This window comes from Bos taurus, chromosome 4, assembly GCF_002263795.3.
Source record: "Bos taurus isolate L1 Dominette 01449 registration number 42190680 breed Hereford chromosome 4, ARS-UCD2.0, whole genome shotgun sequence".
Lineage (NCBI taxonomy): Eukaryota > Metazoa > Chordata > Mammalia > Artiodactyla > Bovidae > Bos > Bos taurus.
In genome coordinates, this window is record NC_037331.1 from 40,512,875 (window position 1) to 40,657,053 (window position 144,179).

Below are 144,179 nucleotides of genomic sequence, written 5' to 3' on the forward strand. Positions count from 1 at the left end.
CATCTTGCAGTAATACTAAAGTATGCCTGTATGGTTAATTACTCATCTACTTTTTTATGGAAAGCCAGTATTCTTGATATGACATAAAACATATGGTAGGACTAGAACAACAGCTTTTTGGAGAGCGTGTACATCATTCTTTTTGGCTTATAGACAAAGAAGATGGAATACCCTGGGATTCAGTGACTTGCATAAATACATACTTATTTAATAGAGTTGGAGATGTCCTCATTTCTAATAGAGTATGTGCAATTGCTATCACATAGAGGGACACTGATAGATTCAAGGAACCTATGTGGGACAGATTTAAAAACCACAAATACTTGCAAAGTGACCATCATAAATAAAATCTGAATACATTTACATTTATTATCATTTTAAAATTATTCAAAGAACCCATCTGCCTAGAAATGCCATAAAGCCAATATTTTATCATAATTTTTAGAATGGTTCATATAAATGTCTTAGGGAGCAGTTTCCAAATAAGATTCACCACTGAATTCAGAAAATATTATTTTTTCTCTTTTTAACACCACTATGTTTTGCCAAGTACAGAAGCAGAAGATATTAAGAAGAGATGGCAAGAATACACAGAAGAACTGTACAAAAAAGATCTTCACGACCCAGATAATCACTATGGTGTGATCACTCACCTAGAGCCAGACATCCTGGAATGTGAAGTCAAGTGGACCTTAGAAAGCATCACTACGAACAAAGCTAGTGGAGGTGATGGAATTCCAGTTGAGCTATTCCAAATCCTGAAAGATGACGCTGTGAAAGTGCTGCACTCAATATGCCAGCAAATTTGGAAAACTCAGCAGTGGCCACAGGACTGGAAAAGGTCAGTTTTCATTCCAATCCCAAAGAAAGGCAATGCCAAAGAATGCTCAAACTACTGCACAATTGCACTCATCTCACATGCCAGTAAAGTAATGCTCAAAATTCTCCAAGCCAGGCTTCAGCAATATGTGAACTGTGAACTTCCTGATGTTCAAGCTGGTTTTAGAAAAGGCAGAGGAACCAGAGATCAAATTGCCAACATACACTGGATCATCAAAAAAAGCAAGAGAGTTCCAGAAAAACATCTATTTCTGCTTTATTGACTATGCCAAAGCCTTTGACTGTGTGGATCACAATAAACTGGGAAATTCTTCGAGAGATGGGAATACCAGACCACCTGATCTGCCTCTTGAGAAATTTGTATGCAGGTCAGGAAGCAACAGTTAGAACTGGACATGGAACAACAGACTGGTTCCAAATAGGAAAAGGAGTTGGTCAAGGCTGTATATTGTCACCCTGTTTATTTAACTTCTATGCAGAGTACATCATGAGAAACGCTGGACTGGAAGAAACACAAGCGGGAATCAAGATTGCCGGGAGAAATATCAATAACCTCAGATATGCAGATGACACCACCCTTATGGCAGAAAGTGAAGAGGAACTCAAAAGCCTCTTGATGAAAGTGAAAGTGGAGAGTGAAAAAGTTGGCTTAAAGCTCAACATTCAGAAAACGAAGATCATGGCATCCGGTCCCACCACTTCATGGGAAATAGATGGGGAAACAGTGGGAACAGTGTCAGACTTTATTTTTCTGGGCTCTAAAATCACTACAGATGGTGGCCGCAGCCATGAAATTAAAAGACTCTTACTCCTTGGAAGGAAAGTTATGACCAACCTAGATAGCATGTTCAAAAGCAGAGACATTACTTTGCCAACAAAGGTTCGTCTAGTCAAGGCTATGGTTTTTCCTGTGGTCATGTATGGATGTGAGAGTTGGACTGTGAAGAAGGCTGAGTGCCGAAGAATTGATGCTTTTGAACTGTGGTGTTGGAGAAGACTCTTGAGAGTCCCTTGGACTGCAAGGAGATCCAACCAGTCCATTCTGAAGGAGATCAGCCCTGGGGTTTCTTTGGAAGGACTGATGCTAAAGCTGAAACTCCAGTACTTTGGCCACCTCATGCGAAGAGTTGACTTACTGGAAAAGACTCTGATGCTGGGAGGGATTGGGGGCAGGAGGAGAAGGGCACGACAGAGGATGAGATGGCTGGATGGCATCACTGACTCAATGGACGTGAGTCTGGGTGAACTCCGGGAGTTGGTGATGGACAGGGAGGCCTGGCGTGCTGCGATTCATGGGGTCGCAAAGAGTCGGACACGACTGAGTGACTGATCTGATCTGATCTGATCTCGTCAGTGCATGTGTGCTATGTGCTAAGTCACTTCAACTGTGTCCAGTTCTTTGCAACCCTTATGGAACCACAACCCACCAGGCTCCTCTGTCCAAGGGATTGTCCAGGCATTAATAGGTTGCCCCACCCTCCTGCATGGGGTCTTCTGGATTCAGAGATGGAACCCACATATCTCACATCTCCTGCATTGTCCAGCGGGTTCTTTACCACTAGTGCCACCTAGAAAGCCCACTCAAGTCAGTACTGGGGATAAAATGGTCATGTTTCCTCTCTGCAATTACTTAAAGACTAGTGAGGATTTGAAGCAATTAAACAAGCAGTTAGAATTCAATGTAAAATCTTTTTGTTTTAAATTGAAATACAGTTAACACTATTAGTTTCAGGTGTATAACATAGTGATTCAATATTTCTGTAAACAGTACTCCATATAGTATAAAGTGTTGACTATACTCCCTGTGCTGTACATTACATGCTTATATTTTATTTATTTTATACTCATAGTTTGTAATTCTTCATCCTTTTCACCTATCTTGTCCCTCTCCTGTCTCCCTTCCCACTGATAACTAGTTTATTCTCTGTATCTGTAAGTTGTTTTATTTGATTTTTGTTTGCTTTATATCTTAGATTGCACAAATTAGTTAAAAAATTCAGTATTTGTCTTTCTCTGACTTACTTCACTGAACATAATATCCTCCAGGTCCATCCACATTGTTGCAAATGGTAATATTCCTTTTATGGCTGCTTCTGCTGCTGCTAAGTCGCTTCAGTAGTGTCTGACTCTGTGCGACCCCAGAGACGGCAGCCCACCAGGCTCCCCTGTCTCTGAGATTCTCCAGGCAAGAACACTGGAGTGGGTTGCCATTTCCTTCTCCAATGCATGAAAGTGAAAAGTGAAAGGGAAGTCGCTCAGTCGTGTCTGACTCTTAGCGGCCCCATGGACTGCAGCCTACCAGGCTCCTCCATAATATTAATTAAAAATAGAACAACCATATGATTCACAGAGTATCTTTTTCTATTGCCTCTCTTTCAATCTATGTTTTTAGCTGAGTCTCTTGTGCGCAACATTTAGATCTGTCTTGTTTTCTTATCGAACCACCTACCCTATGTCTTTTGTTTGGGAAGTTTAGTTCTTTGACGTTTAAAGTGATTATTGATCATTACATACTCACTGACATTTTGTTACTTGTTTTGTGCGTATTTTTGTAGTCTTTTTTTTGTTTGTTTGTTTGTCTCTTGTTATGGTTAGATGATTTTCTTTAGTTTTATGTTTGGATTCCTTTCTTTCCAATTTTTGTGTATCTCTTGTAGATTTTGGATTTGTGGTACCATGAAGTTCATATTTGTTTATCTATATCTATGTGTTTTAAACTGATAGTCATTTAAGTTCAAACACATTCTAAAAGGTTTACATTTTTAACTCATCTCTCCCCCATGTTTTTTTGGGTTTGATGCCGTACTTTACATCTTCATGTCTGTCCCTTAACTGTTAATTGTAGTTACAGCTGACTTTACAATTTTTAACATTTATCCTCCATGCTAGCTTATTTAAGTGATTGATCCACTGCCTTTACTATATATTTTCTCTATACATAATCATATGTCTTCTCACCTCCTACTAGACTTCATTTGATTCTTTCTTTACAGTCTTATTTATAGAAGAGTGCTTCTGCTAGTTCAGGTGATTCTCAGTGAGAGTTTCTCAGTATTTAGTTGTAGTTTTGATGTGTTCAAAGGAGAATATGAGCTCAGAGTCTTCCTAGTCTACCATCTTGACTCTGCCTCCTCTCAAAAGAATCACATTTTTAAGCTCGTTATTTTTTCAGCACTATTGCATGTACTAGAAAAAGCTATACGTCAGAGAAGGAAGCAGCCAAAACCTTTGCCTTACCCTTCTATGAAAGAGAAGAGGAGGAAGAGAGAGAGATTGATGGAGATAAAGAGAAGTAAAATATAAATGAATACATATTCATAAATAATTCATGTGCTACCACAAAATGATAAATGCATGAAAAGAATAAATTTGGACAAAGAGAACAGAGTACCTAGACCTGAACAACAAACTTGGCTCTTTTGGAAGTCCTTTCTGAGGTGATGAATTGGAACAAAGAAGCAAATGGAAAAGAGATAAGCCATAGAAGGATCTGAGAGACCATTCTAGTCAGAGGATACCGCAAATGCCATGACCACAAGATGCAAAGGGTTTGACAGTAAGATAAACACCAGAACCAGTATCATGGGAATGGAGCAAAAGACGGGGAGAGAGATGAATAGAAGATGAGGTGTGAAGAAACCAGGTCAGATTAAGAAAGTATTATAGGTCATGGAAGGAGTTTTGATTTCTTTCTGTGTGTGTTGGGAAACCATTTCAAAATAGTGTGCTGCTGCTGCTGCTGCTGTCACTTCAGTCGTGTCCGACTCTATGCAACCCCATAGATGGCAGCCCACCAGGCTCCCCCATCCCTGGGATTCTCCAGGCAAGAACACTGGAGTGGGTTGCCATTTCCTTCTCCAATGCATGAAAGTGAAAAGTCAAAGTGAAGTCACCCAGTCGTGTCCGACTCTTTGCAACCCCATGGACTGCAGCCTACCAGGCTCCTCCATCCATGGGATATTCCAGGCAAGAGTACTGGAGTGGGGTGCCATCGCCTCCTCCACAAAATAGTGTAATGTAGATCAAAAGAGTGAAAACAATGGAACCAGTTAGAAGACTACGGCAGGAGGCTAGAGGTAGAGAAGTTACAGAGGGTAGTATAGGTATTGATGTCAAGAAAAGACTGGATAAATATACATTAGTAGTAAAGCATATTTGCCAATGAATTGACTGGATGTTGAATATGGAGAAACAGGAAAAATCATGGTGAATCCTGGATGTTTGCTTTTGAAGGAATATCAAACTCAGCTGTGGATAATAAGTAAACATTTCTGAAGAAAGTAATATTCTGCCAGTTTTATTAGGTCAAATTATGCATATATTCCCCAAATACACAACTAAGTATTCCCCAAATACATTAACTAAAAAGATCATTGCTGAACCTAATCTTCAATAAGAATTAAGATAAAAGGCTTATAAGTTCTTTCCTTTTTATTAATAATTGGAGAACCTTGGGCGAATAATTGCTAACCTTGGGAGAAATGTGATCATTTTTGAAGACTGATAAATGTTTCTATGAGATCTTTTAAATTTCATGTGCCATCATGAACATAGTGGGCATACAAAGAGAAAGCAGTATGTGTAGATTATGTTTTACTGAAACAGATTAAGCCAGCATAATTCAGTAGAAAGGAAGGTACAGATTTGTAGGGAAAATAAAATCAATATAAGGATAAAATATTCAAGTTGAAAAGAACTTATAAGTCATCTTATTCATCCACATTATTTTCCAGATGGGAAATTAAGTATCAGAAATATTAGGTAACTCAAAATAATTTCGCAAAAATCCCTGTCTTTCTTGTTTCCATGAGAGTATGTATCATTTAGCGTTCTTCTAGCTCCCTCTTGATTTCTTCATCTATGTGATTTTAAATTGAACAAGCTGTCTATTCTTACAATATGATAAACTAAGCTCATATTGTTTACTTCCTTCCCTCCAAAACTCCACTCAAATAATAGTAAACACATAATAAATGCATAAACCTGATGAAACTACCTGGAGGAGAAACTTCAGAGTACAGGAGATTCCAACACATTTCTGGAAAAGGCTAAAGGGATTTAAAAAAAAAATTACTGAAAGGTGAAGTAAAAACGAGGAAGTCATTGCCTAAAATACACACAGAAATGGCTGTAGAGGAGTGTCCAGATGATCTTCATCTCATCAATAGAAAATATTTCAAAGTAATGATTCAAAAAAGAGTGATCTAACTATAGTGTTTAGAAACTGGGAGGTATTAAGAAGATCTGCTGCTGCTGCTAAGTCGCTTCAGTCGTGTCCGACTCTGTGCGACCCCGTAGACGGAAGCCCACCAGGCTCCCCGGTCCCTGGGATTCTCCAGGCAAGAACACTGGAGTGGGTTGCCATTTCCTTCTCCAATGCATGAAGGTGAAAAGTGAAAGTGAAGTTGCTCAGTTGTGTCCGACTCCTAGCAACCCCATGGACTGCAGCCCACCAGGCCCCTCCGTCCATGGGACTTTCCAGGCAAGAGTACTGGAGTGGGGTGCCATTATATTACATGGCAAATACTATTCTAAAATATTTTAATGTATTACAATCTATAAAGTTGATACTTCCATCTCTATTTTACAGAGTTACAAAAGGTTAATAAGCCAAAGGTCATTAAGCTAATAAGAAGTGAAGCCGGGATTTGAACGCAGACTCCACACTTTAGCCACCTCATTATGCTAAGTGCACATACATTTGTGGAAGAACTATAAGAACTAAAAATAGAAAAGGCAAAAGAAATGGGACAGAGATTGTACTTTTTCTTTTTGGAGGTTCTGTATTTTTAAAATTTTGCAAATATTACTAATAAGTAAACAAACAAAATTGTTTAAAAAAAAATAAGCAAAACCAGTTGTGCTAAAAGCATGAAATGATACTGAGTAATGTGAATATCTTCAGATTGGCCTAACACAGAGTGCATACAGAGCTTTCTTTGTTTTTCAGTTTCCATGCTAGGATCCTAAGATTAACAACAACTTTGTATGTTAAGAGACTCACATTTTCAAACTTCAAACAGTTCTATGACCATCCTGTAATATTTAAAAGTGTACAAGGAAGGAAAATCCTAAGCCTAAAGAACGATACCTTTAAAATCACAGACTTGATATAATCCAAATCCTCTGTAAGATTTATTTCTTTTCCCATATGAACTTAGATTCTAAGAATGAAATTGAGAAAGAAGTCCATTTCATAAATAACCAGCACCAGAAACTGATGATCTTACTGTTTGAAGGCCACCGAGTTCTAGAAAAAGAGACTATAGTTATATAATAATAAGAATTAGTTAATTGAGATTTATATTATTTTCTTAGGCCCTAGGCTATCATCTTAACATGTATCTCATGAGTATGAGTGAAGCAAGAAAATATTATCAAAATAGAACTTTGAAAGTGATGGTTTAAGACAAAGAGAAACAATTAACTCTAATAGTTTTCAACCTAATAGAATAAGAATCAGCTAAGGAGTTTGCTGGAAGTTCAGATGACTAGACTAATGCTTGGAAATTCTGTTTACTTGGGTAAATGGACAGCAGAGATACTAAAAAAAAAAAAGTGTCCACAGTCAGATTTTAAAAGCCCTGAGCTACATAATAGAATACGTATGTTTAGGACAGATTATTTCCATTTTAAATAATCTTGTGATTCAGCCGGAAACAATGTATCCTAAATATAGAAAAAATGGATTACCCAGACAAAAAAGCTAAGGATAATCAGGGCCATGAATTCCCTTATTTTTGTTGTTCCCGTCACTTCTAAGAGAAATAAAGCACCAAGAGGACAAATGTATAAGCATTAAAGAGTGTCTTTGGAATATTTCCTCAAACAGAACAAAAATATGTAGTTAACGTGGTCTTTTTCTATCATACATGATAGGCCTATTTTGTAAAAACTATATGGAGGACAATGGAATACCATAGACTCAACAAAGTGACTCCATTTACAGCTGTAACGTTGATGTGTTATTTTCACTCAAACACGTCAACACAACATAAAACACAGAGATCTACTGATCTCTCAAACATATGTTTGCCATCCCTACAAATAAATATAATTTAAAAAATAAGTCTGCCTTTACATGGCAATCAAAAAGCATTCACATTCATGGTCCAAGGCTTTGTTAACTGCTTGCTCTCTGTCATAATATAGTATACAGGATGCTTCATATTCTGCACACTGTCACTCTGGTTCTATGTAGAGAGAATTTGAAATACAAATTGGAACCAATAAGTATAAAGCACAAGTACTCTGGATGGCCTCACCAGACACTTTTAAACTAGAGGGTGGAAGATAAACCTCCCAACATTTATAGGCCAGATCATCAGAGAGGGTCTTAAGAGCCAGTGATTTTTAGGATATCCCAGTTAAGGTAAAGAGCAGGTTATTATATCTGGTATATGCTGCCGCTAAGAAAGGAGTGCAGCAGTTTGGTTAGTCTGTTTCAATTTTGGAAGCAGCATATGTGACACTTGAGAATACTGCTGCAACAAATTTATCAGGTGACTCAGAAGACAGGCAGCATTGAGTCTAGGACTTGAGAGAACTCTGGAGAATGTCCAGGCTAACAGCTGAGAAATCTGCTAAGAGGATGCAGACTAAAGACTTACACAGAGGCAAAACTATGGTTTCAAACCAATAAAAAGAGTAGAGGCAAAAAATAATTCCAATTTCATAATTTATATAATAATACATTGTGTTCTCTATATTAGATTGGTGCAAAAGCAGTTGTAGTTTTGCATTGTTGAACTTCACCATTTGATACTGACATACATTCTTAAATAAATGCGGTATGTTATTCATCAATTTAAGGCACATTTCTTGCCTTTTTTTTTGCTAATGACTTATTACATGCTGTTTATTTTATATTTCTCATTCAAGTTAAAAATGGATCATAAGCCAGTGGAGACAACTCAGAACATCAACAACACATTTGGCCCAGGAACTGCTAATGAATGTACAGTGCAGTGATGATTCAAGAAGTTTTGCAAAGGAGACGAAAGCCTTGAAGATGAGGAGTGCAATGGTTGGTCATTGAAAGTTGACAACCAATTGAGAGCAATCATCAAAACTGACCCTCTTAAAACTACATGAGAAGTTGCCAAACAACTCAACATCAACCATTCTACAGTCATTCAGCATTTAGAGCAAACTGGAAAGATGAAAACCTCAATGAGAGGGTGCTTCATGAGCTCATCGAAATAAAAAAAAAAAATCATTGCTTTAAAGTGACGTATTCTCTTATTCTACTCAAAAACAGCAAATCACTTCTTGATTGGATTGTGACATGCAACAAAAAGTGGATTTTATAAAACCACCAGCAATGGCCAGCTCAATGGTTGGACTGAGAAGAAGCTCCAAAGAACTTGTCCAAACTAAACTTGCACCAAAAAGAAGTCATGGTCCCTGTCTAGGTGGTCTGCTACCCATTTGATCCACTACAGTTTTCTGAATCCTGGCAAAACCATTACATTTGAGAAGTATGCTCAGCAAATTGATAGATGCACCAAAAACTGCAATGCCTACAGCCAGCATTGGTCAACAGAAAGGCCCCAATTCTTCTGCAGGACAATGCCTGACTGCACATCGCACAACCAGTGCTTCAAAAGTGGAATGATTGAGTTTTGCCTCATCCGTCATATTCACCTTACCTCTTGTCAACTGACTATCACCAGTTCAAGCATCTCAACAACTTTTTGCAGTGAAAATGCTTGCACAACAGCAGGAGGTAGAAAATGCTTTCCAAGAGTGTGTTGAATCCTGATGCTCAGATTTTTACACTACAGAAATAAACAACAAACATTTCTTATTGGCAAAAATGTGTTGATTTTAATGGTTCCTATTTTGATTAATAAAAGATGTGTTTGAGCCTAGTTATAATGATTCAAAATTCAACGTCCAAAACTGCAATTATGTTTGCACCAACCTAATAATTTTCTGTTTTGTGCTTGTATAGATGTAGGTAATGAATACCACTAGGAATCAGATTTCTGTTTTACTGAGCAAGAGAGCAAGTAATAATATAGTTTACTGTGAACACACAGGTTGTTTCATTGGTGCACTTGATCATTTTTGTATATTAGATTAAAAACAAGATAATGATCCCACTGAGATAGCATTTTCTTTATTCTGTGCATGTGTATGTGACTGCATACAAAAGTGAAGAGATTGTTAAGCATTTTATTAGCAAATTATACTTTGGTTCATGAAAAAGAGTCTGTAGAAACACACAATCCACAGATTGGGAGATAATATTTGCAAATGATATGACCGACAAGGAATCAGTCTCCAAAATTTACAAACAGTTCTTGAAGCTTAATATCATCACAACAAACAACACAGTTAAAAAATGGGCAGAAAACCCAAATAGACATTTATCCAAAGACATACAGATGGCCAAGAGGCACACGAAAAGATGTAGAACATCGCTAATTATGAGAGAAATGTAAATCAAAACTACAATGAAATATCATTTCATACCAGTCAAAAAATCTATCATTGAAAAATCCATCCACAAATGATAAATCCTGGAGAGGGTGTGGAGAGTAGGAAACCCTCCTACACCCATGTTGGGAATGTAAATTGGTACAACCACCATGGAGAGCAGCATGGAAGTTCCTTAAAAATCTAAAAATAGAGCTGCTGTATGACTCTGTAATCCACTCCTGGGCATACATCTGGAGAAAAACATGCTCTGAAAGTATACATGCACCCCAAAGGATACATGACATCCCTTATATGTGGAATCTAAGAAGAAATAATACAAACAAACTTATTTGCAAATCATAAAAAGACTCACAGACTTAGAGAATGAACTTGTTGTTGCCAAGGGGAAGGATAGGGAAAGGGATAGTCAGAGAGGTTGGAGTGGATAAACACACTGCTATTTTTTAAATGAATAACCAGTAAGGACCTACTGTATAGCACATGGAACTCTGCTCAGTGTTATGTGGCAGCCTGGATGAGAGGGGAATCTGGGGGAAACGGGTACATGTATATGTATAGCTGGGTCCCTTTGCTGTTCACCTACAACTATCACAGCATTGTTAATTGGCTATACCTCAATACAAAATTAAAAGTTTTAAAAAATTTTAACATATGTTAACTATGACTATCATTACTGTTTTTATCTTATATATACATATAAATACATGTTTTATATACCATCATATTTGCATACATATGACATATAAATGTATATATACCTCCATTATCTCTTTACATATAGTTGTAATAAACACCGAAACCTTTTTATATTACAACCATTATGTAACACAGATAACAGTCTGAATGCTACCTCCAAGTCCACCAAGTGCCACATTCAAAGGAATATACTCCAGTAATTCAAATAAATAAAGCTATATCTTCAACTGCATCTCCCAAAACATCAAGGTAGATCCAATCCATAATTCCCAGGACTGAGGTGCCATTCCTTAATAACTCATTGCCCTTCCTGTTTTTGTGCTTTAACTCTTCTTCCTTACACCAAAATTCTCCCTGAATTCCAGATTACATAGACCATTCTTCAATTATTTATCTTATATTATACACATCCAGAGAAGGCAATGGCACCCCACTCCAGTACTGTTGCCTGGAAAATCCCATGGATGGAGGAGCCTGGTAGGCTGCAGTCCATGGGGTCGCTAAGAGACAGGCACGACTGAGCGACTTCACTTTCACTTTTCACTTTCATGCATTGGAGAAGGAAATGGCAACCCACTCCAGTGTTCTTGCCTGGAGAATCCCAGGGACGGCGGAGCCTGGTGGGCTGCCGTCTATGGGGTCGCACAGAGTCGGACACGACTGAAGCGACTTAGCAGCAGCAGCATACACATCAGTTATTAGGGAAGTAATTTGAAACAAGCCAAAGCCCCATAAGGACTATATAGATACTTAACAATGCATTCTGAAGAGACACATATGCTCTTAAGGTTCCCAAGTTGTCTTGAAACCAAACATGGTCATGAGATAACCAAAGAAGATGCTCCATATAAAACTCATGACTGATTCTAGAAACATTTTTTTCATTGAAGTTTTTCCAAATATTATCATATTTATCCATTTATTGGTAACAGTATATACTTGATAATAATTATATCAACAATTCTAATATTAGCATCTTTAGCTCAAAATGCTGCCACTAAAATGTGATATACCATCATAAATTTATATGAAGAGTTTACCAGAATTCAACTAAGAATCTGAATTAACTGACAATATATGTTATGAACAGAGGAGGACACAGCAACCTACTCCAGGATTCTTGCCTGGAAAATCCCGTGGACAGAGGAGCTTGGCGAGCTACAGTCTATGGGGTCACACTGAGTTGGATATGACTGAAGCAACTTAGCATGCATGCATGCATCCATGTATTACGAAAATCAAATGTTCACATTACTTCTGTATTACCAAGATACTCTCTGGGCTTCCCTGGTGGCTCAGTAGTAAAGAATCCACCCACCAATGTGTGAGAAGTGAGTTAGTCCCTGCTTTGCGAAGGTCCCCTGGAGAAGGAAATGGCAACCCACTCCAGTATTCTTTCCTGGAAAATACCATAGACTGAGGAGCCTGGCAGGCTACAGTCCATGGGACTGAAAAAAACTTGGAGTCAATGTAACAACTAAATAACAATAGCTAATATACAGCAAAGGTGAGATTTACCCCTAAATCATATCTGACTTCTAAGTTCATTCCTGCTACACAAAATGTTTTCACAGAAGAAGGGAATATTAATATTATGAAATAATATTATGAATATAAGAAGTCACAATAATATTATGAAAATAAGAAGTCAACTTATATAACATGGTGAATGAGAATAACATATAAAGAAATCTATCTAACAGCACACATATGCTAGTAAGGTTATGCTCAAAAAGCTAGGCTTCAGCAGTATATGAACTGAGAACTTCCAGATGTACAAGCTGGATTTAGAAAAGACAGAGGAGCCAGAGATTAAATTGCTAACATTCATTGGATCATAGAAAATATAGAAAAAATCTGCTTCACTGACTACACTAAAGCCTATGATTGTGTGGATCACAACAAACAATGGAAAATTCTTAAAGAGATGGGAATACCAGACCACCTTACCTGTGGTGGGTCTGATAAACCTGTAAGTGAGTCAAGAAGCAACAGTTAGAACCAGACATGGAAAACATGACTGTTTCAAAACTTGGAAAGGAGTATGACAAGGCTGTACATTGTCACCCTGCTTATTTTACTTATATGCAGAGTTCACAATGCAAAATATCAGGATGGATGAATCACAAGCTGGAATCAAGAATGCTGGGAGAAATATCAACAACTTCAGATATGCAGATGATACCACTCTAATGGCAGAAAGTGAAGAGGAACATGAAGAGGAAATAAAGAGCCTCTTGATGAGGGTCAAAGAGGAGAGTGAAAAAGTTGGGTTAAAATTAAGCATTAAAAAAAGAAAGAAAGAAAACTAAGATCATGGCATCCAGTCTCATAACTTTATGGCAAATAGAACAGGAAAAAGTGGAAGCACTGATAGATTTTCTTTTCTTGGGCTCCAAGATCACTGCAGACAGTGACTGAGACCATGAAGTTAAAAGAAGTCTTCCTTCCTTGGAAGGAGAGCCATGACAAGCCTAGACAGTGTATTAAAAAGCAGAGACTTCACTTTGCTGACAAAGGTCTATATAGTCAAAGCTATGGTTTTTCCAGTAGTCATGTATAAATGTGAGAGTTGGACCATAAAGAGGGCTGAGTGCCAAAGAATTAATGCTTCTGAACTGTGGTGCTGGAGAAAACTTTTGAGAGTTTTGAGAGTCTCCCTTGGAGAGCAAGGAGATCAAACAAGTCAGTCCTAAAGGAAATCAACCCTGAATATTCATTGGAAGGACTGATGCTGAAGCTGAAGCTTCAGTACTTTGGCTACTTGATGCAAAGAACTGACTCATTGGAAAAGAAACTGATGCTGGGAAAGACTAAATTCAGAAGAAGAAGGGAAGCAGAGGATAAGATACTTAGATAGTATCACTGACTCAATGGACATGAATTTGAGCAAACTGGAAGATAATGAAGTACAGGGGAACCTGGCATGCTGCAAGCCATGGGGTCCCAAAGAGTTGGACAGGACTTAGCCACTGAGCAAAAACCACAACAGCATATACAAAAATAAAATCAAAGTGGATTAAAGACCTAAAGGTAAGACTGGACACTATACAACTCAGAGGAAAACATAGGGAAAACACTCTTTGACATAAACCAAAGCAAGATTTTTTCTCATCTACCTCCTAGAATAATGAAAATAAAAACAAAATAAACAGAATTTAATATTACAAGCTTTTGCACTGCAAAGGGAAACAGAAGGAAGACAAAATGACAACCCTCTGAATGGCAAAAAATATTTGCAAATGAAGCAATGGGAAAAGGATGAATCTCCCAAATATATGAACAGCTTATGGAGCTCACAAAGCTTAATAACCTGGATAACCATGATGGTATGGGCACTTACCTAAAGATAGACATCCTGGAGTGTGAATTCAACTGGGCTTTTGGAAGCATTACTACAAACAAAGCTAGGGGAAGTGACGGAATTCCATCTGAGCTATTTAAAATCCTAAAAGATGATGCTGTTAAAGTGCTGGACTCAGTATGTCAGCAAGTTTGGAAAACTCAGCAGTGGCCACAGTACTGGAAAAGATTAGTTTTCATTTCAATCCGAAAAAAGGAAATGCCAAAGAATGTTCAAACTACCACCCAATCATGCTCTTATCACATGCTAGTAGAATGTCAGTCACTCAGTGTGAGTCAGCTCTTTGTGACCCCACGGACTACAGCCCATGCAGCTCCTCTATCTGTGTAACTCTCCAGGGAAGAATACTGGAGCGGGTATCCATTCCCTTCTCCAGGGGATCTTCCCAACCCAGGGATCAAACCCAGGTCTCTGGCACTGAATGAAGGTTCTTTACCATCTGATCCACCAGGGAAGCCACATGCTTGTAAGGTTATGCTCAAAATCCTTCAAGTTAGACTACAGCAGTATGTGAACCCACAGATTCCAGATGCACAAGCTGGGTTTAGATAAGGCAAAGGAACCAGAGATCAAATTCCCAACATCTGTGGGATCATGGAGAAAGCAAGGGAATTTCAGAAAAATATCTATTTGTGCTTCACTGACTATGCTAAAGCCTTTGACTGTGTGGATCACAATTGGAAAAATACTTAAAGAGATGGGAGTACCAGACCACCATACCTGTCTCCTGAGAAACCTGTATGTGGGTCAAGAAACAACATTTAGAACCAGACATGGAACTATAAACTGGTTCAAAATTGAAAAAGGGGTATGAGAAAGCTATATATTGCCACTTTGCTTATTTAACTTATATGCAGAGTACATCTTTGAAATGTTGGGCTTGATGAATTCAAGTTGGAATCAAGACTTCCAGGAGAAATAACAACCTCAGATATGCAAATGATACCACTGTAATGGCAGAAAGTGAAGAGGAACTAAAGAACCTCTGGATGATGGATCATGATGGACCAAACTCTGGATGGTCAAAGAGAGTGAAAAAGCTGTCTTGAAACTCAACATGCTAAAACTAAGATCATGGCATCTGGTCCCATCACTTCATGGGAAATAGAAAGGAAAAAAGTGGAAGCACTGACAGATTTTATTTTCTTGGGCTCCAAAATCACTGCAGAGGGTGACCACAGCCATGAAATTAAATGACACTTGCTCCTTGGAAGGAAAGCTATTATTAAAAAAAAAAAAAAACAAATGAACAAACAAACAAAAAAACCCTAAACAGCATATTGAAAAAGCAGAGACACTTTGCTGACAAAAGTCTATTTGGTCAAAGCTATGGTTTAACCAGTAGTCATGTACAGATGTGAGAGTTGGACCATAAAAAGGCTGCACACCAAGGAATTGATGCTTTTGAATTGTGGTGCTGGAGAAGACTCTTTAGAGTCCCTTTGACTGCAAAGAAATCAAATCAGTCAATCCTAAAGGGAAATCAACCCTGAATATTCATTGGAAGGACTGATGTTGAAGCTGAAACTCCAATACTTTGGCCACTTGATGTAAAGCACTGACTTATTGAGACCCTGATGCTGGGAAAGGATGAAGGCAGAAGGAGAAGGAGGTAGCAGAGGATTTGATAGATAGCATCACCGATTCAATGGACATGAATTTTAGCAAACTCCAAGAGACAGTAAGGACAGGGAAACCTGGTGTGTTACAGTCCATGAGATCCGAAAGAGTTGAACAGGACTTAGCAACTGAACAACAACACGGAGCTCAATATCAAAAAACAAATAACCCACACCAAAAATTGGTGGAAGACTTCAACAGACATCTCTCCAAAGTAGACATGCAGGTGCCCAACAGGCACATGAAAAAAATGCTCAACATCACTAATTATTAGAGAAATGCAAGTCAAAACTACAATGAGGTATCACCTCACATTGGTCAGAATGGCCATTGTCAAAAAATCTACAGACAACAAATGCTGGAGATAGTGTAGAGATAGGGAACCCCTCTTGCACTGTTGGTAGGAATACAAATTGATACAGCCACTGTGGAGAACAATATGGAGTTTCCTTACAAAATGAAAAACAGAACTACCATGACCCGACAATCCCTCTCCTGTGTGTGTGTGTGTGTGTGTTTGTGTGTGTGTGTATTGGTCTCTCAGTTGTGTCCAACTCTTTGTGATCCCATATACAGTAGCCTGCCAAGCTCCTCTGTCCCTGGAATCCTCCAGGCAAGAACACTGGAGTGGGTTGCTATGCCCATCTCCAGGAGATCTTCCTGACCCAGGGACTGAATCCGGGTCTCCTTATTGCAGGTGAATTATTTACCACCTAAGCTACTGGTGAAACAATTATACTTAAAAAAAAAAAAGTATAGACATTTATACACTGAAGGTACTTATTACTTTAGCAAAGTAGGAAAAAAAAGAAGGAGGCAATGTAAGAGAAATAAAAATCAGTATGTTTGTATTTGGTAGGACAATTATGGTTTTTACATGGGAAAAAATTCTAGAGTAATCATAATTCAGACAAGTTTATTCTCTCATTTTTGCAGTGGCAGGGATCCAGGCTACTTCTATCTCATTATTGTTTGGTTTGTTCCGGTCTCATGATGCAAACCATAAATCTTTCAGCATTCCAGCTGAAGCTTCAGCCATGGCCCCTCCTTCCATCTATCAGGGTGAAGGGGTGGAAGAGGAGCACGAGTTTATTCCTTAATGACATTTCTTGGAAATGGAACTTAGCATTTCACCTACTTCTTACTGGTCAGAATTTTGTCACATTTCAGTACCCATTTGCAAAAGAAGCTGGAAACTATTGTTTATTCTGGTTACAACCAGAATTGTTTACAACAAGGTAACCAGATAAAACTGGAAGAAAACTGTAGAAGAGAACAGGCATGGCAGCCAGAGTTTCTGCTTCAGCATCCAAACCAAACTCATTATCATTCGCCATGGTTAGTTTTTCCTCTTGTCATTTTTAATAGCATAATCCCTTTCTCCTTCACTAAAACTCAAATTCTCCTTGTAAATGCATTTTAGGGAGGCAGTGTAGAAAAATGAGAGCCTGTAGAATCAAACTACAGGTCTGGACTTCCAAGATAGTCTTCTACTTACAAATTCTTTTTATCCATAAAAGTGTTCTAATTTCTTTCTGCCTCAACTTCTTCTTTTTAAGAATAGGAAAACCAATGGCATTTGACTTTGAAAGTCACATGAAAAATAACTTAACTATTTAGCATTGTGTTTGACACAGAGTAAGTTTTCACTGAATACTAGCTTATTATTATTATCCCTTTTCATTTTCCCTCCTCCTTCCCTTCATGATCCACACAGTCAGTTGCCATATCTTTGAAAGTTAACTAAAATTGTATTGGCAGATGTGCTCCTTGTCGTTTGCTCAGCTTTATTCCATTAGCACTCATGTAGCTGTCATACCTAGTCCACTAAACTGACCTCCATGATTTCATTCTATCTTCCCTGAAATCCATTCAACCCAGCATGCTAGGAATTCTTTCTAAACAGCACCTCTGAAGAGGGGAAAAAAAAACAAACAAACAAAAAAAACACACCTATTATCTATAGAAAAACTTCAGAACATCTTATATGAGATAATACAGATGCAAACACACAACATAATGCATTATACACAAAAAAGTGTCCTTCTAGCCCCATCATCTCTTTACATAGATGTGTTCTTGAGCTTGATGTTCATATGATCCAGACATGTTATATGACAATCTTGGTTTCTCTTTTGTCTCCTATCCTCTTATGCCTTGTCCTAAGCCATCTCTGAATGCCTTCACTCCAGTGCCTTCCTTTACTGTTACTTTTAAATGAAATATCTATCTTGACTTTCCAACATCAAACTAATTTTTAAAAGCAAATATGGCAAAATGTTAATAATAGTTGAATCTACAGGATTGGGTATTTAGGTTTTATTATGCTATTCTTTCTTAATTCCATATTTTTGAAATTTTGATAATAAATACTGAAAATTTGTTAAAGAAATCTAGCTTGTTCCTTAATGGTAAAACAATTCCTCAAGATGGAAATATTATTTCTTTTTATTTTCTTCTTTATATGGCAGATGGGATGTGACTCTCATGCTGTCTCTTAATTTTCAGCTTCTATCACAGCAGCTGGTGTATGTATTGCAATTTCTGCTCCAGATTGTAAGCTCCATGTGGGCTAGTGCACACCTTACTCATCTGTACATACAACATAAACAACTCAAAAAAGAACATTCAGATGATAAACTCTAATATCTTAGTTGATAATTCTATAAAAAATACCATAAACTGAGTGGATAAAACAACAGTTATTTCTCATGGTTCTGGGAGGCTGGAAGTCAAGATCAGCATGGTTGGGCTCTTGGTGAAGACTCCCTTCCTGTTTATAGAAGCTCCCTTCTTACAGAGAAACAAGCTCTGGTTCCTCTACCTTCTTATAAGTGTATTAATCCCATCTTGGGGCTCTGCCCAGATGACCTCTTCTAAACCTAATTACCCCATTGCTAAATACCATCACAGTGGGAATTAATGCTTCAACATATTGAATTTGGGGAGGACACATTCCATCCATAGCACCTAATATCTGGCATACTTTAATTGACTTAAGAGAGATACCCATCTAGTACATGTATGTGGTGAGTAGAATTGGCTTCCTAAAATTTAGTGAAGAAAAATAAAATAAATAGACAACAACAAAAGCAAACAGAAAGCATTGTATTTTCAACATGATAAACTAGTGAAAAATTTGGAAAAGAAAATTAAAATTCCCCATAAATTATTGACAATGTTGTAGATGTTTGAAAGAATTCTGACTATTAGGATCATTCCCTACCAGATCATTTTTTATGTCCAAGAGGTATCTATTAAGACTTGAACCTGAGTTTCACCTGAGTAAAACCAATATTTATCTATCCTCACACTCCATATCCACACATATGACACATTTAAACTTGTGTATGTCATAAGATGCTGAGTCATAAGAAAAGAATTAAAGGTCATAACATATGATAAACTGAGCAAAATAGGAAATGTTTATTATAGATGTGGAAATTGGCTAAATAGAAGAGACACTGATTCATCAGAAAATGAGTGAATTACTAAGTGTATAAGAATATATTTAGTCTCATAGACAAATGTTATCATTGAGAGATAAGCATTTGAAAGTTGTTAGAAAGTTTCAGTTTCTCAGTATGCATGTAAAGCATTCCTAAGTTAGTTCTCAAATATCTTAATTCACACTAAATGTTTGGTCATTGTCAATAGATAATGTGACTGTCAGTTATTCTCAAGTTAGATATGCTGCGTAAGCTACTTTCATTTACGATTTATGGCGCAGAGATAGTAAAAGCAAGAAAAACAGAATCCTTACTTTATTATGGAGCAGTGTGAATTTCTGAAAGTGTTATAAATTATAAATATAAGCTCTATGTCCTGATAAATTACTTAGCATCATTAAAGCATAAACCCATAAGTAACCATTTTAGAGTACTATCTCGAGAAACGTCTTTATAAGTAGCCTCAATTTCCACAGAAACTCTGCAGGAGACATTAAAATTGATTTATTCTTGCTGGAAAAACTTGTTATTAGGAAGAGTTACTTCTGGGTCATTAGGATGAAGGCTATCACAGAGACAGGAACAGTAGCGGAAGCTCTGCCTATATTCCTGACTGAAAGGCAGGAAGTCAAAGGGTGACTTTTCCTCTTGATTTTTATCCCAGTAATAACATGTTTATAAGACACTAATTAAAGAAGCACAACAGGCGTCTGACCTACATAAGCAGGTGTATGTATAATAGCAAAGGTGAAAATGAAATCTCGAGGTAGTTTTTCTCCCAATTTCTTCCTGATTTATGCATTTTGCCTAAAACATCTATTTCTTTCCATCTGGTTTTACTTTTACAGAGCTCATGTAATACATTAAGAAGTGAAATGAAATTCTTTTATGTCAGCCACAGTGGGGGAAGGAGAGAGTGGTATGAACAGATAAAAAAGCATCAACATATATACACTATCATGTGTAAAACAGATGGCTGGTGAGAAGTCACTATATAATACAGGGAGCCAAGCCTGTCTCTCTGTGATGACCTAGAGGGGAGGGATGGAGGGGAGAGGAAGGCTCAGGACAGAAGGGATATATGTATAATTATGGCTGATTTGCATTGTTGTACAGCAGAAACCAACAACATTATAAAGCAGTTTTCCTCCAATTAAAAAATAAATTGAAAAAAAAAAAAGTGAAATGAAATTCTTTTCTGCCACCCCCGCCCCCCACCTTTTTTTTTACAGACAGAAAAGATTTCCTCCCTCAACAGCAAACACATTGTTTGATTCTAGTGCCATGTTCACCAAAAAAATGCACTGGTGTTTCACTTTTTCAACACAAATTCACACAGTTGCTTAAGAGAGCCTCTCTTAACCATTTAAGAGCCATTTGAAGTACTTCTACTGCTGATGCTGCTGCAGCTAAGTCACTTCAGTGTGTCCGACTCTGTGCGACCCCATAGACGGCAGCCCACCAGGCTCCCCCGTCCCTGGAATTCTCCAGGCAAGAACACTGGAGTGGGTTGCCATTTCCTTCTCCGATTGAAGTACTTCTAGCCAGCCTTAAAAACTGCAAACTGAAATTAAGAAAGTCTCTTGGGACTTAATTAAATTGACAGGTGGTGTGCCACGCCTACTGACTACTGAGATGCTGCAGGGGAAAAACTTTCTAATTTGCACTAGGAAAGATTGGATGGCTTTACTTTAAACCAGAGTAAACTTCCCCCTCTTAGCATGGAGATGAAAGATGGAACCATAGAGAGAATGGGTAGGAGAGCCAGAAAGCAACAAACCTAAGACAATAATAGGACTTGCAACAAGGAGTAGCAGCCAGGAAAGGCAAAATGGAATGAAAGATCCCATGCATAGAGCATAATTCAGGCAAGTGCTTCTTCTGTCAGCACGATAGTCATCCTATAACTGCACATGTGTGCTAAGGCCCAGCCTTCCCTCATTCATATCCTATACAGTGGAAGACTCCGTGTCGGGTGCGGAACACTGGATCGCTTCAGGAGAGGCAGCTTACAAACTTGGACTTTGGAGTTCCAGACTGACTTCTCTACTTCCTTCATAAAATTGGGCCAGTTAGTTACATAAACTCCAAAATTTCAATTTTCTCAACATTTAAGTATTGACTTTATGCGACAATTCCTTTGTTGTTTAGTCACTAAGTCGTGTCTGACTCTTTGCAAGCCCATGGACTGTAGCCCACCAGGCTCCTCTGTCTATGAAATTTCCCAGGCAAGAATACTGGAGTGAGTTGCCTTTTCCTTCTCCAGGACATCTTCCCAAGCCAGGGATTGAATCCATGTCTCCTGCACTGACAGGCAGATTTTTTTTTATAACTGAGCCACCTGGGAAGCCCTTAACACGAGCTATTTTACTCCAACTTTGAGTTATAAGTCCTCTGAACAGTTTTGGATTACTATTTGGCCCTTTGGCTCCAAGTTAAAAACAGTTGACCTCCACTTGGTAAAAATACATGCCAAATTGCTCTTTGGAGTAAACTTGATTAAAATTTACAAGTTAAGGCAGCCATCTGGAAGCTGATTATCATTGGGGAAATGGAGGAGGATATCATTCCCATCATACAATGGAGACGAAAAGTGTTTATTTCCTCTCCTGCTGGCTTAATTTTAAAGGGAAAGGTTAAAATGGAGAATATGAAAAACAGAACTTTGTTCCCATATATTCTCATTGCCTTCTCATGTAAATCTGAAGGCATTGTATGAAAACTGGAAGCTCCTAAGACCACCAATAGCAGGAACTGAAACAATCTAAAATTAGATATTAATGGGGAAAGTCTCTGGGGATGTTCAAAAATGTTCTTTTGTTTGTTTTCTTTTGTGTCATTAAGTAAATGTTGTAAATCATAGGTCAAAGTTTCTGGAATGCTTCCAAAAAGCCAACTCCCTTTTGCACTGAGTACAAATACCAAAAGAATTACATTAAACTAATAGGAATTCACTATGAAAAACATTCATAATATAAAAATAAAGTTAAGCAAAAGGCGTGACTATTAATTAAAGAAAAACATGAGTTCTCAAACTATGGTAAGGAGTAGATAGTAATAAACAACAGGTGCAAAAGTAATGAAAAAATACTTATGTGCCATTTTGAGGAAGCACGATCTAGAGAGAGAGAACCAAGATTCCCAGTCAGTCCTTGCCTATGGAGAAAATCCCTTCAATCAAACTCAACCCTGACTCGTCATCAGTTTAATGAACCCATTCCTGAAACTACTCCCCAGACCCAGGAGAAATAATAAACCCACCCACAGCAGTCCCATTGCATAGAAGATACAGCTGTATTTCATATTTATATCATTATGCTTATACTATAGGAAAGTGTACACATGCCATTCACTATTAATATTACAAATATGTATTGACCATATTCAATTTACCAGAAAAATTTACCAGAGTCTTAGTAAATTCTGGTGAGTGATCCTGCCACTGGGGATTTTACTGGCTACTGAGGGAGACAGATAACAAACAACGAAGTAAATCTATAGAGAAATGGCTGAGAAACATAATTTGACAGATTCAGCATTTTAGGTAGCTGCTGTTGCTAAGTCGCGTCAGTCGTGTCCGACTCTGTGCGACCCCATAGATGGCAGCCCACCAGGCTCCCCCATCCCTGGGATTCTCCAGGCAACAACACTGGAGTGGGTTGCCATTTCCTGCTCCAATGCATGAAAGTGAAAAGTAAAAGTGAAGTCACTCAGTCGTGTCCGACTCTTAGTGACCCCATGGACTGCAGCCTACCAGGCTCCTCCGCCCATGGGATTTTCCAGGCAAGAGTACTGGAGTAGGGTGCCATTGTAGAGCAGACACAAATACACACGTGACTGAGAGTGAAGCGGGTAGAATGAACACCACACCAAAGCCACGACCTGATACAAAAAGCCTCAAATGCCAGGCTGAGAAGTTTAGACTTGATTTTTATGTCTAGTATTTCAACTGGTAGGGGATTCAAAAATACACATTTTAACAAGCTTCCAGGATGATTCTGACTAAATCATCCAGTTTAATCAGATTAAAGTAACCTTTTTGCCATTATCAGAGATCATCAACATAGTTGATACATTATTTTTCCAGCATTACATACAATTACTATTTTTTCATAGTCTTAGAATGATACATTTTTAAATTTATATCAGTGATTTTTCAGTGGAAACATGGAGTTGCTGTTTTTATAGGTGAAAGATGTTCCAATGTCAGTAGTTACATATAATCCAATTCATTTACCTAAAGTTCATGAGTACTTAAGAAAATAATATCAAATATTTTAGGGCTTCTATATTTGGACCTTATTATTAACACAGAAGCTTAGAAACAAAGAAGCTTCAAAAACTGTCTTAATAAATCAGTGTATCCAGTACACACTCATGTATCCCACAAATATTAGTTGAAAGCCTAATATGGACCAGCATTGTTTTTGACCCTAGGGACACCACAATGAAGAAGGCAAAATTCTTTGTTCTCAGAGTTTATATTATGAATAATATTTGTTTATATTTACATGTATTTATATTACTTATTTAAATAAATATAAACTTAATATATATAAATAATATAAATATATAATATACATTCTTTATTTAAATAATATAAATATAAACATTATTTAATAAAGAATGTGTATTATATATTTATATTATTTATATATATATATATTTTTAAGTTTATATTATTGTTGCAGGAAGGGGGACCCCTTCCAGGGCCCGTAACTGGGCTCTTGTCTAACACTTGGAAATGCACTGTCCGAGGAGACACATGTGCTGACAAAGCAAGAGATTTTATTGGGAAAGGGCACCTGGGTGGAGAGCAGTAGGGTAAGGGAACCCAGGAGAACTGCTCTGCCACGTGGCTCGCAGTCTCGGGTTTTATGGTGATGGGATTAGTTTCTGGGTGGTCTTTGGCCAATCATTCTAATTCAGAGTCTTTCCTTGTGGCGCACACATCGCTCAGCCAAGATGGATGCTAGCGAGAGGGATTCTGGGAAGTGGATGGACACGCGGTGTCTCCTTTCGAACTTTCCCGAACTCTTCCAGTTGATGGTAGCTTATTAGTTCCATATTCCTTATCAGGATCTCCTGTCCTAAAACAACTCATGAAAATGGTTACTATGGTGCCTGGCCAAGGTGGGAGGTTTCAATCAGTGTTATCGATGTTGGTAACAGTGTAACTCTAGATATGGGAAGAAGCAACAAGAGGGAATATTTTCCTGGACCAAGAGGCTAGTAAGACAGGTGGTCCAGAGAATTTTGGATACTGTTTTATGGCCTAGTCCAGTAACAATGCACATTAAGTGGCCTGTCAACAAAATCTTTGCCAAACCTGAGAATGGACTTTCTCAGCACCGTGGGATAAAATGGTCATGAAATGCCCCCCTCAAAATCATGGTCAAGTTTATAAGCAAAAAGGTGCTCTGCCAACTGAAGACTGACACTTGCCATCTATATCTACAAAGATTAAATCATGGCTGCTGCAACTGCTGACTTTCAATGCCCCTGAAAGTTGTTCAGGGTGAAAATCAAGAATGAGGCACTCTGTGCTCTAGGAAAAACTGGCAGAACAGCCCTTCAGATAGTTAGATCTTTTCAGGAGAAGATTTTATGAGCCCCAATTCTTGCATCTTCTCATGCCTAGAGAAACACTGACGTCGTTAATGGTGAAATCTGCTTTGGCTATTAAGGAAAAGTTTACAATTAAAAGTCAAAATAGAGTAGCTATGGTTCAGATATCCTGGGAAATAACTAGGTGATCTATGGGAGTACTTTCAGATTAGACCTTGTATTGCTAAACACTTGAGTTTTCTGAGTCGTGTCAGGCTTGGATGCCACCATTCTCAAAACAATGTGTGCTGGAAGCTAGTAATTGCAACCTTACTTTTTATAAAACTAGATAACAGGCTACCTGGCTACAAGTCTCCCTGAAGTGCCAGGTCCAGACTGGGTTTCAGGCCTATTCTTCTAGAAAGAAATGAGATTTATTTTGTCTACTAAATTCCAGTTATCATTCCCCCGACTACTTCTAAGTGGGTCTGTTACACCAAAATGGCAGACCAAGGGATTGAGATTTTAATCATGCAAGACTCAGATCTAGAACTTGGAACTCAGAAACACTTCCAATTCAGTGTCTATACTCCAAGCTGAGGCAGTCCTATGCTCCATTTTGACAGGGAGTTATCACAGTCATAGCTGCCTGCTGCTACTGCTGCTAAGTCACTTCAGTCATGTCCGACTCTGTGCAACCCCAGAGATGGCAGCCCACCAGGCTCCCCCGTCCCTGGATTCTCCAGGCAAGAACACTGGAGTGGGTTGCCATTTCCTTCTCCAATGCAGGAAAGTGAAAAGTGAAAGGGAAGTCGCTCAGTCGTGTCCGATTCTTAGCGACCCCATGGACTGCAGCCTACCAGGCTCCTCTGTCCATGGGATTTTACAGGCAAGAGTACTGGAGTGGAGTGCCATGGCCCTCTCCACATAGCTGTCTAGTTCCCTAAATTAAAACTGAGTAGAACTCTGTGGGGCTCTGGAGTATATCTGGAGTATAGATCAGTTCTGTGTTCTCCATTGTCTGTAGGATATAGGCTTCATTCAGCCTCCTTGACCTTCCCTGAGTTCCAAAGGGTGGATTCAAACAATTGCTAATCGGGGAAGGGAGGGGATATAGAAACAGGAGAAACAATCAAAGGTTGGTACAGCCTCCAGACAGAGTCCTGGTTCCTACTCAAAGAAATATGGATAACGATGTCTTTGAGCCCCCACCCAGGTGGAGGATGGTAACTTCAGACCGAACACAAGATTCCTGGAGCACAGCTCTGTTGCCTCACCACCAACCGATCAAAAAGGGTCACAAACCCTGCAACCCTCACCCCAAATGTTGCCTTCTGTTTCCGGGGACCAGAGATGACCATCCTGTTAGGTCCCCTGTTTGGCCCTTGTCTATTTCATCTCTGAGAGGGGCCAACAGTTTCAAACTAAATTGCTGTTACTACAAGGGTGGAAGCTGGTTTCAGATGTGGAACACCCCAACTTAGATCAGGTAGAGAGAGACTTCTGCTCTGCTAGGCAGGCCTATGCCCATGCACAGCAGGAAGAAGTTACAGAAGAAAGAGACCACTGCCCCAATTCCCAAGAAGTATCTTGAGTATGAAGTCTCTCAGGGGGGAGTCGTTAGGGGAAGCACACTGATTGAAACCACCCACCCTGGCCAGGGACCATAGTAACCATTTGCATGAGTTGTTTCATGACAGGAGATCCTGATGAGGAATATGGAACTAATAAGTCACCACCAACCGGAAGACTTCAGGATAGGTCGAAAGGAGACACCGCGTGTCCGTCCACTTCCCAGAATCCCTTTCGCTAGCATCCATCTTGGCTGAGTGATGTGTGTGCCACAAGGAAAGACTCTGAATTAGAATGATTGGCCAAAGACCACCCAGAAACTAATCCCATCACCATAAAACCCGAGACTGCGCCACGTGGCAGAGCAGTTTTCCTGGTTCCCTTACCCTACTGCTCTCCACCCGGGTGTCCTTTCCCAGTAAAATCTCTTGCTTTGTCAGCACATGTGTCTCCTCGGACAATGCATTTCTAAGTGTTAGACAAGAGCCCAGTTTCGGGCCCTGAAAGGGGCCCCCCTTCCTGCAACATTATGAATAAATTTTTAAGACTTCATCTAGAAAAACCGGAGTTTAATTTTGTCCTGGCCCTGAACTGGCTGAATTTCTTTGAGAAAAATATCCAGGTCTCTAATTCATGACAGAAAACAAATTTAATATATAATCTGTACACATCACTTGCCATTAAATTTCAAGTTTCTGTTTTCACCCAGATTTCATAAACTCCCAAGCTTTTCTCAGATTTTTATGTCAACAATTTATTAATATCCTACTTCATAATACTCTTTAGTTTGATTTTGCTGTCTTTATAGTAAGAGTTCCATTTTTAATTACTTTTTTCACTTTTTTATTATTGTACTTCTGACAGGTATATTTTCACTTCTTTAATTTCTTATCAGAGTCATAGAACTGATATGAGACATCAGGCAAAATAAAGTGCTTGCCCAATTGTCATTAAGGCCAACATATTCTTGACGTTACTTCTTGAAAGCCTTATAGGAAAGGATAAAGAACCATAGGAAAGCAGACTATATTCCCTCTGAGATATACCTCCTTTACTTGAACAAACTGTGCTTTCTTCGGGCTTGATGATTCCAAAATACAAAGAAAAGGAGAGAAAACAAGAAAAAGATAACAACGTTGTTTCAAATATTTATAAAGGCATACTAGTTTTATGTTTTGTTTTCTTTTTAAATTTGCAGCCTTTAAAATAACAAGTAGGCTATAAATCAAAACACTGTTAAGAATTATTTTAAAATGTAAACTATAATGAAGAATAAGCTAATTACAGTGACCTCTTAAAATAACTTGGAAGAATAGGGGTGGGGAGGCAAGGTACAAAAGTATTTATATTAATAACTATGATTATTTGCTGCTACTTCTTTCAAGTATGTAGACATTTAATCAGAAAAGAAGTCAGAAAATCAATAAATAAGTTTTAAGGGTCTTTTAAGACTCAGGGACAATAGGAGAGACAAAAATAAAAAAGATAAATAAAATATGTTCCTCGCTCAGAAAGATCTTCCGGCTTGTTCTTCAGGAAATTGAAAAGGAAGCAGTGAATTTCTGGTGTCTGGGGAGACAGGAGGAGCAGTAGCAGGGGAGTTATTGATGAGGATTAGAGCCTCAGGACAACATAAAGTTTCCAAATATTTAAAATCCCCTAATTTTTTTTTAAATCCACTAAATCCTCCATATTTTTATAGATGAGACTATTAACTAAAAAGAAACAAGAATACATTTGTTCATGGAAATACTTTCTCAGGAGTGCAGAAAAAGCTGACTGAGCCTTTTCACTCTGTAGGTTGTGCCTAGAAATTCCTTTTGGCTGGTTGTCAAGATGAGTCAATAGGTAGAAAGCCTTAAAACCAGGCTATAGGCAAATTGCAGATGTAATCAAGGAGATAAATTCTTTTAGAGATTCTTATTAGTCTTGTGACACCTAGACTTCTCCTCTGCACTTAAATTACCTCCAAGAGAGTAAAACGCAAGAAAATTTCTTTCTAGGAGTATTTTAAAGAATATAAATAAACATGTAGAATTTCTTTGCCAAACTTTCTAAACTCCTTATATTACTAGCAAAGGGGCTTCCCAGGTGGTGCTAGTGGTAAAGAACTTGCCTACTAATGAGGAGACTCAGGTTTGATCCCTGGGTTGGGAAGATCCCCTGGAAGAGGGCATGGCAACTAACTCCAATATTCTTGCCTGGAGAATCCCAAGAATTGTGAAGCCTGGTGAGCTACAGTCCATGGGGTCACAAAGAGTCGGATGCAACTGAAATGCTTTGACATGCACACTCAGCATAACATACAAATGACAGCAAAAATGGAAATGTCATCACTTTTATTTATCCATGACAAGTCATGTAATAACGAGAGAATAACTGACTGAAGGTAAATTTGTGTTAGGCTTTGGATTCTTTTGATGTCCTAGATCTGAATTCCAAACATTTAATATTCTTTCCTGGGATTCCTTTGTGTTTCTCTCAGATAGGCCTGATACTAGTCTGCATAGGAAGGAATTTTTAGTTTTAATACCAGTTTTCATAAAAATGCTTTTTTTTTAAATCCTTTTGAAGAAAGACTAAAAAGTATGTTTATGAGTATTCTGTGTTTACAAAGACAATCTCATCCTTGTTTAAGACCCCCAAGGTTGATTAGCCCAGTATAATTAATACTACATAAAGTCATACTTGGACTTCCCTAGTGGCTCAGACAGTAAAGCGTCTGTCTACAATGCAGGAGACCTGGGTTTGGTTCCTGGGTCAAGAAGATTCCCTGGAGAAGGAAATGGCAACCCACTCTAGTACTCTTGCCTAGAAAATCCCATGGACTGAGGAGCCTGGTGTCCAAGGGGTAGCAAAGAGTCGGACACTACTGAGCGACTTCACTCACTTCTAAAGTCATATTTAAGAAACAAAATAGAGGCAGACACAAATTAAATAACATAAAAAATTCCAGGTGCATTCAGTGGAAATGTCATGAGATTCTCAGGCTACTATGATTCTCTTCAAAATGAAGCACAAAATTAACCTTATAATAATAAACAGTATTCCATACATAGTGCAGTTAATCTCAATGAGATACTGTCTATTCCAATCATTACCTATGCAGATGATACCACATTTATGGCAGAAAGCAAAGAAGAACTAAAAAGCCTCTTGATGAAAGTGAAAGACAAGAGTGAAAAAGTTGGCTTAAAGCTCAACATTCAGAAAATGAAGATCATGGCATCTGGACCCATCACTTCATGGCAAATAGATAGGGAAACAGTGGAAACAGTGACAGACTTTATTTTGGGGGGCTCCAAAATCACTGCAGATGGTGACTGCAGCCATGAAATTAAAAGATGCTTGCTCCTTGGAAGAAAAGTTATGATCTACCTAGACAGCATATTAAAAAGCACAGATATTACTTTGCCAACAACAGTCCATCTAGTCAAAGCTATAGTTTTTCCAGTAGTCATGTATGGATGTGAGATTTGAACCATAAAGAAAGCTGATAACCAAAGAATTGATGCTTTTGAACTGTGGTGTTGGAGAAAACTCTTGAGAATCCCTTGGACTACAAGGAGATCCAGCCAGTCTATCCCAAAGGAAATCAGTCCTGAATATTCATTAGAAGGACTGATGTTGAAGCTGAAACTCCAATATTTGGCCACCTTATGTGAAGAACTGACTTATTTGAAAGACCCTGATGCTGGGAAAGATTGAAGGCAGGAGGAGAAGGGGACGATAGAGGATGAGATGGTTGGCTGTCATTACCAACTCAATAGACACGAGTTTGAATATACTCCGAGAGTTGGTGATAGACAGGGAGGCCTGGCGTGCTGCAGTCCATGGGGTCACAAAAAGTTGGACATGACTGAGTGACTGAACTGAACTAAATAGAGGGAATGATATATGGTTTGCTTGATGAAAGTGGACAGCAGATTGCTGCTGCTAAGTCACTTCAGTCGTGTCCGACTCTGTGTGACCCCATAGACGGCAGCCTATCAGGCTCCCCCGTCCCTGGGATTCTCCAGGTAAAAACACTGGAGTGGGTTGCCATTTCCTTCGCCAATGCATCAAAGTGAAGTCATTCAGTCATGTCCGACTCTTAGCGACCCCATGGACTGCAGCCTACCAGGCTCCTCCATCCATGGGATTTTCCAGGCAAGAGATTGGAGTGGGGTGCCATTGCCTTCTCTGGGACAGCAGATTACATGTCTTTAATGGTTGGTACATTGTGGCTTAATAAAAGCTCCTTCGGAAACATGTTTTTTAAAAGATGAAGTCATTTAGAATACATTTCCTTCCAAACACATTTGTATCATGCCTGCCTGTAGTATTTATCTACCTACAAACAGTATCAAGTAAAGTTTGATGCACAAAAACAAATAAACAAATAAAAGAATAAAAAAAAAAGTGAACTCATTTGTTAAGCACATTGTGTCTTTCACGGCAGGATACATGACCCACACTTGAGTATTTTAAGTGATCTGCTTACTGGAAAATCAATTTTAAATCTACTTTAAAACTACTCTAAAGAATAGACTTTCTAGTCTTTTATTCCAGAAATCTCTTCAATAATTGAATAATGTTTTGACGTACATCCATCAATTCATTTATTCACTCATTATTCTAATGAGATTAATTGAAGGTCTAGGTACCTCAGGTACCATTGAAATTAAAAGGAAAAATGGAATCACTCTCCCCAGGAGGTCCTCAAGCCAAGGACATATAATTAAATAAGCAAGACTGGAATAAAACAGAATTTGGTGGCTTCTAAATAAGTTGAAATACTTTCAACTTAGAGAAAGTATTGGAAGATTTTGAAATAAGTGAAATAAAAATTAAGAAATATATATATTTATACATTTTTATATATTTTATATGTTATATATAAATTTATATATAAATTATATATATAAATTCATTTATATATATTATATATAATATATATAAATTCATTTATATATATTTATATATAATATATTTACATATTTTCCTTCACAGAAGAAAAAGTGTATTCCTAACTCATGGAGACAAATACTTTTCCTTAACCCTTTATGATCTCCTCTTAATAATTCTTATGGAACAAGAAAGGAAATCATTGCTTTGAGCTGTGCTGATCACATCTGGCCTGTGAATGAAGTCTCTTTCTTACCTTCCTTATTATTTACATTTCTAAAATAACTCACCATTTAAGATTGCCTTTAAAACACCAAGAAATAAAATGTGAAAACAAGAAACGACAGAGAGAAGAGTTAACACACCAGTTTAAGTTGACATTATTTATGAACCAGAATAGCTACTCTTCAAAAGCCTGGCCAGTGTGGGAATGTGTGACACTGGACATGATTGGTGGGGGAATTTGAAAGCACTCAAGTTAGATCATACATATATCAATATATCTAGTCAACATTTGGGCAGAGTCAGTCCTTTCTTGAAAATATTGCCTACAGAAGGAAGTGATAAGCTAGAAGAAATTGGGCGACAGTAGGAAGTGATATATATTATCATTTAACAAAGTGCCATAGTCTGTTCTCTCAGTAGCAAAAGACATAAAATATAAAATTCTTAAAGTAAGACATTCTCTCTATCTGTGGGAAATAAGCTAGAGAATGCTAGCACCTCATTAGGGAAAAAAAAAAAATTCCCCAAACAACTGGAAAAATTACTAAAAACCAAGTATTTCAAAGAAATCATAAACATAATAAGGTTTTGGAAGTTGATTAGAACTAATCTAAATCATAAAATCTGGAAAAATATAGCAACATGCAAACAAGTTACAAATTGTCGTTAAGGTCTTTTGTGAGAAGTTTTTCATCCTTGCTAATCCATGTATCTAATGGAAATACCCTTCCATGTGTATTTATTCTGGAATATTATTGGAAAACTTTAAAGAAACTAATTACTTTTTTAGAGAAAAATAGTGATATTCAAATTAAAAATGCCTCACTTTTATAAGAAAATTTAGTGAATTGGCTAGCTTGGATATTTAAATATTATGACTCAAATATAAACTTTATTTTTCCTCACATAGGTATGCATAAATGCAGTAGAAACTGGTACAATAGAAATAATTATTTTCATGTATAAAGCTTAAATGCAAAAAATTTTCTTCTTTATTTTACTGTAGAATAATTCCACTGGTCTATGCCCTGACCAGTAATGCTGAAGAAGCTGAACAGTTCTATGAAGACCTATAAGACTTTCTATGATGTCCAAAAAAGATGTCCTTTCCATTATAGCGGACTGGAATGCAAAAGTAGAAAGTCCAGACACACCTGGAATAACAGGCAAATTTGGCCTTAGAGTACAGAATGAAGCAGGGCAAAGGGTAATAGAGTTCTGCCAAGAGAACACACTGGTCATAGCAAACACTCTCTTCTAACAACACAAGAGAAGACTCTACACATGGACATCACCAGATGGTCAACACCGAAATCAGACTGATGATATTCTTTGCAGCCAAAGATGGAGAAGCTCTATACAGTCAGCAAAAACAAGACCGGGAGCAGACTGTGGCTCAGATCATGAACTCCTTACTGCCGAATTCAGACTGAAATTGAAGAAAGTAGGGGAAACCACTAGACCATTCAGGTATGACCTAAACCAAATCCCTTATGATTATACAATGGAAGTGAGAAATAGATTTAAGGGAGTAGATCTGATAGACAGAGTGCCTGATGAACTATGGACCAAGGTTCATGACATTGTACAGGAGACAGGGATCAAGACCATCCCCATGGAAAAGAAATGCAAAAAAAGCAAAATGGCAGTCTGGGAGGCCTTACAAATAGCTGTGAAAAGAAAAGTGAAAAGCAAAGGAGAAAAGGAAAGATATACCCATTTGAATGCAGAGTTCCAAAGAATAGCAAAGAGAGATAAGAAAGCCTTCCTCAACGATCAATGCAAAGATAGAAGAAAACAACAGAATGGGAAAGACTAGAGGTCTCAAGAAAATAGAGATACCAAGGGAACATTTCATGCAAAGATGGGCTCAATAAAGGACAGAAATGGTATGGACCCAACAGAAGGAGAGATATTAAGAAGCGGTGGCAAGAATACAGAGAAGGACTATACAAAAAAGATCTTCACGACCCAGATAATCACTATGGTGTGATCACTGACCTAGAGCCAGACATCCTGGAATGTGAAGTCAAGTGGACCTTAGAAAGCATCACTACACACAAAGCTAGTGGAGGTGATGGAATTCCAGTTGAACTATTCCAAATCCTGAAAGATGATGCTGTGAGAGTGCTGCAGTCAATATGCCAGCAAATTTGGAAATCTCAGCAGTGGCCCCAGGACTGAAAAAGGTCAGTTTTCATTCCAATCCCAAAGAAAGGCAATGCCAAAGAATACTCAAACTACCACACAATTGCACTCATCTCACACGTTAGTAAAATAATGCTCAAAATTCTCCAAGCCAGACTTCAGCAATACATGAACTGTGAACTTCCAGATGTTCAAGCTGGTTTTAGAAAAGGCAGAGGAACCAGAGATCAAATTGCCAACATACACTGGATCATCAAAAAAGCGAGAGAGTTCCAGAAAAACATCTATTTCTGCTTTATTGACTATACCAAAGCCTTTGACTGTGTGGATTACAATAAACTGCAAAATTCTTCAAGAGATGGGCATAGCAGACCACTTGACCTGCCTCTTGAGAAACCTATATGCAGGTCAGGAAGCAGCAGTTAGAACTGGACATGAAACAACAGACTGATTCCAAATAGGAAAAGGAGTACATCAAGGCTGTATATTGTCACCCTGCTTATTTAACTTATATGCAGAGTACATCAGGGGAAACGCTGGGCTGGAGGAAGCACAAGCTGGAATCAAGATTGCCAGGAGAAATATCAATAACCTCAGATATGCAGATGACACCACCCTTATGGTAGAAAGCAAAGAAGAATTAAAGAGCCTCCTGATGAAAGTGAAAGAGGAGAGTGAAAAAGTTGGCTTAAAGCTCAACATTCAGAAAACTAAGATCATGGCATCTGGTCCCATCACTTCATGGCAAATAGATGGGGAAACAGTGGAAACAGCGATTGACTTTATTTTTCTGGGTTCCCAAATCACGGCAGATGGTGAATGCAGCTTTGAAATTAAAAGATGCTTACTCCTTGGAAGGAAACTTATGACCAACCTAGGCAGCATATTAAAAAGCAGAGACATTACTTTGTCAACAAAGGTCTATCTAGTCAAGGCTATGATTTTTCCAGTAGTCATGTATAGATGTGAAAGTTGGACTATAAAGAAAGCTGAGCAGTGAAGAATTGATGCTTTTGAACTGTGGTGTTGGAAAAACTCTTGAGAGTCCCTTGGATTGCCAGGAGATCCAACCAGTCCATCTTAAAGGAGATCATTCCTGGATGTTCATTGGTAGGACTGATGTTGAAGCTGAAATTCCAGTACTTTGGCCACCTGATGCGAAGAGCTGACTCATTTGAAAAGACCCTGATGCTGGGAAAGATTGAGGGCAGGAGGAGAAAGGGACGACAGAGGATGAGATGGTTGGATGGCATCACCAACTCAATGGACATGGATTTGGGTGGACTCCGGGAGTTGGTGATGGACAGGGAGGCCTGGACAGGGAGAACTGGCCTGCAGTTCATGGGGTCGCAAAGAGTCGGACAGAACTGAGTGACTGAACTGAACTGAATTCCACTGTACTCTATGCTCAGAATTCTGGTTTACTCATTCCATGAATACCATCCCCATGTTTTTTCTCTCATGTAGTATAAACACTATATGAAATTATTGTTATTCCAAGTTTCTGAGATCTTGGCATTGTTTGTTCATGCAACATATCTTGTTCTAGTTTGATTAATGCTGAGACTTAATATTATATCAATACCTGTAAGAGAAAAAAATTTCCCACCAAATATCCATAGCTTAGAACTATGCCTAACCACATTCAGAACAATTTGATTCTATCAAGTTAGCCAAAAGAATGGTCATTCTAACACAGAAATCACTCATTCTGTCAACAAATTTTGAATGCCTACCACCAATCAGGTAGTATGTCAAGATCTGAGACTAGAACAGTTAAATAATACTTATCATCTCCCCTAGTTATTTTGGAACTGCATTTGAGGAATTAAAAATGGAATGATTAAGTTTCATGTGTTGCAGAATACTATGAGCTAGAGAAGCCAAGAGTGGCAGGAAGAATACCTAGCCTCATATACTGGAATAGAAGGTATTTGGTTTTCACTTTTAAGAGGATAAGATATTAAATTTAACACTTGAAGGATTAAAGGAGCTATCCAAATTGGAGAAGTTTAAAGTAGTAAGAAAATTCAAGACAGAGGAATACATTTGTGCAAAATCTCTGAAATCCAGAGAAAGAAGGTCACATCAGTGGAGGTTAAGATGCTTAGTATGACGAGGGGTGTGGTGTGGTAACAAGAAAAGTGCCTGGAGTTCAAGGAGACGCTGCATCTTGAAGTGTCCTGTACACTGCAGAAGACTGACTGCTGCATGTTGAACTGAGTAGCCAAGTCAAGCAGGCTGTTTATCTGGCAGCCTAAGTGAATGAGTGAGTGAGTGAGTGTGTGTGTTCATGTTCCCTACGGTAACATATGTTGTACCTGTTACAGTTAATTTATTTCCCACCTATGATTTTCTTAGAATAATTATTATGCCAGGAAAAATCATGTATTTATTGTTCTCAAAGAATACTCAGAATGTTACAGGTGAAGGCAGATGATAAAAAGAGTGATAATAAGGTCAAGTATGCTCAGGAACAGACGAACTTAGGAAGTCCACTCCTCACTAAACTGGAAATTTACTGTTGTCGTTTGGGCTTCGAGTTTATTTATTCTGTCCAATTTCTCCCATTTGCTGTCATCCTTTCCAGACCCATCCTACACATCCAAGTCCTCATGACCTTCTACCCTAATTCGTAGCAAGATCTGGTTTAAGGAACAATCTTCAGCTCATTCCCTGCAAAGTGAAAAGAGTAATACCAACCTAAATAACTTTGGTTTATGGTAATATAATCATCCTTCAAAAAAGCTAAAGTCATTTAAAAGTTTTATATTTCTGGATAATTTTATTTTGTGAAAGACCCTTTGAACAAACAATCTAAGAATCTTCTGTCTTCATATAAGTCACAAGTGTGTCCTTGTGGGACGTAGGGAAATTTATGGAATATTAAATTCATGGAATATTAAAACTCTGCACATGGATCTATACTAATACATTTAAAATGCACTGAAGAAGAATATGAGAAAAATATGGCACCAATTACTGTGCTATTACAATAAGTCAGAGAAGAGATAAGAAACAAAAGCAGAGGAAATATGAATGAAAAGGAGTCACAAGTCTGTGAGAGATTTCAGTTAAAAATGCAGACTCAACTTTCAATTTCTGGTTCTAATGTAGGGAGCTTGGAAGTCACCACTGAATCCTAACAAGTAAGAAGCTAAACAAATTATAAAATCAACACTCTTTTTAGAACCCTAATAGAAGGAAGGTCACAGAGAAAATTGCTATCTCATCCCCAAATTGTAGAGACATAAAGACAAATACAGAGAATCACAACTTACCAGAGCAAAAACCTCTGTGGGAACCAGAGCCAGGGTAGAAATCCTGAACTGTAATTGACAAATTACCAGAGGCTCAATGTGGACAAGTCTGAGTGTTTAAAATTCCAAGGGGACTTGATCAGAGGTGGGCTCCCATACTTTAACAACTTTTGTCTCCTGGAGTTCAAGCAGGTTCTCACAGTAAAGATAAGCAAAAAATTTGCTCATGCTTCTGGCAGAGGGAAGGGAAAAGGAACTATTTTGAAACATGCCAGAGTACTCTATTGTTCTTAACAGGGTCTGCCCTCAGCAGAAACCCTTTTTTTTTTTTCTTGCTGTGCACAACTTATGGGGGTCCCCTGACCAGTAATGGAGCCCTTGCCCATGCAGTGGAAGCCCAGAATCTTAACCAGAGGACAGCCAGGAAAGTCCTTACCAGAAACCATTTAACCACAGCCTAATCTGCTGGGAATATATCAGAGCCTAACTAAAGTGGGAGAAGAGAAAATACCCAACTCCAGCCCACTAGAGACATCCTGTTCCAACCTGGTGGAGGAGAGAGGACTGAGAAGCACTTGTGAAGTTCAGTCCAGAAGCACAGACTCACTAAACTGGGACCTACCTGCAGGAATGTAGAATGCTTCTCTTCCCCCAGCACACCTTATCATCACATTAGTAAAAGCCCATTACAGCAGTTCCTTTTACTTGGTAAAATTACAAGGCATACTTAGAGGTAAAAAGCCCAGTTTGAAGAGATAGAGCAAGCACCAGAAACCAGACTCAAGTATAGCAAGAATGTTATCCTACTGGGAACTGAAAGCAGCCATGATTAAGATCCTGAGGTAATGAAGTAGAAAGCATGCAAAAACAGATGGGTAACACATACAGAGATATATAAATTCTAAGAAAGAACCAAAAAGAAGTGCCAGAGGACAAAAATACTGTAACAGAAATGAACAGTGTCTTTGATGACTTAGTAGACTATACAGAGCTGAGGAAAACATTTCTGAGCTTGAAGATATCGAAACAGAAATCTTAAAAAACTGAAAAAGGAGAAAAACAATGAATAAAAGCAGAAAAGAACATTCCAGAACTGTGGGACAAGTACAAAAGGCATAATATGTGTGTGGTGGAGTGCCAGAAAGAGAAGAAAGGAACAGAAGCAATATTTGAGAAAATAATGACTGAGAATTTCCCCCAGTCAATGTCTGAAGCCAAGCCACAGATCCAGAAAGCTTGGAGACTACCAGGCAGGATAAATACAAATAGAACAAAACAAATCAAAGCAAAACAAACCTAAAAATACTGTATTCAAAGTCCAGAAAATCAGAGATAAAGGATAGATCCTGAAAAAAAGCCAGAAGTGAATAACTCTTTACATACTAAGAGAAAAAAAAAAAAAAACCAACCTAGAATTCTGTTCTCAGAGAAATTATTAAAAATTGAAGGAAATTATTAAAAATTGAAGGAAAAATAATAATAAAGAGACATTACATGATGATAAAGACATCAGCTCTCCCCAAAGACAATAATCCTTAAGTGGCATTTACTCAACAGTGAAATGGCGGGGCTGGGGGACTGATAAAGCTCTAAGAACAAATAGATGAATCCACTATCATAGTTGGAGACTTCAATACCTCTCTATAAAAAATAGATGGAGCAGGCAGCAAATCAATAAGGATGTAGCTGAACCAATACCACCCATCAACTGGCTGTAATAGATATCTATAGGCTACTTCATCCAACAATAGCAGAATGCACAATCTTCTCATGTCGACATGGAATATTTGCCAAAATAGGCCACATTCTGTGCCATAAAACATCCCTTCATGAATATAAAAGAGTAGAAATCACACAGTATCTTCTCTCAGACCCCAATGGAATTAAAATAGAAATCAATAACAAAATGATAGTGGAAATTAGGCCAAATACTTGTATATTAAATGGCATACTTGTAAGTAACACATGGGTAATAGAGGAAAACTCAAGAGAAATTTTAAAAAATATTTTAACTAAATAAACATGAAGACACAGCTTATCAAAATGTGTGGAATGCAGTGGAAGAAGTGCTCAGAGGACAATTTGTAGCATTGAATGCATGTGTTAGAAAAAAGATATAAAATCAGTCATCTAAACTTCCACCCTGGGAAACCAGAAAAAGAAGAGAAAAATAAGTACAAATAAGCAGTAGGAAATAAATTATAAAAATCATAGCATAAATCAATGCTATTGAAAATAAGAAATCAAATAGAGAAAAATCAAAAGAACTGTAAGCTGGTTCTTTCTTTAAAAACATCAGTAAAATCAATAGGCCTCTAGATAGGCTAACTAAGAAAAAAGTATACACAAATTACTAACGTTAGAAATAAAAAAAGAACATCATTACAGTTGCCCCATTGATATTAGAAGGAATAGCTCTGTGACCACGAATGTGATAACTTAGATAAAACTGAGAATCTAGACCTAATTCAAAATGATACATGCATCCTAATGTTCCTTGGAGCACTGTTTATAATTCCAAGACATGGAAGCAACCTAAACGCCTATCAACAGAGGAATGGATAAAGAAATGCATACATATACAATGGAATATTACTAATACACAAAAAAGAACAAAATAGTGCCATTTACAGCAAAATGGATGGACCTAGAGATTGTAATAATGAGTGAGGTAAGTCAGATAGAGAAGGACAAATACTGTAAGACATTGCTTATAAGTGGAATTTTTTAAAGTGGCACCAATGAACTTATTTACAAAACAGAAATAGAATTATAGATACAGAACTCAATCCTATGATTACTGGGGCAGGGAGAAGGGATAAACTGGAGACTGATATTGACATATCAGTTCAGTTCAGTCGCTCAGTCATGTCCAGTTCTTTGCGACCCCATGAATCACAGCACACCAGGCCTCCCTGTCCATCACCAACTCCCGGAGTTCACTCAGACTCACGTCCATCGAGTCAGTGATGCCATCCAGCCATCTCATCCTCTGTCGTCCCCTTCTCCTCCTGCCCCCAATCCCTCCCAGCATCAGAGTCTTTTCCAATGAGTCAACTCTTCTCATGAGGCAGCCAAAGTAGTGGAGTTTCAGCTTTAGCATCAGTCCTTCCAAAGAAATCCCAGGGCTGATCTCCTTCAGAATGGACTGGTTGGATCTCCTTGCAGTCCAAGGGACTCTCAAGAGTCTTCTCCAATACCACAGTTCAAAAGTATCAATTCTTCGGCGCTCAGCCTTCTTCACAGTCCAACTCTCACATCCATACATGACCACAGGAAAAACCATAGCCTTGACTAGACGAACCTTTGTTGACAAAGTAATGTCTCTGCTTTTAAATATGCTATCTAGGTTGGTCATAACTTTTCTTCCAAGGAGTAAGCGTCTTTTAATTTCATGGCTGCAGTCACCATCTGCAGTGATTTTGGAGCCCCAAAAATAAAGTCTGACACTGTTTCCACTGTTTCCCCATCTATTTCCCATGAAGTGATGGGACCAGATGCCATGATCTTAGTTTTTTGAATGACATATATACACTACCATATATAAAACAGGTAACTAATAAGTACCTACTATATAACACAGGGATCTCTACTCAATACTATGTATTCACCTATATGGGAAAAAAATCTAAAGAAGAGTGGATATACTTATATACATGTAATTGATTTACCGTGCTATACAGAAGAAAGTAACACAACACTGTAAATCAACTATATTCTATTATGAAAGGATATACAGATGGCTTCCCTTGTGGCTCAGCTGGTAAAGAATCTGCCCTCAGTGCAGGAGACCTGGGTTCAATCCCTGGGTTGGGAAGATCCCCTGGAGAAGGGTAAGGCTACCTGCTCCAGTATTCTGACCTGGAGAATTTCAGGGACTGTATAGTTCATGGGATCACAAAGAGTTGGACACAACTGAGCAACTTCACTTTCTTTCTCTACAGATGGTAAACAAGTATATGAAAAGATGCCCTACATAACATGTCATCTGGCAAAGGCAAATTAAAACAATGAGATTCCATTACACACATATGAGAACAATCACAAAATCTGGAACTGACAAAACCAGATGCTAGCAAGGATAGGGAGCAACAGGAACTCTCATCCATTGGTGGTGGGAATGAAAAATGGTACAGCCATTTTGGAAGACATTTTGCTGATTTCTAAAAAACTAAACATACTCATACCATATAAACCAGCAGTCATGTTCCTTGGTATTTATTCAAAGGAGTTCACAATATATGTCCACATAAAAACCAGGCATAAATGTTTATTGCAGCTTTATTTATAATTGCCACAATTTGAAAGCAACCAAGATGTCCTTCAGTGAGTGACAGAAAAGGAAACTGTGGTATATCCAGACAATGAGATATTTTTCAGTGCTAAAAAGCAATGCACTATTAGGCCATAAAAAACATGGAAGAAGCTTAAATATATATTGCTAAGTAAAACAAGCCAGTCTACAAAGGCTACATACTATATGATTTCAACTATACAATATTCTGGAAAAAGCAAAACTGTGGAGATAGTAAAAAGCTCAGTTGTTGCCAAGGGTTAGTGGGGAGGAAGGGATGTATAGGTGGAACACAGGATTTTCAGGGCAGTGAAACTACTCTAATATCATCAAAGTATGATGGGATACACGTCCTTATACAATTGTCCAACACCAACAATGACCCTAATGTGAACAATGGACTTTGGGTAACAGTGGTGTGTCAATCTAGGTTCACCAAACTATAACAAATCCTCCACTCTGGTGGGGCATGCTGATGATAATGGGTGTGGGGAGGAGGGGATAAGGAAAACATCTGTACCTTCTGTTCAATTTTGCTGCAAACCCTGAAACTTCTCTAAAAATAAAGTATATGTTTAAAAAATGAAGTGTCCGTGTTTCCTTGGATGTAGGAATAAAGTGAAATGAGTGATAACAATGCCTTCCTTGATGAAACTGAAATGGTGCTATTGTGCACACAAACTACAGTATGAATGACAGATCTGCTGGAAGGTGGGGTCGTGGTGATAGCCTGTTTTATCTTGGAAAATATTATTTGGTGTGTTTCCCTGGGAGCTAACTCTGAAACAGACTATTGTAAAGAAAGCTCATTAGGGAGTGCTCCCAAGATCAACACTGGTGAGGGAAGTGAAAATAGCAGAATTAGGCAGAGAGAGAAGTTGGACTGCAGTAAATTAATAATAAGGCCTCAGATAACCCTAAAGGGATCCCGGGAAAGAACAAGGTCCTTTGGATTTGTGCTGATTTGAGGCACCAGTCATTGAATTCAGATCAGTTCTCTTGGAGCATGTGGACTTACCTGTTGTTGTTATTCAGTCGCTCAGTTGTGTCCAACTCTTTGTGACCTCATGGACTGAAGCACACCGGGCTTCCCTGTCCATCACCATCTCTAGGAGCTTGGTCAAACTCATGTCCATTGAGTTGGTGATGCCATCCAACCATTTCATGCTCTGTTGTCCTCTTCTCCTCTTACCCATCAGGGTCTTTTCCAATGAGTCAGCTCTTTGAATCAGGTGGCCAAAATATTGGAGCTTCAGCTTTTTCAGCATCAATCTTTCCAATGAATATTCAGGACTGATTTCCTTTAGGATTAACTGGTTTGATGTCCTAGCAGTCCAAGAGGCTCTCAAGAGTCTTCTCCAATACTGCAGTTCAAAAACATCAATTCTTCAGCACTCAGCCTTCTTTATGGTCCTACTCTCATATCCATATACGATGACTACTGGAAAAGCCATAGCTTTGACTATATGAACCTTTGTCAGCAAAGTGATGCCTCTGCTTTTTAATACACTGTCGAGGTTTGTCATAACTTTACATCCAAGGAGCAAGTGTTTTTTAATTTCATGACTGCAGTCACCATCTGCAGTGATTTTTAGAGCCCAAGAAAATAAAGTCTGTCACTGTTTGCATTGTTTCCCCATCTATTTGTCATGAAGTGATGAGACCAGATGCCATGATCTTAGTTTTTTGAATGGTAAGTTTTAAGCCGGCTTTTTCACTCGCCTCTTTCACTTTCACCAAGAGACTCTTTAGTTCCTTTTCGCTTTCTGCCATCAGGGTGGTGTCACCTGCATATCTGAGATTATCAATATTTCTCCCTGCAATCCTGATTCCAGCGTGTGCTTCATCCAGCCCAGTGTTTCTCATGATGTACTCTGCATATAAGTTAAATAACCAGGGTGACAATACACTGCCTTGATGTACTCCTTTCCCAATTTGGAACCAGTCTGTTGTTCCATTCCGGTTCTAACTGTTGCTTCTTGACCTGAATATAGGTTTCGCAGGAGGCAGGTAATGTGGTGTGGTACTCCCATCTCTTGAAGACTCTCCACAGTTTGTTGTGAGCCACACAGTCAAAGGCTTTTGTGTAGTCAATATAGCAGAAGTAGATGTTTTTCTGGAATCCTCTTGCTTTTTCTATGATCCAATGGATGTTGGCAATTTGATCTCTGATTCCTCTGCCTTTTCTAAATCCAGTTTGAACATCTGAAAGTTCTCGGTTCGTATACTGTTGAAGCCTAGCTTGGAGAATTTCAAGCATTACTTTGCTAGTGTGTAAAATGAATGCAATTGTGCGGTATCTTGAACATTGTTTGGCATTGCCTTTCTTACCTGAGGTAGGTATTTTCAGCTGAGGGAAATTTTTGGAGAACTGAGAGCACTCAGTTATCAGGCAGCAATGTTCTAGTAAGTGGGAATCAGTCTGAAGGAGGGTGTAGGCGGCACCCACAGAGAATCCACAGGAGTATCTGTTACAGCCCTAGCAAACATGACCATTAGGCTGCCCACAGAATAAAAAATTATGCTAGAGATATTATCATTACTGGTTACTTAGGTGAATGCTATCACAACACCACTTTTTGGCTCAGGACCTAGAAAAATATAATTTTTTAACTGTCATATGCAAGGCACTGTTGTAATATTCTCTCATGTGTTCTTAGTTCATTCACTTGTGACAACAGATTTTAATGTCTTCATATTTAGATAAGAAGATTTAAGCTCATTGAGTTGCTCAACTCTCTGTTTCCCTGCACTGCTTACTAAGATAGCTTTCACAACTTGCTCTTCAGAGGATAGAATAGGCCTGAATTACGATATTTTCTTTACTGGGTGGTTTTGAAGGAAATGTGACATTCGAAAAATGGGAAGTGCTGGGCAGCCTCTGAGCTTTAAAGGAAGAATGTACCAAAAGGCAGAAGAAGAGAAAACTCTGAGGGGAGGTAGGATGGTGCAAATAATGTTTTCACTCACTTCAAACTAAGGCAACTCTCTTTAAAAGGACTGGCCTCAGATCAAATAAAAATAAGTTAATGATTATTCAGTAGTGTCAGCTGCCCATTCTAGATTAATACTATGGTGAGTTTAAAAAGCCTTTTCTATACTCTGTCATGGAGAAAGCAATGTCACCCCACTCCAGTACTGTTGCCTGGAAAATCCCATGGACAGAGGAGCCTGGTAGGCTGCAGTCCATGGGGTTGCTAAGAGTCGGACACGACTGAGTGACTTCACTTTGACTTTTCACTTTCATTCATTGGAGGAGGAAATGGCAACCTACTCCAGTGTTCTTGCCTGGAGAATCCCATGGACAGAGGAGCCTGGTGGGCTGCCTTCTATGGGGTCGCACAGAGTCGGACACGACTGAAGTGACTTAGCAGCAGCAGCATACTCTGTCAATTATCCATTGCTGCCCTTAATGGGAAATGTTTGGATCTGCATTATTTTTAAAGCTAAGAAAAAGGAAGGACAGCATGATTCTCACTTATTTTCACCTGACCCAAACTGTTTGAGTCAGCACATAGCAATATAAGTCCAATACCCTAACAACTAGATCTACACGCACCTTCAAGAAATTTTCTAATTTACACAGACCGTATTTTCTGTTTTAAAATGAGTACAACTTTGATATCCTGGACATGTATGGGATTCATGATAACATTTCGCATAGAGAAATCTTTAGTGCACAGAGAGATAGAGCAAAGAGTTTGTTGTGAGAAGGCTGAAAAGTCCTGGGAGACTTTACCTTGAACAACAAAGCACTTATGGCAAGGTGGTAAGAGCTGAGACTAACTGGTTACAATGGACCCGCACAGCAGAGAGTAAAAACGTCAAGTCCCCCAAATCAGGGGAGATTTTCAAAGTGGGTTTAGGAGAATATATTTAACCATATTGTGGAAACTAGGAGAGGCAAGAGCACAGACTAGGAAACTTTTCATGCTCATGCTCAATCACTAAGTCATGTCCAAGAATTTTATGACCCCATGGACTTTTAGCCCACCAGGCTCCTCTGTCCATGAGATTTCCCAAGCAAAAATATAAGAGTGGGTAGCCATTTCCTCAGAGAAGGTAATGCCACCCTACTCCAGTACCCTTGCCTAGAAAATCCCATGGACAGAGCTCCTGGTAGGCTGTGGTCCATGGGGTCGCTAAGAGTCAGACATGACTGAGCGACTTCACTTTCACTTTTCACGTTCATGCATTGGAGAAGGAAATGGCAACCCACTCCAGTGTTCTTGCCTGGAGAATCCCAGGGACGGGGGAGCCTGGTGGGCTGCCATCTATGGGGTTGCACAGAGTCGGACACGACTGAAGCGACTTAGCAGCAGCAGCAGCAGCAGCAGCAGCAGCAGCCCTTTCCTTCCTCAGAGGATCTTCGTGACCCAGGGACTGAACCCATGTCTCCTGCATTGGCAGGCAGATTCTTTATCAGTGAGCCACTGGAGAAGCCTATTACTACAGTCTAAATAAGATTTCATCATGATCTGAACTCAGGAATGGACAACTGTATGTTCAAAAACCTCACAAGATGGTGTCATATCAGGCCTAGATTTCTTTTCCATATTTCTAAAATATCCTCCACTTTCAAAACAAAGTCTCTTTCTTGAGTACTAATCATGAATTTTCAAATGCCTATTATATGTTCTCTAAAGGAAACCTGATTTTGGAGCAAATTAGACAAATAAAATATTAGTCTTCTTATTTTCTACTGAAAATATGTTGTCCTTTTTTGTAAATATGTTGTTCTTATTTTCTATGTCAAATCCTGTTTATACATTCTATCATAATCTCAATTCATAATTTAAAATGCTTTAGCCTCCCATCACACTAAAACTGCACAGCAAAATCACTGGTATCATTATTCTTATTTTACAGATGGACTAACTGAGGCTCAGGAAGATTGGGTATATGATTAAATTCACAAAAAGAGTGAAGGCAGGATTTTGAGCCTGACTCTGACTCCAAAAAAGGTGTTCGTTTCACTGCATCAAATTTTCATTTTTTGTTCCTCTTTTCATCAAGCACCTATTACTTTTTTCTAGGTCCTAGTTCTTGTGTTTGTACATTATTTTAAAATGACTTTTCTACATTTAATACCCTAATTCTCATCCTTATTTTCCAATATTTTAAGTACTATAATAGACTGATTTGATAATTTATTTCTATTTCCTTTTCTTCCAAGCCAGCTGACATCATCCTACTGGGTTTCTATTCTTAAGACGTCACCTCTACTTGGCTACTCCCTTACTCAAAAATATTTCTTGGCCCCCTCCTATCTATATAGTAAGCTGTCTACCTTGAAATACAACGCCCTTCACAATCTTGTTTCAATCTATTTTTCTAAATATATCTCCCATTGTTCCTAAATACACACAATCCTTGAGCCAAACTGATCTGTTGGTGTTAACTCACCACACTGTATCTTAAACTTTCCTGTGTCTACAGAGATTCCTGCTTTTGGCTCTCAGGATATGCAGTTTCCTTCATCTGGAAAAGCCATAAAGCTAGTTTGTACTGAATTTCTCTGATCCTCCAGGAACGATGCTAGGAGTTTTACAGGTAGTATTTCTAAACTTAAAAATACAAAAACAAATTGAAAACAAACAAACAAAAAAAAGAGAAACAACCCAAACGAAAAATAGGCCAAAGATAAAAAAAAAAAAACTCCAAAGAAGAAATATAGATGGCCAATAGGCATATGAAAAATGCTCAACATTGCTAATAATTAGAGAAAGGCAACTAAAAATCTCCATGAGGTACCACCTCACACCAGTCAGAATGGCCATCATCAAAGAATCTGCAAGTAGCAAATGCTAGAGAGGGTGTGGAGAAAGGGGAACCCTCCTACAACTGTTGGTGGGAAGGTAAGTTGATGCAGCCATTGTGGGCGACAGTGTTCCTCATAGAACTGTGGGAGGTTCCTCATAAAACTAAAAGACGAATTACCATATGATCCAGCAATCCCACTCCAGGGCATATCTCCAGACAAAACTACAATTCAAAAAGATGAATGCACCTGCAACCCTATGTTCACAGCAACACTATTCACAATAGCCCAAACCTGAAAATGACTTAAATGTCCATCAACAGATGAATGGATAAACAAGTGGTACATACGTACAAGGGAATACTAGTGCAAGTTGCTCAGTCATGTCTGACTCTTCGTGATCCCATGGACTGTGACCTGCCAGGCCCCTCTGTCCATGGAATTCACCAGGCAATAATACTGGAGTGGGTTGCCATGCCCTCCTCCAGGAGATCTTCTCAACCCAGGGATAGAACCCAGGTCTCCCACATTGCAGGCAGATTCTTTACTGTCTGAGCCACTAGGGAAGCCCAAGAATACTGGAGTGGATAGCATATCTCTTCTCCAGGGTATCTTCCTGACCCAGGAATTGAAAGGTATCCTACATTGCAGGTGGCTTCTTTACCAGCTGAGCTACCAGGGGAGTCCAATCGAATACTACTCAGTCATAAAAAAGAATGAAATAATGCCACTTACAGCAATGTGAATGCAACTACAGATGATCATACTAAGTTATGTCAGAAAGAGAAAGACAAATACCACGTGGAATCTAAAATATGGCACAAATAAACCTACCTATGAAACAGTCTCACGAACACAGAGAACAGACTGGTGGTTTCCAAGGAGGAGGGAGTCGGAAGAGGGATGTGAGTGGGAGGTTGGGGGTAGCAGATTTAAGCTTTTATATAGGAAATGAATTAACGAGGCCCCACTGTATTCAATATCCTATGATAAATCATAATAGAAAGAATATTAAAGAATGTATATATATGTATAACTGAATCTTTTACAGAAGAAATTAATACAACATTGTAAATCAACTATACTTCAATTAAAAATATTAAAACTGAAAAAAGAAAGTTGTAAATCTCTTAGTCCTTTAATATTAAGAAGTTTGTACAAGATGACACAACTACCAAGAGAATGGCATGACTGTCTACAAATTACATGTACTTTCATTTTTCTACACTGTGTTCTGATGTCTTTTATTTAAAATCTTATCTATAACTGAATGGACAACTAAAATCATAACTTTTTCATATCACATTTCTTATATATAAAAGCATGTAAAAGCCATAGTTCTCTCCTCTGAGCTCCTTAAATCCTGTGTGTGGGGGTGTGTGTGCACACACGCAATTCTTTTGAAATTAACCATAAACCTTGTGTCCCATAGTGCTTTTTTTGTATACTTGTCGTATTGCCCTAACTATATTTTACATTCTTCAAGAGTATCCTTTTCCAGTTCAGAACTTTGCTAGAAATTTAAGTAGGGTTGAATAGGCAGAGAAATCATTTAACAACTTGGCAGGGAAAGGATAATTCAGGGAAGATGCGAAATGGTTCTTTAGCTAGCACAATGAAAGGTGAGAAGAATGCACAGTCACTGAAATGAATTCATTTCTCTTCCTGTTCCCCTCAAGCAGTCAGTCATGTCCCTCTAACCCACTTGTATGTAGAAACCAGAAACGGCAACAAACAAGAGTGACAATAAAGGAACAGGGGTTAACGTTGGGAAAGTAATGACTCTGTGACTGTTTTCAGCTTTTACGTGCTTTGGGTGGTACGGGGGAAGGAGGAAATAGCCAGATTAAGATTCATGTTGCGTGAGTCATAGAAAGGGGGCCAAAGTTGATACACACAGTGAAGTTCTACCATGGCTCAGTGAGGACTGAATCTGGAAGCAGCATTTACGCAAGGGTTTGTGTGGGTTGAGATGAACGGATTCTGAAGAAAGAGGTGACCCAGGAAATTTTAGTGTTCATAGGTAGACCAAATGTGTAATATTAAAAAACCACTTGTGGTAATTTAGATAAAAGTGATTAAAATTTAAAGTGTAGTTCCTCGGTTGTATTAAGACTATCCATATTTTAAGTGCTCACTGGCCATATGCAGCTAGGAGAGGCTGAATAGGGCTGTGCAGATTCAGAGCATTTCCATTCACTACGGAAGGGTTCTGACTAAAATACCGAAAACACACAGTATTCTTCCAGCTTTGTCTCCAAAGCCTATAGAGTGTCAGTTAGCATGTGTAGTAAGCTGGATATATAATTTAAATTAATTGCAATAAGTTCAATTAGTATTTTAAATGTGGCCAGAGTAAAATTTTCTATTTTTCAGAGAATATTACTTTCAAGTTAGGATGGAGTTGAAAGTACTCAATATAGTGACATTTGAATTGGGCATTAACAAGTTTTCTGAGTTGAAAAGGACACTGTGGCAACAAGAATAGCCCAAGGTTAGAGATGAAAGACATGAAGTCTCACAAAATGTGTGGGAAATAGTAAATCATTTTGATTGCGATTTAGAATAAATATAGGAGAGAAATGTAAAATTTAGGAAAAATATAAAATTTAGAAATTGAGATCAACTAATGTAGGCTTAAAAGTTTGTCTTAAACAATGGATCTTACGAGTTGCCATTTGCTCCTTGGGAAGATAAATCTTCAGCCCCATGATGCCAGATTGAATAAATGTGCAATTAAAGAAAAGAGGAAGTGAGCTTCTTTAAGAGATTGCCCTAATAATCAGGAAGAGAGAGGAAATTATGTGCTTGGATAAGGGAGTTGGCAAAGGAAGCCTAAAGGGAGGAAAGGATTTGAAAACACTTTTGCATGCTATTAAATATATAAATACAGGGAGAAAGGAAGAATCAGAAAAGGCTCAGATTTCAAGTGAGGGATAAATACAATTATGCTGTTGCTCAAAGATAGCTGAGGGTTCATGAGGAGCTATCTTGAGTTCAGTTTCAAACACTGTCACTTTGAAGTGCTGTGGGACTTGCCACAGGCTTCCCGGGTGGCTCAGTGGTAAAGAATCCATCTGCCAGTGTAGGAGATGCGGGTTCGATCCCTGGGTAATCCCCTGGAGAAGGAAATGGCAACCCACTCCAGTATTCTTGCCTGGGAAATCCCACTACAGAGGAGCCTGGTGGGGCTACAGTCCACAGGGTTGCAAAGAGTTTGACACAACTTAGCTACTGAGCAACAACAAGACTCGCCACAAATTGAAGAGGATGGGGTGGTTCAGGTGGATGTAAACATTTGGGTTTACAGGGTTCATCTCCTGATCACTGAACCCTAAAAAGAAAACTAGATTGCCTGGAGTAGAAGCAGGGAATTTAAAAGACAGAAACATAAAACAATCTGGCTTAAAAAAAGAGTAACAGAGAAAGAATTTAGTGAAGACAAGGTGTGAAGTCAGAAAAGGATAATAGTCACAGTGTGAAAGCCACAGTGAGAGAGGCTTCAGAGGAATGAGTGGTTAGCAATTTCCAAATTTGCAAAGAATTTAAGGACAACTCCTAAAAGCTTTCTGGTAATCTGGAGCACATGAATAGCTACTGAGACATCTTTAATAGAGGTGGAGGGTGGCATTGCATGACTGATATAAGGGGTTATTTAGATAAGAGCTGTTAAGTAGGTCACTTCTATTTTATTCTTTTTTTCTCATATCTCCAACACATGTTCCACTCTTGATTGCTATTTCTCTGAGAAATAGAAGCAACCAGAAGATACATTTAAACTCTATCACCATCACACCTAACCTCAATCTGCTTCTATATTTACTTGCTTTTCCTTCTCTCTCGTTCCTGTGAATGAACTGTCTGTTTAATAGAAGCAACCATCCACCCTATTTCTCTCTACCGACTCAAGGATATCATTTCAACAGTACTGTCCCTTTTCTATTATGCACTATCAAATTTTACCATTGTTCTCCACTGTATCCTTCTCATCAGTACATACAAAAGCATTCTCTTTTGATCAGCTTCCCCTACCAATTACGATGCTAGTCCTCTCCTCTCCTTTATAAAAAGACACCAAACAGATTATATGGCATTAAAAGATTTCCTAAAAACACTGCTTATTTATACTAAACAAAATGTTGAAGGCAATCCTTTCACTCACTGTTAAATATATATTAAACAATATAGTTTAGTATATATTTTTGAGCAGCAGGAGGACATCAGAGCAGAAACTGAGCTTCTGGTGAAAAGATTTTCAAAAAGTCAGTAGAATATTATTTCAAAGTCTTTTATTTATAGTTGAACTACATCAATACAAGCTATTAATTGTATGATATTATACCAAATAAATGGAGAAGGAAATGGCAACCCACTCCAATATTCTTGCCTGGAAAATCCCATGGTTGGAGGAGCCTGATGGGTTACAGTCCATGGGGTCATAAAAAGTCGGACACGACTAAGTGACTTACTTTTACCTTCATGCCAAATAAAAGTTGCTTTTAGGGGGAAAAAAAGGAAAGTAATGTCCAGTACAGTTTCTAATTTCTCTTCCCAACCACACATTCCCCCCACCCCCGCCACTCTTAACACTGCTTTGAAATCAATATTATCAAGATCAATATTTCTAAATCTTGTACCACCTCCAGATTCAGCCAACAGGGGACTCTTCCCTGGACCCCATGACTTGGAAATTCTTGCTCTGGCCCTTCATATTCTGAGCTTCTCCCCAGTGGAGCAAGGAGTTGAGGAGGCCAAGGGGAAATGCCCACTTGGCGTCTATGCTCTTCATCCAGCCCATACTCCAGGGAACCAGCACTGTGTAACTTCCTTTTAGTATCACTTAAACCCACTTCAGGATCTGCACGGGCCTCTTCTGTGAGTCTGATGACTCAAGAGTAGATCACACCACTGAATTTACTTATCCCTAGGTCAGAGAGATTGCCAAAAGTCAGCTGTTTGTCAGATGTTGCAAGAGTTCTCACACAGCAGAGCACTGAGTGGATAGTGGGAAAAGAAGGGGGCTAGGATTCTTACACTTCCACATTTCCATATTTAAAAGAAAGCAAATTGTGCTAAATTTGGACACATCTTTTTGTATCACTACGAAGTTACTTTTTTTTTTTAATGTAAGAGGGAAGAATTTTTCTTGTAAGTTTGTAAGCTTGATTTATAACATAAATATTTAGATGTGTAGCATGTATGCTTTGAATGATACTCTGGCCATGGAAGTGTTAGCTGTAGGTCTGACTGGATTCAGTGATTAATTCTCAGTACATTTTTTTTTACTTGACCAGTCAGTAGCATGTGACAGAGTGAATCATTCCCTTCTCTTAAGACCCTTTCTTTTCTTGGCTTCTAGGAAGACAGTGTATTCTCCAGATTCTCCTCTTTCCATGTTAGCAGCAACTTCTCAGATTTCTTTAAATGAGCTTAGACAGTCCCTGAACCTCTTTTCTCTCTTTCCATATTCCCCTCATTATTTCATCTACTTTTATAACTTTAAATGTCATTATCTGCTGATGACTCTCAAATTATATTCTAGCCTGTGTGACATGTGGAATCTGGAAAAAAAAAAAAAGATACAAATGAACTTATTTACAAAACAGAAAAACATTCACAGGTAGAAAACAAACTTATGGTTAACAAAGGGGATAGCAGTGGAGGGTCAGGGAAGGAGATAAATGAGGAGTTTGGGACTAACATAAACACACTGCTGTATGTAAAATAAGAAAACAGAAAGGACCTATTGTATACCACAGGAAACGAAGCCCAGTATCTTCTAATAGCCTATAATGGGAAAGAATCTGAACAAGAGTATCTATGTATGTATAACTGAATCACATTGCTATACACTTGAAACTAATACATTATATATGAACTATGCTGCTGCTAAGTCACTTCAGTCGTGTCCGACTCTGTGTGACCCCATAGACAGCAGCCCACCAGGCTCTGCTGTCCCTGGGATTCTCCAGGCAAGAACACCAGAGTGGGTTGCCATTTCCTTCTCCAATGCATGAACGTGAAAAGTGAAAGTGAAGTTGCTCAGTCGTGTCCGACTCTGAGCGACCCCATGGACTGCAGCCTACCAGGCTCCTCTGTCCATGGGATTTTCCAGGCAAGAGTACTGGAGTGGGGTGCCACTGCCTTCTCTGATATATTAACTATACATCAATTTAAATAAAAGACAAAAACAACATTCTAGCCAGAATTCTGACATTGAAACTCATATTGATAGCCTGCTTGAACACTTGATTTGGCTAATAATTTTTCAAGTATATGATATTCAATTGAGCTCCTGATCTTTCTCCCCTAACTCTCCTTACTCCACAGTATTTCTCATCTCAGCATGTAGAAACTCCGTTTCTATAACTACTCAATTTCTTTCTTTCTCTTAAGTACTGCATCTCAATCCCTGCCAGATCTAACTGTAAGATGTATCCAAAAATCTGTCCACGTGTTACCATAGCAACAATCCGCCTAAATCATGTTGCCTTTCACCTGGATTATTGCAAAATTTTCCTCATTTCTTGAAAATGTTATCCAGAATTCTCAGTTAACATGTTGGTTCCATCAATTTATTTCACTGCTTAAATCCCTGTATTGTTGTCCAGTCTCTCACAGGGCTGAGTCCTGAGCTGATTCAGGAGTCCCTCATTCGGCTGAAGGAGCACCCCCATGCTCACCCATTCTGCCCTCTACTACTCCTTTCCCTGCACTCACTCGACTCCAGCCACGCTGGTTCCCTGTGATTCTTCAATCACACTAGGCAAGTGCCTGCCTCAAAACCTTCACAATTACTATTCCCTTTGCTCAGATTTATCTTTCTCTAGATGTCTGTTTTTCTTTCCTCATTTCTTTGATGTCTTTGCCCAAATGTTACTGAAGTGAACATTCTGCTGTACCATTAAGATCTCCTTTCATGCCTGATTCACTCATTCTTTCAGCTCTTGGCTGTGTTGGCAGATGAGTGCCTCTGCAGGGCAGGGTCCTTGACCAAAAGGACCTGCCTTGTCCAAGGTTGTAACTCCCCCCTGAAGGCAGCCCTCATGCAATGACTGGGCAACTTGGGAGTATAAAGGTTAATCTCCCTTCTCAAGACAACTTTGAAGAATCAGTCCAGTTACAGACCTCCAAAGGATCATCTGTGACCCCTATTACAACAGCATTGTGGCTCACCCTTGCCTATGGCCAAGTTCTGCCTCCCTCCTTCCATCTAGATTTATCTGCCAAAGGTGTTCCTCGCTCCTTTTTAAGCAGATCTGCCTCAGATTCTGTTTCCAGGGAAACAATCTGAGAGAGTTGATATCAAGAGTGGTCCCAAGAAGCAGACTCTAAATGGGATATTGGGACTAGATTACCAATCCCCAACCTTCAACCTTCAGCCAGCTAAGCAAATAGGGCCCAATTATTGCTGTTAGTTTTATGACCCATTGCATTCGGCTTGCAAAAGCAGGTACGTTTTTAAAATTTTCACTGGTAGTAATCTGAAATTGGATATCAGTGAAATATAATATACATGTAAGAAAAATCTCAGTATTCAGAAGAGTTAAATTTAGCAAGGAAAAATTATAAGGACTACAGCAATATGGCTGTTGCTGGGAGTTATCAATTCACTGAAGAAAAGACAATGGAAGGCCAAGGGTGATTAATTACAAATTTAATGCAAAGCACAAAATTCAAAGGATAGCCTATATAGATGAAGGTGAAGAAAGTGATAATCAGGCAGAGGACTTAGTTATAAGGTACAAGAGTTCAACAGAAGATTGAATATTCAACCATGACAAGACTGTTACACCAAAGTCAAGGTCTTCATGGAAAGAAATGGGACCTAGAGAATTAAAATAGTAATGCCTGGGTTGATGCATCAAAAAATCTTGAATCCTTAGACTCTACTTGGGTCCTCTGGGCTGGCAAAAGTGTTACATTCTTCCTTTTTAAAAAGTAGCACCCCCTCTTACATGAAGACAATGCAGAATCCTTTGTCTTGTAAGATAGCTTTCAGTCTAATGCGAATCTATACCTACTGCTTCAGGAAACACAGTAACTATAGTCGACTTATGACATAACCTGACCAAGGAAGTTCTGGACCTGTAAGCAGAAGAAAGAGCCCACATAACAAAAGAGCTCCAGAAGCTAACCAACATGTACTTGCAGGAGCTATAAGTGTGTGTGTGTACACACACAAATATATTTAGATTTTAAGGGTGCTAGATCAAAGGAAAGTGGAACATAAAACTGGATAAAGGAGAGGTATCATACAGAAGCCCTCTCCTATGATACAGGATGCCAATACCCTAGGAGACAGTATTAATATGTTTCACAGGATGGCTCTTGGAAGCCTGGATAAAGTTCTGTCCCATGGCAAATGGTAGAGGAAGGCAACAAAAGGCTCAGAGAATTTTGCAACCTATATGGGAAAAATAATCAGACTTTAGGAAATGATCAAATAGATTTCCATGTATTGAAATAGTAAGGAATGCACTAGTGGAGGGAACGATTTCAGCATTATTGAGACAGTTCTTTATAGGCAGGGGTTGATGACAGAAAATACAATTGTAGACCTGGGCTTCCTCAAAGCAATGGAAATTATAAGACCCCAAAATAAAGAGACCAGGTGCGAGCATTTAATTATGAAAGTCAACACAGCTGTAATATTATAAAGAGAGTAAAGGTCAGAGTAGCAGCTGGGGGAGCCAGATATGTATAGACCTATGGAAATAATTAATAGATCAGACCATCCTTAAAACCAAAGTAAATGAACAGGCCTTCTGAGTACTGCTGAATTTAAACAACCCAAAGAGTCAAGGATAATCATTAGAAGGATAATGTCATGATCCCTTATCCTATTTCTAGAACTGAGCTATTTCTCAGAGCCTGATTCTAATTACTTAGAGATCCTCATGAAGGAGAAGTCTGCAACATCATGACAAGTATGTAGAATGAAGAGTCACTAAGCAGATTCTAGTTGCTTGGGCTTTTCTCTAGTTGTGGAGAGCAGGGGCTACTTTTTAGTTGTAGTGTGCAGGAGTCTCATTGAGGGAGCTTTTCTCATTGCGGAGCATGGGCTGTAGGGAGCACAGGCTCAGTAGTTGTGGCTCCTTGTGGGTTGTAAAGCACAGGCTCCAAGTTGTGGCATACAGTCTCAGTTGCTTTGCATCACGTGGAACCAGGGATAGAATGCATGTCCTCTGTATTGCTAGGTGGATCCCTATCCACTATACCACCAGCAAAGTCCTTTTTTTTTTTTAACACTTGTCACCATCTATAATTCTGTATACTCAAAATATTTAGTGTGTTTATTGTCTGTGTGAATCCCTCTACACCCTCAGACACTAGAATTTAAGCTCTGTGAGAAAGGCATCTAATTTGATTTACTGCTGAATCGCTCATGCCTGGTACACACGTAACAATTGTTAAATATATCAATTGCTGAATAAATGAATTCCTGCAATTCTAGAGGTAATATTTCACATTTGCAATCACTTGGGAAAAGGAGAATCATGCATGTTCATGATGGAACAGGACCCTTCAAACACTGTATATCTACTGATCACTCACTATTCTCTAGTGTTTTCAATAAACAAGGTTTTTTTCTATGTACTCTGTTGAGAGCCTGCAAACAGAAGAGAAGAACCGGAGGGCATGGTCACTGCAAAATATCCCCACCTAGTTAAAGAGGATGGACCAATTGATTGGCTGCAGATTCCTCTTAGGAATTTCAAAAGTAATTAAGCATCTAACAGGAGGTAGTAGATATGAATCATAACGGAGAATGTACAGATGAGGTTCACTCTTAAAGGATGAGAACTATGAGGAAAAGTTAGCTATGGAAGAGCAAGAAAATCCTAGTGAGGGAAAAAAGCCTGAGTGAAAGCTAAGTTGGGATACTAGCATAAAATTTTGTGAAAGTTGAACAAAATCTGTACTTTAATAATCCTATAGATACATTTGTTTTTTTAAAGACAGACTTTGGGACAGGAAGAGGCCCCTTAGGAAATAATTATCTCCTTTGTCATTTAGGCTTGTAATATTTTTGTTTCCAATAATCATCACATATAATTATATCCTAATCCATAGAAAAGTAAAAGATAGAAATTAGAAAAATAAAGATAGACATTAACTTCAATGTTTGCATTACCTCCAAAGACATAAGAGCTGCTTAATGCTGGTAGTGTAAACTTATTGCACCATCTGAATGTGCTAACTTGAAACAGCAACTTTTGCCCTACTCCCTCAAGATGGAAAGACTGCTCAAGGAGTCCCCAAAGACATGAACTCTCAAAAGGCAATACCATGCACAGGGCTCCCAGAAGTACACATTTGAGTACCATTAGTAAAGAAGGGATAGTTTGTCTCAAATTTCATGGGAATATACAAAGATAAAGGTCATTGCTAAGGGAGCTAAGACTCAAAACACTCAGGGATCCAAAGCCTAAAGTCAACACCTCCTATAAGATATGGAAACAAATTAAAGAATAATACAGATGGCAGCTGTTTTGACAATTTCCAGAAGGGGCTGAGCCACTGAAGCCACTTATGGAAGTCAGCCATGGGTCACAGTGTCAGGGGATATCCAGCTTGATGACTCTACGTGTGCTGCATGCTAAGCTGCTTCAGTCGTATCTGACACTTTATCACCCCATGCACTGTAGCCCACCAGGCTCCTCTGTCCATGGGATTCTCCAGGCAAGAATACTGGAATGGGTTGCCATTTCCCCTTCCAGGGGATCGTCCCAACCCAGGGTTTGAACACCTATCTTTTATGTTCCCTGCATTGGCAGGAAAGTTCTTTACCTCTAGCACCACCTGTAAAAACCCAACTGTGTAAGACTCAGTAATACTGGCAAAAGAGACCTCTCCAGAAATGTAGGTTGGAATCTCAATATTAAAAGCAAATGGGAAATAATCCCAGGATATCTCAAGCTACATGTTAAACATAAATTTAAAACAGCAATGTAAATCTAATATGCCAGTCTGAAGATTCAACAGAGAACTTGACCAAAAAGCAAGAAGAAAAATCACCACATCACTCAAGCTTGTGGTCTGTCAATGACTTTTAAAGCTGAGGACTCATTCTCTGTATTTTACACCTCCTCAGTTTTCTTTATTGCACAGCCTGTTCCCACAGAAGATATTCCTGATCAGGTTGATACTGTGATTTTTTTAAAAAGGCAACAATGTCCTTAGAAGTTATTTTGCAATGATTATTTGAAAAGACCACGATTCTCCAATACAATGTCTCTTTCTTTCTGTGTGTGGGTTGTGCACACAATGTATGTATATCTGTGTGTGTGTATATGTATATGTACAGCAATCTACCTTTTTTAGTTGGTCACTATATAAAACTCTAATATGATAGGATACTTTGGCCACCTGATGCTAAGAGCTGACTCATTTGCAAAGACCCTGGTGCTGGCATGCTGCAGTTCATGGGATCGCAAAGAGTCAGACACGACTGAGCGACTGAACTGAACTGAACTGGACAGCTTTATGTTTCTTCTTTTAAAGAAGAAACAAAATTTATGGCCACATAGTTCCTTAAACAAAAACATCTAATTTAGTTACCTTTTCCTGTTGTCATCTTTTATCAATTTTCCCTCACTACAGAGCAAAGCTCTGTAGAAAGGGAGTATGCTGGTGTTATTTTTAAGGCTGATTTAAAAAAAAAAAAAAAAAAAGATGTACTTATGGGGCTAACAGTTGTAATCATAGAAATGAACACTATTTTAGACTAAAACTGGGCTTCACAGGTGGCACTAGTGGTAAAGAACCCGCCTGCCAATGCAGATAGACGTAAGAGACATGGGTTCCATCCTGGGGTTGGGATGATCCCCTGGAGGAGGGCATGGTGACCCACTCCAGCGTTCTTGCCTGGAGAATCCCAGGGACAGAGGAGCCTGACAGGCTGCAGTCCATAGGGTTGCACAGAGTCGGACATGGCTGACACGACATAGTACACATACACAGACTAAAATTGGTCTTTTTGTTGATTTTTTGAGTCACTTTAAAATTTCAAGGATGTTGAGACAGATCCATCATGACACTGAACCTTGGAAATATTCAACCATTCTGTCACCTCAACAGAGCACACACAAAAAAGGTCCCAGGTCTCTATCAATGCACTAACAAAAAATAATTTTTGAATATTTCTAATAGCACTATGTCAAATAAAATGGAGGATACCTAAGCTAATAAAATACTGTATTCACTCTAACAAAATTTACAATTTTATTTCCATAATTTTCTTAGGTCCAGAGAAGAATAGTGAGTGATAAGTGAAGCAACCTGGATTAATAGCTATATTAACAACCACAGCTCATTAGTGAAGCTGAGTTTCAGGCACCCAAGGGAGAGGAATGAGAAGCCTTTCTCTTCTCTCTGGCTATCCCCAGCTTCCCTCCCCTAAATATAGATATACCTTGAATTTAATGTCAAGATTATTTTAGCGACTAATGAAAAAAATCACATAACAATCTTATAAAGTTGAAGTTGCTGCTGAGTCACGCAGCAAAGTAGAATTTTCTAATTGTATACAGTGCAGAAAATATACAATTACTTCCTGGAAGAGCTTTTCATCAGTAGCCCACTTAGAAGTCTTAGTAAATTGCATACCCTTTCAAAGCCACGGAACATCCCCAACAAAAAAAATAGGGAGTATATTTACTTGAATGCTGTTATAGGAAGTACCTTATCTATTCATAATTGCTATGGAACACATAAGAGTCTTCTATATTCAAGGTACTCTATATTCAATTTTGTAAAATTGAATATAAAACAAAATGTAAAAACAAAAAGGAAAAGATTTTAATGTTTGTGTTCTTTTGCATTGCTGTTAGTGTGGATGGACTCTGTGTTCATGAGTGAGTATAAATAAACCAGCTGGTGCAAATCTTGTTCCTTTGGGGCAGGCCCTTTGCATTTTAAAAGCAACATCACATGCTTTGCATACCTACCTTTCCACATCTTTATACTATCATAACATGGCTTGAGCAGATGAAATCCAGAAAGTTTTGACTATGCTTATGTATTGACAGTCTAATATTCTATGTGAAAAAAGTAAACACAGCAGGACTATGTATTGAATTTGGCAGCCTATTTCCTTGTTCCATGAATATGCAAAAATACACCTGTTCAGAGTTTGTCCACGATCCCACAAGAACAGCACTAACATGCTGATGGACTGACTGTATTCTAATATTTCCCTGTTAGGCACGTCCACAAATCCCAAAATGTGTACTGAGAGATTTGCCTGCTGCCACAGGTAGCCAACTCTGCTTAAAAGGAAAACATCACTTGACTATCTAAGTGCTTTATGCTTCATATAAACAAACAAGCGAAAAAATTGTATAACAAAATCTCTGTCCCCAAACTTGCAGATTGTCGAGAAGGACATGATGTCTGTTGGGGTAGTCGAAAGGCATGGAACATATTTAGGTATATTTACTATTCTTACCTTGCAGGAAAAACCAAATGACCTACTGTTACAAAGAATATTGCTTTTTATTCCCTCAGTACCAAATCAATAAAAGTCCTTCCAGCACAACAGCTGTTCCTTAATGGCCCCAAAGAGTTAATGCCCTGCCTGAATCAAACACATTCCAGTGTCTCCACCAAGCAGACCCTCAATTAATGGTGATGAATTAACTTTCTCACAAGTAGTAAAAGCTCAATTTATAGAAATTGATCCTATGAGACAAAAATAAATAATTTAAGAGCACTCTGTGTTGAATTATATGTTTGGCAGCATAGCAATGTGTATAGATTTAAGAACTATGTATATATATATTTTTTAATGAAAAGGTTTTCTAGTTATCTGACAGATACTAAGAGTGTCTCAATCATTTTGAGTCATAATCTAAGCATAGCAGAACTATAAATCTGGGTGATTCAATATAAATATTCTGATAGTGATATCACAGTGATTATGAAGAATCTGAAGACTCACGTACCTAAAGATAAGACACACGTTTGTTCGTTAATAATTATAACTTTAAATCTTGCAATAAAGATTGCCTATTAGTGATAAACACTATTTGAATTGCCCATTTCAGATCTTTAGTGTACAGATTTTCATAACTTTCTACATTATTGTATGCTATTCTTTAAGGAAGATGAACAGGTTTGAAGGAGTGCCAGAAGTAACCACTTAATTTGAAAGTATAATGAATTTTCTCTTTAGCTGCCATAGAACTGTGTGGTTTTACCCTTTGTCAGGTGACAGCATCTCTTTAGTCAAAGCAGAGTCTTCGAAAATGAGGGAATGGGCTGTTGGGTACTTCAGCAGAGCATTGCTCTTACATCCTATGTCCAAACCAGAGCACCAGCTGCGCTCTACATTCCAAAAAGTTTGAGCAAATAAACTGACAAGCATCTAACACTACAAGATGGGAATTGGAATTAGTTCAGAGAGCAAGGAGTCAGCCAAAAGATCAAAAGAATTGGAGAAAAAGCTTCAGGAAGATGCTGAGCGAGATGCAAGAACTGTCAAGTTGCTGTTGTTAGGTAATATCCTTTTTTCCTTTTGCCTTTAAAACCCTGCTATTTTTTCAACTGTGATGTATTTACTTTTCTCAAACTTTAATTTCAAGGGTATTACCATATGGGAGATTTATTACGAAAATGTGTTTCAAAATTGATTGTATGTGTACTCTGTAAATATTTACTTTTTTGCTTAGGATTTTATTGCATGTCTTTTATTAACCAGAGAGACAAATATTTACTAGATGACTCAATTTCTCTATGTCAGTAATCTTTTATTATTAAAAAAACTCATGGACATTTATTATTTTATTGTAATCGTCATTTTCTGAATATCAACTTTTTAATATGGAAGAAATCCTTTAATTACATGTTACAAAGATTTATGTCATTTTGTTTGGAAATATTTTGTTTGGTATCAACACTAATATGTTATTTAATTACTTATACTGTTAAAACAAATTAGTCAAGTTATTTAGAGAGTAATGATAAAGTACTTTAAAAGATACTGATATTATTCAGGCTTCTGAATACTGTCTATATAATTGAAAAATACTCCATTTAAATCCTTTTAGGATATTTAAATATTCATTGAGGTCAGGAATTACATCTCTTCTATTTTTTATTCCCTCAAAATTCAGCACACTATTTAACCACAGCTATGAATTTAATAAATGTTCAATGAACTGAAAGAATGAATATAATTCATACATCATGCATTTTTCTAAACATGTCACAGTGCCTAGAAGATAAATATGATTTTGAAACAAAATAAAGACCTATGAAAAGAATATAAAACAAGAACTTCAATTTAATCGTAGTTATATGTTCCTCCTGCTCTTCATTATATACAAAAGCAGTCCATTTTATTTCAGAATTGTGACTCTTTCACACAACAAAATATTCTCATTCGTATCTATGTGTGCTTTTACCATGTCTGATTTGCTCCCAGTGGCAGGAGTATCTCAGAAGCCAGCTAGAAGATTCCCACCACTTGCTCTTCCAAGGAAGGAAATGTTTTCTCTCTTTATGCCCAATTCCTGAGGTCTCACACCCACAGCACTTACAAGTAACTACCAAGAGAGGTTGGTAAGTTAGAAAGATGTAGGGGTCAGCTCTTATGAAACCACCAAATGCAACTTCCCTAATGCTCCAGAGTTTTCTGAGACTTTGATCAAGAGGGAAAGTAATAAGTGGACATAGAGAAAACAAATAAAAGATGAGAGGGAACACCAAACATTCCAGCAAGTACGTTCTGTGTCCCTGTTGTACTAAGAACCATGGCACAGGACTAGTAACACAATACACAGAGAATCCCTACGTTTGAATAAAATTTCAAAAGAATAGATATTTTCAATATACAAATTATTTTTAGATTAAAGTGACTGGCTACATAAAGAGGAAAGGGTAACGTCATAGAAGATATACAAAGAACTTTAGTGGTACTACTACAGCTTTTAATATCCTAAGACAATCACAATTGCATAAACTCATCTCCAGTGTTATCATACATTTGGATTCATTTGGTTCCAACAGTATGTCACTGAACTTCTCTATCACATCTTATTTACACAGATGAATAAAATTCTCTGTAGCTTTCCCTGTTCAGTGATATTTCAAACCCTTGACTCAGTTTCCCCCTCTGGACTCTATATAAGTTCTATCTGGTAGTTTAGTCACTAAGCTGTGTCTGACTCTTGTGACCCCATGGACTATAGCCCACCAAGTTCCTCTGTCCATCGGATTTTCCAGGCAATAATACTGGAGTGGAATCTTGCAGAAACAGGGATTGAACCTGGGTCTCCTGCACTGCAGGAGCTCACTGAGCTAACAAGAAAGTCATATGAGTTTTATATCTAATGATGAAGTTGTCAAAGTTCAAAACAATAAAATCTTGTAATAACTCTGCTTCAATTCTCATGTTTTGAACTGAAATTATCTAACCTATTATCTTTATATTCAATTTGGCCTCATTAATATATAAAAGCATTCAGTAGAACCAAAGTAAACCTTCCCACCCTCAAATCTCCTCACTAATGAGATCCAATTTCTCCCATCATTGAAACAATGATTCTCATTCATCAGTCTTGTCTGAACAACTGTTTTTAAGCAATGAGTGTATGTCCTGTGGGACCAACCAGGAGAGCCTTGGTAGAAATCAGAACTTGAGTCTGGCTCTACTTTTATAAAAACAGAAATCTTAAATTTATAGAAATCTGAAAAAAAATTTTTTTCAACAGAATTCATTATTTATGTTGATCCTCTTGTTATTCAGTGAATTTTTTAAACACAGCACAACTTTCCAAGTTAACATGTGCTGTGGAGTAGATGTACTATTCCGTATCACTGGACGTAAGATTTCACTGAATTTGAAGAGCTATCTATATCACAGTGCACTTTACAACTAAAGGATCACCTTGAAGACAGACTCCCTTTTATTCTACCTTTCAGACATTCAGTAAAATTATACAAGAGATGCCAAATCTGCTTCTATAACAAAAAGCAGCCTTCTAATAAACACTGGAGATGACATACATTTCCGGCTTATTTGATAAAACTGCTATCAAGACAATAATGCCATGGAATGTATTGTTTTTATAATTAGCCTGTAAAGGTGCCCCAGAAAGAGTGCATTTTAGTAAGAAAAAACAAATGCTAATGTATAAGCTGTTCTTTTTTGTAGATTTCCTATGTTACTTTATTTTTTAATTTTATTTAAATTAGAAAAAAAAAATCTTAATTTATAGATGTTTGATTACACTTCAATTCCATTCAAAAGAAATACCTGTCTTTTCATTGTGAGATCATTGTGGTTGATGTTTCTGTTTTTCCTATATCTCCTTTCTTTATATTTATTATTTCAAATTTTAGTTCAAATTTACTTTATTTAACACATTACTTCTTTTTTTCACTTTTACAAATTTTCATCACATGAGCTGGATAGATTCAGAGCTCCAAAGTATAGGGGAAAAAATAGCTTTATTTTTTCATCATATCTGAAACCTTGCCTCATTCATTCTATAATGTTCAGTTATGATATTGTAATGAGCTTTTAGCCAGTGATTTCCAGCACTGTCATGGACTACTCAATACTGGTGCTCTACTCCTTTAATTCTAAACCATTTATTCTTTATTTTTCTATGTGCTATCTTGTAAACATCACAGTATCATTTTTAATGTATATGTGTATATACATTAATTTTATGTAATTATCGAGTAATGCAATGTACATACACATATGTATATCCTTTTATGTATATCAAGAGGAAAGAGGACATAAGACTCATGCTATGTCAAAGTTCTTACTTGTATTCTGTTTAAATAGGTCTTTTTATTTTTAAAAGCATTTCTATATATGAGTGGGAAAGGATGCAGAAAACTGGAGGTATTCCTCAGTCACTGGCTAGAGTATAAATTCATCAAGTGTAGAAGCTCTATTTTATGTTTCTAATACACCAGTATAGTCAATGCTTGTCTGTGGATGTGATCACTTACACAGGTCCCCTGGAATAATTATGTTACAATTAAAACTTGCAAAGCATAATTAGAAAAAAAAAAACTTCTTTCGGATAACCAGTGATATGAATCTTGTGAACAACATGTAGAAGCAATTCCTGAGTAATGTTTCCAATTTTTTTAAATTAAAATCATTCTTTGTTATATTAATATATTTTGTTTAAAAATATTTTACAATATTTTATTTTTATAAAGATATCAATCTTTTGGGTGTACAATATTTTTACTATTTGTACAATATTTTTACTATTTGTACTATTTGTACAAATGTTTAAAATTGTTTTTCAGTAAAGTGGAAAGAAACAGTCTACTTGGAGAGTTTCAAATTGTCTCCAAAGCAACTATTTGCACCATAGCAATCTGAAGCCTTCAGAGGAAAAGTCAAATATTTACAGTTATATTTTTTATAACTAATGGCATTTGGCAGCATCAAATAGCTCTCTACAGTGTCCCTTTTCTCTAACCGGCAAAAAGCACTTAGACAAACATTTTGCACTGATTTGTTTGTTTTAGATTAATATATATCTAATAATCAGGACACATTAACAGACTCATAAGTCCCTCACATGAAATATATAAACCATTCATTAAGGCATTCCATATTTAGCCAACTTATGGTATTTGTTAATGAGATTAAATATCCTGTCTTGCTGAAAATAACTCTCATTAACTGTAATATAACAGAACATCTCATGTTATATCACAGAGCATTTTTATATTCATTTTCTATATTCAAACCTTAATTATTGATTTAAGAGCAATGCTGTACTTTTAAAAATATTCAGATAAGCAACATGAGTTAACACAATTTATTTACCCCTCCATTAATTAAAAAGGAAAGAGGGTAGTGAAACATTTGATGGTGTAAAGTCTCTGTGATAAATTTTACATAAATTTTACATAAACACAATTTATTTACCCCTCCATTAATTAAAAAGGAAAGAGGGTAGTGAAACATATGATGGTATAAAGTCTCTGTGATAAATTTTACATAAAATATACTTCCAGTTAAGATTTACACTCAAATTCAGAATCCATCTCCTTATTTAACTTTCCTACAAATATATCAATGTAGAATTTGCCTCTAATGAAGTGGGATTCAAGCTGAAATTGAAGGTAATACTCATCAAGATATAAAAATATTGATTTTGTGTATTAGACTCCAATCCTAATAAACTAGAGTCAGTTCAGTGACTTAGTCATGTCTGACTGTTTGAGACCCCATGGACTACAGCACGCCAGGCTTCCCTGTGCATTACTGACTTGTGGAGCTTACTCAAACTCATGTCTATCGAGTCAGAGATGCCATCCAACCATCTCATCCTCTGTTGTCCTGTTTTCCTCCTGACTTCAATCTTTCCCAGCATCAGGGTCTTTTCCAATAAGTCATTTTTCACATCAGGTGGCCAAAGTATTGGAGTTTCAGCTTCAGCATCAGTCCTTCCAGTGAATATTTAGGACTGATTTCCTTTAGGATGGACTGGTTAGATCTCCTGGCAATCCAAGGGACTCTCAAGAGTCTTCTCCAACACCACAGTTCAAAAAAACCCAATTCTTTGGCACTCAGATTTTTTTTGTAGTCCAACTCTCACATCCATACATGACTACTGGAAAAACCACAGCCTGACTAGACAGACCTTTGTTTGCAAAGTAACGTCTCTACTTTTTAGTATACTATCTAGGTTGGTCATAGCTTTTCTTCCAAGGAGCAAGCGTCTTTTAATTTCATGGCTGCAGTCACCATCTGCAGTGATTTTGGAGCTCAAGAAAAGAAAGTCTATTACTGTGTCCATTATTGCCCCCTCTGTGTGCCTTGAAGTGATGGGACCAGATGCCATGATCTTATTTTTTTGAATGTTGAGTTCTAAGCCAGATTTTTCACTCTCTTCTTTCACTTTCATTAAGAGGCTCTTTAGTTCTTCTTTGCTTTCTGCCATAAGGGTGGTGTCATCTTGCATATCTGATGTTATTGATATTTTTCCCAGAAATCTTGATTCCAGCTTGTGCTTCATCCAGCCTGGCATTTCGCATGACATACTCTGCACATAAGCTAATTAAACAGGGTGACAATATACAGTCTTGACCTACTCTTTTCCCAACTTGGAACCAGTCTGTTGTTCCATGTCCAATTCTAATTGTTGCTTCTTGACTTGCATACAGATTTCTCAGGAGGCAGGTCAGGTGCTCTGTTATTCCCATCTCTTTAAGACTTGTCAACCGTTTGATGTGACCCACTCAGTCAAAGTCTTTGGCATAGACAATAGAGCAGAAGTAGATGTTTTTCTGGAACTCTCTTGCGTTCTCAATGATGTTGGCAATTTGATCTCTGGTTCCTCTACCTTTTCTAAATCCAGCTTGAACATCTGGAATATTTCACAGTTCACATACTGTAGAAGCCTGGCATGGGGAATTTTGAGCCTTGCTTTGCTAAGTGTGTGAGATGAGTGCAATTGTTCAGTAGTTTGAACATTCTTTGACACTGCCTTTCTTTGGGATTGGAATGAAAACTGACCTTTTGCAGTCCTGTGGCCACTGCTGAGTTTTCCAAATTTGCAGGCATATTGAGTGCAGCACTTTCACAGCATCATCTTTTAGGATTTGAAATATCTCAACTGGAATTCCATCACCTCCACTAGCTTTGCTCGTAGTGAGGCTTCTTAAGGCTCACTTGATTTCACATTCTGGAATGTCAGGCTCTAGGTGACTGATCACACCATCATGGTTATCTGGGTCATGAAGATCTTTTTTGTATAGTTCTTCTGTGTGTTCTTGCCACTACTTCTTAATATCTTCTGCTTCTGTTAGGTCCCTACCATTTCTGTCCTTTATTGTGCCCATCTTTGCATAAAATGTTCCCTTGGTATAGAGATTTTCTTGAGGAGATCTCTAGTCTTTCCTATTCTATTGTTTTCCTCTATTTCTTTGCACTGATCACTGAAGAAGGCTTTCTTATCTCTCCTTGCTGTTCTTTGGAACTCTCCATTCAGATGGGTGTATCTTTCCTTTTCTCCTTTGTCTTTAGCGTCTCTTCTTTTCACAGCTATTTGAAAGGGCTCCTCAGACAACTATTTTGCCTTTTTTGCATTTCTTTTTCTTGGGAATGGTCCTGATCACTGCCTCCTGTACAATCACAAGCCTTTGTCAGTAGTTCTTTATGCACTGTTCTTTATGTCAGTAGTTCTTTATGCCTATCAGATCTAATCTCTTAAATATATTTGTCATTTCCTCAGTATAATCATAAGGGGTTTGATTTAGGTCACACCTGAATGATCTAGTGGTTTTCCCTAATTTCTTCAAGTTAAGCCTGAATTTGGCAATAAGGAGTTCATGATCTGAGCCACAGTCAGCTCCTGGTCTTGTGTTTGCTGACTGTATAGAGCTTCTCCATCTTTGGCTGCAAAGAATATAATCTATGAGCCATTCCATGTAGTACCACCCAAGACGGATGGGTCATGGTGGAGAGTTCTGACAAAATGTATTCCACTGAAGAAGGAAATGGCAAACCACTTCAGGATTCTTGCCTTAAAAACCCCATGAACAGTATAAAAAGGCAAAATTATACAACACTGAAAGATGAACTCCCCAGGTTAGTAGGTGCCCAGTATGCTACTAGAGAACAGTGGAGAAATAATTCCAGAAAGAATGAAGAGATGGAGCCAAAGCAAAAACAACACCCAGATGTGGATGTGACTGTTGATGGAAGTAAAGTCTGATGGTGTAAAGAGTTATGTTGCATAGAAACCTGGAATGTTAGGTCCATGAATCAAGGCAAATTGGAAGTGGTCAAACAGGAGATGGCAAGAGTGAACATCGACATTTTAGGAATCAGCGAACTAAAGTGGACTGGAATGGGTGAATTTAACACACATGACCATTATATCTACTACTGTGGGCAAGAATCCCTTAGAAGAAATGGAGTAGCCCTCACAGTCAACACAAAGTCCAAAGTTCAGTACTTGGATGCAATCTCAAAAACGACAGAATGATCTCTGTTCGTTTCCAAGGCAAACCATTCAATATCACAGTAATCCAAGTCTTTGCCCCAACCAGTAATGCTGAAGAAGCTGGTTGAATGGTTTTATGAAGCCCCACAAGACTTTCTAGAACTAACACTCCAAAGAGATGTCCTTATCATTTTAGAGGACTGGAATGCAAAAGTAGGAAGTCAAGAGATACCTGGAGTAACAGGCTAATTTGGCCTTGGAAATGAAGGCCAAAATGAAGCAGGCAAAGGCTAACAGTTTTGCCAAAAGAACACACTGGTCATAGCAAACACACTCTTCCAACAACAAAAGAGAAGAATCTACACATGGACATCACCAGATGGTCAATAAACTAGAACTCAAAGGTTTAATTCCTGCCTCAATATTTTATATTCAAATATAATTTGCTACTTAAAATTGTTTTCTTTTAAGATATCTAGATATGTCACTCCCTGACCAGCATATGATTCTTTACCATCTCATACTTGTTCATACTTACTGGATTCTATCTTTGATTTCATATTGCTTCCTTTCAACGTTGACCATTTTACCTGTGTCCCTCTTAAAGTCTAAAATATTCTTTACCCTAATCCTCTATCTTAGTTGACATTCACAACTTCAAACCTGGAAAACTCCTCAAAGTTTCCACTTATTATTGTTCTAATAACACTACTCCCAACTGATTTATTCCAAAGTAACATTATTTAACATCTTTTCAACCTTTAGTGCTGATCCTGGTCCCATGTAAATACCTAATTTCCTTCGTTCCCAGGTGCTGTAGAATAAAATGATGTATCATTCTGTTTCCTGGTTGACAATTTCCTGTTTTTAACTTTCAATCAGTCGTGTCTGACTCTTTGTGACCCCATGGACTGCAGCACGCCAGGCGTCCCTGTCCATCAACAACTCTTGGAGTTTACTCAAACTCATGTCTATTGAGTCGGTGATGCCATCCAACCACCTCATCCTCTGTCGTCCCCTTCTCCTGCCTTCAATCTTTGCCAGCATCAGGGTCTTTTCAAATGAGTCAGTTTTCTCATCAGGTGGCCAAAGTATTGGAGTTTCAGCTTCAGCATCAGTCCTTCCAGTGAATATTCAGGACTGATTTCCTTTAGGATGGACTGGTTGGATCTCCTTGCAGTCCAAGGGACTCTCAAGAGTCTTCTCCAAAACCACAGTTCAAAAGCATAAATTCTTCAGTGCTAAGTTTTCTTTATAGTCCAAATTTTACATCCATACATGATTACTGGAAAAACCATAGCTTTGACTAGATGGACCATTGTTGGCAAAGTAATGTCTCTGCTCTTTAATATGCTGTCTAGGTTGGTCATAATTTTTCTTCCAAGGAGCAAGTGTCTTTTAATTTCATGGCTGCACTCACCATCTTCAGTGATTTTGGAACCCCCCAAAATAAAGTCTGTCACTGTTTCCACTGTTTCCCCATCTATTTGCCATGAAGTGATGGGACCAGACACCATGATCTTATTTTTTTGCATGTTGAACTTTAAGCCAACATTTTCACTCTCCTCTTTCACTTTTATCAAGAGGCTCTTTAGTTCTTCACTTTCTGCCATAAGGGTATTGTCATCTGCATATCTGATGTTATTGATATTTCTTCCAGCAATCTTGATTCCAGCTTGTGCTTCATCCTGCCTGGCAGTTTGCATGATGTACTCTGCTGCTGCTGCTAAGTCGCTCCAGTCGTGTCCAACTCTGTGCGACCCCATAGAAGGCAGCCCACCAGGCTCCCCTGTCCCTGGGATTCTCTAAGCAAGAACACTGGAGTGGGTTGCCATTTCTTTCTCCAATGCATGAAAGTGAAAAAATAAAGTGAAGTTGCTCAGTCGTACCCGACTCCTAGCGACCCCATGGACTGCAGCCTACCAGGCTCCTCCATCCATGGAATTTTCCAGGCAAGAGTACTGGAGTGGGGTGCCATTGCCTTCTCCGGATGTACTCTGCATATAAGTTAAATAAGCAGGGTGACAATATACAGCCTTGATGTACTCCTTTCCTGATTTGGAACCAGTCTGTTGTTCCAGGTCCAGTTCTGACTGTTGCTTCTTGACCTGCCTACAGAGTCTCAGGAGGCAGGTCAGGTACTCTGGTATTTCCATCTGTTGAAGTATTTTCCACATTTGTGATAGACGCAGTCAAAGGCTTTGGCATAGTCAATAGAGCAGAAGTAGATGATTTTCTAGAACTCATTTGCTTTTTCGATGATCCAACAGATGTTGGCAATTTGATCTCTGGTTCTTCTGCCTTTTCTAAATCCAGTTTAAACATCTGGAATTTCACAGTTCACAGACTGTTGAAGCCTGGCTTAGAGAAGTTTGAGCCTTCTTTGCTAGCCTGTGAGATGAGTGCAATTGTTTGGTAGCTTGAGCATTCTTTGGCATTACCTTTCTTTGGGATTGGAATGAAAACTGACCTCTTCCAGTCCTGTGGGCACTGCTGAATTTTCCAAATTAGCTGGCATATTGACTGGAGCACTCTCACAGCATCATCTTTTACGACTTGAAAGAGCTCAACTGGAATTCCATCACCTCCACTAGCTTCGTTCATAGTGTTGCTTCCTAAGGCCCACTTGACCTCAGATGTCTGGCTCTAGGTGAGAGATCACACCACACTGTGTTCTTGTCACCTCTTCTTACTATCTTCTGCTTCTGTTTGGTCCATATCATTTCTGTCCTTTATTGTGCCCATATTCGCATGAAATGTTCCCTTGGTGTCTCTAATTTTCTTGAAGAAATCTCTAGCGTTTCTCATTCTATTGTTTTCCTGTATTTCTTTGCACGGATCACTGAGGAAGGCTGTCTTATCTCTCCTTGCAATTCTTTGAACTCTGCATTCAAATGGGAGTTTTTAACCTTATCCAGGCTAATAATTATTTTACTTATTTGTAGTTTATTACTAAAATATTCCAAAAGGCAGCTATTTCTACATTTCCAACATCACTTTCAACTACAGTCTCCTCTCCTTCCACCTCACCCTAGATGACCACTGCTCATAAGACCGTCATCAAACATCATCTCCAAAGCTTTCTCCAAAGCATCTCTTCACTAAGCTTTCCTTCATTCTCTTCCACTTTAACTAGTTTTAAGGAGTTTGTGGTATTCCATTCTCATTTAAGGGTAACTTCAGCCTTTGTGCTATAAATTGTATCCCCTTCTATATTTTAAGAATTTTGCTTTATGAATTATCCCATTTGTCACTTTCAAACTTCTTCTCTGCTAGCTCCTTCCTCTTGGCAGATAATGGTATTTCTTCCCAGTCACCTAGAGATTTTTCTTTGATTCCATAAAGCTCATTTGATTCACCGTATATAGTTATCTTTTAAAATGTGTTTATACTAAAATACTTCTCCAACTAGTCTATGGTCACTTCTTCTATTGCTATACTGTTTCCATTCTCTTCAGTTAATTGAGATCTCATTTGTATATTCATTCTCTTTACCAAAAATGATCTCTCACAGATCCCTGATAATCTGCAATTCACAAAGCTGAGACCTCAATAACTGAATTTTTCTTAACTCCTGTTACACCGCAATACTTTCTAATTTTTTATATCCCTCTACTCCTCACTTCATTCAAGCTTGCTTCTTTTTTTTCCATTTATAAGTAGTTTCATTCACCAAAATTTGTCCTTGAGCCTTTGTGTTTTTCAGTCTGTACTGTATCAGGGACCTCATATCAGGACGTAGCTATCACTTGTAGAAGAATGACTCTAACATCCTTTCTTTTGCCCGATTTCTGGATCCATATTTGTGTCAACTACAAATTAGCAGTTGCCGTGGTTACTTGCCATCTATCACTGCAAGGATTAAATCATGTGCTGCTATAGCTGCTGATCTTCAACATCCCCTTAAAGAAGTTCAAGGTAGAAAACAGAAATGAGGCACTCTGTCCTTTAGGAAAAACTGACAGAACAGGTCTTCAGATAGATGTTTTGGGGAGCCAATTTTATAAGTTCAATTCTTGTATTTCCTTATATCTAGAAAAGCACTAAAATCACTAACATCTACTCCTTATGACTAGGTGTAACCTTCGTGACACTAGAAGAAACTTTTTACAAAAAATGTGTGCTTGATTGCATGTACTCCCCCTTCTCCAAAATTACATATATAATGATCCTCCCCTACCTCTTTGGAGCAGTTTCTCAATGCTATTTGAAATGTTATCTTCTGGGTTATAGTCTTCATTTTGCCCCCAAATAACACTTAACTCAAACTCTCATCGTATGTTTTTTTTTAAGTCAACAATTGTTATTTATCAATAATCTGATTATACTTTGGGGCACCTAGCAATCATCCTCCAAGTTTATCTTGCTGTCCATTCATCCTCAAACTTCATCTTTTTAATGAGGCCCTTCATTATATTCTTTTCCATTATATTCACTCTAGTATTTCAATCTTCTTTAATTCCTTTCTTTGTAATCATTCTCTATTCATTGTCCAAAGATTGATCTTTGTTACAAAGCTTAGTTCTAGCCTTATCTCTGCTAGAATGGGTCTCATGTTTCTGTTTTATTCCACTACTCTGTTATGGTTTTCAATCTACAAGGAAATGCTATGAAATAGTATTTTCATTATATAGAGAAGAAAATGAGAATTTACTGAGGTAATTCAATTTTTAAGATCACACATTAGTTTACAGGAGAACAAAGGCTTTAATGTTTATTTCTGTCATTTTTAACTTAGTATCCACATTCTAAGTTCTATAAAAACAGTGGATATGTCTGCTTTTGTCTTCACTGATATCCTAGCACAGAAAAGCATGCCTGCATAATGCATGGAAGAATGATGGAGCTGGGAACATAAAACATTTCTGTAGGCTGGTTACGGTGACTAAAGCATAGATATACATTTGGCACTTGCAAAGAACTGGGGAAAAAAAAAAAACATGTATGTCATATAATAAGGTATTTTTTTTAAGTCAATGAAGATTTTGATAGATTTTTAGAAATGTAAACGAGAATAATAATACTTGGATTTTTTTGTCTAAGACTATCCAAGCTATGCTATAAGATAAAGACTTTATGCAGGTGCTTGAGGTAGGTAGGCCAACTAGGAAATTGTTACTACTCTGCAAACACTTGATGAGATTGTAAATTAAGGCAGAAATTATAAGTTTGAAAGTGAGATTTGAGGGATCTTATGAGACAAAATAATAGAACTTGGTGACTTGACTGCCTGTGGCTGTTAAGTCAGAGGAATGATTAAGGGCAGAATAAGGAAGAGTGATTATTTGATTCATCAGTATGTGAAATACAGGACACAGTTTAGGTTGGGGAAAAAACAAAAAGAGTAGTCGTTTGAGACATTCAAATTTGTGTTGTTTGGAGAACAACCAAGTGGAGATATCTATTGAACAGGTAAACATATGGGTCTGGAAATCAGGAGGGGTAACTCAAGTGAGAGCTGTTAATTTGATGTATTTAATTCCTGTTCTCTTTTTCCCAGATATACAGTATATAAAGGCCGACTGTATAATTAACCAAGGTCTTAGTTTGAAGAATTCATACAAAATGCATAACTGTTCCCCAACTAAGGAACACTTAGATAAATTCTATCAATCCATCCTTCTATCATCTACATTTCTATCTAAAGCAAGCTTGTGTGGGAAATATCACATAATTATATATTTCATTGGTCTACCCGCTTTTTAGCCTAAGAAGTATATTAAAAAGATGAGAAAAGAAAGAAAGACAGTGAAGTCGCTCAGTCGTGTCCGACTCTTTGCGACCCCATGGACTGTGGCCTACCAGTTTCCTCCGTCCATGGGATTTTCCAGGCAAGAATACTGGAGTGGTGCCATTTCCTTCTCCAGGAGATCTTCCCTACTCAGGGATTGAACCCTGGTTTCCCGCATTGTAGGAAGATGCTTTACTGTCTGAGCCACCAGAAGGACACCATCTGAGCCACCAAAAGGATTTTGAAGTTAAAATACTTCAAAATCCTAGAAGGCATATATATATATATGATGTTTTAAATATTATCAACTATTTTAAAATAAGTATAAAACTGGAAGTATTTAAATAAATTTTCATTAGGAAGGAAAGAGTACATAGCCACAACATTCTCACAAATGAAATACGCTTGTTTGGCTGATGACTTTTTACAGTTTCAGAATGCTCATCATTACTACATCATAGAAACAGGTACTTGATGTTACACTAGTAATTGAAATATATCTGACACCATATGACTACTAATGTGATTCACTACAAAAAGCCCCACAAAATTACTTATATTTATGCTAAGATATTTACACCACACTGGATCTAATCACCACACAAATACAGAATATTGGACATTGTATAATAAACTGTCCTAGACTTTGGAAAAATGCCAGTTATGAAAACATAATAACAACAGCAGTATAACATGGGAAACAGTCTAAATTAAGAGTTTAAATAGCATAACATACAAAGGAAATGTGTAAGACTTGATTGGATCCTGGGTCCAAGAAATAGAAAAGGTCTGAAAAACAATTTGGAACAATCAAATAAATATGAATATGGAGTATATTTTATATAACATTTTGAATTTGTATAGATATTCTTAAGCATGAAAATAGTGTTATGATTTTCTGGAACAATGACCTATTCTTAGAATGCACCTTAGAAGATGCATTCTGAATTATATACGGGTGAAGTGTGTGATTGCTTTCAAGAGGTTCAGCAAAACAAAGCATAAATATAAAGACAGATATACATGTATATATGTATGTATACACATGTATATATATGTGTGTATATGAATTTATATATATGAAAAAATGCAAAGGACAAAGTGCTAATAATTGGTAAGGTGAAGGAATAAAATATAGGTATCTAATGTACTATTTTCTCAAAATTCCATAGTTTATGAGATTATTAAAATTAAAAGTTTGAGGAAAATAAGTGTAAATTGGGATATTATTTTTCTGATAAAAGAAAATAGGCGAATATATCTGCAAATTCATCCATATTATTTTGCAAATGGATTCTTTGAAATACTTCATGAGCAGATCACTTTAAAATCATAAAAACTTTTAAAGGAAATCCTTCTCAATAGATTATTTGATAAACTTAACAATAAAATTTGACAAAAACAGGCCAACTCCTTCATGAATGCAGATCCAAACACCAAACCAAAATATCACCAAACTGATTTCAACAACGTAAAAATGTATATTAAAAGAAAAAAGCCAGAGGTAAGAGAGAACTCAAGAATGACCTGTTGAAATACTATTGGAACATTAATATTATTCACATTATCAGAGGAGAAAGAACATCATGATTATGACAGGAGATGCACACACATGTGCATGAACACACACATACACACTAAACAAACTTTTACACATTCTTGATAAAAACTTTTATCACACTAGAAATAAAGAGTAGGTACAAAAACCTGTAGTAATGGTCATACTTAATGGGGAATATTTAGCATCATTAACTACAGGTTGTGAACAAGGACTTACGATGATGAATGGACTGACAGTTTCCTGTCTTTGACCTTCTCCTTTTCAATGTTCTCATCAGGGATTTGAGTGAAAGTGGATAAGGCAAAATTTCCCATTTGAGTAAGATTCAGAATTTGGAAGAATACAGTTTAAGGTAAAGTCAGTATTCCAAGTGATCTAAACTAGCAGAAATGCTTGGCCCAAATGCACAGAATTTAGCAGATATCTTTAATTGAAGTTCAAAATCAGCTATACACATGTAGTATACCCATATAGTATGTAGGAAAATCAGTTTGCTAAGTGATGATGTAAAAAAGTAGAAACAGATTAACTGCTAAAAGTTCAATATAGGTTAAAAAAATACAGCTACCAAAAAAAAAAAAATAGAAGAAGAGGTAAACTAATCATAATGTCTATTAAGAAAAGTGTTCTATTTAGAAATAAGTACTAGGATTGAGGCAGATCTATTTTGTACCCCTATGTTACTAAATCAGAAAATCAGTACCCTTAATAAAATCACCTATATCTATGGCAAAATTTTAAGTCAGACAGTGTTTCAGAAGGACATTGGCTCTCGCATGGAGTGTGATTCAGCGGGTAAGGAATCTAAAAATCATGTTCCAGAAGAAAGGATGAAAGGAGTCAAACATATTATAATTGAAATATCTCTTCGAAAAGAGGTGGAGAATGTTCCAAATAATACAGAATGTTGAGAACTCATTGTAAGTTAGACTCTGTACCAACTATTTCAATCTACCCAAACCCTAGGAGATAGATATCAGTAAGTCAATTTTATAAAGGAGGAAACTCTCAGAGATTAACTTCCATCAAGACACCCACATTCAGCAATGAGTACAACCTTACATTTATTCCAAAACATGAGTTTGCTTATTACATTTCACTACCCACTATCTAGGCTATATGATGGGTTGTAACATGGAAGAGACAGAGAAGTTGGTTGTTGCTCAATGAGAAAGAAGAATAGTGAATGAAATAGAATTGCTTCTAAACAAGAAACGAAGCTAAAAATCTTTTATGTCAATAGTCTACCAAAAGATTACAACCATAAACTCATAAACTGCATACCCATATGTCTATAAAAGTTCACATCTTCCATATTGATTTTAAAAAAGTGATTTTAAATATATGTCTTGACATCATATTGGTATTGACATTACCAGTTAATAATTTAAAATAAGGCATCATTATAAGATTAGTATTAGGCTGTATATTGTCACCCTGCTTATTTAACATATCTTGTGAAATGTTGGGCTGGATGAAGCATAAGCTGGAATCAAGAGTGCTGGGGAAAATATCAATAACCTCAGATATACAAATACCACTACCCTTATGGCAGAAAGTGAAGAAGAACTAAAGAGCCTCTTGATGAAAGTAAAAGAGGAGAATGAAAAAGCTGGCTTAAAACTCAAGATTCAAAAAACTAAGATCATGGCACGCAGTCCCATCACTTCATGGCAAATAGATGGGGAAACAATGCAGTGACAGAGTTGATTTTTTGGGGCTCCAAAATCACTGCAGATGGTGACTGCAGCCATGAAATTAAAAGACACTGGCTCCTTGGAAGAAAAGCTATGATCAACCTAGACAACATATTAAAAAGCAGAGACATTATTTTGCCAAGCAAGGTCCATCTAGGCAAAGCTATGATTTTTCCAGTAGTCATGTATGGATATGAGAGTTGGACTATAAAGAAGGTTGAGTGCTGAGGAATTGATGCTTTTGAATTGTGGTGTTGGAGAAGACTCTTGAGAGTCCCTTGGACTGCAAGGAGATCCAACCAGTCCATTCTGAAGGAGATCAGCCCTGGATGTTCACTGGAAGGACTGATGCTGAAGCTGAAACTCCAATACTTTGGGCACCTGATGCAAAAAACTGATTTATTGGAAAAGATCCTTATGCTGAGAAAGATTGAAGGCAGGAGGAGAAGGGGGCAACAGAAGATGAGATGGTTTGATGGCATCGCCAACTCAATTGACATGAGTTTGAGCAAGCTCTGGGAGTTGTTGATGGACAGGGAGGCCTGGTGTGCTGCAGTCCACGGGGTCACAAACCGTTAGACACAACTGTAGGAGTGAAATGGCAACCCACTCCAGTGTTCTTGCCTGGAGAATCCCAGGGACGGGGGGAGCCTGGAGGGCTGCTGTCTATGGGGTCGCACAGAGTCAGACATGACTGAAGAGACTTAGCAGCAGCAGTAGCAGCAGGAGCTTAATTTCATTGTTTTAAGTTAGGTCTAGGACTTTAGATGAGTATCATAATTTCTACTAGATTCAGTATTCTCATGTATAGAAAGAAGATGCATGCACAGCTGGTTGGCTTCTAAGGTTTCAGTGTTCTGCACAGTTATGTGATTTTAAGAGTACCTACAAAAGAGCTTCTGCAGGATTATAAATCAGGGTTTATTTTCATTTTGCCTATTTTAACAAGTTATGAAATGAGTGAGCAGGATTTGAAAGTGTTTAGGTGAAATTTAGTTACTGGTATAGATCTATAATGGCTTCTCTGGTGGCTCAGACAGTAAAGAACTCACCTGCAAAGCAGGAGACCTGGGTTCGATCCCTGGGTGTGGAAGATACCCTGGAGAAGGGAATGGCAACACACTCCAGTATTCTTGCCTGGAGAATTCCATGGACAGGAGCCTGGTGAGTTATGGGGTCCTGGTGACTCATGGGGTCTCAAAGAGTAGGACACGTCTGTGTCACTAACACTTTTCACTTCACACTTCATAGACTTCATAGACATCGTGTAGCCTTAAAAATTTTTGAATATATTTGCAAAGAAAAATGTGGAATAAAACCTCTAATTTATACTTATTAAGAATAAAACAATTTATGAGCATTAAAGTATGAATTAAGTATAAACTTAAATATTTAATTATTTGAAACATTTTCTTCTTCGAAGAAATAAATAGCTTGTTAAAATTCCCTCATTACACTTTGACCCAGATAATAATATTAGTCACCATCACAATTAGGAAGGAACAGATTATTCCAGGATGCCCTTGGGTTGTGTAAACACACTATTTTGATGTCTATATTTGGCCGTGTAGCATGATCTAATCTTACAGGAATGGAATGATTATTGTGAACTAAGACCTAGAAACATTGTGAGAATGGGACTCAATAATTTATTCCTAAAAAAACTTTGCAGCAGGGCAAATAATAAATTAGATTTTAGACAGATCGGCTTTTCTTCAGGAATTTTCATCTTATTCCTATAGTTGCCTATACTGGGCCTTCATATAGAAGCCTGAAGTCACCACATGGAGTAGGAAATTATTCAGGTAGCTATTTTAAAATCTTTCAAAGGAAAATAGTTTTCATACAGAATTTCATTAAAGAGTAATGCTGTTTTTTCAAAAGTGATTATTCTGCCTATCTGACACACATCTGAATGATCGGTTATCAACAATCCTTGTATAATAACATACCCTTTGGCATCAGAAATAGTTCTGGAAACTTGCCAGATCTTAATGACATATAGTTGTGATTATTTAAAAAATTTTTATGTGTTCAACAGTGGTTCAAATGTATATCTGTCCATGATACATATGCTGATACAATTCTGGAAAAGTCTTTACACAGATTATTATTCTCAAGATAGATAACTGAAATTAAATGAAAATTATCTAAATTATTTTCACTTCATTTTAGAAATTATAGATATTATACCATTATGTAACTGATAGTTAAAAATGAGACATTCTCAATCTCTCAAATTTTCTCGAAAATTTTTTCATTCAGTGCTTCCACTCTAGTTGAAGAAAATGCAACATAAACTATTTCTGAATGGATAAGTCCTGGGGTTTCTATGGGGCCAATTGGTTTTCCTCCCATATCCCCAGAACCCTGCAATTTTCCATCTAGCAAAACTGAAAACATATTTAGAGAAGTAAGATATACTACAAATCTTTTAGTTGTGTAGGATGATGCTGCGATTTCTAATGTCTACGTCTACTGTTGGAGTTTTTTCAAAAACTACCAAGAACAGTTTTATAATCTTATTGAATAACTTTTCTTTCAAAGTGATGCAGTCTGGAGCAAAATAGCAAATTACATAAAGCCAGTAAACCAAGATACTGTGCAAAGCTCATTGATTTACTCTTGCCATCCTCACAAACATAACACTTAGCCATGGAAAATAATATAGCCAGTTGTCTTCTAAAAACAAGTGAGGTGATATTTTATTGTGATTTTCACTATCTCAAATTTCTCATTCTTACACATGGAAGCCTCTATTAAATGATTGTGCCCCATCTGTGAATTTTGTTTGATTAGATTTAAAATCTATGAAAAAAGATTAGCAAATTTGCTGAGGCTGATTTTGTATTTATCAACTTCGTTGTATAATTTCACAATGAGTGGTGTGGAAAAGACTAGCATTAAACCATAAAGCAAAGTATGCTGGAGGTTTATCCAAGAGGAATAATCTATAAATCATCACCAGCAATAAAATTATTTACCATAGCTTTACTACTTTGATTCCTCAGTATCCTGTAAGGTGGGCAGTTCTTTCAGATGGCTACAGATACGTAATTTTCTTAGAAAAACATAAGAAAATTTCCTCTGAGTAAGAAAAAACCAATTTTCTGTGAAGTAGAATTAAACTGAGGTGTAGCAAAGGTGTATTTGCTCATCAGAGTTTAAGAAAACATTGAGTCAGGGAGAAATTCAATGTGAAGAAGCATATAAAACACAAGGACAAAATGCTACTTTTGAAGTACTGTCTGAGTTTAAATAATGCATTTGTTTCATTGAGATTCTACTATTAAGCACTTCTATGTGCTTTCAATATGTGAGTGAACAAAACAGACTAATTCCCTTGCCCTTGTGGAATTTACTCTGTCGTGCTTGCAGACAGACAGGAAAATTTAAAAACTATATGTGAATAATGTGTTACTTTCTAGAATGAGGTAAGTGCTAGGGAAAAAAGTGAGGCAAGGAAAGGACAATAGTGGGCAACAGTGGGTTTAGAAATTCAGATAGTGTAGCCAAGATCTTCTGATTCAATATAGATTTTCATATAATTTGAATAAAATTCTTAGATTCAGGGTTGCCAGAAGTCATGACTTTTGTTCCATAAAATTATACTAGTTTTGGTAAAACAAGGCAGTTGATTACCACGCTGGTAAGGGATATGTTTACATCTATTAATCAAGTTTCCTAACTTTGGGTTTTTCCTGGATATTTAAATTGTCTTAGTAGTGCTGCTTTGAAATTTGTCCAGAGTTAACAAGCACACAGACTTTAAAGATGTCCTATGACTCAATTTCATAATAACATATCAAAGCCTTTGCTTCTCTTAAGGATATAGAAATTAGTGTAAGGTTAAATATTCACTCATTGATCTTTTTTTATAGGCCCTTCATCAATATTATATTTCAATGTCACATTTTTATTGATAAATGTTAATTATAACCTGAGAAACATTGAGTTTTCCTCAATTTATTAAAGTTTAGTGATTCTATATAAAAACTTTATGAACAGATTTGTATTATTCAGGTTTTATCAACTCTTGATGACCCCCTGCTTTTCTCCCATGTATAAACCCAGAATTACCAAATTTCAAGAAGTTGCCTGATATCACTAAAATGTCTGCAAGTTACAAATGCTAGAGAGGATATGTGGAGAAGAGGGAACCCTCCTGCAGTGTTGGTGGTGACATAAGTTGGTGCAAGCACTATGGAAAAGAGTACAGAAGTTCCTCAGAAAGCTAAAAATGGAACTGCCATACGATCTAGCAATCCCACTCTTGGGCATATATCCAGACAAAACTATAATTTGAAAAGATACATGCACCCTAATGTCCATAGCAGCACTACTCACAATAACCAAGACATAGAAACAACCTAAGTGTCCACCAACAGATGAAAGGATAAAGAAGATGTGGTGCATATACACAATGGAATACTACTCAGCCATTAAAAATGAAATAATGGCATTTGCAGCAACAGAAAAGCAACCAGAGATTATCATAAGTGAAGTTAGTCAGAAAGAGAAGGACAAACACCATATGATATCACTTATATGTGGAATCTAAAATATGACACAAACGAACCTATCTATGAAACAGAAAGAGATCAGGGACATAGAAAATAGATTGGTGGTTGCCAGGGGAGGGAGGGGCAGGAGAAGGGTGAATTGGGAGTTTTGGATAAGCAGATATAAACTGGTATATATAGAAGGGTAAACAACAAAGTTCTTCTGTATAGCACAGAAAATTATATTTTTTTCATTAAAAGTTTATGTTTTAAAATTTTTAAATCATGTGAATTTTGTAGCTTTTTACATGTTTGCCAACAATACCAAAATACAGTTGTATATTGTATATCATCAACTAAATAGATGCCCCCAGATAAATGCAATTGGTTCTCTATGATATTACTGCCACTCCTTTCCCCTCTCTCCGGAATGTGTAATCCATTGTGAGACATTCATTCCTTTGTTATTGTTATCCCGACGGCTCTTTAGGTTTGCTTAGTATTATAGGCAGCTTTCTATTTTAAACATAAAATTTCTATGTAACAAGATAAACATGATGATGAAAACAAAAGCTCATCCTTCAATCAGAATAGGCTTTGAATAGTTCTGGAAATAAATTATTGTCTTTTTTTCCTTGCTATTTAATCACATAGGATATAGGAAGACACATTCTGGAGTGATCTAGAGACTAGTAGCTCAGACAGTAAAGCATCCTGCTGCAATGCCGGAGACCTGAGTTCGATCCCTGGGTTGGGAAGATCCCCTGGAGAAGGAAATGGCAACCCACTCCAGTGTCCTTGCCTGGAAAATCCCATGGACAGAAGAGCCCAGCGGGCTGTACAGTCCATGGGGTCACAAAGAGTTGGACACGACTGAACGACTAACACACACAGAGAAACTACAAAGTTGGAACCATTTGAGGGGAGAGTTGAAAACTTAGGAGAGAAAAGCTTTTGTAAAGTCATGTTTAAATGCAATAATATATAGATATGTCATCACCAACTCAATGGACATGAGTTTGCGTAAACTCCAGGAGCTGGTGATGGACAGGTAAGCCTAGTGTGCTGCAGTCCATGGGGTTGCAAAGAGCTGGACATGACTGAGTGACTGAACTGAACTGATGTTTTCCTGATGGTATACACTTCTTGGTTTACAAAACACATTCTACCTTGGAGCCAGAACTATATCTGACTCTAGTATCAAAATAGAGGGGTTGCTGCTATCTTAGAAAGTAGACAGCCAATAATACCTTTCAAGTCCTGATTGATTACTCTCCTTCTTTACATAAGAGGTGGTCTGTAAAAGATTAACCCACAAGAGAGTCATAGGTTTTAATGTCTATGAGAACTTGGTATATCAGTTGATAACACTCCCATATTTCTATTGCAGGAGCAGGAGAATCTGGAAAAAGTACCATTGTGAAACAAATGAAGTAGGTGCCCACTATTTTAAACATTTATTGTTCAGTGTCTCCATGTGGGCTTCCCCTGTGGCTCAGCTGGTAAAGAATCCACCTGCAACACGAGAGACCATGTATTTGACTATGACTTAAATAATACTTTCGGAAAAACTGATTAATAGCCTCTAAACCACAGATAGTGGCAGAGCTGTCACATTTCCTGTGCAAATATTCCTCCAATCCTTTATCTGTAAGCATAACAGATGAGTAATATTATAATTTCCATTTTTCTTTCAAATTTTGCCTCTCAGCAAGATGACTACTAAAAGCAATTATGTTTTAAATATATTAATATAGGTATGATTCAGGGTCTTAATATCATGAACATAAGCCATAAACATTTCAAAATATGTCAGTGATCCATTTGAAATTAGGAGGGAACAATATTTTTAACTTAATTGGCATTCCTCATGCATGGGAATGAAATGAATATTTAAAGTTTTTATCATCACGGATTTCAATTTATTTTTGTATTTTTTCTCTATGTTTTTTTCTCTTTACAATAAAATAAATAGACCTGAATTCTGAATAAGGATATTATGAGCACAAAAATGCTATAATTTAAGAATGCAATATCTAAATGAGTAAATGAAATACTAAGGGGAGATGAAAACATGAAATCTCATGACTATGTCACTGCTGGAGAATTTTAAAGGACCATCATTGCTATAGGAGAAGAAGATAATCATTTTTTTGAACTTATTTTTTACTATGCTTGAGGATCTTTTTCTTTGGAATGTATCCTGGTGATGGAATGATCCCAACTAATGATGAAATTATCTATTTGTAGTCTGATGTTGTTTGGTCACTATATCCAACTCTCGTAACCCCATGGACTGTAGCCCACCAGGCTCCTCTGTCCATGGGATTTTCCAGGCAAGAATACTGGAGTGGGTTGCCATGCCCTTCTCCAGGGGATCCCAACCCAGGGATCAAACCTGGGTTCCCCGCATTGGCAGGTGGATTCTTTACCTCTGAGCCACCAGGGAAGCCCACACTTCGAGCTAGGGAAGCATATAATATCTGCCTCTATATTCTACGGATAGATCTAAATCAGAATAAACAACACTAAACTTATCTTCCCATGTGCCCTTTTGTCCCCTGCAATGAGTTATAGCAACAGCAGCCTCTACAGAAATAAATCTATGTGTAGTTACAGTGACCCCTCACTCTCTCAACCACGTTATGCAACATCTACACAAGTTATGTCTCCAAACACGTCACTTAACTCTACTGTCACTGCCTCAGTTCAGAACCTTGGCATTGCTAACCTGGATTACAGTGGTATCATACTATGTCATTTCTCCTTCTCCTCTTCTTTCCACTGTTAGCCACACTGCCACCAGCTATCTCTGCAGAAACTATTTTATCTCTTTCATGAATTGAACTCTTCACCTGTATTAACAAGATCAAACTCCTAGAACTCTTAAACACTTCAGAATTCAACTCTTGCCTATCTCTTCATCCTAATACCCCGTAGTCCCTCCCCCTCCTCCTTTCTCCTCAGAAATGCTGAACTTACACAGTGCTATGGACTAGCATACCATGGGTGGCAATATAGCCTAGTGGCTAAGATCACAGGCTCTGAAATCAGGCTGTGTGTGTTGACCAGCTGTACCATCCATTAATGGAATAAGTCAGGGACAGCGTCTTTATGTATTAATGCCTTTGTTTCTACCTTTAAATGTAGGTAATAACTTTTATAGATACCTACTTTTAAGTCAGGACTTATTGCAAGAAACAAGATGACACATAAGCACTTAAAACAACGTTTGGCACATACTGAAAGCTTGATAATTGTAAGCATCTATTTGGTCACACTGATTCTCCTGCTCAAAGTGTTCTTTTTCCTTTTGACTCTCTGGAAATAACCATTTATCCCTGAAAAATTAACTGATCATCACTGCTGATGATCCTCCCTGATCCCTTACCACCTCTCCTGGTTGGGTTGATCACTTTTTCTAGTTCATTCCACCTGCCAGTATTTTTGCTATACATTATCATACTGTACAAAAATAGGATTTCATGCCCTACCTTCCTGTAATCTAGTACTCTCCAATAGCACATTCTGTGATGACAGGAATATTATTACATCTGTACTCTCCATATGTGGCTAATGTGATTGAGGAGCTAACTTTTAAATTTTATTTAATTTTAATTAACATGTCGTGTGGCTACTGTATGGGACGATAGAGCACTGGTCTATGTTTTTAGGGAAGAAGGACATTTATACTTTATTCATTCTCTTCAGTGTTTGAAATACGTTGCCGAAAATGCCTAGTAAACGCTTATTAATTTGAGCAGATCTAGGAATGAACTTGCAGACGGAGAGTTCTATCTCACAGTAATTGCAGTAATCGCAGCCCCTAGAAAAGCAGTGTTGCTCACATCCCACTACAGCCGATTTTGTTAACTTTGCTGTTAATTTACTTGGTGACAGGTAGTTCTCATTCCATGGAAAAAGGACAGAGATAAGAACTTGTTCCAGGAAGAAAACCTAAATGCCCCCAGGTTTATTTATAATTGCCATTTAAATTTAATAATTAAAGTAATATTCTAATTTTAATTTTTGACAGAGAACTGGGATTTCTTTCCTGAACTTATTCTTAATGTATCCATAAAAACATTTTACTGTTTTTTCACTATAGTCTTTAATTGACTATCTTATTCATCTAGTTAATTGTTTAATACAGTAGGACAAATATGGCCATTTGAAGTTTTGAATATAAATACAGCCAGTATTGGCAATCCAATATTAAAAACAATAAATAATAGACATAGGTACTGCCTTTACTCTTTTCACTAAGAGTATTTGCATTTGGAGGTTTTAATGTCTTTGGAGGCATTTGTGTTCTTTTTACTCCCTATACTAAAGCCTCTGTGTGTATGGATGCAACACAAATCCCTAGTAATCTCTCATCTAAATGATGCCTAATGAACACACAGTTCATTTTAAAAGCAATTAAAAAAAAAAACAAGAATATATTATGCAATAGAAATGTAATAAAGTGATTAGCATACACAAAGAACCTTTTAATAGGTGTGTATTCCAAAACTAGTAATAAAATTGAGTTCTGATTGAATGAGTGGAAGGGAAAGAAGAGTTCAGCCAAGTTAAATGTCTAGGCATTTCAGCTTTGAGAACTCAGTGGCACGTACACACACGGAACAGTGACAAGGGATTTAACAGAAGGTGGTTACCACCATTTAAAAGGATGCCTTTGTTACTGTTATAAATAGAAAGCAGGCACTCCTATTTTTCCTGTGTGTCTTAAGTGATAGGAAAAGATGTGGATGCTATAGTAAATTACTTCATTTCCTCTAGACATCATGTTACAAACACTAAAAAACGTTTCAGAACTCTGTGTATATCTTTGTCCTGGGAATCTGGACAATCTTTCTCTCAGAAAGAAATAATCTTGCTCAGTAAAAAGCTCATGATTTACCCATTTTAAATTGTAGTTTATCTAGAGCAAATCATTAAGTCCTCTTTGTATTTAGCTTAGGAGCTCAGAAAGAAAGTACTACATTAAATCCCAATGAAAATAAAAATTCAAACCCATAAAATGGTCTTCTGTTTTTAACAAAAATGTATACTATAATTTTATGCAAATTATTATTGATGTGTTTAATAGTAGAAAAAATCAACTATTCAACTGACAAAAGCTTTTCATGTTTAAATTATAGGATCATCCATAAGAACGGTTACAGTGAGCAAGAATGCATGGAGTTCAAAGCAGTAATTTACAGTAATACATTGCAATCCATCCTAGCTATTGTGAAAGCCATGGCAACCCTGGAGATTGATTATGTAAATCCTAGAAGTGCAGTAAGTATGCAAATAATGACAGCTGTATTGGAGTCTGAACCATAAACAGTGGGACCTAATAGATCTGTAGTATTAATCTACACCAAAATATAAGAATATAAAACATGAATTTGAAAGTATGAATTCTGTTTAGTGTAAGATTTCCTATTTTCCTTTAAATGGAACTTTCCTTTTGACTGTGCGCTCTCATCTTACTCAACAATAACTGTTTTCCTAGGACTCAATCGGCCACCAGGGAAGCCCAGTATCAAATAATACACTATATCAAATATAAATACTTATATTTGCTAAATACAAGAGTCTAGTCCATAAAATCAAACTGTAATATCTCTATATTAAGTTTAATTATGAGGCATTTCATGGAGAGTTTATTTTTAAGAACAATACTACAACTATCAATAACGTTCAATGATAATTACAAAAAATATGTGACACAAAGAAGTGATTATTTTATAATGTTAATTTTTTTAAAAAAATTCAAAATTGTATGAGAAAATGTTTGCATAATAAATATACTCAGTCATTATTTGTTTACAAGGTAGCAGATAGTTTTGTCTTTTTTTTATAATATATAAGATTTTATGTTAAAATGTATAAAAATTTTACCTACTTGAAAACAATTTATGTGCCAACATATAAAACTATTTTAGTTAGCAAATGAAATCTATAGTATTATGCAAAGAGCGGTATAGTTAATCATAGCTTGAAACAGATTGTGTACAATCTATAGGAAGAACTCACCCATTTCCCTTTATTCTCTCTGGGAGCAGCTGATTGCCTCTGGATAATGTCAACTAAACTGTTCCCAGTGTAATTTTTAGGTACCTTGTTATACTAAAAAGTGGATCAGCTAGTAAAGAATCCGCCTGTAATGTGGGAGACCCAGGTTCGATCCCTGGGTTGGGAAAATCCCCTGGAGAAGGGAAAGGCTACTCAGCCCAGTATTCTGGCCTGGAAAATTCCATGGACTGTATAGTCCATGGGGTCACAAAGAGTCAGATACAACTGAACGAATTTCACTTTCACATACTAACAATGAATATAGAGAGGAATGATATAGTAGGTATAGAGAAGACAATGATACTTGTGCTCTCCCCTCCTCTTGAGAAGTTAAAGGTTAAACCATGTAAATGACTCTTGGCACTCATTAGGATGAAGAGAAAAATACCTTTCATGTCCCTAAATCCCCTTTGGTTCTGCCACTTTCCAGCAGAGAGCACAGAAATGCTCCGCGTGTCCTTGGGGCAGATTGTAAAGCAGAGTCAGGATTTCTGCTGGGTGTGCCTTCCATTTTTAGCTTCCCCACAACTTGGCTCCACTAAGTTAAAGATAATATTTCTCTAGGTTACCGTTTCCCTCACATGTGAAGGGCGAACTTGAAGGAGCTGAATGCTAATATCCTTTTGGTCTTTATTATTCTATGATTTAGTGTTCATTTATAGTTCAGACCCTGGCTTTTCTAAGAACCTAGGATTTTAAACTGACCAATAAGAGACAACTTGAAATAATCCCTTATTTAAAAAAATAATAATAACAAGGGGCAAAGAGGATTAGCAATTTGGCCTGAATTAAATAACTAGAGTTTAGGGCAAAACTCAATTCTCCTGGCTTCTGTTATAGAGCTTTTCCCTATGCAAGGAGTTTTGTAAAAATATTTTTAAGAATTAGGACTATTTCTTTTCTTTTATTTCTTTTAAACAATAACAGTTCTTAGAACAGGTGTTCCTTCAACATTCCTCTGAGAACAATTTAGCAAGTTTGCATGTGTAATATTCCATATATTTGTGTCACAACCTTGCCTACTGATACTTAGTTAAATATATTTTTTGCTTCATGAAGCCCAATGTTTGCAAATCAGATAGCAGTCATCACTAAAGACCTGGAATGTGTTGGTTAAAACTCGTAATGATCTAGCATGAAGGTGGAGTGAAAACAGACTCTGTATATTGCTGCCATTATGCAAACTACAAAATAAAAAGAAAGGTCATTTATTCAAACCGTACATTAAATGGGGTAAATAGACTAACTTAAGCACCACTAAACAACTGACATAACTTCTTAGGAGGACCTATGTCCTCAAGTATCAAGCATCACAGTTGTCAGGTACTACATGGCTCATACTTTTATTTCAATTAGTGTAGATTATAGCAATTTCAATCACATTCTTCTTCAGTATTTGATTTTGAGATTAATATACTCCCTACCTGACTCAGGCTATTTGTTTGACAGATTAATTGTTAAGCACTTAAGTGTGGCTTTCACAGTTCTGGTGTCCTGTGACTCTCAATAACTTAGATACACAGTATATATATTTTTACATAACCATTTATACCTAACCACACAGATTGCCATTCAAAAAGAAAACGATTTCTAACAGAAAACATACATGAGCTTTACTGGTCACTGGTTCTGCAAGTTTGGACAAGATACTTAAATTTCAGGTTTTTCATCCACAAAGTGTTAGCTTTCATCATTAAATTACAATGATTATTACAAGAGGAAGCAAGAATAATAAATCCATACAAACACTAATTATGAAAGAATATAAGCTCCCAGTATTAGATATTATTACTTTCTAATAATCTCAGTGAATATAGGCTCATTGACATTTATGTATTGAAGTATACATCCAATATCATTTGAAAAGTTGTTATTCTAAACTAAACTATTATTTATTTGTGCTTCCCTTGTGGCTCAGCTGGTAAAGAATCCGCCTGCAACATGGGAGACCTGGGTTCGATCCCTGGGTTGGGAAGATCCCCTGGAGAAGGGAAAGGCTACCCACTCCAGTATTCTGGCTTGGAGAATTCCAGGGACTGTATAGTCCATGGGGTCGCAAAGAGTCAGACATGACTGCGTGACTTTAGGGGCTTCCCTAGACAACTAACTGGATACTAGGAATACACTGAAGAATCAGCCATAAATGAGATGGAAATAGTATTTGCCCTCTAGAGAAGAAAAATGGTGTTGACCAAGTAGTTATAAAGCATCAGCTATTTCAAAAGCTTTTAAAGACGGTAAAGTTGAAGAAACAAAACAGGGAAATAATAAAGGCATTTACTAATTCTCTCTCAATATTATTATATTCTATTTTAGAAATCTAAAACAAGTCATTAGACTGACTAAAAGAATGCTGAAAAGTGCAACACACATTATAGGTGTTGCGACCATCTTTGACAAACCACCCTATGAAGTGAATCCTATAATTTGAAGTAAAGAACACTGATTACTCAAGATGTTCTATGACAAAAGTTCTATAATCAAATAAGTTTGGGATACATATGCACTGTAACAATTTTTAGGAAATTCACAAACAATATTTATAAGCAAAGCTTCTGAAAATCCTGTAATTAAAACTTGGCATTTCAAACCTGACATTTCTGCAAATTATTAGGCTATGATATCTTTTCCTTCCTTGATGTATTTTTTTCCATAATCTTTCAAAATATGATTCTAGGGTTCAGAATGAGTTACACAAGGTTCTAGGTTCATCTGAGGTTCCTAATATTGATGAAGAAAGTCTGGAAAACTTATTGAGGAAACATATGCCACATAGTTCTAGAGCTAACCAACGTAAAGAAAATGAGTTATTCTAGAACCACCATAATTCCCAAACTTTTCCAAATATATGATAGGTAAATAAAATTTATTTAGGATGCCATTCAAACCTGCAGTGAATTAATATTTGGAAAATGATTAAACATCCCTTAAATTTATCTAGGATAAATTTAGGATATGACAGTTTCCTGTCATATCCAACTATTCTGGAGGAAGGATTTTAAAGTTCATCTTGTGTTGACACAATAAAATGACAGGTCAAAGCCTTTGATTTGGGCCAGTTAAAATTTGTGGCCTAACAGTCATCTAATCAGTTTGGCTTAGCAGTAAAATTGGATTGTGAAGAAAGATAAAATGGACTTTTTAGTCTTAACAGAGCCTTTCTTTAACAGTGTTACAGACACCCTTCATTTTTTATACAAAGAGCAGATTTTTAGAAAATGGTGGCACAAGCCTATCATCAATTTCAAGTAATAAATTGAGTTGTATCAGAAAGGCATCAGGATCTTGTTGGACATACTTCACTGGTAGCCACCTAATTTTGCAGAAAATATGTTTAGGCTTGATTCTTTTTCTGATACTTACATCTTTATTGATTTGGCAAATTTACCTCCAAGTTTTAGTTTCCTCATTTGTAAGATAGAGAAAATATAGTGTCTTGTTGAAAGGATTGTGTGAGATATCACATGTGCTAAATGTCATGTGAGTTGTTATGAAAATATGCATGAAAAATAGTCAGCAAAAAGAATATGGGCTTTGGAATCTGACAACTAAGATTTGAGCCTAGATTTCTTCATTTGCCTGGTCTAGCATCATGGCCAATAATTGAATTATTCTGAAACCCACATTCTTAATGAAATTTTTTTAGTCATGAAGCAGTTTGGATCATTAGTTTAAGTAAACTGTGGTCTATGTTATTTATTCAAACTTCCTTTTGCCCTTGTCACCTCCAAATATCCCATCAGGAATAACACAATACTTGGTTTTCTTTTCTCCTTTTCCTCTTTTTTTATTTCCTTTACTTTCTTCCCTTCTTTTCTTTTCCTAATGAAATCTCACCTCTTCCCTATTAATTTGCCCTAAAATCATGCTCATGACAATACCTACAGTGATGTTCAAAAACTTTATGTGGATCAAAATGTTTACCACTGGTAATTTTTATGATTACAAAGAGGTATGTGATGGTAAATAATGACAATATATTTCTAAACTATAATTTTAGAGTATTGAGTTTTAATTTCCATTTGTACTCTAATTCTTACTTGGTATTTTTATTTCCTGGAAAATATATGGCCATGATCAAAGGAATACAATGTGCTCGATTAGATTAGATTTGTTGCTCTTTGATACTAGCATTCTGGTCCTCTAGAAGCTCAGTGGCCTTACACCAAAATACTGTTATCCCTTTTTCCATCATTTAGAAGTCAGTGATAAATACCAAATACCTTAATTTCTTCATGTAATATTTCACAGTTTTTGCAATGAAGGACTTTTGTGGACATAAGCCAGAAGTTGCATTATAAGATACTTGTGTTCTATTAACCTAAAGATACAGTGGGCTTCCCTTGTGGCTCAGCTGGTAAAGAATCTGCCTGCAATGCTGGAGACCTGGGTTTGATCCCTGGGTTGGGAGAATCCCCTGGAGAAGGAAAGGGCTATCCACTACAGTATTCCATCCTGGAGAATTCCATGGACTGTACTAGTCCATGGGTCGCAAAGAATCCAACATGACTGAGCTACTTTCACTTTACTGCATAGTGAATAGATTTTCAATGAAATTGTTACTAAAGTAAAAATCATCAAATTGAAATGATCTTTTGGAAAACAGAAGAATATGTGAGTTTAAGTAACAATACATTTTTATCCTGACAAAAACAATGCCACAGGAAGACCAACAACAGCTTTGTGCAATGGCAAATACCCTGGAAGATGGCAGCATGACACCGGAATTGGCTGAGATAATAAAACGACTGTGGAGAGATCCAGGAGTTCAGGCCTGCTTTGAAAGGGCATCTGAATACCAGCTCAACGACTCAGCAGCATAGTAAGTAAATGCATTTTAAAAGGAACTGTAGTTGAAACATTTACATTTAAAAACTGCAACTCTGTATACTCTGCATTTGTAATCACAAATGACAAAAGTAAATAGGTTTACATTTTTATCATGCTAAATAACAAGTAAATGAAAGGAAAGAAAAAAGAGCAAGATTATATAAATAAGATGTAAAAGACATAACCATGGAAGCATTATAAATAACTAATTTTGAAACTATTAATATATGTCTGAAAAGATATATATGTTGTAAATATTTTCTCCCAATTAAAAAGATTTAATCATTATATGGGCTTCTCAGGTGGCTCAGTGATAAAGAATCTGCCTGCTAAGCAGGAAATGCGGGTTTGATATTTGGGTCAGGAATGTCCCCTGGAGGAGGAAATGGCAACCCCCTCCAGGATTCTTGCCTGGAAAATCCTATGGACAGGAGCCTGGCTAAAGTCCATGAGGTTGCAAAGGGTCAGACATGACTTAGTAACTGAGCATACATGTGCACCCATGCACAAACACACACATAATCATTATGCACCAAGCTCAGTTCAGTTCAGTCCAGTCACTCAGTTGTGTCTGGCTCTTTGCAACCCCATGAACTGCAAGCACGCCAGGCCTCCCTGTCCATCAACAACTCCTAGAGTTTACTCAAACTCATGTCCATTGAGTCGGTGATGCCATCATACTACCTCATGCTCTGTCGTTCCCTTCTCTCACCTTCAATCTTTCCCAGCATCAGGGTTTTTCAAATAAGTCAGCTTATTTGCATCAGGTAGCCAAAGTATTGGAGTTTCAGTTTCAGCATCAGTCCTTCCGATGAATATTCAGGACTGATTTACTTTAGGATGGACTGGTTGGATCTCGTTGCAGTCCAAGGGACTCTCAAGAGTCTTCTCCAACACCACAGCTCAAAAGCATCAATTCTTCAGCACTCAGCTTCCTTTATATTCCAACTCTCAAATCCATACATGACTACTGGAAAAACCATAGCCTTGACTAGACAGACCTTTGTTGACAAAGTAATGTCTCTGCTTTTTAATATGCTATCTAGGTTGGTCATAATTTTTCTTCCAAGGAGCAAGCATCTTTTAATTTCATGGCTGCAATCACCATCTGCAGTGATTTTGGAGCCCAAAAAAATAAAGTCTACCACTTTTTCCCCATCTATTTGCCATGAAGTGATGGGACCAGATGCCATGATCTTAGTTTTTTGAATATTGAGTTTTAAGCCAACTTCTTCACTCTCCTCTTTCATTAAGAGGCTCTTTAGTTCTTCTTCACTTTCTGCCATAAGGGTGGTGTCATCTGCATATCTGAGGTTATTGATATTTCTCCCGGCAATCTTGATTCCAGCTTGTGTTTTATCCAGCCCAGCGTTTCTCATGATGTATTCTGCATATAAGTTAAATAAGCATGGTGACAATATACAGCCTTGACGTACTCCTTTTCCTATTTGGAACTAGTCTGTTGTTCCATGTCCAGTTCTAACTGTTGCTTCCTGACCTGCATACAGATTTCTCAAGAGGCAGGTCAGGTGGTCTGGTATTCCCAAAAGGCTTTGGCATAGTCAATAAAGCAGAAATATATGTTTTTCTGGAACTCTCTTACTTTTTTGATTATCCAATAAATGTTGGCAATTTGATCTCTGGTTCCTCTGCCTTTTCTAAAACCAGCTTGAACATCTGGAAGTTCATGGTTCACATATTGTTGAAGTCTGGCTTGGAGAATTTTGAACATTACTTTACTAGCATGTGAGATGAGTGCAATTGTGCGGTAGTTTGAGCATTCTTTGGCATTGCCTTTCTTTGGGATTGGAATGAAAACTGACCTTTTCCAGTCCTGTGGCCACTGCTGAGTTTTCCAAATTTGCTGGCATACTGAGTGCAGCACTTTCACAGTGTCATCTTTTAGGATTTGAAATAGCTCAACTGGAATTCCATCACCTCCACTAGCTTTGTTCGTAGTGATGCTTCCTAAGGCCCACTTGACTTCACATTCCAGGATGTCTGGCTCTAGGTGAGTGATCACACCATTGTGATTATCTGGGTCATGAAGATCTTTTTTGTATAGTTCTTTTGAGTAATTCTTGCCACCAGGCTCTAGATGAACACAAACTGGTGACATGCATGTTGAGGTGTGGACTATTCACTTCATTTCTAATCAAGTTACCAAAATCATCTTCTAAAATAATCTTATTAATGACATGTGCTTTGGCTCCCCTGGTTTGATAGGCATGATATAGAATTTCAGAAGAAAGTAATGTATTGATTTGAGGAATGTTTATATATAGTGGGATTCTTTTGGAATCTCAAGCAAGATTATCTAATTTTCACAATAATATCAACCAGTTAGAAATTTTTAGCCATAAGCAATAGGAGGTTGTAACAGTATTTATAACTTCATTATTAAAATGATTTGAAATATCCATTTTAGTAAATGGTTCCTGACCTGTCCCACAGTCACATGTCCGTAAGCATGTGTGCACACGCATACAAATATAATGTAAGTACTTATTCTATATTTCTGTCCCTGCAAATGACTGTGTGAATGGGTATATATGCAGTTCTTCTGATGGACTCCCAACAGAACATACTAGATGTACTTAAAAAATAAAACAGTAAAGATTAAACAAATGAAAAATTATTTCAGGACAGAATTAAAAAAAAACTTGCATGATACTTCAGATTTTAAGCATAATAAGAAGAAGGATTATGGAGAGAAAACAAACCATATAAATTCTAGGAAAACATAACAGAAACAAAAGTCCTCTGTGATTGCTCATTCATGTCAATTTAAAATTCCAAAATCCAATGGACATATTGCCCTTGGAGGAAAGTCCTGTTCTTATCTCTCTGATGATGTAGAGAATGGGTATCACCCTTTGATTACATAAACAATGGTTTAATATTACTTTATGGTATAGAAAACATTGCTTTTGATATGAATCATTGAAAAAGGCAGTCACAATTAATCAGAAATTGAATTGTGGGATATTCCTATAAAATGTTGCTTAGCAAAGTTCTGGAGAAGGAGGAAGAGAAAGATATGTCGATACTTGTAATTTCAATATATTTCATTTTAGATACACATTATTGGTTAGACATTTCCCTTAAAATAATGTAAGAAATATGTTTGCAATTATATTATGTTTACCAAATTCTTTGCTCTTTGATATCAAAAATAATTATGTACTGCATACCACAAATGGGCAAAAAAATGACATTTTACTGTTTTTCTTAGACTTCCCTTCTAGTTTTTTTCCTTTGTTTTGACAAAATATATTTTATAGTGAGACTATCACATTTCAGATTCATATTAAAAATATTTGTCCGTTCTTCAAGTTAAACAAATCTATAAATCTCTGCACCAATTTTGTGAATGTTGCCAGTAATGCAGTGATTTTTAACTACCCAGATCAATTTGCAAAGAGCAGTAGAAAATAAGAAGAAAGTTGACTTCCTCCCTTTGTGTCTAAGAAAGTTTTCTTACAACATTTTTTAAAAACAATGTAAATGTTAACTTTTTTGCCATTATGGATTCTTAAAGTGAAAATTAAGTGACACCTTACTAAATTAGCTGAACCTCCATTGCTTTCTTCCAATATTTAACAGGTTTTTTTTAAAAAAAAATACTTAATTACATTAACATTTTAAACTAAAATTAATGTCAGATTGATACCACATCCAGTTTACTTCATATACATTCTGTAATGCAATGGTGGAGAAGGCAATGGCACCCAACTCCAGTACTCTTGCCTGGAAAATCCCATGGACAGAGGAGCCTGGTAGGCTGCAGTCCATGGGGTCGCTAAGAGTCAGGCACAACTGAACGACTTCATTTTCACTTTTCACTTTCATGCATTGGAGAAGGAAATGGCAACCCACTCCAGTGTTCTTGCCTGGAGAATCCCAGGGACGGCAGAGCCTGGTGGGCTGCCGTCTATGGGGTCGCACAGAGTCGGACACGACTGAAGCGACTTAGCAGCAGCAGCAGCAGCAGCAGTGCAATGGTATTTCTTTTCATTCTTCTCTCTTTCTCTTTCTTCCCCCTCTCTCTTCCTTTCCTTCCTTCATTCCATCTATCCATTTATGTACCTGTCTATTAATCTATTCATCCAATTTTTCTGGAAATGAGATATTTGATTTTCTCTCAAACCTAAAGACTCTTTAAGTTGAGGTCAATAAAGAGATGAGTCCTAATCAGGGAATGTTGGGACCTCACCCTCCACAATCAGTACTAGCAAACTTACAGAAAAGCATCACGAGAGCAGGCAAGATTTTTATCAATATTTTTCAGTTTGCTGATTGGGGCTGTCTAGTTTGCAACAAACTCCACATACTTTAAGATTCAACATGGACTTCACTGAAAAAGATACTATTTTTACATAATTAGAAAAAGAATAATATTTTTTAAGTGATTTGAACTATAGGTATTTTAGGCCTCTGGCTTGTTTTAAGTTTTAGACCACAGGCTTGAGCACCAAAATTCTATATTTGTTTATTAAAATGAGTATTTTAGATGCAAATTTGTCACTCTGCCAATGCTTCTGCTTTGTTTGACATCATTTATTTATGCAAATAAAAAGTACATTAAAGCGTGTCTTTACCAAAGCATTCATTTACCCATAACGAAAATGGATTTAATCTCTGTCACAGCAGGTATGTTTCTGTTTGGATTGCTTTTGGATTTGCTCCTGCATGAACCAACTGACCAACAGTATACTACCACATATGCAGCCTGAGTTAAGAAATTCACCAAAGACCTTGCTTCAGAAATAGAAAATAGATAAAACAAAATATCTTCTAACATTTTCTTCTGATGTATTAATACCCTGATTTGTCTTTTTATCATAAAATTAAACTATTATAAAAAACATGGTGATCAATTTTCACATTATACACATATGTTTTTCTGAAGACTGACTATCTATTTGTCCTTGACCAAAATCCCTTTGGGACACTTGACCATTCTTAGTTTATTTCAGCTTAAAATCAGAAATACCCTTCAAGAATAATTATCTACATTGCTACTGAATTTATTTTCAAAAACAAACAGCATTAACTTTTAAAGCATTGTGCTAGACTTTGAGGTATAACAGCTCTTCAACTTAGTCTCTGAAAAATTGAACTGTTGAACAATAACTAATACTCAGTTATATTCTACCTCTCAAATTCTGTCTAGATGAATGCATGTCCATTATAATCTTTTTATTTAGGTTATAAGTATAAACTTGGTTCAATATAAAGGCCAATTTGAGCATAAAAACTTTACTAGTCTATTGGTATCTCTATTTAATATTTTTATAGAAATAGCCATATTGCTAAGCTCCTAAAACCTTAGTATCAAAAGTATAGAACAGGTGATTTTCAACTGTTTTTAAAGCAATAAAGCACTTTGTTTTACTCCAGCGACATGATCTGGCTTGAAGGATGAAGCTAAAAGCGGTTTATTTCCTCTAATCTAATAGACTCTTCCAGAGCACACAGCTTAATCATGCTCATTCCAGCCTCCCACCACCCCTAGATCCTGTGGGCAGAAAGAGGACAGTACTCTGGCTGATGATAGTAGGCTTTTTAAACGTGGCCTCTGGAGAAGAGCAGAGGACATGCTGAGGCACTCTTGGAAGAGAAGAGGAGGCAGGAAAGTATACAGTGTATAAATTCAGCTTTCTGTCCTCAGGAGCACTGACTCAGGAGTGGGTCAGCAACGTAACTAAGTAGTTCCAGCATGAACCAGAAAGAAAGTGAAAAGCTTCTTCTATTACTGACCTAACTGGATAAAATCATGGCACTTAATAAAGACAGTTCCAATTCCTAAACTAGATGATCCAGGAGAAACAACACAAAACCGACAGACCACAATACTAAAACAAGTCACTCTCTTAAAATTCCAACTGCCTAAATACAAACTACAGCATTTTGAGACTAGTCTAGTGACCATCATTACAAGAAAGCATTTTTGGCGGAGGGATGATCTAAGTCCTGTAAGGAGAGCTTTCCTCTCAAATGCCTATTCAGACACCAGTGAATCCATCATATCAGCCTTGTAAAATAAAGCTAAGGCAGCATTCACCCAGCTGCCTTTACAAAAGGACCCGCAGGTCAGTTGTGCGTCACACCCAGCACTCTGCTACATCCTAGCCACTGAGCTCTTATAATTTTGAGAAGCAGAGTTTGAAAAGCATCAGTCTGGAGGTTAATCAGTTTAATGGACTCTAAACGAAAAATTCATTTGTACTGAATCCTGGTATCTTCTAACACAAAATTAAAACTATATATTCTTTTTTTTATTATTATTATTAGCTACCTTAATGATTTGGACAGAATAGCAGCGCCTGGCTATGTCCCGAATGAACAAGATGTTCTACATTCTCGCGTGAAAACAACTGGAATCATTGAAACTCAATTCTCCTTTAAAGACTTGCATTTCAGGTATGAGCAAATGTCTTTTTAAACTCTCAACAGAAATATGCATCAAGCACACATTCTTTATGGAGAAGAGCTCTAACCCATGATCAAGTACAATGAGTCCTTGGGCATGTTCATGAGGCCTTGTTTACTTCAGTTCCATGATCTTTCACTGCCCTCCTGTAGCTCTCAATGCCAATCCTGATCCTGAGCCTCATCCTCCTCTTCAAGAAAAAAATACCTCTTCTTGAGCAGGTGGGAGCTAGATTTTAGTTTCCTCATACTTGAAACTGATATCCTACTTTGAAAAAAACAAAAGGAAATACATTTAAATAACACTGAAGCAACAGGTGCCAAGGATCTTATTTCTGTACCTTCCTACTCTCCCATTTGCTTGAAATGTTATTTTGTTTCCTTAATTTAAAAATGCAAATAATTTAGAAGAGAATTATTTGAATGTGATGCTATCTACTGGAATAACAAGACCTATTTCATAAGCATAATTTGGGTATGAGTTGATTATTTTCATTGCTGTTGCATTATCAAGACCCTCCTAGCAATTCTGTTGTAAAATTACCCATTTACTATACCAAGAAATAGAAATCCATACTATAGTGTTAGAAAATGTCCCTTGACACTTAAGTACCTCTCCCTACGATTGTGGATGAGATAGAATGCTGCTGCTGCTGCTGCTAAGTCATGTCAGTCGTGTGCAACTCTGTGCAACCCCATAGACGGCAGCACACCAGACTCCCCCGTCCCTGGGATTCTCCAGGCAACAATACTGGAGTGGGTTGCCATTTCCTTCTCCAATGCATGAAACTGAAAAGTGAAAGTGAAGTCACTCGGTCATGTACGACTCTTTGTGACCTCGTGAACTGCAGCCTACCAGGCTCCTCCACCCTTGGGATTTTCCAGGCAAGAGTACTGGAGTGGGCCGCCATTGCCTTCTCCCTGAGATAGAATATTAGACATTAAAACCATGTTCTAGATGTACCCTTAAAGCATAATTAAGGGTATATAACATAAACATAATTATTTAATTAATAAAAACATAATTAAATCATTCATGCATTCAATAATGGGAATCTTTTAAAAGTAGAAAAAAATGGGAAAAGGTGACATGAATTGTTTGTATCCATTGAGGAAAGATTGTTTCAGTGGGATCAAAGTTTAATTGCTTTAAAACTATTGTAATTACTGACATATAGTATTTAATTAGAATATTATTACGCAGATGGCCAAGATACTTTCAATTAATATGGAAGAAAGCCCTGAAAACTGCCCATTAATGTCAAGCACACAAATAATTAATTTTCTGAAAGATGAATGAAAGCCCAAACAGGATAAGGAACTGCAAAGGTTGGGATCAACATCTCTTGGCAAACATAAGCAGCTCGTCTTCAGGCCTGTCATCACTGTGGTACAGTTCCTCTTTGGCAACTACTTTCTCCAGACTCCTGATCATTGATCCAGTTTTCAGGTTGTACTTTGAGAGCCCAAATCCAATTGCTCCTCTGTTCTACCCCTCCTAAGCCTCTCAAAGCAATTTTGGCACACTCACATTTCTTTGACTCTTTCTCCTCTCCAAATTTCTCCCTGAAACAGGCTAGAAGCTGACTACAGGCCTTGGGGCTAATCCTACCAAGGTTCCAATCAGAGTCTCCATTAATTAGCAGTAACTGTTGAGAAATAAAATTATCTCTTCTTTGCTTGTCTAATGTGGCTGTTGTAAAAAATTAGTTGAAGTCCCAGCAGAGAATTATAACTTGGTGTTAGCTTATCTTACATAAAGCTAATGGAATTTTCTGGATCCTAGACTGTCTTATTATTAAAACTGGCTGATAAGCCAGTTTTAAAAATTAATGTCACATCTTGAACATCTAGAAACTTCCAAGCCTGGTCTTTCTTTACCCCATCAAACAATCAAGTATCTTGTCAGAAACGCTCACTAGCATAAATTATCTTTTTTATATCTCTGTTCCTTGAACGTCTAAGTCTGAGTCTTTGCACTTACTGTTCTTCTTAACTAAAATGCTCTGACACTAGATCTCTGCAAGAACTGGCCCCTTCTTATTAAGTTTCCCAATCAAACACTGTCCCCTCATAGAGTCTTGACCACCTTACCTATTAACCATCCCTAAATGTCCCTGTTATAACTATATCCTGCAGAGTGTGGGTAAATATGTAACAACAAGCCCCCAGAGATGGAGGGGGGTCAGACTGATTTTTGGCCCTTGAGGATTTCTTGAGTGTCAATACCCTAACAATAGCCATTTTCAACTTACAAACATGATGACACTAAATGTACAACTGGGAAGATATACAAACAGTTCTTTCCAGCCACACCAACGCGAGCCAGTATCATTACACAATTGATGTTACAGCATTTTTCTCTTTTTGAACTTACCACTACTTGAAACTGCCTTGTTTCTTTATCAGTTTGCTCCTTTTGTTTCATGTGATCTGAGGTCCAGAAGGCCAGGGGCCACGTTTGCTTACAGCTCTATCTCCTGTGATCACCACAGTGACTAACTCCGAGCAGGCACTCAGTCAGCCCTAATCCTGCCTGGAGCAGTGAATGTACTGTGCCAAGCAGCTATGAACACGGTCTTTACACCCTTACTGTGATATGATGAATGGGTGTTGCTATCCTTACGTAAGACAAAGAGTCAAAAGTGAAGGCTGAAAACAGGTAGAAGCTTTCTGCAAGATCACACACAGAAATGCTAGAATTGTGATTAAAATGGCTATCTTTCTAACTTCGAAAACCACACTTCTTACACTGCTCAACCCTGATGGGCCATAAGGTAAATTGGGCTGGAAACCACTCTTGTCCTGTAGAGTAAGTGCTTCTTCCAATGTTGTTGGTCATCCATAATTCCCTTCAGAGAGAAGAGGGAAGAGGGATAAAAAGACAGCCTACTGGGGAGATAAAGTCCTGTTGTTAGGGCTCTTTGGCACCTCACAAGTCTGTGCTCCTAAAAGGAGGGTATGTGTAAAACTGCCAACAAACACACAAAAGCTCAGGAAATCATCATTTCCTGAAACATCAAGTTCACTCAGTAGTGAACTTGATATCATTATCCATAATTTTGTAATATCATTATCCATACATTTTAAAAAACCAAGTAGAATACAGCATTTGCACTAGGACACTAGACTCATTGGTGCATCATCATTTTCCTTTCCTTTTCTAATTCTGTGGTTAGTTCTGTAAAGCATTTTAAGCTGTATAAGTAATCTTTCGTGTATATATACATATGTACATATATGAAAATATACTTTCTTATATTGTTGGCTCATATGAAGGAATGAGAAAGATCTTGCTAATTCTTTATACAATAGCAATGCTAAAATGTAAGATAATTGTGAATTGGACTGAAGCTCAGTTAAGACTCATTTTGACATAACATTTTCTATAGTATGTAACCACTACCTCTTTCCCACCCACTAAAACTAGGTTTCGAGCTCTTTTGTTTTCTTAACTTTAAAAAACTAGCTTTTGCTTTCTCTCTGGCTCAAGAGGGTGTGTAATTAAGAACATCATTTATGAGGAAGAGCATGTAGGAAATTCCTCTAGAAACAATATTTAAGCAATGAAATTTTGAAAATACTCAATTTTTACTATAAAGTGTAAAAAACACAGTTATACATGCTTGTAAGGAACTATTTCAAATCATTAAAAAAAAATTTCAAATCATTTAAATAGTCACAGCAATTGAGATAATTAATCCCTTAATAAATTCTCACAGCTAAATCACTTTTTTTTTTGAAGTACTAAATAGGATTATTCAAAAGTACACTGGCATTCACAGTGTAAAATTTCATAGTATTTAAAATAGGAAGTATAAAAATAAGGTACCTTCCAACTTCATTTCAGTAAGTGCCGAGGTACTTACATTAGTACTGATTTGTATTCACATAGCATAAATCATCCTAAAACTTTTAAAGATAAAGTCAATTTACATATTAAATTCAAGACTGTAGAATTTTAAACAGGAACATCAAAATGAAAAAATTCTGTCGATGCACTGTATCATCTTCATGTATCACCTGCTGCTGCTGCTGCTAAGTCCCTTCAGTCGTGTCCGACTTTAATGCAAATTACCTTGGAGTTTCTTTTATCATACCAGAACCTTCAACTGTCAAACTGGTAAAATTATTTCTCTTTACAGAAGTTACTATGTAAATAGAAAATGCAATGCAAATGTTAACCCTTTTATTATTATAAAATAATTCCTCAGGGCAAACAACTTACAGATCATAAGAGTTATCAGTTATAGAGAAGTCCTTTCTTCCTAGAGCTCTATGATTAAAATAATTGAAAGGAGATAAAACTATATGGAAGCTAGGGAAAAGAGGTCAGCAACTATTACAATGTAGAGCTTTAGATTTTGTAATTGTAATGTAACTATTTTCAACAGTATCATAGATTTACCCAATCTATGATACAAAATAAATTATAATTGTTTTGAATTTGAAGTTAAATCATGCCCACTATGTTCATTTCTGTTGGAACATGAGACAGCTTAGGAGTGTCTGGTTCTTATTCTCTATTAGATCTCACAGAGCAATAAATCATGTATAACTATACTTTTGTTACAGGTATGTTCATGGTTAATGTTTTCAAAATTATAAGTTATATAACATGATATCTGGGCTATACAGTCCATGGGGTCGCTGAGAGTTGGACATGACTGAGTGACTTCCCTTTCACTTTTCACTCTTATGCATTGGAGAAGGAAATGGCAACCCACTCCAGTGTTCTTGCCTTGAGAATCCCAGGGACAGGGGAGCCTGGTGGACTGCCATCTATGGGGTCGCACAGAGTCGGACACTACTGAAGCAACTTAGCAGCAGCAGCAGCATAACATGATATCTAATTTATTCTTATGATAGAATTTACTTTAATGACTTTAAGGATTATATTATTCAATAATCAAAGAACTCTTCTGTAGGCATTTTAAGTTACACACAAATTTAGTAGAAAATATATAATGATATTAACAATTACAGGAGTTTAGCAACCCCAGGCTACCTTATGATGGTTAATCCTTTTGATTCTGTTTTTTAATAACAAACAGTCAAGGGATTTAGAATGACCTCGGTGCATATTCTTTCTATCTGCAGCATCTGCCCTAATTTATTTTCAGAACTGGGCACAGGGAAAGACTTAGTGAAGCTACTTTGCTAAGACTGTGCAGTGGTAACACAGATACACACGTTGGCCCTGACACAGGCAGCCACCTTAGGACCTTATACCTAGCTTTTTTTGTGGGGATCAATTTACAACATATATAAATGTCAAATCACTAGGTGGTAAATTGCAATAATATAATTTTGTATGTCAACTATATGTCAATAAAAAGATAAAATTTTAAAAAGTTATACCAATTCTGATATAGTCAAATATGTTGAATACATCCCATTCAACACAAGAGCTTAAAATAAATTTCTACTCAGATTAGATCTTATTTTTCTGTGGTCAAATACATAAAGGATGTCAGAAATTGTTATTTTTCCAAGACAGTCACATGCTTATAGGATGAGCAAAGACATCTTACAAAAAATTAGCTGCAATAGCACTATTTTTAGCTATCCTAGACTATGCAACAACTTTGAAAGTATATAAAGGGCCTATTATTTCATAATAACCTATTCTAATATGAAGTATGAATAATCTTATGTGGTTAAATATTTGTGTGTCCAAGTCCCTTCAGTCACGTCCAACTCTTCGCAATACTATGGACTGTAGCCCACCTCTATCCATGGGATTCTCCACGCAAGAACACTGGAGTGGGTTGCCATGCTCTCCTCCATATTTAGCCAATTGTTTAACATAAATTAGTAAAATTTAATACCTTTTCCAACTGTTTAAAATGGACTATAAAACTCAACTGCTTAGTCAACTGTTTAACATAAAGCCATAAAACTTTGATGGCTTGCCCTATATTAATACCATGGGCAGTTTAACAAATAATTGATGTTCAATTGTTGCTTAAAAGCCTGACCTGTGAATTTTTAGTTACATCATACCTGTCAGGCATTTAAACACATTTTAATATTTAAGAATCCTTTCTTAAATACCACTGTTAAGGAAACATGCATTAAGTCAATCAAGCAATCAAAAAAGAAAAAAGAAAAAAAACTTTTCAAAATGAGAACTGAAAGTTCCATTTAATGTCATTAAAGCTCTAATTATCTTAACTATTCAGGCAATTAAGGATATTCAAGCCACATCGCATATCAATTCACCTCATTAATTGTTCCAGTATATTTAACCAATCCAGATATTCAGTCAGCAAAAAACAGGTTGTCCTCTGATTTCTATTATTGTTTTTCTCAGAAAAGTGATGATGAAGTGTGTATGTATATTTCTTACATGTTCCACTTTGGGAATCTCCACATTTTTTCAATGATTATAATGCTTTAGTGTTATCTGCTCAGTCATGTTTGACTCTTTGCAGCCCCATGTAGTATAGCCCACCAGGCTCCTCTGTCCATGAAATTCTCCAGGCCAAGAACATTGGAATGGGTAGCCATTCCCTTCTCTAAAGTAAGCCCCAATTAAAATTTAGAGGAGATAAACATGAAAAGACATGTAAAAAATAAATTACTACAACAGCAGCAAAATAAAATGTAATATCCAAGAGAATCAATATAAAAGCAAAACTGCAGCCACTGATCTGCTTTGCCAATGAGCATTTCAGTTCAGTAATAGCTGATGGCATTAGAAAAAAGGTCAATGCTCCCCGGACCTGTGTCTTGAACATCACTCTGCATAGGGGAAAAAAAAAAAAAAAAAACTGTTTATCAAGTGAGTCATAAAATGAGAGGATTATTAGCATGCAATCTAAGATTTTTCAGAAGCCATTTTATCAACATGAATAAAACCTTAAGACTAAGTAATCTTTGTCCTCCCTTCCCTGGGAGGCTGTAAGATATTGTGAGAGAGAGAACAGTGGGCTAAGGATCACTTACATAACTTATACCTCTTATCAGAAAAGGAAAGATATAAACATCTGAATGCAGAGTTCCAAAGAATAGCAAGAAGAGATAAGAAGGCCTTTTTCAATGATCAGCGCAAAGAAATAGAGGAAAACAACAGAATGGGAAAGACTAGAGATCTCTTCAAGAAAATTAGAGATACCAAGGTAACATTTCATGCAAAGATGGGCTCAATGAAGGACAGAAATGGTATGGACCTAATAGAAGCAGTAGATATTAAGAAGAGGTGGCAGGAATACACAAAACACCTGTACAAAAAAGATCTTCACGACTAAGATAATCACGATGGTGTGATCACAAACCTAGAGCCAGATATCCTGGAATGTGAAGTCAAGTGAGCCTTAGAAAGCATCATACGAACAAAGCTAGTGGAGGTGATGGAATTCCAGTTTAGCTATTTCAAATCCTGAAAGATGCTGTGAAAGTGCTGCACTCAGTATGCCAGCAAATTTGGAAAACTCAGCAGTGGCCACAGGACTGGAAAAGGTCAGTTTTCATTCCAATCCCAAAGAAAGGCAATGCCAAAGAATGCTCAAACTACTGCACAATTGCACTCATCTCACACGCTAGTAAAGTAATGTTCAAAATTCTCCAAGCCAGGCTTTCAGCAATACGTGAACCATGTACTTCCAGATGTTCCAGCTGGGTTTAGAAAAGGCAGAGGAACCAGAGATCAAATTGCCAACATCCGCTGGATCATGGAAAAAGCAAGAGAGTTCCAGAAAAACATCTATTTCTGCTTTATTGACTATGCCAAAGCCTTTGACTGTGTGTATCACAATAAACTGTGGAAAATTTTGAAAGAGATGGGAATAGCAGACCACCTGACCTGTCTCTTGAGAAATCTGTATGCAGGTCAGGAAGCAACAGTTAGAACTGGACATGGAATAACAGACTGGTTCCAAATAAGAAAAGGAGTATGTCAAGGCTGTATCTTGTCACCCTGCTTATTTAACTTATAGGCAGAGTATACATCATAAAAAACGCTGGGCTGGAAGAAGCACAAGCTGGAATCAAGATTGCTGGGAGAAATATCAATAACCTCAGATATGCAGATGACACCACCCTTATGGCAGAAAGTGAAGAGGAACTCAAAAGCCTCTTGATTGATGAGAGTAAAAGAGGAGAGTGAAAAAGTTGGCTTAAAGCTCAACATTCAGAAAACGAAGATCATGGCATCTGGTCCCATCACTTCATGGGAAATAGATGGGGAAACAGTGTCAGACTTTATCTTTTTGGGCTCCAAAATCACTGCAGATGGTGACTGCAGCCATGAAATTAAAAGACGCTTACTCCTTGGAAGGAAAGTTATGACCAACCTAGATAGCATATTCAAGCAGAGACATGACTTTGCCAACAAAGGTTCGTCTAGTCAAGGCTGTGGTTTTTCCAGTGGTCATGTATTGATGTGAGAGTTGGACTGTGAAGAAAGCTGAGCACCGAAGAATTGATGCTTTTGAACTGTGGTGTTGGAGAAGACTCTTGAGAGTCCCTTGGACTGCAAGGACATCCAACCAGTCCATTCTGAAGGAGATCAGCCCTGGGATTTCTTTGGAAGGACTGATGCTAAAGCTGAAACTCCAGTACTTTGGCCACCTCATGCGAAGAGTTGACTCATTGGAAAAGACTCTGATGCTGGGAGGGATTGGGGGCAGGAGGAGAAGGAGACAACAGAGGACGAGATGGCTGGATGACATCACTGACTCGATGGACATCTGAGTAAACTCCGAGAGTTGGTGATGGACAGGGAGGCCTGGCGTGCTGCGATTCATGGGGTCACAAAGAGTCGGACACGACTGAGCGACTGAACTGAACTGAACTGAACGTCTTATCAACTAAATATTTGACTAAAAAGGAGAATAGTTACTCTTCACACATATGTGTTAATATCAATAGCAGAGGTCAGAGAAGATAAGTGATCAAAGTCAGGAGATAACCACATGGCCCATTAAAAGAATGCAACACAACCCTTGGGAAGGGGAAAGTTTTAAAGTTTTACACAGTTATCTGTTTGACAACACAAAAAGCTATTTTCTTACCTGGGGAATGAAGGCTCCACAACAAATATGCTTCTACTCTACTTGGTGAGGATTTGACAACTAACAGTAGATAGATGTACTTGTTAGGACCTGTAGTCTAAGGAAGCAGACCTAATGAACTTTGCAACAAAGCTTAACACTCACAACATAGATGTCATACATAAAGAACCTAACATGGCACCTGCTACACAGCAGCCTCAAGTATCAACTGGATTAATGAGCCTTGTTTAGAGAGATAATTGTATCTATCTTATACCTTTATGGTGGAGTTTAAATAACTGTTGACTAAAAGTTTTAAAGTCTGAATGCATATTTATCATCCTTTCTTCCATAAGGATGTTTACTAAATTATAAAAATTAAATTTGTTGGCTAATTTTTACATATTATAACCTTTAAGTCAAAACTGTCCTCTTCCTCCATTTATATTGCAAGTCTGAAACTGTAGAGGGTTTGGTAATTAGCAGCACTTACAATAGTCTTTGAAAGTGAAACTGAAAGTCCCTCAGTCATGTCCAACTCTTTGCGACCCCATGGACTGTATAGTCCATGGAATTCTCCAGGCCAGAATACTAGAGTGGGTAGCTGTTCCCTTCTCCAGGGGATTTCCCAACCCAGGAATTGAATCAGGGTCTCCTGCATTGCAGGTGGATTCTTTACCAACTGAGCTACCAGGGAACCCCATAATAGTCTTTATTGACACCAAATGTAAATTTCTAAACCACGCAACTATCGAACTCCTAAACATCGTCTTCAATAATATGAGCAACTTCTCTTTCAATATACTACTAAATGGAGTGATTTTGCATTGGTACACATATTTGAGGAATTTTAGTTCTATACGTCTGTTCTTTACTGGATTAATATGTGAAATATTAAGCACTAGAGAAGTACAATGTGTGGTACTTCTGATTATCTTCAATAAGTCTGCTGACTGATATTTAATACTCCAATATTGTTATTACCTTTGAAATATCTGTACAGGTTGGGTGTTCCTTGGTATTGAATATTTAATATTTTGGGATCAAGCTATTATGAAAGCCCTGTAATTTTTCCTTTGCCTCTAATCTCTTCCTCATCAAATCTGTCTTCAGATTTGAACTCAGATCAAAGTGACCTAACAATAAGCACACAAGCAAATGTTAATACCCCAGTTCAAAATCACCTATGGATTGCCATTGACCACGATATAAAAACTGGTCTTCTCATGTAATAGAAAAGACAGAAAATCTATTTCTGGTCTAACACCTCAGGCTTACTCTTGGGTGCTCAAATCCTTTGTTCTTGCTTTTGCTCTTATTGCCTCTATCTGGAACATTCTTTTTACACACTGTCTTCTCTGCAGTTTCTGATGCACACACAGACCACACACACAACTACCACCACTACAACCAGATCAGAAGATTCTCAAGACTGAAACTCTGACACTTAGAATGTAATAAATGCTCAATAAATATTTGCTGACTCAGGCCATAAATTTCAATATTTTACCGTAATCTTTACATTCTCCAAAATATAACTATTTGTCCCAAGCATGCCGTGTTCTCTCATTCCTTGATGACTTTGGGTAAAAATCCTCCCTCCATTTCATTAACATGGAAACTATTCATTTATTTGCAAGTATTTACTGCATGTTTATTATGTTATAGGCACAGTGCCTGGCACGGGGAATATAACCATCTCCAGTGTAGATAAGGTCCCTGCCCTCATGAGACCACTATTCTATTAGGGAGATGATAACTACTAAACATATGAAAAAAACACAGTTATTGATTGTGACAATTACTATAAAAGAAATGGAGTGATACAACAGAAAATAAATGGGCAGCAGAAAGAGTTAACAGTTTACAAAGGATGCTCTAGGTGGCTATCTGCAAAGTCTCGATATTGATATTAAAACCTGAACATTGAGGGAAAAAACAGTCTTATGGAAGGAAGAACTGAACCATGTTGCCTGGAAGGGAGATGCACTGTGCAAAAGTCCTAAAATAGCAAAAAGTTAGATTTATATTAAAGGAACTGAATGAATAGCATTGTGATTGGATTGCATTGAAAAGAAGAATGGTAGGAAAATGGCATCTGGTCCCATCATTTCATGGGAAATAGATGGGGAAACAGTGGAAACAGTGTCAGACTTTATTTTTTGGGGCTCCAAAATCACTGCAGATGGTGACTGCAGCCATGAAATTAAAAGACACTTATTCCTTGGAAGGAAAGTTATGACCACCTATTCAAGCATATTCAAGAGCAGAGACATTACTTTGCCAACAAAGGTCCGTCTAGTCAAGGCTATGGTTTTTCCAGTGGTCATGAATGGATGTGGGAGTTGGACTGTGAAGAAGGCTGAGCGCCAAAGAACTGATGCTTTTGAACTGTGGTGTTGGAGAAAACTCTTGAGAGTCCCTTGGACTGCAAGGAAATCCAACCAATCCATTCTGAAGGAGATCAGCCCTGGGATTTCTTTGGAAGGACTGATGCTAAAGCTGAAACTCCAGTACTTTGGCCACCTCATGCGAAGAGTTGACTCATTGGAAAAGACTCTGATGCTGGGAGGGGTTGGGGGCAGGAGGAGAAGGGGACGACAGAGGATGAGATGGCTGGATGGCATCACTGACTCGATGGACGTGAGTTTGGGTGAACTGCGGGAGTTGGTGATGGACACCGAGGCCTGGCGTGCTGCAACTCATGGGGTTGCAAAGAGTCGGACATGACTGAGTGAACTGAACTGAACTGAACTGAAGCTTGCAAAGGTAGGAATGAACAAAAACAACTAGAACCTTAGAGGTCATCAAAAAAAAAAAATTTGTGTTTGATTCTAAGGGCTTCCCTGGTGGCTCAGTAGTAAAGAATTTGCCTGTAATGCAGGAAATCCAGGAGACTTGGATTCAATCCCTGGGTCAGAAGATTCTCTGGTAGAGGGCATGGCAACCCACTTTAGTATTCTTGTCAAGAAAGTCCTATGGACAGAAGAGTCTGGTGAGTTACAATCCATAGGGTCACAAAGAGTCAGACATGACTGAAGTGACTGAGCATACATTAACGGGAAAAGAAGCCTTTGAAAAATTGTAAGCAGGAAAGTGGTATAATAAGATTTACTTTAGGATAAAATTCTGAGTGCTGTGAGAATTTGTTTTTAGAGCTTTTAGAAACAGGGAGACCAATTAGAACATTTCTATAGTGTCCCTGGTGAGAAACTGTAGTGGCTTGTACAAGAGAGGAGTTTCAAAGGAGTGGATGAATTAGAAACTGCATTTCACATGTGCACTATATGTAAGATAAGGGAAAGAGAGGGATTACAAAGGATTCCTAGCTTCTTTATTGAGTTTCTCTGTCCACATTGGTGCTTTTTACCAAAATACAAAACCAGAGGGAGGGACAAATTTTCAAACATCTCATTTAAGTTTCATGATCACTCAGGGTGATTTCTTAAATCTCCCTCTGGGCTCATATTTTACCTTCTATGTTAGAATATATATAGACATGAATCTGAGCAAACTCCGAGACAGTGAAGGACTGGGGAGCCTGGCATGCTGCAGTCTGCGGGGTCACAAAGAGTCAGACGTGACTTAGAGACTGGATAACAACAACAAATTAGAATATTTATTACAAAATATTATAATAATTTATTTTTCTCTTTACAAGACAGCAAGCTCATTGAAGACAGTGACTATATCTTTTTATCTTTGTGTCAGTAGGTTTAGCACAGTGTCGAGTACATAGTAGGCAGATGATAATTGTTCAAATGAATGAATGAATGAATGAATGTAGGAGGAGCTCAGTGAACAAGCAAGACTTGTAGCATCAGAATTATGACAACTTTCAATCTTCCCTGGGCTCTAGTAATTTAAGAATACAGATAGTCTTTGATCAAAATCTCTAAGGCCAACAGGTATCTTACTAACACTTCAAACTACTGTAAATTTCCCAGTTGCTCAAAGTCAGTATGTGAATTATTTTACTCTACCCCGTGTAAATACATGCTAAGTTGCCTCAGTCTGACTCTCTGTGACCCTATGGACTGTAGAGGCTCCTCTGTCCAAGGGGATTCTCCAGGCAAGAATGCTGGAATGGGTTGTCATTCCCTCCTCCAGGGGATTTTTCCAACCCGGGGGTCAAACCCACGCCTCTTACATCTCCAGCATTGTCAGGTGGGTTCTTTACCACTAGCGCCACCTGGGACACCTGCATGAAAACCAAAAAATAAATAAAAGTTCTCTTTTTCTTGTCCTTGAGCTGCAAGTTGCCCAAATAAGTCTTACTTCATAATCAGTAAAAATTAAAAGACTACCTTTAAACAAGCATTCATTTATAATTCCAAATGTTTGTCTTAATGTAAATTTTGGTGGATATTTGTAAGATTCATTTTTCTGTTATCTTTACTTTTTTAAAGGATGTTTGATGTAGGTGGACAGAGATCTGAAAGAAAGAAATGGATTCACTGCTTTGAAGGAGTTACATGCATTATATTTTGTGCTGCACTCAGTGCCTATGACATGGTTCTGGTGGAAGATGAAGAAGTGGTAAGTCTAAAAGGAAGACAAGATAGAGGTAAAAAATAAGCTTTTGTGATTTCCAATATGACTACCCCATTCCCCAACTCAATTAAGAACTTCCAAAGACAGATGCTATTTCTAGATCCTTGTTCATAGTCCCCACCATTAATATCTTGCAAACAACAATCCTACACATTTTCATCTTTTATATCTAACAGAACAGAATGCATGAAAGCCTTCACCTGTTCAACAGTATCTGTAATCACAAGTACTTTGCAACCACCTCCATTGTCCTGTTTCTCAATAAAAAAGATCTCTTTCAAGAAAAAGTTACCAAAGTGCATCTTAGTATCTGCTTTCCAGAGTATACTGGTAAGATTCTTTTCCTTTAATTCCAAAGTAGTAAATTCTTGTATAGAGATACACTTTTCTATCTGGACCTTGATGTATAATATTTAGGAGGTTTGAGGCTATGATACTTTTTGAGTCATGTGTATGGTTCACATTGGAAAGAATTTTACAAATTAAAGAGGAAACCCTCTCTACACTGCCTGCAATAAAGCAAAGCTCTAATGAATAAAGGGGATGTGGTTAGACCAAACAGGGCTGAGACTCCATATAATGTATCAAATGGCATTGCAAACTATATTATCTTAAAAATTATGATAAGTATACATTTTATTTCAAATTGGCATTTTTTAGATATTTCCCAATGAAACCTTGTAACGCTGTACTAGATCTTAATGACTCTTCAAAGTCAGAATTAACTTTTCAGAGGAAGATCTTTAATCAATTTGAGAATAGTGTCAGCTTTTTTCCAGTTTTCCTACCTCCTAGAGTTTTAGTAGGAGAAGGCAATGGCAACCCACTCAAGTACTCTTGCCTGGAAAATCCCATGGACTGTGGAGCCTGGTAGGCTGCATTCCATGGTGTCGCTAAGAGTTGGACAGGACTGAGTGACTTCACTTTCACTTTTCACTTTCATGCATTGGAGAAGGCAATGGCAACCCACTCCAGTGTTCTTGCTGGAAAGTCCCAGGGACGGGGGAGCCTGGTGGGCTGCCGTCTATGGGGTCGCACAGAGTCAGACACGACTAAAGTGACTTAGTAGCAGCAGCAGCAGAGTTTTAGTACTGACGCTGTTTGCTATTGACTATAAATGTCAGGTTCTCTAGAAGAGTTGTATTTCTTTTGGAGACTGTTGTTTTTTGTAAATAGTTACATGCTCTGTTGTTAATGAAACTGTGTTAGATGGAGATATTTATGGTTTAAACATAAATATGGACTTCCCTGGTGGCTCAGTTGGTAAAGAATCTGCCTGCAATGCAGGAGACCTGAGTTTGATCCCTGGGTTGGGAAGATCCCTTGGAGGAAGACATGGCAACCCATTCAGTATTCTTGCCCGGAGAATCCCCAAGGACAGAGGAACCTGATGGGTTACAGTCCATGGGGTTGCAAAGAATTGGACACAACTGAGCAACTTAGCTCAAGCATAAATATAAACCTAGTTTACCACTTAGATATGTGGGTAGCCCAAATGTGCTAGGGTTGTGGCACTTTGTCAAAATAGCTACTTAGGCTAATCTATAATGACTGCTTATAGCTTTTTTATTTATAAATATTAATTATATGCTTATACATTTGTCATGTAATTAAGTATAGTTACATGAATGTTGTATTGAATGTTACAAATTAAATATAGAATCATAATTAAGCACCTTATGTGTTCCAATAGGTTATAATCTTTATTTCTTAAAGCAATTTTTAGTTGGTATAAAAAGTGAACAGAAAATAGAGAGTTTTCATATATTTTCTCTCTGGTCAGTTCCCACCATTTGCCCTATTATTAACATCTTGACTTGGTGTCATTAATTTATTTTGTTACAACTGATGAGCAGATATTGATACATTATTAACCAAAGTCCATGATGATATTTTACATCAGAATAAACTCTGTGTTACACAGTCTGATGGGTAATACCAAACGCACGTCAGGTACCCAGCTTTCTAGTGTTACACAGAATAGTGTCACTACACTAAAACTCCCTGTGATCTACCTATTCATGTCTTTTGCCTCACCTCCAACCCTTACAACCACTGTTCTTTTTACTATTACTACACTTTTGCCCTCCCCAGAATGTCATATAGCTGGAATCTTACAGTACATGCCTATCACTTTTTAGCTTTCCTTCACACAGATTTTTTTCTCTCTCCTACCTACCCTCAAAGTCCAGCTCAAACACTACCTCATTATGTATTCCACTCATCTTCAATTTCCATTCTTTTCTTTTAGTTCATGTTAACACACATGCACACAAGCATGCACATATTTACAAGCATAGTCTTTGACATACATCCAGGCTTTCTTACTCACTCTGTTGTATAAATACATTAGTTGTTGCTGTTGTTTAGTCACTATGTTATGTCTGACACTTTTGCAACCACAGGAACTATAGCCTGCCGATCTCCTCTGTCCTTGGGAATTCCCAGGCAAGAATTCTGGAGTGGGTTGCCATTTCCTTCTCTAGAGGATCTTCTCGACTCAGGGATCAAAGCCATGTCTTCTGTATTGGTGGGTGGGCTCTTTTTCACTGAGCCATCAGGGGAGCCCCAAATATGTTAGTAGTTCTACTATATTTTGATGTTTTCATGCAGAGATTACATTTTAACCACTTGAAATCCCCAGTAGGGTAAGCATAGTTTCCAACACAAAGTAGATGTTATATAAATCCCTGATAATTAACTATTGCCATTTTGATTTTTTAATCCTGAGCACATCAAACAGCACACAAAGTAAAATTCTAAAGATTATTTATAATTGTATGCTTTTTAAATGCAATTACGGTTTACTTCTTTAACTTTTTTTTTAACAAGGTCCAAATACATTTGAAGATGCAGGGAATTACATCAAGAACCAGTTTCTAGACCTGAATTTAAAAAAAGAAGATAAGGAAATTTATTCCCACATGACCTGTGCCACAGATACTCAAAATGTCAAGTTCGTGTTTGATGCAGTTACAGATATAATAATCAAAGAGAATCTGAAAGACTGTGGGCTTTTCTAACTGATGCTTTTTTTCTTCCACTCTTGCTCATGTATACTTTTCAAGATATAAAAGGTCCTGTGTGATGTATTCAGTTTTAATAGATACTAACTTGTATAACTAGTGTTGTAAGGCAAAATTTTTCACACAAACATTTTAATGTATTATCACCTTTCTTTGGTAAGCTTTGATTTATTTGAATTAGCAAGGATTGGGGTGTCTTATGTCTTCAGTTCTGAAAACTGATACATTTTGGTAGTGCTCTTGCTGTACATATCAGTGACACTGAATTTTCTTGGAAGTAAATTCTGCATTGTGGCCTATTTTAAAATCATAGAACAATGGGGAAAAAAACAATGTATTCTATATTATTTCCATTGGCCAGAATTTGAGAGGCATTCATTTTTGCTGATAACATATCTGTGCTTATACCATAGAAACATTCAAAGATGATACATGTGGCATTTTATTGGTCAATTACTCCTTTTCAGCCAGTGCAAATGAAATGTTCACTATACATGTGCCTGTTGATGGAAATTACACATGCCAAAGAAATGCATACAATTTTATCTGCTACTTTTCCATAGGAAGAAAAAAGTATTAATGCTGAATTTACCTTTAGAATTGAGGATTTCAATAATGTATTTTTGTACCAATCCAACTGAAAACTGGGGACCATGTGTGATCAAGACAGTGTAAGACTGCTCAGGCTGAAGAGTCATCCTCAATGGAGTACTCCTTTCCCCCATTTTATTTCGGAGCAGCGTGGAACATTATTACAATTAATGGTTTGAGGACAATACATCGTGACCACAAGAGAAAAAAAAATAATTAAATATCTTAGCACTAGTGTGTTTTAGCTTTGTGAATAAGAAGTAGGAAGTAAGAGTAAATAATTAGGAGATTTTTTTAGAAGAGAAACATTGAGCTTCTTGTTTGTAGCATATGCTCCTTTCTAATGTTATATGGTATGCTAATGGTCAAAGCCTACTCTTTAAAAGATTATTTGGTGCATTACCAACACAATCATTATTTATGAACAGAAAAGATGACTTTTTTTCCTTTTTTAAAGTGTGCATCACTTACAACATATATTTTTAAAACATGTCTGATATCATTTAACTTATCCACTTGTCGAAGGTGATATATAGGTCAGAATAGGAGATCAGTGCATAAGATCTATAATTACTCTGAAAAGAGAGCTAATTAGATTAGATAATTAGATGAGATGAAAGGAATATAAATTAAGCAATTTGCCAATCGGTAGCTCTGGTGGATTTAGGTAGCCCTGTCTCAGTGTCACGGCTTCACTGTTCTGTAATACATTTCCAGCCTAAGCACGTAAGAATGATCCCCATTCAGTGAGTAACCTTGACAAGAGCATTTCTGGCTTTATTTTCAAAAACACAAGGAGTTATCAATAAATACGATCGAATAAAAATGTTATATTAAGAGCAATTAATTTGAAATTTCTTTGCAAAATACAAGTTATTAAGGAGCCTAAGATAACAAAGACAAACGATGCACAAGAAATCATTCAGTTCAGGCGCTCAATACATTTTTCTGGCTGAAAACCATTATCTATTAAACAAGTCCACATTTTACTAGGAGCTATATAATGCTTTGAGATTTTAAATTAAGATTACAAATACTATCATTTTATCCATTACTTTGTCTTTTTGTTCTCCTATTCTACTTTAATCTATTTTTCTCTATCAGTGTGAAGAGAATGTTCCAGAAAGTAATTTTTTGAAATAGTATTACTATTATAATTTATATTTTGACTCTGATTTATGCTTAGAGTTCCTATTTTAGATAACATAGGTAGAAAGGGTAAGGTCAGAAATGGTCTTTTAAAAATATATAACTCATTTTGATCTTAGCAAAAAATTAATAGACATCATTTATTTATGAAATCTTGTTCTGAGAACTTTAAAAATATATGTTAAACTACCAAACTAAAATTAAAGGTCAGTTGGGATTATCTTTTTAAAAACTGTTCGATTCCTTCCAATTCTGTAATTAAATTTTAAAAAAACTTTTCTTCACAATCAAGAACAATTACTATGCTAAACAATTTTAATTAAGAGAAATTTTTAGTAGGGAAATATAAATGTTTGTATTATTTCTTCAATGATTGTACACATTAAAACTGAATTTATGATTTTACTTTTTAAATTTTTCAATTAAAAAAAAGGTTGGAGTGGATACAAAGAATTTGAGATTAAACAAAGTAACAGAATGGGAAACATAGGAAGTTATACTTCAGCTAGAAGAAACTCACCTTGAGACTAGAAATGTTACAACTGATAAGACTCAAAACTTCTATTTCAACTGAAAATTCAATCTTTTAGTAATATTTGTCATTCAAAAATTCAAAAGTGATTATAATGATATTTTCCTTTTCTGTTATTTGAGGCTTTTCTTCCTGACTCAGAATGTTTTATAACCCTCTTGTCTTAGATTTTTAATATCCCCAACTCATAACTGTCTAACATATGTCCAATTGTAGACACACTGCGCTGCCTCAGAAATCTGGTGTGGGCTTACATCTAACAGGGTCACTAATAACCAGTTCTTGCAGAGTTCTTCCAGAAGCATGAGCTGAGCAACAAATAAGTTTTGCCTCTTGGAACTAGTGACTGGAGAGTTAAATGAAGAAGAGTATTAATTGGGTAATATCTTTGTGTCAAAATGCAAAAGTTGACAACTTTATGAAGAAGGTCTATGGAAAGGGGGTTTCAAATTCTGTTGAATCTACAACATAACTTATAGATATCCAATATCCTACTGATTAACAACATTTATAAATAATTAACAATTTTCATGTATATCACAAAAATAGGCTCACTACTTTTATAGGCCGTGAGCCTGTCCTAATACACATTTTCTTACTCAATCCAATATCCTATTTTAAACACAAAAGGTATTTTTAAATACTTGACAGAGAATTACTCAGACTTAAAATAATCAAACACTATGTATACGAGGGAAAAAAATATTTTCTGTTGTCTTAATATGTTTTCACAGTGCTACACCACATGTAGAAAGGTGATTAATGTGTATCTACTAAAAACAAAATAGTTGTAAAAACTATAGGAGAATTATACATTCTCTAACTTGGAATAACTTTACAAATAGGAGAGATAACAATCTGCCTAAGTGGAGGGTTATAACCATCACTCCTCTGCCTAAGGTGGAGCCAGGATTTACTGGAGAATATAACCAGCTAAGGCCCTCATTCAAAACATTTAGGTATTTTTCTATATTTTTACAAACTAGCCTATAGCCACTTGGGGGCACACTTATATCATGTGTTTTTCTACTCAAATATTGCAAACATAATAAATTTGGATTATTGGTAACGTTAATGACACAGATAATAAAATCCTATTAGGAATCACGGATCATTTTGTGTTTCCAGCTCAGTAGTACATCATAATTTTCTGATAATCATAATATGCACGATCTTAATCAAATTTTTGAGTAATGGCTATTAAAACAGCTTGAAATTTGTTTGATATTATACAGATATTTAGTTTCTTTGCATGCTTTTATTTTCTGCAATTTTCAAACTATTATTAAATCTAAGTAAACATTAATTTTGCAAAGTGTATTTTTCCATTAATTTGAATTGTTTCTAAAATCTTGATTAGCTTATAGTGAAAGAATAATTTGAAGCCTAACAATTATGTTTTGTGAATAGTTATTAATTAGATGCTTATTAGTGTGTTATCTTTTCAATAAATCAAAGTAAAATTCCACTCTTCTAATAATATTAGCCATTCCATTATTCTTTTTATTACAACTTTTTCTGTAACCACCACTGCACTAAATCAAGAGGAAAATGAGTGCTCTGTGACATTTTTCTATCAACAACACTGCCACTAACAGCACATTTTTCACTAGTAATAGTACAATTGTTATTTTAAACCACATTTGTCACACTAATTAAGAAATAAATAGAGTCACAAGAAAGAAAAAAGGAAGAAAAAGACCCTAATTTACTTCACAAGGACAGTAATAATCCTCTAATTATTATACCTTTCAGGTAAAGAATAATATGTGACACACAAATATAGTGATTGTTTGAAAGACATTCACATTTTCTAAATTGGTCAGATTAAAACAAACAGCACACATATGGAATGGAAAATCTTTTTTTCAATGCATATTGCTGTGAGTTTCCTGAAAAACAAAAGTGGTCAAATATGAAATGCCAGTATAATATCAAAACCAATGCAAACTGTCTTTTAACATATTAAAAGTCTTACATTGGAGAAAATTCTGGATGACTGTACATATAGTTAGCACATGAAAGTTCAACACGAAAAGCACCCCATGTAAAACACCAAAGAAAAAGATGATCTATGCTGTAATGATCTTACTCAGTTAAAATCTGAATATTTAATGACATTTTTGAAATACTGATGGACAAGTGTACATTTGGGGCTTCCCTGGTAGCTCAGCTGGTAAAGAATCTGCCTGCAGTGTAGGAGACGTGGGTTCAATCTCTGGGTTGGGAAGATCCCCTGGAGAAGGGAAAGGCACCCACTCCAGTATTCTGGCCTGGAGAATTCCATGGACTGTATGGTCCATGGGGTCACAAAGAGTCTGACACAAATGAGCGACTTTCAGTTTCTTTCAAGTGTACATTTATATACAGCACAAATTAGGGAAGACAATTCACCAACAAATGAAGTGCTTTGATTTCCCTTGGAGTTAAAGTCAAGTCATTCATCACAGTGAGCCCACTAGTGTTTACTTTCTAGCATATCTGAGAAAGAACAACAAAGAGTAACTTCGTGTTGTTACTCACACATACCATGTGCTCCCCTATAATACCTCCATAATCATCTGTACCTTTTGAACCAAAAGGTAGAAAATTTTATAAAAAACATACAAACCACACGGATTACATCTAAAACAGACAAAAGTGCATGTTCATTTTGATAATTCTGTTTTTTTGGTAAATATAAAAAGAAGCATTGCTTCATCATCTAAAGTAACAGCCACACTGTTTTGCTCGAAAGCAGGAGAGGAAGTATCTGGGCAGTTATATTCTAGACCACCACACATGAAGGCTCATTAAACTCAGATTTCATGAGCAAGTTACTCATCAGGCATTTTATCCTGAATCTGAGGCAAGAAGTCCTCTTGAACTACATTTTTCCCTCAAGGACAGGTGATATGGTCACGGTAGGAAACTCTTGGCTGTGCTTGAGAATTGGCATTTAAATCTCAGTTTTGTCACCAATCATGCCCCTGTGAGACATTGAACACAGTCTTTTTCCACGTGGCTGCTTTTCTTATCTACAGATGAACAGAATACATTAAACAATCACCACAAACCAATACACTCTGAGCTCCTGAATCAGCAACATCTTTGAACACTGATACCAGAGTAAGACTGTCTTAATTGTGTATTGAAAGAAAACAACAGCAGGAAGAGGAATGATATGTAAAGAGTCTTTAATTAGCACTTAAAATGTGACTTAATAAAATATGTGACTTTCTCCTCTTTTCACTGCTCAATTGAGCACTAGACGTGTTATTTCTTCCTGGAAAGAATAGTCTAGCACCTGGCATTGCCCCTAGTTAAGACTTCACCAGGAGGACAACTCATAGTTCAGCCAGGTATAATAGAGCATCCATTACCATCCAAAGAAGTAAAACTGCACTGATTCATGTTTTAAAAAAAATGTTAAAGACCAATGTAACAACTTATGTTGCCAAACACTCAATTATATGCTTAAAATGAATGAACATATAAGTTATACCTCAAAACAATAATAATGATAACTTAAAAAGAATAATATGGCACCCGTTCTCCCCCATAATATCTCATATATGTAATGGCATTAATACGTTTTTAACAAATTAATAAACAATAAGGTCATATCCCCCATAATGACCTCTCTAACTGAAACAGATGAGTACTAAACTCCAATATCTCTGTCTACCCTAGGATATAGGTCTGCCCTCCCCACAAACTGGGTTGCCCAAGAGTAATAAATCAGTTCTACTTTTTTAAAATTCCTGAAAGCTTAGATCACTCTCATGCTAAAATATAGTTTCAGGTTAAATCTAGTAGTCAGGGCACAGGCCCTGGTCCTTCACACAGTAGGTCCTTAGCTCTTGCTGTTTTATTGTCAGGACTGCCCGCTCCCACTCCAGGCCTTATGGGCTCCTGCTTATTCTTCAGATTTTAAATCAGTGTTGACATCTTGAGACGGCGGTTCCCAGACCTCACAGATACAAGTTCACCTGCTTCATACTTTTATAGCTTTTTATAACAAATTTACTCTTTATACCTTGCTAACATTTACAATGAAATATTTATGTGTAGGTTTGATATTTGTACACAGATATCGATGCATATTTGTTTCTCCACTTTACTGTTAGTTTCCTGAGGGTGGAGCCAATATGTGGGTTTTCCGCAGTTGCGTTTGAGGCAAGCAGTAGTTGTTCAGTCGTGTCCAATTCTGCGCGACCCCATGGATTGTAGCCTGCCGGTCTCCTCTGTCCATGAAATTTTCCAGGCAAGAATGCTGGAGTGGGTTGCCATTTCCTCCTCCAGAGGGTCTTCCCAAGGCACAGATCAAACCCGGGTATCCTGCATTGCAGGCAGAGTCTTTACCATCTGAGCCACTGTCTTAAAGAATATTTGTGAATTACTCAACCAAAAACCAATGATTGTTCACCAGTTCTCCTTGAAAGCTGCTTTTCATTTAGCTTCCAGAATGCCACACTTTCCTGAATTTTCTCCTGTCTCTCTGCTTCTTTCTCAAACTCCTGACTATCCTGTAAATGTTACTATTACTGAAAATACTTACCTAGACTGGGTTTTCCGCAGTTGTGTTTGATGCAAATGGTAGCTGTTCAGTCGTGTCCAACTCTGCGTGACCCCGTGGATTGTAGCCTGCCGGTCTCCTCTGTCCATGAAGACAGACAAATTTATTATAAAAAGCTATAAAAGTATGAAGCAGGTGAACTTGTATCTGTAAGATCTGGGAACCCCTGTCTCGAGATGTCAACACTGATTTAAAATCTGAAGAATAAGCAGGAGCCCATAAGGCCTGGAGTGGGAGCGGGCAGTCCTGACAATAAAACAGCAAGAGCTATTCTTATCTAGAAACCAGAAGTACTTTTACACCTTTATTTTTCTTTAACTAAGATCAGTTTCCTGATCCTTGGATGTATATTTTAACTGCCTTTGGGGACATGATCAGACAAGTAAAATGCAACACTTAAAAAATTAAACTCAGGATTTAGTAAGTTTAATTAATCTCAAAAATCTATCCCTCCTCCTGTGATCTCTCAGTTGATTATTCCAGACCTCAGGTTCTACCCTACTTTCTCTCATCTGTTACCTATCTTAAATTATTCAACAAGTTCTATTATTGCTCTACACCTTAAATATTTCTTTATTTGCTTTTTTTCTATCATCACCACCCCTGTCTAGTTCAAGTCTCTCTCTTGCAGAGATTCCTGGCACAGTTCCTTAAACTCTCTGCCCAACATCCATTCTTGCCACTCCCTGTCTATTCTCCACCCAGCTGACAGGATGGACTTTCTGAAGTGCAGAACAATTACATTACAGGGCTTCAGATGCTTCCATGGCTTTCCATTGTCATAAAGTCCAGCTGCCATAACATCTAGATAGTCTCCCTGACCTGGTACCTTTTTTCCTCTCTAGCCTATCTTTTGCCATTCTTCAGTCTAAATCCACTTGCAAATGTGTTCCCTCCTAAAACACTGTCCTTCTCATCCATTGATTAATTAACGCAACCTGTAGGTTTTGACTTTTTTCAGTTCTCTCCTCACCTGCCAGGTCTTGGCTAACTACCGTTCTATGTGCTTGTTCACCCTGTATCTCCTTCTCTGTGAGCCTTATCGTGATAAGGAAGGCAAGTAAATTCATGCTCTATTACTCTGTGTGTGTATTTTACAGTTTTTAACTCTATCTTAATGTTCCTGGTGGGGCAGAAAGAAATAAAAATGTCTAAAGAAAATGATGTATCATAGTAAAAGAACATCATTTGTTTCTCCTCAATTCAGACTTACAAAAAGTCTTGAATGCATTTGGCAAAATTTCCAATTGGTAAATCAATATACCAATTTAATATTCTAAACAAGTTTACATAAATATGTCAGTAATCTGTTTCCCAAAGCCATTTACCACATCCTATTGGTATCAGTAGGAAGAGACAAGTTTATAGAGAAGTCAAACACATTACTGTTGAGAGAAGTTTTAGCTAATCCTATACTAAAGACAACTGAAAGAAAACAATACCAGTCTTGCTTTTCCTGCCAGTCTGACACCTCTATAAACAGAGATACATCTAAACGTCCCAGAGATTTGAAATGAGATTTTTGATCCAGAGAAGCCATATAAGACATATAGATTTTTTTTCTTTTTGAAGTTTTGGGTAATGAATAGCTGAACATTACAAAATCCTTAATAATTAGTCCATTTATATAAAAAAATAAGCTTTAAAGTGTGAGCATTGCCTTAATTGTTCACAAAGGGAGAATTACATCACATAAAGCACAATCTTAGAACAGCAAAGTCTGTATTAGTTGTTCAGTCATGTCCAACTCTTTCGACCCCTTGGACTGTAGCCCACTAGGTTCCTCTGTCCATGGGATTCTCCAGGCAAGCATACTGGAGTGGGTTGCCATTCCCTTCTCCAAGGGATCTTCCCAACCCAGGGATTGAACCTGGGTCTCCTGCATTGCAGGCAGATTCTTTACCGACTGAGTCACCAGGGAAGTCTAAAAATAGCAAAACCCAACAATAAAAGAATTAATGTTTAGAATTTTTAAACATTTGTTTAATAACTTTTTATGATATTTTTTATATAATTAGAAGATTTAAATTTACTGCTAATATTTTTCTATTCTTTTTGTTTTTGTTGTTAAGTCTCCTCAAGTCTTTCAAAAGCAACTTTTATCTCCTTAGCAGGACTGAACTTTCTCTGTACACAACCACCTTACAAACAAATTGTATTTTCATCAAAGTATCAGTCCCTTTTAAAGTTAGTTCTCTCTATACTATAAATAACCCTTACCTGGAACATTCCAGAAGATTATCAAACATACTTGATCAAAGTTCTATTACAGCTTTTCAGAAAATGCTTACACTTCAAAACTTGCAATGTAACTTGGAGAATTTATAAACAGATCAATGACCCTTTAATATCTATAAATATAAGTAGATAATCTCTGTTAGTCATCAGTCGTGTCCAACTCTTTGCAACACCTTGGAATGTAGCCTACCAGGCTCCTCTGTCCATGGAATTCTCCAGGCAAGAATACTGGAGTGGATTGCCATTCCCTTCTTCCAGGGATCTTCCTGACCCAGGGATTGAACCTGGGTCTCCTGCTTTGATTCTTTACCAACTGAGCCACCAGGGAAACCAATAAGTAGATAATAGTGGAACTCTTATTAGTGTGTTTTCCATAACTTGAATCTATTATTTTCCTTAAAATTTCTCACATTTAAAAATATTACATAAAAGATACTTCCTTCACTGAGATGCATAAGAATGTTGGTGATAGATTTCAATGGGAAGTCAATAAAAACTTAATCTTGATGAGGTTAGTAACTGTGAGCTTTAGGTTTAGGTGTTTGGTAATTTCCATTAATCATATGAGTGTGTATGTGTGTATGTTTAACAGGAAGAAAGACCATAGGCCTCTCATGGAGTAATAATTGATTTAACTTACGGGGGAAAAAAAAGACTTTCAAAGTGAAAATATTACTTTTTAGATTTCTTCTAATGTCCTTTCTTAAATTTTTAAATCTATCAAATCTAGTAAATCTTAATATTTTTTTTTTGCTGTAAATTAATAGAGCCAAGTTGCTAAATACAATTGCCTTCATCACCTCATGCTTCATGAAGACCTAACATACCTTTGCTAAACATTGTTTTTAAAATGTGTTTTAAACTATTGAAACCTACCTGTCCTTCTTGAACTCATTATTTAAGCCAACCAGTTGGGAATTTTAAATTTTTCCGATATAATTCATGAGACTTTTTAAATGATTACATAGAAAAAAAGCTTAAAGAATCGATAAATTTCTACTGTCTATGGACTGTGCTATCTCTCAGTTGTATTTCAATTCTAAAAATGTAACCTTTGAAATTTAAAGAGATTTGAAAAAGCAAATTCTCCTTCATGCATGATCAGACAAAATGACAAGCAGCTTGCCATCTATTAAACTCACACAATGTGGATGGTGAGTGCAGGCAATTTGACTTTCTGATGATCAGGTAGCAGTGTAAAAAATGTGTTGTGATATTTACCTTCTGAAAGTAATATTTTCACTTTGAAAGTCTTTTTTTTCCCCCGTAAGTTAAATCAAGGCCTCCATGAGAGGCCTATCTTCAAACCCCATCTCAGCAGAGGCCCATCAGATTATTTATATTACATTTGTGAGCTCGGGCCACAAAAAGCCCAGCTGAGCCCACAGCATTTTACAAGTGTTCTAAACCCAGGAGGCAGGCATATCAAACATCCACATACTAATTGTGACATTAATCTCTAGCCATCAGCTGACTAAGGATATTAGAGCTGTAATAAAAACATGCTGCAGTTTTAAATCACTTCACCGAGTAACCCATGTGGTGCCATATCTTATTTCCATACCAACAAGGAGTGGCAAGAAGCAGGAATAGTATAGCTGAGCACAAATTTTCAAAGAGAATCTTATGTTTAGATGTGTAAGTTGTATAAGCAGGGTATGAAAAACTGCCAATCTAGAGTTCAAACAGCGTTTAATTTTGATCACCTGTCTGTACAGGAAACTTCCTACTAAACATGATATTTTCAGATCAGTAGAGGATTTGCTCCTTTCAAATTCTGGTATCTTAAACCATAACGAATAATTCAACTATATTATAAATTATTCTGTCTTCTGAGATTGAATATATTCAATATATTTTACCCTTTCCTTAAAGTTCCATAATTAACATGATACATAATTACTATATTGTACTGCAATAATACTCAGTTACAATTTCGGCATGTGGATTTCTTTTTATTCATTGTCACAGGGACTCATATGTGTGAGAAGATGCTATGAGTCACCAAGAGAAAAGGCGCTTGCTTTTAAAGGCAAACACCCAAGCGAAACCTGCTCTCTAGTGTGGACAGAATATAATAGACAATAATAGTGCCTGAGGGTTCTTTGTCATCTGGGCTGATAACTTAGTTTTGTCCCTGATGACTTGCATAGTCTGGAATAAGGTTCTTAACTACTCAGTATCCACATTCACACAATGAGGGAAATAATAACAGTTATAGGTCAGAGCCCAGGAATAAATGAGATAATACCTGTGAAGTGCTTAGAAGAGATGATTGTTTATTAGTAGAAGGGGTAGAAAGCTTAACATGGAGTTGTGAAGTTGCATAGTGATCTATAAAGATGACTCATGGCATAACAGAGCCCTTGGCTGAGAGGGAGGAAGGGATTTGAGGGAGGTGGAAGTTTAGAAAATATTTAGAAGTGTATCCTGTGAAATGAAAATATCTCCTGCCATATCGATAAGCAAGAAATGTCATAGTCATCAGCAGTTTCTGCCCCTCAAATGTGAACAAGGGCTCCGGAAACTGTAGCACAGCAGATGCTGCCACCTCCACGAGGTGACTGCTGAAAAGCTAGGGGAATGTGAGTAGCAACCATCTGCCACTCCTTAAGGTCAACAAGGAAACAGGATTTGGCCCCAGATGGCTGAGCGAAGGGAAAGTCACTCAGTCCTGTCTGACTCTTTGCAACCCCATGGATTATACAGGCCGTGGAATTCTCCAGGCCAGAATACTGGAATGGGTAACCTTTTCCTTCTCCAAGGGATCTTCCTAACCCAGGAATTGAACTCAAGTCTCTGACATTGCAGGCTGATTCTTTACCACCTGAGCCACAAGGGAAGCCCAAGAATAATGGAGTGGGTAGCCTATTCCTTCTCCAGGGAATCTTCCTAACCCAGGAATCACCCCAGGGTCTCCTGCATTGCAGATGCATTCTTTACCAACTGAGCTATGAGGGAGATAGCTCAGATAGCTGAGATGCATATGAAAAGAATGAATTCAGTGAGGCCAGAGGCTTGCACCTTCCTATATATACAATGCTAAATTCCTTAATTTGAAACCTGATCTTTGATGTTCAGACTTCCTGCTCCCTTTGCTGCAAACTTGTGTATAGCCTGACTACCCCTCCTGCTTCCCTGGAGCCGTTTTCTCAGAGCTACAGAGATGCTGTCCCCTGGGCCCTGAGTCCTAAATATTCTGTCAACTACGAACTGGCACTTGCCAAGAGCACTGCCAAAGACTGAACGAAAAGGACATTTGCCATCTGCCTCTGAGGAGATTGAACCCTGTGCTGTTGCAGCTGCTGACATTCAACACCCCTTGAGGGAGTTCAGGGTGGAGCGAGGCACTCTGTGCTCCAGGCAATCTGGTGAGACAGTTCTTTAGATAGTTAGATGTTTTTAGGAACTGATTTTATGATCTCAACCCCCTGTATCTCCTCATATCTAGAAAAGCACTAAATCCCTTCATGGTGACATCAGATCCTCAGAACTAGCAGAAAACCTTTTGTAAAATGAATGCTTAATGGTATTGAACTTCCTCCTTTCACCAAAATCTTGTATATTGACCTTCCCCTGCTTCCTCTCTGGTGCAGTGTCTCAGAGCTCTCTGGGGTGCTGCCTCCTGGGCTGCAGTCCTCATTTTACCCCAAATAAAATTTAACTCACACCTGTCAAGTTGTATATCTTTTTTTAGTTGACACCACCCAATAAAATAACTCTCTATTTTCAGGTTGTGACTCTATTTTTTAGTCGACAGGATTAAAAGGATGATATTAGGATTTTTTCTTTATCTTTTGCAAATGTTTTCTTTATCTTTTGCAAATGTTTTCTTTATCTTTTGCAAATATTTTCTTTATCTTTTGCAAAGATAGTAACTTCCCTGGTGGCTCAGAGGTAAAGCATCTGCCTGCAATGTGGGAGACCCGGGTTTGAACACTGGGTTGGGAAGATTCCCTGGAGAAGGAAATGGCAATCCACTCCAGTACTCTTGCTTGGAAAATTCCATGGATGGAGGAGCCTGGTTAGGTGATAGTCCATGGGGCCACAAAGAGTCGGACACGACTGAGTGGCTTCACTCTCACTCTCTCTTTGCAAGTATTGGTTCATCTGACTGATATCACCTGACATGTCATCTTAAATTTAACTATAATAATTATATCCATTGTGTTAGACCTAAGAATTATTGTTACTTCTTTGCTTGTTCATTCTTCCATCTATACATCCATCCCTACACTAAACTATGCATTCAGTTTTTCAACAAGGAACCATCATGAAAAGGTACTTTGAAAGTTACTGTGAAATCCTTAAAGTTCAATTTGAGGTCTCTGTCATCAAGACACTTTCAAATTAACAGAACAGAATTTCCTACATTAAACAGCTTCAAAAATAAGTGTTGAGGGATTAGCTTTGTCAAACACACTTTTGTGTTAACAAAAAGAACAGTGTCATTCACCATCCAGTTACACAAGGGTTAAGTGGTAACCACTGCAGCTGCCCACCCTGAGAAGGACTAAGGATGAAGAAAACTGAGATCCTCCAGTTATCTTTTTTATATATAGTAGTGTATATATGTTAATCCCAATATCCCAGTTCATAACCTACTGTTTAGCACAGAAAACTACTCAATGTCTGTGGTAAAAATGAGGGGTTTTATATACACGTATAACTGATTCACTTTATTGTACAGCAGAAACTAGCTCAGCTGGTAAAGAATCCACCTGCAACGCAGGAGACCCAGTTTGATTCCTGGGTTGGAAAGTTCCCCTGGAGAAGAGATAGGCTACCCACTCCAGTATTCTTGGGCTTCCCCAATGGCTTAGATGATAAAGAATCCACCTGCAATGTGGGAGACCTGGGTTCGATCCCTGGATAGGGAAGATCCCCTGGAAGACAGTATGGCAACCCACTCTAGTATTCTTGGCTGGAGAATCCCCTTGGACAGAGGAGCCTGGTGGGCTACAGTCCATGTGGTTGCAAAGCATCCAGTACAACTGAGTGACTAAGCACAGCCTAAATTAACAACATTGTAAAGCAACTAAACTCCAATTTTAAAAAAGAAAACCAGGATTAAAGGGCCCTCCAGATAGCTAAGATGCATGTCTCCAGAACTATTTCAATGAACCCAGATTCATGCATCTTCCCATACATCACAGAAAAACACTAAAATCATTAAGTTGAGATCTCTGGTCTTTGTGCTTGGCAGTAATATATTTAACCAAGATGTATGCTTGACTACATGTATTTCCTAGTCAAAAATTTAACTAGGTATTGGTTCCTCTCTTATCTCTTCAGAGCAGTTCCTCAGAGCTGTCTGAGAGGCTGTTTTCCCAGCTATGGTCCTTAGTAAGATCCCTGAATAAAACTGAAACTCAAAACACGACTCTGACATTGTGTATTTTCCTTTCAGTTGACAAGTTAAATAAAGTTAAAAGTTTCTTTAACACTGTGTATCTTTGAGAAGGAGACACAGTGTAAGAAGTCTTTTTTGGAACCATTATTTTTACAGCTAATATTTTGGGAAATACTGTGTGTGTGTTAATCATTCAGTCGTGTCCAATTCTTTATGACCCCATGGATTGCAGTCCACCAGGCTCCTCTGTTCATGGAATTCTCCAGGCAAGAATACTAGAGTGGGTTGCCATCTCCTTCTCCAGGGAATCTTCCGGACCCAGGGATCGAACCTGGGTCTCCTGCATTGCAGATGGATGATTTACCGTCTGAACTACCAGAGAAGCCCCTTGGGAAATATTAGGTAATAAATATAGCAATAGCTTTATCGCAAAGACTTTGTGATAGGTCCTTGGGACAAAAGTCTTCTCTACTTACTTTCTAGTTTTCAATTCTGTTCAGCATATCATGCTGTGTTCACACAGTTTCAATGAAATAAGGGTGCTGTTTGTATTCCTTTAGATCATGGACACAGGGAACAGACTCCAGCACCATAAAGGGCAGTTTTAATAACTGACAGTGTGAAGATTGCAGGAGAGAGAGCAATGAACCGAGCCTGGTGAGGCCATATTGTGGATGATGGTTTTATGCCAGGAGCCAGTGCTGCTGCTTTTTTTCTGAATGAGACTATTTGGTACAGTAGTTTGCTTTTTATTTTTATTTTTTTTTAAAAAGGGCCTGAATAAAGAGAAGTCCTGGGAGTTCTCCAGATATCTGGCTTTCATCCTGAGTATCTGAAGTGAATTGAATACCATTTTTAAGTTATGAAATTGTAATGCCGAAACACAAATCCTACCCTGACAGAAATCTTAATTGTTCCAAAACTGGAACCATCAGAATGTCATTTATCTGATTTCTCATCATTGTAAAATGCTGAACCAAACACAAGATTCTCTGTTTCTCTAAGAAATCATTTGTTCCTTTGCATAAAATCAATATGAGGTCACTCATCTGCATACAAATCTTCCTTGAAACTAATTTTTCATGAAAACACTGTTGAAATAATCTCAATGTGGCTTTCTCAGCCTAGCTATTTTCCAGATGATTTAACCTCCAGAGTTGAACCTAGAAAAATGTTATTGCTCAGGTTGAGACTTCCCAAAAAACAGGCAATAAAATGTATGAGACATCATTAGGATATAATACACATCATTAGGTACAAACACACATTCAGCATCTAATTTTAACTAGTGAATCACTGACCTCAAGTCACAAGTAACAATTTCTTTATCACACAGTACAAAGGTGTTTCTGCCCTTAGCAAAAATTGGTCAGATGAAATCCAAAGTGTACTTATGAACCAGGGGACGAGAAAGGCAAGATTTGTAAGTCTACTGTAAATAAACTTGACTCTGATTTGGGGCTATATCAATATTAACACATGGATGAAGAAAGAAGGAAAGTAAGAAGACTGTAAGAAAGATTTATTTTTTCCTTAGACATGTGTGCATGATGTCATTGGTTTTTCCTTATCACTATATCTATTGTAAATATAGACATATCACTGCAGATGGTGACTGCAACCATGAAATTAAAAGACGCTTACTCCTTGGAAGGAAAGTTATGACCAACCTAGATAGCATTTTTTTTTTCTAGATAGCATATTAAAAAGCAGATATTACTTTGCCAACAAAGGTCCGTCTAGTCAAGGCTATGGTTTTTCCAGTCGTCATGTATGGATGTGAGAGTTGGACTGTGAAGAAAGCTGAGCGCCGAAGAATTGATGCTTTTGAACTGTGGTGTTGGAGAAGACTCTTGAGAGTCCCTTGGACTGCAAGGAGATCCAACCAATCCATTCTAAAGGAGATCAGTCCTGGGTGTTCATTGGAAGGACTGAGGCTGAGGCTGAAACTCCAATACTTTGGCCACCTCATGCTAAGAGTTGACTCACTGGAAAAGACTCTGATGCTGGGAGGGATTGGGGGCAGGAGGAGAAGGGGACGACAGAGGATGAGATGGCTTGATGGTATTACTGACTCAATGCACATGAGTTTGGATGAACTCCAGGAGTTGGTGATGCCTGGCGTGCTGCAATTCATGGGGTCACAAAGAGTCAGACACAACTGAGTGACTGAACTGAACTGAACTGCATTAAATTGATGTTTCATAAACTTTTCTTGCTAACACCAATGGCAATTGTTTAAAAACATAGATTAACGGATTCCTATTCCAATTCTGTTGGTTTGAAGAACACCAAAGAATTTCTGATATCTATGAGTAGGCAGTAGGAGAAACATGGCTTAAAACACCAAAACTAAAACACTGATTTGAATTAAGTTTTATTTTCACTTGTATTTTTTTCAGTTTCAATGTTAATGAAGCTTACTTACTATATATTAGTTATTATATTCCAACTTAGACAGTTGAGAAAATTGTGAGTGGGTAAGATTAGTGTCCACGTTCAAAACAGACTATTCTAGTAAGGTAGATAAGCTATGTATATCCAAAAGAATTATATAACAAAGGTAGGATTGCCAATCTTAAATTTATTAAACCATTCACTTATTAATTTACTTAGTAAACGTATATATATCATCCACCTATTAACGAATGGCATTCTATCAAATTAGACAGCTCCAATGATGAGCAAAAACAAGCACAAGTCCTGTCTTCTTGGAACTTCTAGTTTAGGAGGGGGAAATTCGCTACACAAATTAATAACATTGCAAGTATAAAATGCAGCATATGTTATGAAAACAGTGAATAAGACACAATTAGCCAATAGCATGCCAATAGTGATCTAGTCAGAGGGGCTAAGAAGTTTTTTCTTAGTAAATAAACTTGAACTGAGGATGAGGAATCAGTAACAAGATGAAGGGAGGAAAGGAATGCTTCCAGGCCACAGTAAGTGCATGAACCAAGGCCCTGAGGTAAAAGAAATTCTGTGCATGTAAAAGGCTCTGGTGGCTAGAGCTCTAAGAGGAAGAGGGGGAAAGGCTAAAAAGATCAGATCGCATAGGGTCTTTTAAGATTTCTGTCTATATTTTAAAAACAAGTGTTCAAAAATAGAATGGTATAAGATTTGCAATTTGAAAAGATGACCTTGGGTGTGGTATGGAAAAATGACTAGAGGAAGGAAGGCTAGGTTAGTACAATAGGTGGGCAGCTACTCAAAATATTCCAAAAGGAGATTAACAACAACCTAAACTAGGACAATGGAAATGGAGAATAAAAGGGCAGACAGACTTCTAATGTAGTCCGGAGGCCAAACCAAAGAACTTGGTGATGAAGTCACTGCTGGCAGATAACGGTAGGGCCTAGTGGGCAGTCAGGGGGAGGAAATTTCAGGGGTGGTGGAGACATACTGAGGTAGGAGATGGTAGAAGAAGAACAGATCTGAGGCAGGAAGAGGGAATAGATGAAAATGATTTTAAAATAAAATGAATTTGAGATGTTTTGTATATATCCCCTTTGAACTGAGTAGGTAATTAGAAATTCTTACCCAGAGGTTAGAGAAGTATCAACTGCAGACAGACATTTGTGAAGCATCAGGAAAAATAGAAAATATAGGTTCAAGCAAGATTAAGGACATACAGTAGAAAGAAAAAAGAGCTTGGGATACAGCCTATAAGAACTGTAGAAGTTGTTTTTTTTTTTTTTTTTTTTGGCCAGGAAGAGAAGATTGCAAAGTACACTGAAAAGGAAAGGAAAATAAAAGAAGTAGGATTCAGACCAGGGAGTGTGCAAGAGCAAGATAACGTGGGAGAAGTTTTCAAAAATGGAGAAAAAGTATCAATACTTTTACATGTTGTTGTTTAGTCACTAAGTCACATCCAACCCTTTTGTGACCTCATGGAGGAGACTAGACTCCTCTGTCCATGGGATTTTCCAGGCAAGAATACTGGACCAGGTTGCCATGCCTTCCTCTGGGGGGTTCTTCCCAACCCAGGGATCAAACCTGTATTTCCTTCTTTGGCAGGTGGGTTCTTTACCACTGAGTCACTAGGGAAGTCTCAGTTTTAATGTATACCAAAAAAAAGTAATCTGGGAAGGAATGTCTGAAACATGAAGAATGATTAAATAAATGATAAACATGGGTAAATCTAAATTATTTTAAAAATTAGTTTTATGTATATATCCATTGGATTTAGGGACACTGGTGTCACTGACAACATTTTGGCAAAGTGACATTTGACAAAGTCAGATAGTCATGACTCAAGGAATGAAAGGATAATGGTGACAGTAAGTAATGAATTGGTTTTTTTTTTTTTTTTTTAGAAGTCTGACCATAAAGAGGACAGGTAAGGTAGCATTGATTTCAGTTTTTCCTAATAAAAACATCATCTTTATTTTATTACTCACCCTTTTAATATCCTTTCATATTTCTCTTCTATGAAATATGCCACTGAAGCATGTAAGTCTGTTCTAACACACACCATCTAACAAGCCTTCAGTGGTCATGTCTCATTCTTCTGTAAGTTTAAAAGACCTCTAGTACCCTGAACTCTTTTCCCTCTACTCGAATGAACATGTGGCTTAATTTCATGAGCAGATCCACCCTAGTTCTATTATTTAGCTAACCTAAGCTTCAGTAAATGATATAACATTTTTAGAACTTAGTTTGCTTGACTAAAAGGGCAGAATCATCTGCATATCATGGTGTCCATGAAAGTAGAATGAGATAGTGAGTCCAAATTGCTTATTACATTTTCCGGTCTCTGTAGATCTCAGTGATTACCAGTTGAATTTGAATTTGATTCATCTGTGCATGATGTCTTTTATTCAGTACTAAAAAGAAGAGAACAAGCTTAAAATGGAGTCACTTATGTTAAAGTCCCATTTCACCAAACTGAGACTTGACTTAGTTACAGTTTTGGCTTTCTCAGAAATGGAAACTGAAACCAGTCAAACAGTAATCACCTGGTAAGCACTGGTGAGGTCATTTGTCTGATAGACCCTCAGCATCCTCTAAAGGAAAGAAACCTTGCTATAGGCAACCTGCTTTTTTGCCTAGTACAACTTACTTGTTCCTGCTCCTTTCTTCCTGTAAAGGTCCTTCAAAGCTCCTCAGGGCCCCCTTCTCTCTGCTAGAATGAATACCGCCTGATTCATGAATCATTGAATAAAGCCAATAAGATCTTTAAAATTTACTCAGTTGAATTTTGTTTGTAACATGATTTTCACTCGTGTTTCACACGAGTTTTCACACGAGTTTCCAGTAACTACATGTAAAAATGAACAAGAATCATATAAAATGTTGTTGAGAAAATTAACATTTAAATAGCAATTCAGATTAGGTTGACTCATGAAGACACACTCCTCTAAAGTTTATTATTATCACATTACTTTAAAATAGTTTCTTAATGTGCTATGCTGCTGCTGCTGCAGCTGCTAAGTCACTTCAGTTGTGTCCAACTCTGTGCGACCCCCTAGACGGCAGCCCACCAGGCTCCCCTGTCCTTGGGATTCTCCAGGCAAGAATACTGGAGTGGGTTGCCATTTCCTTCTCCAGTGCATGAAAGTGAAAAGTCAAAGTGAAGTCGCTCAGTCTACTTGGATCCAAGTATTTAAAAAAACTATAAAGTGAAGGTAGGTTAGTTCAAGTCATGAGCAAGAACATTCATATCATTCCTCCTTACTCTCTCAGGCCGCAGCCTTTCAAGGGAATGATGCCATGTGACTGTAGTCTAATGCTTAGAACAGTAAGAACTCAAGTTCAAATGTAAGATTCAGACTCTGAGTTCAAACCCCAGCTTTGCTATGTGAGTTCAACTATGGTCTTCAGATTCTCTGTCCTTAATGTCTATTCAGGTTGCTATAAGAGAATACCACAGATCAAGTGGCTTATAAGAAACAGAATTTTATTTCTCATGGTTGTGGAGGCTAGGACATCCAGGATCAAGGTGCCAGCAAATCTGATGTCTCATGAGAACAAATTCCTAGTTCATAGAAGCTTGTCTCCTCACAAGTTCTCACACAGCAAAAGGAAGGAAGGGCACTAATCTGATTCTTCAGTGCTCCACCCTCATATAATCACCTACCAAACACTTCACCACCTAATACCATCACACTGAGGGTTAAGATTTCAACATGTGGATTTACGGGGGCACAAGCATTCAGTCTGTAACAGTGGTGATGATAATGGTTTCCTAATTCAATGAGTTAATGTAAGAAGTAAGTAATGTGTATAAAGCACACAGCATAGTGTATGCGGAGTATTAAACAGATAAAGGCTAGCTGTTACTATTGTGATTGTAGCCTTCTAAGAAATACAGAAGTGACAAGATATAAATTTCACTTTGTTAAAATACAATATCTAAGTTTTATCAGAGGCTACGAGGACCTGTATCCACTTCAGCTAATTCACAAAGAAAATATAAAATTTTATCATATATCAATACACAAGCACAATGGACATGGCCTAGAGGATTTATACATAAAACTGCATTGATCAGTCTCTGAAATAGCACAGGAAGCCAGAAGGGATTCAGTATACATGCAGCACAATGAGAAATGACAGGAATTGATATGGGTAATAAGCTGGAGTCAATGGGATGCTACTAGAGAAAAAGCGAAAGAATGTGCCAGTTGGGGTGTAACAAAGGACAGTGGTGGGGAGTCGTGGGGATAGTAGGTGAGAAGATGAATATCATGAGCAAGTCATCTGGGCAAGAGTCAGGGAAGTCAGGGAGGCAAGGTGGAGAGGCCTGGGGTTGACGTTATGAGGAATTCTTTTTCCTCATTTTGCTAAAGATTTTACAATGTTGCTATTGCTCTTGTAGTTTAAGTTGTACTTTAAAGTAATTATCTGGATTAGCATGTCTATAATCAATATGATTTTCAGTGAATGAAAATAGGTAGTTCTTTGGCAATTTTTATTCAACATCTTAAGACATTTCAAATTCATGTGAAAAAAAAAGGCAATTATCCTTAACATTCATGTAACTGGTTGAAATGCTTACGTGCTTATTTTTAAATTGTTTGCCCTCTACTTCATTTTAAACATTGATCTACTGACCCAAGTATTGTACCTATAGAATACATTATTTTATGTCTCTAAGTTAGCTCAGTGTAGTAGGTAGAAATATAAGATGACCCCAAGATTTCTCTCTCTGGTGTACACATCTTATAAAATGTGGGCATTTGAGTGTGGGCAGGGCTATGAATATGATGGGATATAACTCCTGTGATTAGACAGAGTTAATCAAAAGAGGCAGATCCTGTGTGGGCCTGTCCTAGTCAGGTGAGCCCTTTAAAAGATGATTGGCAGAGAGATGCTCTCCTGTGTTGTGAGAGGACCTATGTGTGGGTTGGGGACCTATGGTCTCTAGGAGCTGACAGCCAGCAAGAAATCAGGGGTCTCAGTCACACAACCATTAGCCTTACAGGAAATTGGACTCCTGATCCAGAGAAAATATAAGATAATAAATTTGTATTGTTTCAAGTCACTAAGTCTGTTGTTATTCATAGGAATAAAGAACTTATACAATGAGAAAAGTAAAATAAAAAAACTCTGTAATATTCAAAGATGTGAAGTGTAAATACATAAGGTATAATATGTCAAGATGGGTGAATGGATAAAAAAAGATGTGGTACAACTTATGCAATGGGATCTTAGCCATAAAAAAGAATAAAATAATGCCATTTTCAGCGACACGAATGGACACAGAGATTGTCATACTGAGCGAAGTCAGACAGAGACAGACAAATATCATATAATAATATCACTTATATGTGGATTCTAAAAAAATTGTACAAATGAACTGATTTACAAAACATAAGTAGTCACAGGGTTAGCAAACAAACTTTTTGTTACCAAGGGGGACAGGAGAGGGAAGGGATAAATTGGGAGATCAGGACTGGCATACACACACTACTATATGTAGAGTAGATAATAAGGGTCTACCCTTCAGCACAGGGAACACTGCTCAGTGCTCCGCAATGACCCATATGGGGAAAGAACCTAAAAACGAGTGAATATATATATAATTCACTTTGCTGTACTGCAGAAACTACACAACACAGTAAGTCAACTATACTCCAATAAAAATTAATTAAAAAACCAAAAATAAGTTAAGAATTCTTATCAGCTGTTAATTCAACAACAATTAGAAATAACTTCTCATGCTTAATATGAGCATAGTAAAATGTGCTAGTATAAAGGCTGGAAGGCTGTATTTACGCATTTAGGAGATCTGGTAAGGTGCTTCAATTTCTACACCAGATGAAATCTCACTAATGTCATTATAGTATTAGTTATTTAATAAATAAAATGTTAAGGAATCAGTATTTTTGGAACCATCTGACATTTGATTCACATTTTGGGAAAAAGCAGGAAAATGGCAGACTGAATCTGGTGGCCTTGTGTTGAGATTTGACTAATTAAATGTACAAAGTTCCTACAAACTAGCTTAATAGTATAATCACTTACCAGCAATTCTACCTTTGAGCATTTACATTTTAGGTGAACAGCTGTTAAATCCCACTATCTGCTAACACTGCTAACACTGACATTGACATCAGTGGCTGCATATCACCTCCCTGCACATCTCTTGGCCTCCTCTCTTACTTCAGCCAGTGTTTCAACATCACCACACAAGTAAATTTCTGCAGAGCCTTGTCTGGTTCATGCAGCATCCTTTCCTTGAGCGGAGGCTCCTCCAATCCTATGGTGAAGGGAAACCCTCAGAAACCCACTGGGCATTCAGACAAGTGCAACCAGTAAGTAGGGGTAGTTAACACACCCATAGAGCCAAGTATCAAAGGAGATCAGAAGCTTATCGATAATGCTTTCTGATTTTGTCCTCTCTGGATAGATGAAACAGATGTAAAGTGTTTAGTCTGCAGTACATCTGATTTGATCACAGATATTTTAAAACTTAATTATGTTTTGAATTCTAAGTCACAATTTTGTGAGAGGGTATGTTTGAACAAAAGTAAATAAGTATAAATCAGATGAAAAGTGTTTATAATATTAAAAAGAATTCAGGATATAATTAAATTCCTATCAACTGGAAAGTTTGTGGTGCTATTTTCCTTCTACTTTTAGTAAAAATTTCACAGGTACTAACATATTTCAGTTTGTGACAGGTAAAGGCTGATCAAGTCTTTATGAATCATTTGTCTTCTCTAAGTCTGGATGAAGATTCTGATCCTCTTATCTAGGAGTCTTTCCCCTACCACATGTTGGTATAGCTGATCCTAGTAGAAGATGCCTTTCAATTAATATGATGGGGTCTTCCTTTGCAAGAGAAGAGAGTGAAAACAATTACAAAACTGGAGAAAAGAAAAATGTAGATACTGGCATGTAGGCTGCATGCAAATGTAACAAATCAATATGAAGGAAAGTGATCCTGGCCAGGGTCATGTCTAGAGATATGGGATTCATCGAATATGCACCACTCTATCAGCTTGAGAGAGAAGCATATGCTTTGTCTATTAGAACAAAGCAAGAAGAAATTTAACAGAAAAGGAAGTGAAAGGGTAAAGAAAAAACTAAGCTTTTTGCAATGGCTCTAACTAAAAACCTGAGAGAGGAGCAGAGGATTGATCTTAAGAAGAACAAATAAATGTCCATTGCACATGAGCCAATTGGAAGCCTCTAGACAACCAGACCATACCAAAATCCACATGAAGAATAAGAATTTTTTTTATAATAACATGGAAAGCAGCCACTTGATTCAGTATGAATAATATAAAGAGAATTTATGGCTGAACACAATGTCTGAGGTTATCAAACAAGAAGAACTTTATGAAGGGACAACAAACTATAAAGTAAATTAGGCTATGGGGAAGTAAGAGTCTTAAAAGGAGTACAGTGGTTTTGCTAATCTTTTATGGCCCCATGGACTGTAGCCCACCAGGCTCCTCTGCCCATGGAATTTTCCCGGCAAGAATACTGGAGTGGGTTGCCATTTCATCCTCTGGGAGTCATCCAACCCAGGGATTGAACCGGGTCTCCTGTGTCTCCTGCATTGGTCAGCAGATTCTTTACCACTGGCTCCACCTGGGAAGCCCGTTGATGAGGAAGTAAAATCTTAAAAGGGATAGAGTGGTTTAGTTAATCTCTTACATAAAGAGTGGACTAAATCTGAAGTAATACTACTTAAATAAAATGTACCCTTGCTCAGGGTTTTGCTGGGTCTTCACCCGAGCCTTGAAAATTCAAGTAGATCTAAATGCTACAGAGACTTTGCTTACATGTCTCTCATTTCTCACAAACCTATGTCTTTTCATAGGTTGTTGGGGGAGGACTATAAAATATTTTCACACTGTTAATATCTGGAGCTAACTCTGCCTGAGAAAATCTGAGGCTATGTAGTCTGACTAAAAATATGTCATGTTGCATGCATGTTAAGTCTTTTCAGTCATATCTGACTATTTGGGACCCTATGGATTGTAGCCTGCCAGGCTCCTCTGTCCATGGGATTCTCCAAGCAAGAATACTGGGGTGGGTTGCCATGCCCTCCTCCAAGGGATCTCCCAACCCATGGATCAAAGCCACCTCTCTTATGTCTCCTGCATTAGCAGGAGAGTTCTTTACCAATTGTACCACAAGCAAGTTCAATACTATCATGTTTGAAATTCCCCAAAAGAAGGGACACAGGGAAAGGGGTTGCAAACAATCTAAATTAGGGGAGCTATCTCAGGAAGACATTTTGGGGTGGGGAAAGTCTTCAAATGATTAAATTAAAGCCAGATCTCTCTTCTCTCTTCTTCTCTTTTACTGAGAATCCCTCAAAGGCAGACAGTGGCTCTAAACATGTGATCCCATGTAAATGCCATGTTGTTTCATGTATCAATAGTTCACTCTTTTTGGCTGAGTGATATTCCATATTTTGTTTTTCTACTCACATAGTGAGGGCTATTGGAGTGGTTTTTCAAGTTTGAGGTTGTTACAAATAAAACTGATCTGAGCGTCTATGTACAAGTCCTGGTATCAGTTCTCCTGGGTAGATACATAGAGGTAGAATGGCTGGATCATACAGTTCAAACTCTAAAAAACTGCCAAGCTGCTTTTCCAATGTAGTTGTACCATTTTACATCCCTGGGCCAGAGTAAATAGTTGTAGTTTCTTACTCAAATAAGTCAGTTTTCTTCATGAGCTAAATAAATATGTATCAATACCTCAGTGAAGTTTTCATTTACTTTTATCATACTTTTACTAATCATTCATATAGTATCTACAACAGCATGATTCCATTCATATAAATTTAAGATTTTGTAAACAAATATCTATTAACCAAAAGTAGATTAATGGTTGCTGGGGGACAGGAATGGAGTAACAGATGTATTGCAAGGGAATAAAAATCAACTCCTGTTTTCTGTCTACCACTATTACTATTCTCAATATGTCACTTCTGACACCAGATATGTTTTTGCCACATCAAGCAATTCTCTGGTTCGCTGGATACCAACTGAGTGTCATATAACTTAATTCAATTCTGACAATACTTACCTAGAAAAAGCATCAGAGAGATGCCACAGGTTAAGGGCTCAGTTGGAGAAGGCAATGGCACCCCACCCTAGTACTCTTGCCTGGAAAATCCCATGGATGGAGGAGCCTGGTAGGTTTCAGTCCATAGGGTCGCTAAGAGTCAGACACGACTGAGCAACTTCACTTTCCCTTTTCACTTTCATGCATTGGAGAAGGAAATGGCAACCCACTCCAGTGTTCTTGCCTGGAGAATCCCAGGGATGGGGGAGCCTGGTGGGCTGCCATCTCTGGGGTCGCACAGAGTCGGACACGACTGAAGCAACTTAGCAAGGGCTCAGTCCCTTAAGACTGCCCTTGCTTCAGATGCCAACTGAAACTCAGGCTGTGACCTGGGCTTCTGACCAACCCAGCATAAATCAGAGATTCCTGATCCTCTTTCTCCAGTTCCATCAATTGTTAGAATGCCTCACATAGTTCAGGAAAACACTTATTGGATTATCAGGTTATCACAAAAGAATACAACTCAAGAATAGTCATATGGAAGAGATGCCTAGGGTGAGAGGTGTGGGAAGGCGTGCAGTCTCCAGACACACTACGGCCCCCATACCTCTCCCCATACATGTTCACAACCCCAGAATCTCTCTTGCTCTCATCCTTTTGGCTTTTTATAAAGGCTTTATTACATAGGAATAATTGACTGAATCATTGATCATTGGTGATTCATTCAACCTCTAGTCCCTCTCCTCAATCTGAAGGTAGGGACAGGGCTGAAAGTTTCAACCCTCTAATTACATGGTTGGTTCCCTTGATAACCAGCTTCTATCCTGTAGTTATCTAGAGGCTTTATAAAAAATCATTTTATTTATTTATTTTTGTCTGTGCTGAGTCTTTGCAGCTGTGTGGGCTTTTCTCTAGTGGCGGAGAACAGGGGCTACTCTCTAACTGTGGTGCACAGGCATCTCTGGTGGCTTCTCTTATTGTGGAGCACGGGCTCTAGGATGTGTGGGCTTCAGTCGTCGTGGCTCCCAGGCTCTAGAGCACAGGTTTAATTGTTATGGAGCATGGGCTCAGTTGTTCCTTGGCGTGTGGAACCTTCTCAGAGCACATATCGACCCCTTGTCTCCTGCATTGGCAGGCAGACTCTTTACCACTGAGCCATCAGGGAAGCCCCATCTAGAGGCTTTTGAGAAAAATCACTCAGTGACAAATTCAAGTGACTGGAATGGCTTTTTATGAAACAACAAAAGACATCTTTATCACTCTTATTATTTAGTAAATTCCAAGGATTTTAGAAAAGGAAAGATATACCCAACTGAATGCAGAGTTTCAGAGACGAGCAAGGAGAGATAAGAAGGCCTTCTTCAATGAACAATGCAAAGAAATAGAGGAAACAATAGAGTGGGGAAAGCTAGAGATGTCTTCAAGAAAATTGGAGATATCAAGGGAACATTTCATGAAAGGATGGGCTTGATAAAGGACAGAAATGGCAGAAGAGATTAAGAAGAGGTGGCAAGAATACACAGAAGAATTATACTATAAACTCTTAAAGACCTGGATAATCATAATGGTGTGGTTTCTCACCTACAGCCAGACATCCTGGAGTGTGAAGTCAAGTGGGCCTTAGGAAGCATTACTATGAACAAAGATAGTGGAGGTGATGGAATTTCAGCTGAGCTATTTCAAATCCTAAAAGATGATGCTACTAAAGTGTGCACTCACAATGTCAGCAAATTTGGAAAACTCAGTGGCCGCAGGACTGGAAAAGGACAGTTTTCATACTAATTGCAAAGAAAGGAATGCCAAAGAATATTCAAGCTACAGACAAATGTGCTCA

General features: G+C 37.4%; 1 protein-coding gene across 1 annotated transcript; it reads left to right on the forward strand.

Annotated features, from left to right (window-relative positions):
• The first annotated feature begins 61,410 nt into the window (after nt 1–61,410).
• GNAT3 (G protein subunit alpha transducin 3) lies at nt 61,411–116,446 on the forward strand. The gene is made up of 8 exons (NM_001109982.1): nt 61,411–61,612; nt 83,930–83,972; nt 87,687–87,828; nt 93,273–93,430; nt 99,736–99,864; nt 113,279–113,408; nt 113,600–113,753; nt 116,256–116,446. The coding sequence occupies exons 1-8, from the start codon at nt 61,495–61,497 to the stop codon at nt 116,444–116,446; spliced, it is 1,065 nt and encodes a 354-aa protein (NP_001103452.1). The 5' UTR covers nt 61,411–61,494.
• The last annotated feature ends 27,733 nt before the right edge of the window (nt 116,447–144,179 follow it).

Bases quoted from the DNA above. Each gene is read 5' to 3' on its own strand.
- GNAT3 (NM_001109982.1), top strand. From the start codon at position 61,495: ATGGGAATTGGAATTAGTTCAGAGAGCAAGGAGTCAGCCAAAAGATCA. The intron at 61,613-83,929 runs GTAATATCCTTT...TTTCTATTGCAG, and splicing joins TGTCAAGTTGCTGTTGTTAG to GAGCAGGAGAATCTGGAAAA. The intron at 93,431-99,735 runs GTAAGTAAATGC...TATTATTATTAG, and splicing joins CTCAACGACTCAGCAGCATA to CTACCTTAATGATTTGGACA.